We start from the raw sequence: 111038 nt of genomic DNA, 5'->3' as shown, positions 1-111038 counted from the left end.
TGAAAAAACTAGCTTGCATGCCCAGTAGCCCTCACCGATTGCCTTTTGCTGAGTGTCCTTGTGGTGTCATTGAGCATGTCCCCTTGCTCTGTGCATGGCCTGTAATGTAGCTCAGTGGTCGGATACAGAAGCTCTAGCAGATTCTATTTCCTGCTTAGGTGTGTTCTTCCCATCAGGAAGCACAAGGCTGATTGCTTCTCTTTGTAGCAGCCACTGAGCTTCAATGCTGTTGTCCTTGCAAACCAGCTATGCTCTATTGTATTGCTTTCTTCATCTGTAGCCCTTTTGTTTCGTCGCTAAGTCGCACCCAATACTTCTGTGACCCCATGGGCTGTAGCTCACCAGGCTCCTCTGTCCATGGGATTCTCCAGGCAGGAATAGAGGAGCAGGTTGCCATTTCCTTCTCCAGGGGATCTTCCTGACCCAGGGATCGAACCTGTGTCTCCTACATTAGCAGGTAGTTCTTTACCACTGAGCTACCTGGGAGGCCCCTTATTAGTAGCTAAAATTCTTCTAAAAAACCAGAAAATTCCTATCTACTATTTGTTACCTGATGACAACACAAACAAAAGAGGTAGAACAAGATTCTTTTCCTTTATTTGCTGCTAAGTCGCTTCAGTCGTGTCCGACTCCGTGCGACCCCATAGACGGCAGCCCACCAGGCTCTGACGTCCCTGGGATTCTCCAGGCAAGAATACTGGAGTGGGTTGCCATTTCCTTCTCCAGTGCATGAAAGAGGAAAAGTGAAAGTGAAGTCGCTCAGTCGTGTCTGACTCTTAGCGACCCCATGGGCTGTAGCCTACCCGGCTCCTCCGTCCATGGGATTTTCCAGGCAAGAGTACTGGAGTGGGGTGCCATTGCCTTCAAAACAATGAGTTACTTTGAACTCAGTGAATTGGTCCATTAACATCCTCCAATAGTGACCAATTAGTTATTTTTTTTCACTTTCATTATGAACTCCTATTTGAGTTTAAACAGACTTGATGTGTTCCAGTCCACTGCAGTCTTATCCTTATCAATGCTCAAAATGTTCCCTCTTTGGCCACTGGAAGCATCTTTAAGTTGGCTCTGGGCTCCTCTTGACAGGACCCCAAAAGTCCTTGATTGTTTCCTTGCCTTCTAGAATGAAATATCAAATTCATCTTGTACATTTTCTGCTCTTAAGAGCAGGAATTAATCATTTCTTTAAGAAGCCCTGATTCTCTTTGATGGAAAACAATATTTGAAGACCACATTTGGTCATTTAGAAATTTTACCCTCCTGGTCTCAGAACCTATCTGCATATTAATCCAGGCCCATTTTACCCAGTTAAGCTCATTTTCTCTAAGACAATTATTTGAAGCTGCTCCTCCCTCCCACCCCATCTCCTCCACCCCCTACTCTCAGCAATTTACTGGCCTCACGCTTCCCTGAGAAAGTGGAGACCCGAGAAGAGAATGCCCTCACTTTCCATCCCTGAAGCTCCCTCCTCGTCTTCTTTTCCTGCAATGACAGGGAGGAAAACTTGACCATGAAGGTTCTCCAGCGCTTTTGTGTAAGTTCTGCGGTCTGGAAAAGACACAAACTTCAAACAGCTGCAAGAACAGCTTCCAACAAACATCTCTCCTGCGGAGAGACTGAGCTTCTGCATCGATACCAGTCCTGCTCCCCTCCACGTTCTCAGACCCCGTCCCCCTTCTTTCCCAAGAACTCTGTCCTTTCCTTTAGGCCCACCGTTTGGGTCGCCGAACCCCCCTCTCTCCTGGTTCATGCCCTGCAGGGTCCAGATGTGCTCCAGTATCTCCACCCATAAGGGGGAGACCCTCCGCCCACCCCCCTCCCCAAGGTGCTTCTCAGAGATCAAAAACTTGAAATGAAGCCAGCCTTTGGGATTCGGGGGTGTTGGAGGCAAGCTGGAGCTGTCTACCCAGGGCTGTTAATTCCGCATCTCACTCGCCTGATAAGCCTCACCTGGGCCCACCTCTCCTTCCGACCACTGCGTCCACCCTTCTCTGGACTCGCAGTAACTGGCCCTGCATCTCACCCCACAGCACGGAGGGCAAGGCATGGCACCCCCTTCTTACTCGGGCGTGGTCGCCATCTGCCCCCGCTGTCCTTCCACCCACCCCCGAAGTTCCAGGCTCACTGCCCTGCATCCGTCCCCCCAAGCCAGGTCCCAACTCGGTGCCGGTGTGAAGCGTCGTCCGCTGGCTGAGTCCTTCTCAGCTTGCTTCCTTCCCACGTGAGACCCTCCGAGGGAGCCCAGCACATTGCTTCCTCCCCCTCTGCGTGTCCCTGTTGTTCCCTCACACCTGCTCTTCACTCGGTCACCTTCACTCAGAATCAAGTAAAATTTAAATGCAAGAACTCAGCACCCTGATGGCTGGGTTTGAATCTTAGAGCCACACTTTCCATGCGGGGCAACCTCGAGCAACGAGCTGAACTTGGCTGCCGCTGATTCCGAGCCTTTAGTATGTGAGAATTAAGGACGCTGCAAGCATTAAGATAGGCGGAGCAGTAGTAAAGAATCCACCTGCAGGAGATGCAAGAGACATGGGTTCAATCCCTAGGTTGAAAAGATCCCCTGGAGAAGGAAATGGCAACCCCCTCTAGGATTCTTATCTGGGAAACCCCATGGACAGAGGAGCCTGGCGGGCTGCAGTCCATAGGTCACAAAGAGTCAGACGTGGCTGAGTGTGCACACATGTGCACACACACACACACACACACACGGTGTGGAACAGTGCCTGCCTCACAGTGACACTACCCTGGTGTCAGCCATCCCTGCTGCTCCCCACTCTACATGTCTGTACGTTTCAGGGCCGTGTCTGTACAGTTATCGCTGGACACCCAGCGCCTAGCATCCTGGAGTCCTTGTTGAGTGATGAATGAAGGACGTGTGGACACCCACGTGGAGCTGGCCTGGAAACCGAGCCTCTCACGTAGACACTGGGCCAATGGCAGCTCAGATGATTTACAGGCCTTTGTGTTTCATTGCCAGAGGCTAGAGCTGGAATACACAAGAGAAGGACTGAGCAGCTGCAGCCGTGGGAGAAGTGGGAGTTCGGTCTGTGTTCTCCATCGAAGGCAGCCCCCGCTGGCTGTCCAGCCGTGAGGTCCTTCTAGCTCCCTGGCATCGCCTTCCTAGACATGGCCATGTGTCTTGGCCACCGTCCACCCCACTGGGATTGGGAAGCCTCGCAGGGCAGGTGAGGTCTGGGGTCACCTGACTCAGGTCCCCAGGAAAGCGTGCCTCGCTCTGCTGGCTGTGGCCTTGGGGCGGGGGTTGGACATCGTTAATAGGACGGGTTGCTTGGAGGTTCGTTTTATTATGTTATTATCTTTTGTAAACAGAGAGCATGAGGCACTGATCTGTGTACACACACACACATACACACGCACACACGACTGGACCTATGACCTCACGTGGGGATAGCTGAGCCTGGGCTCTCATCAGTTTTCCTCACAACCCAAGAGCGTGAGCCCTTGGAGCCTCCCAGACACAGACTGAACCCCATCACGGTGCCTGGCGGCTCGGCCACCCCGCAGCCGTGGTGCGCTCAGAGCCCGGGTGATGCAGGGTCTCAAGCAGGTTTGTGTGGCCCCTGCCCTTCCCCTGGGTCTCCTACTCAAAGCCAGTGACCCCTGGGGCCGATGGGTCCGTTCAGAGACGGGTCTGTGGGGGCGCCTGTGGACCCTGGGAGCCAGGAGAGCTGTATTCGCTGCTCTGGCCAAGACTGAGCTCCACACACAGGTGTGCCCGCTGCCAGTCCAACCTTGGGCCCCGCCCAGCATCACGACTGGAAAAACAACCCGAGGCACACCTGTCATAGGTGGGGGGGGGAGCCTTTCTCAAGCCAGGAACAGCTAGGACCTGCTTGTCCATTGTTCGGCTCAGTTCTACACTCAGGGAGAGCCTTCTCCAGGGGCCGGATGGTTGTTCAGACTGGAATCTAGCTGTTCAGTTAACCGAAGAAGCTCTGACAACAAAGGTCTGCCCCTGCCCTTCCATCCACGCCCTGCGTAAAAGCTGGGCCAATAGGTGGGTGGGGTGGGGGAGGGAGGAGGGGAGGGGGAGGGTCAGCTGCCCAGCCCCTCCCCTGCAGCATTCCTGCCAAAGAGGAAGATCAGGCCTCCCAACGGTGCTCCCATTTCAGTATGGGGGTGCCTGTTTCCCTTCTATCCTTAACTGTTCTCCAGAAATACCCCTTTCCCGAGTGGGTTACAAGACCCATTCATGGAGGAAAATGCCAAGTGTTTAATAATAAGACCTGTACCTCGTCACTCCAAGAGCATGGAGAAAAAAGTTACAAAGGGGTGAGTTTTAGTTCACATCCGGAAGACCTTTTTAGCAATTAGATGCGTGTTATAGTTTAAAAAAAGAGGAGCTGCCTGTGTAGAAGTAAGCTCCCCATCTTTGGCTAGATGCAGGCAGAGGCGGGATGGATACTGACCCCATCCTGTGGGTATGTAAGAAAGGAGAAACTTTATGTTTCTGTTTTTCTGTATGTTTGAAAAGTTTCAAAATATAAATAAACTACAAATTTTACAAATAAAATGTACATCTAAAATAAACTGTGCTCTTTCAACTTAAAAATTCTCTCAGTAACAGCATATTATAGCTAATGTATCGGAGGTACTTAGGAATGCTTTGGCTGGAAGTAACAGAAAACTCACCTATAAAAGTCTTAAAATAAACAAGAAGTCTCAGGGTATGTAGAGTTAGGGTAGCAGCTCAGCAATGTTGCCAAAGATCAAGGCGAGGTCCTTCTTTCTTTTCCTTCATTCTTAACACAGTGGCCTATTGACTCATGACCACAAAATGGCTGCTTCAGCTCCAGGCATCACACTAATATCCAAGGTAGAAAGAAGAGAGGACTCTAGGTCAGTGGTATCTAAAAAGCTTCCCCAGAAGTTCCTAACAAATTGTGTCACATGACCCCATTAGAGACTTTCCCAGTCTCTTCAGTTAAAATGGACAAGAGAGAAAGAGATTGGGAATGAATGGGCTTGTGTCTAACACAGCCAGCATCTGATCATCTGGTTATTTTAGCATAAGCCTTAATGCTGCCTACAAACAGTTATAAATTATTTTAACTGTTCCTGATGTCCTGTATCTCCTCCCAAAGCGATCATGGTGAAATAGAGAGGACAGCAAGGGTTTCTGACTTGCTCATTGAATGCTAGAGCCCCGGTAGGACTTGTTATTAGATACCAGGTTCTCCAAATGTCTCATCTGCCATTTTTTCTGTTGGCGACACTGCCTTCCGACCCTCTAATTTGATATTTTATCTATTTGACAGAATTTGTTTTTTCACTGGGGCGCTAACAAACTCAGCAGGCTTACATGGTTTTCCTCCTCTGCTAACAAATGCACAGATCACTGGTATTTTCAACTTAGCTCTGGAATTAGGAGGCCAACACGTTGCTGTCCCAGTGGACATGTTTCCACAGGGAGGGTGGAAGAAAAATTGTCAGATAAAAAGCTGACAGTCACCAAAACAATATTACAGCATTTTTGTAGATCAAGCTATGTGACTATTTCAACCACAAAAGTGAACACGAAATAACTTTTCTGACAAAAGAGGATCTGGGACTCCCCTGGTGGTACAGTGCTTAAGACACTGCACTTCCATTGCAGGGGGTGCAGGTTCAATTCCTAGTTGGGGAAGATCCCACATGCCCAGTGGCACAGCCAAAAAAAAAAAAAAGGATCTGCCACAGTTTAGTGAGCACAATAAAAAGAATAAAGGAGCTGTTACCTCAGGTCGCCTGGCTCACATCCATCTTATGAGTCCTTACTTGTGTGGCTCCCTGGTGAATTGAAATTTTTCTGTGAGTCACTATCTGTCTTTGATTCTCTTCCTTTACACAAGGTTAGCTTTGCATTTTTTTTTTTAGTGCCCATGGAAATGTCTTAGCAATTAAGCTTCCCAGTCACCTTTTCCTCTCCAATTTTACTGAGATGTAATTGACATATAACATTATATGAGTTTAAAGTCAGAAGAGGTACTCTGCTTGATTCTCCATGAGGACATGGCTTTTGCACTACAAAAATGTCCCATAGTTTGTGGTTTTTAGGCATATTTGTGATGCGTGAACCGAGACTCCATGCCCAGCTCCTAAGTGGCCTCTAGGGAGCAGAGGGTCTCCAGTCATGGTGACTGTTTTCAGCTTGACTTGCTTCTTAATGCCCAGGTGACCCCCAGGGGCTCACATGCATTTATTTAGACAGTAGTGTTGACTAGACAGCCAGGTTTGTTTGTGTCTCTATATCCGGAAGTTTGCTCACAGTGAGTTAAATAAGCTTTCTCTGCCTCTCGGTGCCAGGCCTCCCCAGGAGGTAGTGAGGATATACTCAGAGCTTGCTTTTCCCTCGCTTTTCATTCTCTCTGCCACAACATGTCCTGCCCATCCCAACACCCTTTATACAAAAATCCAAAACCCCATACTGAGTCAAACAGCTGTGAAAAGAAGGACTTTCTCTCCTTTCTCCTCAAGGCTGGATGACTTTCCATTTTTCCCTCCTTTGGCCAAGGATGACAATAGGTCTTTGCTCAGCCATCACTTAACAAACTGGTGCTGAGCCTGAAGGGCCCCTAGGGATTTTGCCTAAAGACTGCTGAATCAAAATCCGGTATCCGGCTCAGACAGCTGACCTGGGTGATCACCTATAACCTCCAGGGCTAAGTGGAAACTACCACCCGTCCACTTGCGATATTACTAAGCCCTCCCTCTCAGGACATTCCTTCAGTGTCCATATTATAAGAAAAAAGAAAAAGAAGGAAAAGCAATTACGAGAAAAAGAACAGGACTTGGCTGACGAAATGTGAGACGAGTCTTGTTAGGGGAGGAAACTGACTTTGTCTTTAAAGTGAGTCACCCAGACGTCTAAGAATCTGATGAAAGGTGCAAATCCCTTTTCCCAGAAAAAAATGGAAAATACACACATAATTTGTTTACAGTTCCATATGATTCATTGCCGCACATCCCTTAGTAACATATGGACTAAGAAGTCCTCTTTTGGAAGCAAGTTAGAAGAAGCTGCTATCAAAAGTACCTCTTTTTTATATTGCTGTTTTATTTTTATTTATTTGTTTATTGCTGTGCTGGGTCTTTGTCGCTTCATGGGCTTGCTCTTGTTACCTTGCGGTGAGGGGGGGCTACTCTCTAGTTGCAGTGCACGAGCTTCTCGTGGTGGTGGCTTCTCGGGTTGTAGAGCACGGGTTCCAAGCATGCGGGCTCAGTAGCCGTAGCTCCCAGGCTCTAGAGCGCAGGCTCGATAGTTGTGGCTCAGTTCAGTTCAGTCGCTCAGTCGTGTCTGACTCTTTGTGACCCCGTGGACCGCAGCACACCAGGCCTCCCTGTCCATCACCAACTCCCAGAGCTTACTCGAACTCATGTCCATCAAGTCAGTGATGCCATCCAACCATCTCATCCTCTGTTGTTCCCTTCTCCTCCTGCCTTCAGTCTTGCCCAGCATCAGGGTCTTTTTCAATGACTCAGTTCTTCACATCAGGTGGCCAAAGTATTAGAGCTTCAGCCTCAGCATCAGTCCTTCCAATGAATATTCAGGACTTATTTCCTTTAGGATGGACCAGTTTGATCTCCATGCAGTCCCAGGGACTCTCAAGAGTCTTCTCCAACACCACAGGGCAAAAGCATCAATTCTTCGGTGCTCAGCTTTGTTTATAGTTCAACTCTTACATCCATACATGACTATTAGAAAAACCACAGATTTGACTAGACTGACCTTTGTTGGCAAAGTGATGTCTCTGCTTTTATTTTGTTGTCTAGGTTGGTCATAGCTTTTCTTCCAAGGCGTAAGTGTCTTTTAATTTCATGGCTGCAGTCACCATCTGCCGTGATTTTGGAACCCCAAAAAATAAATCTCTCACTGTTTCCCCATCTATTTGCCATGAAGTGATGGGACCAGATGCCGTGATCTTCATTTTTTGAATGTTGAGTTTTAAGCCAACTTTTTCACTCTCGTCTTTCACTTTCATCAAAAGGCTCTTCAGTTCTTCTTCACTTTCTGCCATAAGGGTGGTATCATCTGCATGTCTGAGGTTATTGATATTTCTCCCAGCAATCTTGATTTCTGCTTGTGGTTCATCCAGCCTGGCATTTTGCATGATGTACTCTGCATATAAGTTAAATAAGCAGGGTGACAATATACAGCCCTGACGTACCCCTTTCCCGATTTGGAACCAGTCTGTTGTTTCATGTCCGGTTCTAACTGTTGCTTCTTGACTTGCATTCAGATTTCTCAGGAGCCAGGTTAGGTGGTCTGGTATTCCCATCTCTTGAAGAATTTTCCTCAGTTTGTTGTGATCCACACAGTGAAAGGCTTTGATTTAGCCAATAAAGCAGAAGTAGATATTTTTCTGGTACTTTCTTGCTTTTTTGATGATCCAACAGATGTTGGCAATTTCATCTCTGGTTCCTCTGCCTTTTCTAAATCCAGCTTGAACATCTGGAAGTTCATGGTTCACGTACTGTTGAAGCCTGGCTTGGAGGATTTTGAGCATTGCTTTGCTAGTGTGTGAGATGAGTGCAATTGTGCGGTAGTTTGAGCATTCTTTGGCATTGCTTTTCTTTGGGATTGGAAAGAAAACTGACCTTTTCCAGTCCTTTGGCCACTGCTGAGTTTTCCAGATTTGCTGGCTTATTGAGTGCAGCACTTTCATAGCATCATCTTTTAGGATTTGAACAACTGGAATTCTATCACCTCCACTAGCTTTGTAGTTCTGGTACATGGGTTTAATTGCCCCATGGCCTGTGGGATTCTCCTGGACCAGGGATCAAACCTGTATCCCCTGCATTGGCAGGCGGATTCTTTACCACTGAGCTACCAGGGAAGCCCCCAAAGTACTTCTTGAAAGATCTCAACACACAGAAAAGAAAAAAGAAATTTGTAACTATGTGACGTGATGTATGTTAACGTATTGTGATCATTTCACAATATACATAGTCATATATAGTCACAGTATACATAGTCATTCTGCTGTACACCTTAAACTCATACAATGTCATATGCCAATTGCATCTCAATAAAACTGGGAGGGAACGTACCTCTGCAGGTGGCTGGGAAGTAAACCTTAACCACAAAGACATTTCTTCCGGCGCTGAAAAAAGCAAAGCTGCTGCTGCTGCTAAGTCGCTTCAGTCGTGTCCGACTCTGTGCGACCCCATAGACGGCAGCCCACCAGGCTCTCCCGTCCCTGGGATTCTCCAGGCAAGAACACTGGAGTGGGTTGCCATTTCCTTCTCCAATGCATGAAAGGGAAAATTGAAAGTGAAGTCGCTCAGTCGTGTCCGACTCTTCGCGACCCCATGGACTGCAGCCTACCAGGCTCCTCCATCCATGGGATTCTCCAGGCAAGAGTACTGGAGTGGGGTGCCACTGCCTTCTCCGAAAGCAAAGCTAACCGCATGTAATAGAAGAAGACCGAGGAAAGATGGCTCCTCACAGCAAGATTTCAGTTTACCAGGGTCAAGCCTCCTGTTGTAGACAAATATCTACCGTTGGTGCTAAGTTGTTTTCCATTCTGTTTAGGTTCAAGACAAGGCAAGTATAAACCCTTCTGAATGACAATGGACTGATCCTTTTGGAAGTGATTCAAACACATCAACAAAAAAACTCGATCTCAAAAAAAATGCTTTGTTTACTTGTGTAAAGTTTTGCTTCTTCCTGCTCCTCATTTTTTTCTGGTGAATTGATAGCTTTTCTTATGGCATGTTTTCAAAAACTCCTGCTTCATTAAACCAACCTGTCTGCAGATGGGTGTCTAGGGCCAGGTGAACTCATTGAGACTCAGGCTGGCGTAGTTCACGCCATGTAAGAAACAACTCCAGGCCTCAGTGGCTCAACATGGCAGGAGCCTCCTCCTTGCTCGTGCAAATCCTGCTGAAGGTCCCCACTGCCTTCCAGGCCGTCTCTCCTCTATGCTTCAGCTCTCCAGCCCCCTTACGTCCACACTCTCACTGCATAATGGAAAAGATGGGCTGAGCAAGGAGCAGTAGGAAGCACACAGGATGCTTCCGGCGACATTTCTTTGGTTAAATCAAGTCACACCGTGATGCCTAATTCTAGGGAGATGGGGAAGCATGATCCTTTGGTGGGCACAAAGGCAGTCAAGAACCAAATGATGATGAAATGAAAGTGAAAGTCGCTGAGTCGTGTCCGACACTTTGCGACCCCATGGACTAATACAGTCCATAGAATTCTCCAGGCCAGGATACTGGAGTGGGTAGCCAGTCCCTTCTCCAGGGGATCTTCCCAATCCAGGGATCGAACCAAGTCTCCCGCATTGCAGGTGGATTCTTTACCAGCTGAGCCACCAGGGAAGTTGAACCAAATGATGAAGTTAGAACATCTGCCGCAGGGACTGTGAGAACATGGCTGAAAAGTACGCGTTGAGGATGGTGTACCGAGATGTTGTCTGTGGGAGGGAACTCCCACTACCTTCAGACTTCACAAATAAATGACAGGCTTTCCACTTCCTCTGTTATCCTTGACGGGGTAACAGAGGGTAGGTTACCTCTCCTTCCATAAAGAGAAAAAGAGAATATAGGAAAAATGGGTTCAGACTTTAGACAGGACCTTGATTGTTTTGAGAAGAGGAAAAAGTGAGCCCTATGGTGTCCCTAGATGCTGCCTGAATGCTGATTCCAGGCCCAGAACGGGGAGGGGGAGCCACGTAGAGTTTCGTGGTCTCACTGAGTTGAAGAGACAGATCAGAGTTTGGGAAGATGAAGGTGGTAGGATGGGATGGGCAGAGCTCAGGAGAGAAGGGAGCTAAAGGAGGGGGGGTCGTCTCTAGAGAGCTTCACCTGAGTACCCTAGAGAGAAGGCTTTGGCTGAAAATTGCCCCGTGGGTCCCTGTGAGGTCACTGCAGGAGGACAGTGATAGAACCAGCAGAAATCAATTCCCAGGACTCACAGAGGGCTGGGAATACATCACAGAGCCGCCAGCCAGAGTGGGAAGACACCCTGCTGCAGGCAACGGGGGTATCTCAGAAAGGTGTCCCTGCAGGTGGGGCTCATGTGTCCCCCCCAAGAGCCCAGTCTCCTGCCTCCTTCCCTCCTGCCTGGAGGGAATCATCTCTCCTGCTCACCGCCTTTCCGTACTATGTGTCCAGCCCCCTCTTCCCACCCCTGGCCTTTCTGCTTGTTGTCCTCTGGGCTGAGTGATGTCCTCGGTAGCTAAGTCACAGCGTCTCCTCGGGAATCCAGGTGAAGCAATAATCATCACAGCCAATGTTATTAAATGAAGGAGAGAACTGAACACCACCTGAGGTTTCCATACCCAGCTGGGAAGGACCCGGGGAGCAGGGTAACCTGGACGGAGGAGCACCCAACGTGCCACTCTAGGGGCAGCCTGAGCTCAACACTTCTGTTATTAGCCCTCCCTTCCCCTCTTCACCCGTTCATCAGTTACATCTGATGGCTAAGAAACAGAACAGAAAACCACTATTAGTATCTGACTGCCGAAAATACCTGGGTGCCACTTAGAGAAGGCTTCCCAGGTGGCACTAGTGGGAAAGAAACCCGCCTGCCAACGCAGGAGATGCAGGAAGACGCGAGTGTGGTCCCTGGGTCAGGAAGATTCCCTGGAGGAGGAAATGACAACCCACTCCCCTATTCTTGCCTGGAGAGCCTGTGGACAGAGGAGCCTGGCAGCTACAGCCCATCAGGTTGCAAAGAGTCAGACAGGACTTAGCCACTGACCATGCATGCACAGCCAGACAACAGAAGGGACTTGGAGAATAATCTTCCTTGGGCAGCAGGGGTGGGAAGTGGGTGAGCTTCCCCCCTCAGCCTGGAGGACGGGGTGGCCCTGCGCCCAGCAGGGGCTCAGTTTCAACAAGGCCTCAGTCTCGGCCTGTCACATGCTTCACCTTCCAGACAGTGCATCACATGATATTGGATTTAATGTTCAAATAATAATCTCACAGGGTCTCAGCCATTTCGGACTTTGCTGTGAGCCTGTGCCAAAGGAAGGTGCCTGCCAAAGCACCAGCAGTAACTTCAAAAGCCTTGGAGACGACGCGTCTCTTCTCCTAATGTCCTTGCTGGCTAGCAGAAAGATCACAGAACTTGCTTGTTTTTAAGATTGTACTTTTAAATTCTGTTTTTAAAGTTGTTTTTTAATGTAGACTAGTTTTTTAAAAGTCTTTATTGAATTTATTACAATATTGCTCCTATCTTATGTCTTGGTTTTTTGGCCCCAAGGCACGTAGGATCTTAGTTCCCAAACGGGGATCGAACCCACACCCCCTGCATTGGAAGCCCGCAGCCTTAACCACTGGACCACCAGGGAGGTCCCTCCCTCGTTATTTTAGAGGCTCATCATTTTGTGAAGGATCAGTGTTTGTCAAGCCGAAGGGCACGAGTGAGTGCTGACTGAGGCTCCGAGCTTGGCGCCGGGCAGGTGTGGAGCGGGAGTGGGGGGTGTCACTCCTGGGGTGGGGGTGTCACTCCTGCCCTGGTTTCCCCACTGTGACAGCAGGGACAGCAGTGATCATTACGTAAGAGAGAACTGGTATCCGCACCGCCCCTCACCAACTGCTGTGGAGTCGATTGGCACCCGCTGACCACTCTGAGATCAAGTAGGTTTTTAGGAAAAAGAGGGTTTCTGGACACTCAGCCTGGATCGCATCTGCTGGTGAGCTCGCCTTTGTCTCCTGCTGGCTGAGACGTGCCGGGAGCAGCAGGTGGAAGTCGGAGCCGGTCCAGCTTTTGAGGTGGCAGGGTTAAGGAGTGAGGAACGCAAGCAGTCTGCGACACACTCCGCGCTGCCCTTACACGCACTGGGGCCGGGTCCCCTAGGGTCCTTCAGGAGGCAGCGCTGCCCGCACTGAAGCCATGGGGCGGTGGGCTTGCACCCAGCTCCCTGCTCTAGTGTGAGCGCCTCGGGGAGGCCCCAGGGCTGCTCAGGGCTCTGGACATACCTGCTCTCCGCTGGGCCACCCCAGGGCCGAGGGGACCAAGATCCAGAGCTCACATGACTTGTTCAAGGTGGCGGACGTTGGTATCAGACTTGGGACCAGAGGCCAGGGCTCCCACTCACAATTCAGACCTCACTACATTGCCAAGGGTTTCTTCACTGGAGGGAAGGTCTTCAAATTTTGATGATTCCCATTTCATGGGGTTGAACCAGCAGATGAACCGAGGTCTGTACGTGCAGAGGGAATCAGCCTAGTTCATGGTCGGTACTAATAATGCCCAGGAAACAGATGGTTTGTGAAACTAGATCATTCCAATAGCTTTGAAAAAAAATTTTTAGTGACGTCAAACATATTTTTATTCATTTTCCCATTTTTATAGAAAAATAGGTGATATACATCACTGTATAAGTTCAGTGTACAGCATGATTTACATATATATTAAGAAATTATTATAATGGGTTCAACTAACATCCATTATCTCATATGGATACAATAAAAAGAAAGAGAAAAGAGGAAAAAAATTTTCTCCTTGTGATGAGAACTCTCTGGATTTACTCTTAACAACTTTCCTATATATCATACAGCAATGTTAGCTAGAGTTACCATGTTGTACATTAGATTTTTTTGAATTATGAACAAGCTCATTGTTAAAAAATTCAGGAAAATATTTTATATAAAGATCACTCATCATCTTAGCCCCGAAGAACCTCTGGAGGAGCTCAGTCTTAGCTCGTGTCCTGCTTCCTGGTCCAAGTGCTTCTTTCTCGGCCTCAGAGCCTCTGGCCGCCCGCGATTCCTGCCCTGCTCTGGGCACGTCTAGATTTCACTGATGACAGATTTTATCCTCATCCACATTTGCTGAATGCCTTATGTATGTCCCTGAAAATACCTACCAATCCCCAGGCAAATTGCAATTATCTGTTTGCTTGTTTTTTTTCAAGTTATTAGTTTAGCGTTTGTTTTTATTTATTTGGCTGTCCAGGTCTTCGTCGCAGCACAAGGCATCTTTTAGTTGGGGCATGTGGGATCTAGTTCTCTGACCAGGATTCGAACCCAGGCCCCCTGCATTGGAGCGTGGAGTCTTAGCCACTGACCACCAGTGAAGTCCCAAATGGTTTCTCAGTTTGGGTGTTGTTGACACTTCGGGTGGATGGTTTTCGTGGGGGCGTTCTGTGCATTGGAGGGTGTGAGAAGCCTCTTGGATCCTACCCACCAGATGACCGTTCATCCCAGTAAACATCCCCACTGTCAGTGTCTCCCGAGGACAAGGTTACCTCTGGCTGAGCCGATGCTCTCAGGGCAAGTGATGGGGCTGTGTGTGCCCTGTGACCCCGGGCATCTGACCGTGGGCGGCCGCCGTGTCCTTGCTCACCACCACACGCTCTGACACCGTCTTATACCTGGAGAAGTGCGTGACTCCAGCTTCCTGGTGAACCAACATCGGTTTTGGTGATGTCAATGGCTTTTCTCTGGAACTGATGATTCACCACCAACTCCACTTCCTGGGCCTCCCCGATTCATCAGGGCAGCTCCTGGGGATGAGCCAGGTGAGAGGCTCTCACTGTTAAGAAAAAAACAGTGCTTCAAACTTATGCCTGGCCCAAGTTCCTGGTACACACGTTTTTCTCTTTCTCTCCCCCAACAGAGTTCTCCAAATGCTATAAATGGATTGCTTAATTGAACTTTACAACTTTTTTTGACTTAAGATATGGATGTGTATTCCTAAAGACCTTTGAACTTAGTCTTGACTCAGAAGTTAAACAATCTTCTCCACAGAGGTTTGATGGCCTTCGGACAATCTGGCCTCTTGTTGGCCTTTGAACTGTCAACAGCATTTAGACAGCATGGGGACTCCGGCTAAAAATACTGTGCTATACACACATGAAAGCTATATGAGAGTAGGTCCTAAAACTTCTCCTCTCCTCCACACAAAATTATAACTATTTGAGGTGATGGATGTGTTCACTAACCTTGGTTATCTTTTGCAAATATATACATACAAATCATTACGGTGTTTATCTTCTATTCACATAAGGTTACACATCAATTATAGCTCAATAAGGCTGGGGAAAAAAATATTCTTTCTGCTTTGCTAAAACTTCAATTTATTCCCCTGGTTCTTTTTTTTTTGGCCATGCTGTGAGGCCTGTAGGATCTTAGTTTCCTGAACAGGGATTGAACCTGGGCTCACAGCAGTGAAAGCACTGAGTCCTAACCACTGGATTGCCAGGGAATTCCTCCCCCGGTTCTTTTACACTGTTTGCTGGTGGAGTGTGAAAGATTATAGCTCATCCTTTAATGGTCTCTGCTAGTGTGTATATTTTTTGGTGGCTTTATTCGTTCTTTTATTCTTTGTTTTTAAAAATGTTTCCTTACAGAAGTTAACTGCTGGGTATGGGATTTGATTTTGCTCTGTCTACAAGCAAGCAAGTTAGTTTGTTGCTGTTTCATGGATGCTGGCAGGAGAAAGGGCCTCCTGAGTCAGAGGCAATGGCGGTAACTTAATGGTACAGACGGCAGGGAGCTTCACCCACTATCTTGCAAGTCCATCGGTGGCCACTAGGGGGCGCCAGAGGGACGCCTGCTCATGCAGTGGGTTGTGTGACAAGCACGGAAACTGGAGCTTGGGAAACCTGCATTTTATAGCAAGCAGTAAACACGCCTGTTCTTTTTTTTTTTTTAAGTCTTTATTTTTTAAATGGAGGATAATGCCTTTACAAGGTTGAGTGAGTTTCTGCAGTACAACGATGTGATTCAGCCATAACTATATATATGTCCCCTCCCTCTGATCCGCCCTCCCACCCCAATCCCATCTCACCCCTCTAGGTTGTCATAGAGCCCTGGACGGAGCTTCCTATATTATTATTATTCTTTTTTAATTAATTTATTTATTTTAGTTGGGGGCTAATTACTTTACAATATTGTAGTGGTTTTTGCCATACATTGATATGAATCAGCCATGGGTTTACATGTGTTCCCCTTCCTGGACCCCCCTCCCACCTCCCTCCCCATCCCATCCCACTGGGTCATCCCATTGCCTCAGCCCTGAGCATTTGTCTCATGCATCGAACATGGAATGGTGTTTTGTTTCACATATGATAATATACATGTTTCAATGCTATTCTCCCAGAACGTCCCACCCTCACCTTCTCCATCAGAGTCCATAAGACTGTTCTATGCATCTGTGTCTCTTATTCTGTCTCGCATATAGGGTTATCGTTACCATCTTTCAAATTCCATATATATGCATTAGTATACTGTATTGGTGTTTTTCTTTCTGGCTTACTTCACTCTGTATAACAGGCTCCAGTTTCATCCATCTCAATGGAACCGATTCAAATGTATTTTTTTTTAATGGCTGAGTAGTATTCCATTGTGTATATGTACCACAGCTTCCTTATCCATTCGTCTGCTGATGGACATCTAGGTTGCTTCCATGTCCTAGCTATTGTAAACAGTGCTGCGATGAACATTGGGGTACACGTGTCTCTTTCAATTCTGGTTTCCTTGGTGTATATGCCCAGCAGTGGGATTGCTGGGTCATATGGCAGTTCTATTCCCAGTTTTTTAAGGAATCTCCACACTGTTCTCCATAGTGGCTGTACTAGTTTGCATTCCCACCAACAGTGTAAGAGACCTTTTCTCCACACCCTCTCCAGCATTTATTGCTTGTAGACTTTTGGATAGCAGCCATTCTGACTGGTGTGAGATGGTACCTCATTGTGGTTTTGATTTGCATTTCTCTAATAATGAGTGATGTTGAGCATCTTTTCATGTGTTTGTTAGCCATCTGTATGTCTTCTTTGGAGAAATGTCTGTTTAGTTCTTTGGCCCATTTTTTGATTGGGTCGTTTATTTTTCTGGAATTCAGCTGCAGAAGTTGCTTGTATATTTTTGAGATTAATTGTTTGTCTGTTGCTTCATTTGCTATTATTTTCTCCCATTCTGAAGGCTGTCTTTTCACCTTGCTTATAGTTTCCTTTGTTGTGCAAAAGCTTTTAATTTTAATTAGGTCCCATTTGTTTATTTTCGCTTTTATTTCCGATATTCTGGGAGGTGGGTCATGGAGGATCTTGCTGTGATTTATGTTGGAGAGTGTTTTGCCTATGTTTTCCTCTAGGAGTTTTATAGTTTCTAGTCTTACATTTAGATCTTTAATCCATTTTGAGTTTATTTTTGTGTATGGTGTTAGGAAGTGTTCTAGTTTCATTCTTTTACAAGTAGTTGACCAGTTTTCCCAGCACCACTTGTTAAAGAGATTGTCTTTTCTCCATTGTATATTCTTGCCTCCTTTGTCAAAGATAAGGTGTCCATAGGTGCGTGGGTTTATCTCTGGGTTTTCTATTTTGTTCCATTGATCTATATTTCTATCTTTGTGCCAGTACCATACTGTCTTGATGACTGTGGCTTTGTAGTAGAGCCTGAAGTCAGGCAGGTTGATTCCTCCAGTTCCATTCTTCTTTCTCAAGATTGCTTTGGCTATTCGAGGTTTCTTATATTTCCATACAAATTGTGAAATGATTTGTTCTAGTTCTGTGAAAAATACCATTGGTAGCTTGATAGGGATTGCATTGAATCTATAGATTGCTTTGGGTAGTATACTCATTTTCACTATATTAATTCTTCCAATCCACGAACACGGTATATTTCTCCATCTGTTTGTGTCCTCTTTGATTTCTTTCATCAGTGTTTTATAGTTTTCTATATATAAGTCTTTTGTTTCTTTAGGTAGATATATTCCTAAGTATTTTATTCTTTTTGTTGCAATGGTGAATGGTATTGTTTCCTTAATTTCTCTTTCTATTTTCTCATTATTGGAGTATAGGAATGCAAGGGATTTCTGTGTGTTAATTTTATATCCTGCAACTTTACTGTATTCATTGATTGGCTCTAGTAATTTTCTGGTAGAATCTTTAGGGTTTTCTATGTAGAGGATCATGTCATCTGCAAACAGTGAGAGTTTTACTTCTTCTTTTCCTATCTGTATTCCTTTTATTTCTTTTTCTGCTCTGATTGCTGTGGCCAAAACTTCAAAAACTATGTTGAATAGTAGTGGTGAAACTGGGCATCCTTGCCTTGTTCCTGACTTTAGGAGAAATGCTTTCAATTTTTCACCATTGAGGATAATGTTTGCTGTGGGTTTGTCATATATAGCTTTTATTATGTTGAGGTATGTTCCTTCTATTCCTGCTTTCTGGAGGGTTTTTATCATAAATGGATGTTGAATTTTGTCAAAGGCTTTTTCTGCATCTATTGAGATAATCATATGGTTTTTATTTTTCAGTTTGTTAATGTGAACATGCCTGTTCTTATCAGAAGAAGACTTTACCTCATCAAGGGCATTTGCTGCAAACCAGGCTGAGAATCAGCCTGGGTAAAAGCGTAAAGACTCTGTATCCTTGGCACAGCTGAACAAGGTCAGCTGGAGCGCGAGAGAGACCCTTGGGAAAGGAGTTCAAATTCTCCTTACTTTCTTAGAGAAAAGGATTTTAAAATCAAACAGGTTGAAAAAAGAAACATGCATCGGAAAACAATACCTTCTTCCCTCATTATTATCATTAGTTCCACTTGGCAATTATTCAACCATAAAAAGTTACTTGAGTGCTTTTACTACTTTAAATAAAGGACATTAATAGTTTGGATTCCCAACTTTTAGGATCACTTGAATCCCTCCACGGAGGCTGTAGACCAGGAGTGCTGGGAAAGGCAGTCTCAGGGGCTCAGTCTTTCCACCCCTGCACAGCCACAAAAGAGGGGTCTCAAGCCTGGGATATCTCTTTATATGGAGTTTACTCTCATGGCCTGTGTGGGCCTATCTCTTGATTGAGGACTATCTCACCCTGTTCTGGGGTTGACATGTGTTTCTTTGTTCTGTTTAAGCGCCTGGTCAATCCTACTGCAACCTCTGCTCCTAGGCAAGAAGGTTCAGGGTTTGTTCCCTGCTGCACAACACGGGTGGGTGCAGACCACCTCTCACTGGTTGTGGGGACCAACACTCATTTTTGAAGTTGATCGCCCTCTTTACGTTCGTTCCATCCAGAGCATTGTGAGTTGTGTCTTTTATGGACTTCAATACCTGCCAACCCCACAGGGGGCCAACTTCCTGGACCTGCTGCCTCTGGAGACAGGCAACTGGAGTCACATGCTTGACAAGGAGACAGACCTCCTCTGCCATGCCTTTACCTCTCCTCTCCAGATACTTGGCTACAATGTTTACATTGTCAAGATTTATAAAAATCATAAATTTTCTATCTTTTGCAATAGCTAAAGGTTGATACAAATAATGAAAAATCAGGGCATATATCCTATATGAACCGCACAATGTGAACCTAGAGAGGATGAAATCTACATTCAGTCAGTCAGTTCAGCTGCTCAGTTGTGTCTGACTCTTTGCAACCCCATGGACTGCATCACCAACTCCCGGAGTTTACTCAAACTTATGTCCATCGAGTCGGTGATGCCCTCCAACCATCTCATCCTCTGTTGGCCCCTTCTCCTCCCGCCTTCAATCTTTCCCAGCATCAGGGTCTTTTCCGATGAGTCAGTTCTTCACATCAGGTGGCCAAAGTATTGGATTTTCATTAGGTCTTTAAAATTTTGCAACTTCCATGAGAATCTTCCAAATATAAACATCCAATGGACACATTTTTCACTGCCTTTCAAGTTACCTTTCCTGGGTCACAGTCAGCTAACATTATTTCGAGTGCCCTATGTCATCTCTTTTTCTTAGAATCCTTTTTCATTTTCCTGGTCCCTTCCTCAGACAATCAATATATGTATGTTAATACTGACTAGGCCACTTGGGCCCCAGAACAAGAGAAGGCTCCTCATGGATCAGGCCACCGTCTGACCTGCTCTGTGGCTCGTCACGTGATCCAGCACATCCAGTGGTACCCAAAGCATCAGTGTCAGAAAGGGATGCTGTCTGGAGCCTTTGGTGGAAGCACGAGCCGAGGTGCAGGCCTTGGGGTTTGGAGCACAGCCCTGCCATCCTCTACAGACGACGACTCTCCTTCTGAGAAACAGCTCTTGGCCTGAAACAGACGGAACACTTAACCACAGGCCGGCAAGTCACCACGAGACCTGAGCTGCCCATCAGGACTGGGTGTTCCCTGACCACCAGCCGTTAAGTCCCAGTGTGCACAGTAGCGCTCCCTCACCGAATGGAAATGGCACTGAAGGCTCACGTTACATGAGGACGTGGCCCAAACACCAAGGCCCCCACTCCCGCGACACTGCCTTCCCCTCCTGCCCCATCTATGGCCCATGGGGAGCTCTCCACCAGAGGAAGAGAAGTCTGTGCGGGGTTTACCCAGGGTCCTGCCCGACGTGCAGATACCGCCCCCCAGTGGACAGCTGCAGCACCACAGCCTCCCCCTGGACACAACGGAAGGACAAGGGGACCGGATGTACACCAGAGAAGACATGGGGTATCCAGAGAAGTAAACCTCTCTTAAGGGATGAACACACATGCTCCCCGTAGGTTCTGTTTCCTTGGAGAACCCTAACACACTGGGCATCAGTATTTGTTCTTACTGTCTCTCCGGGTGACTATGACAAGTTTCCTGGATTGATAACGCTCATTTAAGGAATTAGCACTATTAATTCACGTTAGGAGAAATAGGTTCTGGGGCAAAACTCATCACCTGGACTGTCTTACAGCTGGCAACATGAAACAATGATCAAAAACAAACAAAAAAAAATCACACAAAAACACCAAAAAGTGTTTTGAAAAGTGAGAATTTACTGTACAGTTTTTTTTTAACAATTTATTTATATGTTGGCTTCTACATGCTCTTGCATTTGTGTAAAACATTTATACATATTCTTTACAATTTGTACATATATTAAATGGCTGTATCATAAACATTGTTCTATGAGATTTTATAAAAGAAAAATCAAGTAGGGCAAATTACTTATAAAACATTAACAAAAAAAAAAACCCGTGATATTGAAGAACAAGAAGTTCTCATATTCGTGTTCATTTGATATCCTCTTCTATTTATTTTTTGGTTTCACTTTATTTGTGCTGGCCCAAAACTTCCATTTCCTATCATGTAACTATCAGGTCAGAAGAGGGAGAGCGGTGTGAGGGGACGCGGTAAGGCAGCCGTGGAGGGCGGCGAGGTCTGCGGGGCTGAGACCGTGTCTGCGAGTGTCCCAGGTTAAAGCTGATGGTTCGCCAAGATCCTGTTTGCTTTATGCCATTAAATGAAGTACTAGTGATGACAAAATTCTGTCTGAAGTTTAGGACACAGTCAGGAAGAGCACTGCTCTGAACTTTCTCTTCTCCCACGTAAAAGCTTGGGGAGGGCCGCGTGTTACGCATCTTAGCACCCTCGTCAGCCCCTTAAAACCTTCCCATCTGGTGGGGCCGGGAGAGGCTTGCTCACCTGTGCCTCATCACTTCAGATACCCCTCACCGGCCCGCTAGTCTAAGATCTGAATCAAGTGGCAAAATCACGCTTTCCCCAGCACTGCTCACGATGCCTCCTTGAGCAGCTTGAGACTGCGAGGCCAGCGGAAAGCCTGGGAGGAGTGTTTGCCCACAGAGACGTGGCTGCTCCTTCCCCAGGAGCCGAGCCAGAGTGCCTCCCCACCAAACCCCGGGCTTTCTTGGTGAATCCTTCCAGCCTCACCCGGGCTCAGGAGGAAACGCAAGGCAGGCGGCACCTTAGGGCGGTGGGCGCGGGGGCTCTGATCCCGGGGTTCCGCCGAGCTGGTCCTCTGGAGGGACGTGTGAGGCAGGGGCATGTGAGCGGCTGGAGCCGCGGGAGCCCGTGCTTGCTTCCTCTGTCGAGAAAACTGAGTGTCTGAGTTACAAACATCTCAGTGGAAGGCGTGCAGAGTTTCCTAAACAGACAGGACTCTCAAAGGGTAGAAAGGAGTTATAAAAATATACAAACATATTATGTTTTTTACTCTGGCATATTTTGCATTTTTTAAGAAAGCAATTAGTAATTATCTGACGTTGGGCGGCAACAGGAGAACTGTGGCTGACTCATAAATTACAATTTTATGTAAAATATCGGGGGGGGAATCCCTAATTTTCCATTCAAAATTCTGGTAACTTTAAGCACTTTCCAAAAATAGACAATTTCCATTGGTTTAAATAATGGATATGGAGATGAACGAAAGATTATTCCTAAAAAACTGATGCATTTAGGCGCTTAATAAAGGAAATGAAGTTTTTTTTTCCAACTCTCTGTTTTTTTGGTTTTCTTTTTGTTTCTTTTTGGATGATGGGGGGGGGGATCAGATTGCGTCGTCCCAAGTCAGAAGGAAGCACTTCGGCGTTTCTCCATGTTGGTTCCATCTGTCCTACATCACTGGGAAGCGGGCGAGGGCCTGCCTCAGCTTTTCCGCAATCTGGTGAGAAACAGAACAACGTGAGATGTCTCCCATCGTGACCCTGTGGTTCTCTATTATTTCCATCTCTTCTCAAACACTCCATACATTTCAAATCCTGTCACTAGTAGATGCTCCTAGTCTCTCCCAGCCCCAACTCAGCCTCTGAGTAGTGGAAAGGGAAAGTGTTAGTTGCTCAGTCATGTCTGACTCTTTGTGACCCCATGGACTATAGCTCGCCAGGCTCCTCTGTCCATGGGATTCTCCAGGCAAGAATAGTGGAGTGGGTTGCCATGCCCTTCTCCAGGGGATCTTCCTGACCCAGGGATCAAACCCGGGTCTCCTGTATTGCAGGCAAATTCTTTACCATCTGAGCCACCAGGGAAGCCCTATAAAAGTGAAAGTGTCCAAGCAGTGGAGTGTGTGCATGGACGCACTTCGGGCAGTGGAGTGCGTGCTAAGTCGCTTCTGCTGCTAAGTCGCTTCAGTCGTGTCCGACTCTGTGCGACCCCATAGACGGCAGCCCACCAGGCTCCGCCGCCCCTGGGATTCTCCAGGCAAGAGTACTGGAGTGGGTTGCCATTTCCTTCTCGAGTGCATGAAAGGGAAAAGTGAAAGTGAAGTCGCTCAGTCGTGTCCGACTCTTAGCGACCCCATGGACTGTAGCCTACCAAGCTCCTCCATCCATGGGATTTTCCAGGCAAGAGTACTGGAGTGGGGTGCCATTGCCTTCTCCTAAGTCGCTTCAGTTGTGTCCAATTCTTCGCAACCTTATGGACCATAACCTGCCAGGCTCCTCTGTCCATGAGATTCTCTAGGCAAGAATACTGGAGTGGGTTGCCATTTCCTTCTCCAGGGGATCTTCTTGACCCAGGGGTCAAACTCATGTCTCTTACGTCTCCTGCACTGGCAGGTGGGTTCTTTACCACCAGCGCCACCCGGCAGTGGGGAGACCTTCCTAAATTCCCATATGGGACTGCTGGCGGCGGTGCCCGGCTCGAAGGAAGCCCAGCTCCTTCCAACCACGCGGTGTCATTTCTAGACCATCAGCCTGTCCTCCAGGGATCCGGTCTCTGTGCTGGGCCCAGACTCCCCTGCGTTCCCAGACACCTGTGACCTCCTGAGACAGGCCCTGCTGCTGCTACACAGTGTGGAGACAGGCTGCACCTTCAGCTTATCTCTGAAACCACCTGTTTCCACCACACATGGACAGTATGCACGGAGCACATGAGCCATGGCTCCCTTCCAAGAACCCATTGGCGGATACGCGAGTGGCAGTGTCCACCCACAGACAAGAGGACGTGTGTGTGAACGTGAGTCTGGGGCTTGCCGATCCCTGAATGTACATGAGACGATACCATGGAAACAGCAGAAAGCTTAGTAAGAAATATGGCAGCCAACACGTGGTCAATTGTAATAAGTTACAGAACTTGTCTTTGAGGTCTGAGTTTCCATTTATGGGCTAGATCTTTGTTTTCTGTACACTCTGGTAAATACCAAAATTGCTCTGCAGAGGTGAACATCTACATTTTCATTACCGGTTCCTGAATGGAACCATCTAAGGCTTCACTCCCCCTCTTGCTTTTGTTTTCCTTCTGAAATCCCTCTGGAACACTGCAAAACCCTCGCTCACACACAAAGCCGGCCTGTGCAGTCCCGCGTGGTGCCAGGCGCCTTCCCCAGCTGAGCCGGCAGGGTGACCTCATCTCACAGTGTTCCCTGCGCACGGAGCGGCGGGGACCGGACAATAAGGGCTTCTCAGGGGCTCACCACCAGCACCTCGCACCCTTCCTTCTTGAAAAAAACAACCCCCTCTTCAGCCCAGTGTTACTCAAAAGGAAAATGCAGATACGGTTAAGAGAGACTGGAAAAAAAATCCCTGCCCAGTATTCAGCCTCCTTTGGCTCATTGAGAAATGAAGTTGCTCAGTTGTGTGCAACTCTGCGATTCCATGGACCGTAGCTTACCAGGCTCCTCTGTCCATGGAATTCTCCAGGCAAGAGTACTGGAGTGGGTTGCCATTTCCTTCTCCAGGGGATCTTCTAGACCCGGGGATCGAACCAGGGTCTTCCATATGGCAGGCAGATGCTTTACCCTCTGAGCCACCAGGGAAACCCATTAGTTGGCTCATTGGTTAGGGTTAAAACCACAGGCGCACTAGCTTCACATCCCTGTCCCCGCTCTGGCGGTGCGCAGGCAGCCCCCGGGGACAGGCCGACTCACCGTCTCGTAGAACTGCACCTGCTGCTCCAGGTACAGGCGGATGACGCTGTTGTAGTCGTAGATCCGGTTACTGTGGAAGTGATTCATCTCGGCTGCAACCAAGACCAAGACATCAGTCAGTGCCCCCTGGACTTCAAACAAACACAGCTGTGTCTCTGCTTGGTCATGATTCATCAACGGCCAGATCTTATCTGGCTGGCCTGTGCCAGTTCCTGACAAAAATGCTACAAAGAGGCTAGAAAAACAATTTGAACGGGTAACTGCAAAAACACTTTTCCATAAACGGACGATTACTGTCTATTTGCATGTTAAATCTTATAAAGCCCAACATGGTCCCCCAAATGACGGCTCTTGTTTGAGCAGGAAACCGACTTGGGCCCACTGGCTATGGACGACCTCAGTTCACAACGTCAAGTCTGTTGACGGGGGCCTCACAAGGTGCCCGCTGGGGCCTCACAAGGTGCCCGCTGGGCGCCACGTCCTCTGCTGCACAGCGACTGCCCAGGCTGCGGGTTTCTTCAAGCGCCTCTGAAAGGCTGGGCAGAGGGCGAGATGTGAGGAAGGCCCTCTTCAGGGTGGAGCCTGATGCCATCGAGCACCAGGACTGCCAGAACTAGGCCTCTTTCCAGGCAGAGGGTCGGATGCCCATCCTTTGTGTTTGCTGAATGTCTCGACTCAGCAAATGAACCCCTTCTCCAACCCTGCCTCTCAGTGCCACCCCCATCCCATCACCAATATCGAAGAGGCTTTCCTTATCAGGGCCCCATATCACCTCTGCCTTTTCCCCACACGCCACACCTACAAAGCCAACTGCTGCCGGCATAAATTCCTGTAAACAGCTCTGAACTTGTACAACGCTTTCATTCATCTGTTTGGATAACTCCAAACACAAGGTCAAGACCAACTTTCCCATTCAAAACCCTTCCAAGCCCCAAGCTTCAGTCAGGCCTCCCTGTTTCTGCCCCAATCTGCCCTCATTCTGGAGACCTTTCACCCATTCTTCTCTTCTCCTACTCTCTCCCTAGTCCCAAAGGATCCTTTGGAAAAGCCCGTAAGTACCCTTCATTCTCTCCCCCAGCACCTCATCTTCTTTGGTTCCTCAAAAACCTCAGATGGCAGGAGCCAGGTCTCCAGTTGGGTTGTCTAACATCAGCCTCCAATGTGCACCCTCAACTCCGTCACTAGGCAAATCCTCTTCCTTGAGCAGTGTTTTCTCTGTTTGTTTTTCCATCAAAGCCTTTTCATGGCTTCCTAACACCCACAGCAAGTCTAGACTCTTCTGCCTGGCTTTTGAGGCCCTTCAGAATCTCCAAAGTCTCTTCCCCATAACCTGCAAATGTGTTTTATTCCTGAAGGCCAATGACACAATCTGGTCCCATTTTGTTTTGTGTGCTTTGTTCCTACTAGAACATTCTTCCACTCCCTCCTTGGCCCATGTATTCTATCCATCCCCCAAAACATGAAAAATCCATTCACTGCTCCTATCTGCTGGAAAAATTAATATTTTCTTTTTAGTAAGGGTCAAACCATGCCAAAAATGCTATGTCCAAACTCCCTTCACATTCTATGGTCTTGGGGCCTGCAGGTTACCTGCTGCTAAAAGCTGGATTCAGGAATCTAGTCTGGATAGGGCCTGCTATCAAAGGTTACGAAAGGAATCTTCAGGGTCTCCAAGAAGAAATAAAAACATACAGGTTTAATCATGTTGTCATTTGTAGTTACATCAGGTAATTGCATGAAAAACTAAATATAAATATTACAGCTTTTTTTTTTAACACTGGGATCCTACGAACAACAGGCTCATGAAGATATTTTGAATCAGTTCTTATTAACTTAACTGCTGTTCATACTGGAATTTCTCTCCAGCAAGGAAAACAGAAAATTTTCTTGGAAGAGAATCTCCACTAGCTACACACAGACCTTACCCGTTCTTACCTTGCAAAGCGTAAGACATTGTCCCAACACGCTTCACCATGTTCTGCTTGTCCTGTGGGGTGATCTTACTAGCTGCAACCAGTTTATCACTTTCTTTCACTTTTTCTATTGCTCCCTGTGAAACACAAAATGTGGTGGTATTAATAAATCTAAAAGGATTAGTCATTAGTTTAAAATGTAACAAAGCCAACATATTCTATAATTGTCTTGCTACTGAATAGGAAAATGTCCCCACAAAATGAGAACATAAGGAACGCATCTCACTGTAACTTCTTGTAAGTCACTTGGAAACAAAAATGCTGCTATTCTTGTAAAATATAGCTAAGCTGAAACCTACACTTTTATGCTACAAGGCTGAAAACTAAATAACACTCTTTTTCCGTAATATGAATAAGTCATTGTCAGGTAAGAGTGGTACATGATTGGAAAACAGGCACCAGGTTTAGGAAGTCATTTGATCCGAGACAGTCTAGCATATATGTCTGAGCACTGTCTCTTGCAGAGCATTTCATAAGCTGGTGCCTAGGGGTGCTGACCATAAGCTTTACTGTGATTTCTATAAGAAGCTCTGGACTAACTTCAAATACTAAGATGGAAATAGCTGTAAAAGTTGCCAAACATTTCCTACACTCGTGTCATCACATGACATGCTGTCTGGGAAGAACTCTAGGCCTGTGTATAAATCAGGTTCCCCACCTAGAACTCTTAAGGCAGGTACAAACTCCTACAACAAGCTAACTGTTCTGAGGTGTTTTTTTTTTCTTTTTTGAGATTTTAATTTTATTTTTTTATTCCCACCCACCCCCATTACAGCAAGGTAACTGACAGATAACATTATATTAGTTTAAGGTGTACAACATAATGAATTTGAGACATGTGTATAATGCAAAATGATTACTACCGTGTAAGTATGTTAATTAAGATCCATCACCTCAGTGAGTTATAAACTATTTTTTTCCTGTGATGAGAATTTTTAGGATCTACTCTCCCAGCAGTCCCACCTGTGGGTATAAACCCAAAGAAAACAAAACCAGCGTCTCAAAATAAACCCAAGCACGTCACAGTGCCCTCAAGAAGGACGGCTGATCACACACCCACAGTAATGAGGTGATATGCAGATTTTGAAAGAGAAAAATTAACCAGAATCAAAATCTGAGGACACTCCAAACCAATCTTTATTTAGTTTTAAAAAAGAACCTTTATGATGGGAACTATATAGTTTCCTTTTTATTAACATAAACAAATAAAATCAACATCGACCATTCTGATCTTAATTAGGAGAGTCTTCGTCAGGCCTCAGGGACAGGATATCTGATTTCACCTGGACGGGAAAGGCCCTAGGAGGACTTGCCCACGCAGTGTGCAGGGAGGGTCTCGTCGATGAGATTAAGTACCATTCCTGACACTGACTTGAACACCAGACACCACGATTATTACATCTGCGACCTGAACCTAAGTATATCCATAAAGAAATATCTATCATCCTTTTAGTTCCCTCCAAATAAATCCTTCTACAGAATAAAAGAAACTAAACAACCACTCAAGTATCTAAATGTGACAGGACTTCACTATGCAAGCCCGCTGAGCCGCTCCGGCTGGTTTTGGAGAGGAGCTCCTAACTGGAGGGGCGCTGAAGGGTGAAGCTCCCGCAGGTGGCCCTGCACCTGGGTCCTGACTTGGCCGGGACCTCGTCTGTGAACGCCTAGGATCAAGTTACCTTGTGAGCACCAAGAATGTCAGGGAAGCAGCCAAGGAAACCTTTATATTCATGATTACATTCCATCAGGAAATGGAGATCTTTCTTTGGCTGTAACAAGAAAGACTGGCTATTATTGGTGGAAGAATTCAGACAATCGAAGAGAAAACGGTTACATTTAAGGGCTGTATCAGCCGAAGCTGCCAGGCATGACATGAAGTTACTGAATGTGAAGCAGTCAGCCTAGTTCTCCTTTAAGAAAATAATCCCCAAGAACTCTATACTGTCAATGTAGGCTGTGAAAAAATGATAAAACTGGATTTTTAGGTTGGTTGGTAAAATTAGCTATTTTGAAGTAGCCCAAAATACAACACTGTGAACAAAATAAAAAAAACTAGTTAACACTATATGTTTACATAGAGGCAAATAAGATGTTATAGCTTAATGTATAAATTTTAGCAGAGAATAAAAAAATTGCCAAAAATCTGGTAATCATTAAAAGTGGCAACTATAAATTTTCCCATTTTTCTGTGATAATATTTAAAGTTATGGTGTGCACAACTCTAAAAATTAATCTTTTTTTTTTTTTAACGACTATCGGAGAGTAGTTAATGACCACACGAATGTATGGGCACACAAATATATATTTCTAGTTGTCATCTGCAAAAAAAATTTTTTTTTAATTTGAGGGTTTGAAACAACCTCAGTGGTTAGTCCCCGTAAGGAAACATTATTTGTTATCTATGAACATAACTGAAATCAGGCTACTAAAGGCTCCAATGAAAGCCAGGTGGCTACAACGAAATCTGCTGCCTGCCAGGAACCTGACCAGGGCTTTCTCTTTATTAGCTGTTGATCCTCAAACCACTCCCAGGCAGGTGCTCCCATTGCTATTTACAGACCAACCAGGAAACCACTGCTCCGAGAGGCTGAGCACGACTCCAAACAAGGACCACAGTGAAGGTCTTCCCTGTACGTTCTAATCCCCTGGTGGCTGAGATGGATCCAGACCATCGGCAATGGGCGCTACTGAGGCTTCCTGATGATGAATTTATCCATTACTTTAGCTTAGCCTAAGAAATACTATTACTCGGTGTAATTAATAAAGATGCATAGGGACAGAAGAGAAGAGCCATTTGGAAAGCCTGTCTTAAAACAGGTTTTAAATAAAACATGTGGATTAGGTAGCATAAAAACTGAAACCATGTGGCTATGTTAATATACCTGTTCTGCCACAAGACTGGCAATTTCTTCGTAAGTCTTTCCTGCTTCAGTTATCGCGTCATTGAGATCTGTTTCACCTGAGAATCATGACAGTTACATGAGTGTTACAACTTATATTTCCTTTTCATTACCTCTGAAATTTTATTATAGCAAACTTCAAACTTTGAAAACTATACAATAGAATGAATCCTCGTCTACCCATCACCCCCAACTAACAGCTTATGTCCAATCTTTCAGTCCCCTCCCTCCCTTTCCCTTTCACCAGTAATTTAACACTTGATCCATACATTTTACCTAAAAGACAAGGGCTCTTTAAGAAATAGAGATGACCCCAATCTCACACCTAAGAAAAGACCATTCATTGTTCCTGATATAAACTGTCCAGCCAGTGTGCAGCTGCCTGGTGTCTCCAATCAAGTTGGCTGCTTGAGTCAGGATGCAAAGACCATCCATGTGGCAAAGAGCTGACATATTTCCTACAGAGGTTCTTTCTCCTCTGGGTGTTTTTCTTGCAAATTTCTTTTGGGGAGGTGTTGAAGAAACCAGGCTGTGTGCCTCGGTCCCACAGTCGGGTTCTGTTGAGTGAGTCTTGGTGGTGACAACACAGTCCTCTGTTTCCTGTACTGTCTAGATCTTTCATTTTAGTATTTGTTTAGTATTTTAGGTTTGCAGATTGGTGCTATACTGCTTCTGTCGCTGCTTCTTTATTAGCTGAAATACTTCTATAAAGAGAAACTTTCCTTTATCAGCTTTTTGGTTACCTTGAGGTATAGGGACAGGAAGAACAGGTTAAATGCTTCCTTCTTTTTGGAGTTTTCAGAATTATAAGTTGATTCTCTTCCATCCTCCAAAGGTGACTGAGATTAACTTTTTAAGAATACCATTGAAAGTCTGGATTTAAACAGAGCTGATATGCTTCGTTCCACAGCAATCAATATCTTCACTAAACTCAAATTTTCGCTCCATAGGACAGTGGAAGTTTCTTCAGATTGACATCGGAGTTCTTTTGCTAGGAGCTCTGGATTATTTCAGGGAAACAATGTTTTGAAATTGCCATGTGGGTGATGCTGGGAGTGCTTCTTGTTACTGGACTGTATAACTATTTCTAGGCCTTTTCAGTGAACAGAGCCAAGTGTGTATCTGTTAATTTCAAATTCCTAACTTATCTCCCCACCTTTCCCCTTTGGTAACTAAGTTTTTTTTTTTTTTTTCCTATGTGTGTGAGCCTGTTTTTGTTTTGTAAATAAGTTCATTTGTATCACTTTTTTAGATTCCACATGTAAGTGGTATCATATGATATTTGTCTTTCTCTGACTTTGCTTAGTATGATAATCTCTAGGCCCATCCATGTTGCTGCAAATGGCATAATTTCATTCTTTTTTATGGCTGAGTAATATTCCATTTATATAAATACCACATCCTCTTTATTCATCTGTTGATGGACATTTAGTTGCTTCCATGTCTTGGCTATTGTAAAAAGGGTTGCTATGAACACTGGGATGCCTATATCTTTTTGAATTAGAAATTTCACCTTTTCATAATTTTCAGATATATGCCCAGGAATGGGATTGCTGGACCATATGGTAGCTCTATATTTAGTTTTTTTAAGGAACCCCCATACTGTTCTCCACAGTGGATGCATCAATTTAAATTCCCACCAACAGTGTAGGAGGGCTCCCTGTTCTCCACACCTTCTCCAGCATTTATTATTTGTATACTTTTTGATGATGGCCATTCTGAGTGGTGTGATAACCTCACTGCAGTTTTGATTTGCATTTCTCTAATTGGCGATGTAGAGCACCTTTTCAGGGTCTCTTGGCCACAAGATGCTTCTCTTCCCAGACCTTGGGTTCCTCATCTAAAAAAATGGGGGCCAGACCAAAGAATCCTCAAAACTCCTACCCAAGCTAAAAGTTCTGACTAAAACACACAATTCAGCCAGGCCAACAAGAAATATTCAAATATGGGAGCCACGGGTCTCACATTTTGGTAAAAGACTAATTTCTTATACCTGGAAATACTCAGACATTGACCTCCAAAGACCTACCCTCCCTAGGTATCAGAATAAATGCCACAGTGACAGTATGCCTACCATTTCTGTAAGCGGTAGGACGTCCTCAAATTGAATAGGTGCCACTCACCTGGCAAATACTTCTACCTCCTTCCTACCAGTTCCATATGCCAAATTAAGAAAATAAACCAAGATATAAAAGAAAACTGCTAACTTGTTCTTGTAAGTGTTGTCCATGGAAAGACACAATGAACTCAAAATACCACAAGTGAGATATACGATATGGAATAAGCTGAAAACAATGAGTTAGCGAGAGACAAAAGCAATAAGAACTTGTTACTCAGTCAGAATTTTTCCCTCCAAATGGCCCTGATAAGATCTGGCTCTTGACAGTCAGACTTGACTTCAGAGTTTTGGCAGAGAAATGAAAGCAGGGCAGAGTGTCACATACCACGGCCACTTGTTTCACCAAAACGCAAGAGCTGTATCTGAGCACAGGAAAGGCAAAGACGCTAGCCAGGAAATCCAAACTATTACCACCCACCACTTTTCTCAACACTAGTAAGGTGAGGCGGCAAAAATCCTCAGTGGAGCAGTGCAGCCAGTTTAAATGTCACTGACGGCAGTGCTTCACTGCAGTTATTGCTTGTCTGCAAGAGCCTGAGGAGGCCAGTCTGTATGGATAAGACACTCAGGGCCTGAAGAACAAATAAAGAAAGATGTACCTTGATAACCACTAGAGCTGAAGACTGTGGCTAAGCTCTGCAAGGCCTTCCCTATCTTCTGATATTCCTTGGGTAATGCTGAAAGAGAAAAAGGAATAAGTCATTCACTAAATGGAGCAAAATTAAATGATCCAACTATTTTCTCAAAGTACTTTTACAGTAAATCTAAAATGATTGAAAATATTCTGTATTCTTTAACAGAATATCAATACAAACTGTTTTTAGAAATTAATTTTTCTTCAATTTTTAATTAATCAATTGTTCAATTGTTCAATAAATAGTGGGCACTACCACCAGTGCCCACACTCTCATTCACTAAATAAAATCAAAGTGAACTGGAAGCTCATTTAGAAGATGATTTCTAGGTTTGAGTCCTTTCTTATATACAACACTAACTTGATCATCACAACCACCCCTCTACCAATGCAGATGCACCATCTCCCCTTCCCGGGTTAGGAAAGCTGGGGTCATGTGGCTAGTAAGTGGTGGATCTGGTGCCTGTTATTCCTAATCCGCTGCTTTTCCCACTCTGCCATGTACCTATGAGTGATTATTTACAAAACACGACCAAAAGCAACGGGGTGTGGAGAAAAATGGCAGTGGAACCCTCATAGGACCAGGGAGGAGGGATTTTAGCTTTCTTATCTGTATAATAATAAGATTAATGAAATCATCTCCAGTGCTCCTCTAGTGCTAAATCCTAGGCTTCGAGGATCACTCTGGAGAACTCTCCAGAGAAGAGTCTTTGCTTCTTAGGCTACTTTCATTTGCAATCTGTACACAGTTTCCTGAAACGCAACTGCTGCTTTCAAAAGAAACCATTACTCGCATGTGAAGAGACTATACTATTTATAAAGAAAAATGATTCACATGTTTCTTTAAAAAAAAGTCCAGGACAAGGAAATTTGACATACGGTCTACAAGCTATAAGAAACAGAAAACAAGAATTCAAATTATATTAGCTGAGTTAATTTTAATAAATTGTTCACCCTGTTGTAATTCAGTTTTTGCCTTTACATCGGGGATTAAAAATACTCGCCATGTGTTTCACCATGTTGAGTATGTCCTAGACTTCTCACTTCACAGATTAGGAATTTTTAAAAACTCTCTTGTGAGAGGAAAGAAACTATGGCTGAATCAAATTCTAAAAACATTTCAACCTCCTGTCCCCCCAAAAGAGAGCAGCCTAATGCTATTACTATTTCCTAATTTTGGTCTGTGGATTTTACAGGACATGGAGTTGACCAGATGTTAGGCATAAAGGATTTGATTCTTTAATAGAAGCCATAATCCCAGATTTTTGTGATATCCTTAAAAATTTTAAGATTTGCACTCATTTAAAATTTTCTTTAAAAAGGGGAAACAGCTGAATTTACAGTTAATTATTTTAAAAATTAAATTATTTCATTTACATTTTAGAGACATATCACTTTTTTGCTCATGAGTTATTCCCTGTGACTAAAGGCCTGAAACAGGTTTTGTTTTCTGATGCTGCATTGGTACAGGTTATGTTTTCAGGCTCAGTTCTATTTTCAGTATTTCTTTGCCATGGGAAAAGGAGCCAGTGTTATTGTTCCTGGTATCTGCCCCAAGAGCATGAACAGCTGGTACACAACGGTTCTGCTGATAAAAAATACCACGTGAATGGTTGAAGGCCATTCAGTGTAAGGCCTGGTTCTTTCCTGTAAAGGGCCAGACAGGAAACATTTTAGGCTTTGCTGGGCTGCAGGTTTCCACTGAAAGTACTCAACTCAGCCGCCCTTAACACCACAGCAGCCAAGGCGTGATCCACACAGCTGACACTGGACTGTGTTTCTCTCCTTGGCTGTTGGACGACAGAGTGGCCGGGTCTGGGGGATACGGGAAAACAGTCCAGCAGGCAAAGGGCAGGGGGGGTGCAGCACAGCAGGCAGAGAGCGGAGCGGAGAGCAGCTCTTCTCCGCGCGTCTGACCCAGGCTCCGGGCTTTCTGCTACCACCCGCCACTGGGCTTTCCCAAAATTAGAGCTTTAGTCAAACACACAAAACTCCCTAAATGGGTGACTACTAAAAAGTAAGATCTTGCACTTTCTCTGCAGGCAGAAAGGATGACTCTTCCATAGATTACAAACCCCACATAACTGGAAATATTTACGTGAACATGATGCTTTTTTACGGGGGCTCTTGAACTGGCTTTGGTCAAGCCAGTTTCAACAAGAGTTGAGGAGTGAGGTTCCTCAGAGAGCCGAGGGTGTGACGTTACCGTGGCTCACTGAGTGCATCTCTGTCGGCGGTGGCCTGGTTCCCCAGGGGGACAGAGGCCACCCCGAGGCTGTGCCGGGGACGGCACTTACGTCCTGTGCACCGCTTCCAGTGCTCCTGCCCCACGTTCAGCAGCTCCTTCACGCCGTCATCCATGGCTTTGGTGAACTTGCCAACAGCATCACACTTCTGTTCTCTGTGGGGCAAAGACACAAGGACGTTGTACCCCTGACTTTACTACCCAACGTCCAGACAGTGTGAGGTGTAAGAGGAGACAAGTCCAGCGTGGTCAGGGGAGCTCACAGCAAGCCTGACCACAGGTACTTGTGTCGTGCATTCTAGCAACTGAGCTGTAACTAAGTTAGTCTTAAAAACCGGCTGGATTCAGGTTTTTAAAGAACTGCTCCAACATCTGCCACTTATATTTTAACTCTGCTTCCGTTTGCCCTCCAATTCCTTGTGAATTCTAACTAAAATTGTTCTAAAGTAAATAAAATCTTTGTTTCTTGAATATCTTACTGAATGACGTTCAATCACTGTAGGTACTGGTGACTCTATAGCATGGGTTGCTAATGGTAGTTGTTCACTCATTCCAACAAATACTTGAATGAATCACAGAAAATAAACCTACACACACAGCATCTAAGTGATACAGAAGACACCAGTTCCTTCAGGATTAAAAAGCTTTTCCTGACTTGAAAAAAATTATCACAATATACTTTTAAATGAAAGAGGAGGTTATAATAGAGACTGTATAATGCGAGGTCATTTTTGTTTATGCAACCATTTTCCCTTCAGATACATGTGTACAGAGTAGGATTTGGAAGAACACAGACCTAAGTCAACATATTAACACTGATTTTCTCTCTGTGTAGTTAGTTAGAAGACTGTCTATATACTGGGTAAAACATAAGCAATGGTTATACGTTAAGAAAAAAGGCTGCTTAAAATTATTACTATGAACAAACACAAGATTTCTTATTAGTCTTTATACAGAAAAGGAACTACTCCAGACTTTCAACCAAGCCTACATTAAAAAGATGACAAGATTAAAAACAAGAGATTAAAAAAACACTGGACAAACAGGCCTGAAATTACTCTCTTCAAGGCTATGTTCAAAGAGATTTCTGGCCCATGGACTGATCTGTGGGTGTCAGCTGGCTCAATGCCACGCCGTGTCATCACACTTTATTGTTAATAACTGCTTAACCACTGTGTCAACTATAACATCACTGACTTCAAGGTAAAAAAGAAGTGGACTTTAACTGATTTTATGGTTAGAAAGACAGTGTTTCAATACAAGCGATGCTCTCTTTGACTTCAGACTACAAACCCCACTCATTTCACACCCTCTCGTCTGCCGATGTGCATTCCAGGTGCGGTCAGACGGGCCAAGGCCTGCACGCAGAGGAGGCGGGCCTGGTTTGGGAAGCGGGGGAGGCTGGCAGGATCGCTTACATTTCTACTAAGTCCAGGTCAGGTGCCTCTGGCTCCATGGTGGAGAATATCATAACTCCCACCAGCTCATCTTTCTCAGCCTTCCTCTTCCCGGTTTTCCATTCCTGTAAAGAGGAACATTATGATGTTATAGTGGGGAGCGGAGCCAAACTGCTCTTTCAAAATCCCGTCCTAGCATCGGCTCACTGACCGTCTTTATCCTTCTAACTTTCGGGAGGCAGCCCTGCCGTCTCCCTCTGCACCCCTGCATCTCCAACTCCATCCTGCGCGTGAACGGAGTGAACGGTGCCGCTGTGCCGAACGGTCCTTAAGAGCCCAAATCCTTTCAGAGTGAGGTGACCCAGGACTTACCCTTTCCCAAGGCCCACCCACCCGTACAAACACACCCTAGGAATCTGACAAAGCGCCTCAAAATTTTAGGTTGTTTTCTTGAAAAGATTAAAGCTTTTCTAAATATAAGATAGGAACCAATATTATAAACTATTAAGTTTTTACAAGTTATATATATATATACACACACAGAGAAAAGTGACCGAAGCAAAAATATGCAGTACAACAAATTCTCACACAGGGCATTCCTGTGTAACTACTTCCAAGGGCCAGAGAGGGGAGAGAGCTGGACTTCCGGAAGCCCCCTTCTCGTCCCTTCCCCGTCACTACCCCTTCCCTCCCCTCCAGGGGTAACCATGACCCACCCGCTCTTTTATGGTTTTCAGTTCCTCACTTCATACAGTCTTACCACCAAAGTCCCTACACCATGGTTTTGCTACTTCTGTGAACTAGCTAAAAACCCAACACTTGGCATTCTTTTGTGTCTGGCCTTAGTTGTTCAACCTATGCTGAGAAGTTACATGCACAGTGTTGTTACAGCTGGAGTTCACTCATTTCTTGGCTGTATAATATTCCCTCGAGTGACTGTTTTATTTACCCCATTAATAAATAAGCCCCATGAGTTTATTTACCCCATTCTACTACGGGTAGCCATCAGTGGCCCTGGTGAGTTATGGATAAAGCTGCTGTGTACACATCTCCTGGTGCATGTCCACATGCACTTCTGTAGGGATATAACCAGGCGTGGAAAGTTATTCAAGTTCAGTTCAGTTCAGTCGCTCAGTCGTGTCCGACTCTTTGCGACCACATGAATCGCAGCATGCCAGGCCTCCCTGTCCATCACCAACTCCCGGAGTCTACCCAAACCTATGTCCATCGAGTCGGTGATGCCATCCAACCATCTCATCCTCTGTCGTCCCCTTCTCCTCCTGCCCCCAATCCTTCCCAGCATCAGGGTCTTTTCCAGTGAGTCAACTCTTGGCATGAGGTGGCCAAAGTATTGGAGTTTCAGCTTCAACATCAGTCCTTCCAATGAACACCCAGGACTGATCTCCTTTAGGATGGACTGAATGGATCTCCTTGCTGTCCAAGGGACTCTCAAGAGTCTTCTCCAACACCACAGTTCAAAAGCATCAGTTCTTCGGCGCTCAGCTTTCTTTATAGTCCAACTCTCACATCCATACATGACTACTGGAAAAACCATAGCTTTGACTAGACAGACCTTTGTAGGCAAAGTAATGTCTCTGCTTTTTAATATGCTTTCTAGGTTTGTCATAGCTTTTCTTCCAAGGACCAAGAGTCTTTTAATTTCATGGCTGCAGCCACCATCTGCGGTGATTTTGAAGCCCAAGAGTCTGTCACTGTTTCCATTGTTTTTCCATCTATTTGCCATGAAGTAATGAGACCAGATGCCTCATCTTAGCTGTGATTTTAGTTTTCTGAATGTTGAGTTTTAAGCCAGCTTTGTGAGGACATTACCAAATCTCCCATTTGTCTACTGGTTTATCTTTCTTATCAATTTGTAAGGGTTTTCCCATATTCTAAAATCCAGCCCTTTGTTAGGCTACACACGTTCATATCTTTGACTTGTTTTTCCTTTTTAATGATTTCTGATAAACCAAAGTTCTTTTTTTAGGGTAGTCAAATTTGTCAGTCTCTTCCTGTATGTGTCTTATTTCAGAAATCCTTCCCTACCCTAGGGGTATGAAGATTTTCTATGTTACCTTTTAGAAGCTTTATTGTGTTATCTTTCACATTTAAACTTGTAAACCATCAAGAATTAATTTTTTTTAGACTCAACACAGTGGAAACTTTCAACCAGATAAAAGTAGAAAGAAAAATATTTTAATAAACCCCTACAGATTCAGCTTCAAAAATTATCAACTTTTCACCAAACTTGTTTTATCTGGTCTCCTCCATCCTACTTTTATTTCTTGTTTAACGGAAATCTCAGATATAAGATCATTTCACCTATAAATACGTCACTATGTATCTTTAACAGATAAGGCTATGTCTTAAAAACATTACCAAAATACCAACATCAAACCTAACAAAATCAACAGCTTGTTGTGAGGCAGTGACGTTTATTTTTCCCAGAGATGTCATCCAATGGAGCACCATTGATAGTAAAGACTGCCCATCCTCCCCCTTCCTCAGAACCATTCTTGTCATAAATCAAGGGCTCATTCTATTCTACTGATCTGCTTTTAAAATATTTTAGCTTTATAATGAGTCGCAACATCCAGGAAAGTCTTCCTCCCATTTCATCTTTATTTTGAAGAGTATCTTGGCTATTCTTGGAGCTTAAATTTTCTATGGAGGACATCTTTTCAGTTCTTCAATTCATAAAACATAGTACTGGAACATTTATTGAGGTCTTCTTTTTATTTCTCTCAGCAGTGTTTTATGGTTTTTTATGTAGATCTACATTTATCTGTAGGTTCTTCTGGGTTTGCTATGTCCAACCATCTATATGAGCTACTGTTGCCCAGAGGATCACAATTTTTAATAATTTTCTAGTTTTATACTGTTATTTAGCAGGTGAGAAAACTGTGGCCCAAAGAAATTAATGTTTTGGTCAAGGTCATGAAGGTATTCAGAAGCAGAGCCAAGACTATAAAACCAAGTGCCCTGGCCCCAAGTTCTGTTTCTCTTACATCAAAAATACCCCCCCCCTCCAAAGCCTATAATTTACATAAAGCACAACCTTTAGAAATGCTTCCTGTTTTCTTGCTTGTTTGGGGTTTTTCTGGCCATTCCACGCAGCTTATAGTACGTCAGTTCCCCAACCAGGAATTGAACCCGGGCCCTCAGCAGTAAGAGCGTGTAGTCTAACCACTGAACCGCCAGGGAATTCTCTAGAAATGCTTCCTCAACAGCATCCTAGACAGATCAAACAAGCCCCTGTTAAAGTCCTGTGGTAAGCAGTAAGGCACCAACTTGGACGGGGTTCCACATAGTTTTTGTAACTGCTATATATTACATTTTGACATGTAAGCATTCACCATGAAATGCAAAAAGACTGCAAATATTGAAATGAAATGATCTCTAACCTATAAATTACACTAAGCATGACCAAACAAATGATTGCATACAATGGAAGACTAAGGTGACACAACTATTTCCAAAGCAGACAACAACAGTGAGATGACAAGCAGCCAATTTCTTCTTGATTTTCAAAAGAGAACAGTGACTGCAAGCAGAATGACTGCCCAAGGGGCAGGGACAGACCTGGACAGACAACAACAGTTCTGGAAAAACAAGGTGGTTCTGAGAAAGCAGGTTCACTTATGAATCTACTTTTCTTTTCATTACACTATTTACACTGTTAAGGTCAAAATATGATCCTAAGAGATCATTCACACTATTTCCCTAACTTCATGCTGAAAATATCCTACACAGCTCAGGGTCTATTCTATATTTAACAGCACTGAGGAAAAAGCCCCTCATCCTATCACATCCCTCACCCCTGTCCTCACTGGGCCAACTGGTTCCCAGTTTGCAGAAAGCCATTCTGGCAAACTCCTTGCTCACATGCTGTGACTACTTTGCTATTACTTAGAAATAGCCAACTAATCAACATGATTTAATTTCCTTGGTGTGAATGTGACAATTCTCAATATCCTCTAAGATTATAATAAAATGTCTTACCTTCTCATCTCGGAAATTTAGAAACTGCTGGAAGACCTCACTCTCTGAGATTACTGGGTGACGACACATTCTGGTCATCCAGGCCTGAAGCCGCTCCATGCGCATTTTGATAAACTCTTCTTCAAAGCGACCTGCAAGAGACATGCCAAGAGTGATGTGAGACTCTGCCTAAGAGGAATCACTGTTACTCAGGCGGAAAGGCTGCTCATACGGCTACTGGCAGAGAGTTACTCAGTAAAAGGTAAACCATGGTGATTTTCACAAACCTAAAAATAAGCAACACAGTGGATGTTCAAAGGCCCACAGGAAAGGTACTCCACAAATCTGAAAGCAAATTTTATCTCAACATGAAAAACTTTCTCTTTCTTATAAACTAACATGCCAGTGCCTGTATGATCATACGAAGCCTTATAGGCAAGAAAGGGTTGATAATATGGAAATTAATAAGCAATTCTTACCAAGAAGGTGAAATTTCTATATTTATAAAAATGTGTCTAAATACAATATAATCTCAGATATACATAATTAAATTAAGTATTATGAAAAGTAACTCAAACCCCCGGTTTTGCTTTTTCAACTACTTAAATGAAAAACAGAAAAAGCAATTTTTCCATGAATACAATAATGAAAGCTGCTATCACAGAACTTAAGGCCATCATAAAACAAGAGCTTAATGGGTGATATTTCTATTTTAAAAGTAGAAAATCAGTTTAACAAACCTTACATACCAAACATCAAGTGAACACAGAATTTTTATAAGCCTAATAAAATCACTATCAGTTAAAAGGTTTCTGGAGATGGAAATTCTGGCTATAGGTGAGTTTGACAATAGCTAACCCTAGTCCTGAAAAGCAACTGGGAAGCCAAACAAAACCCACAAAAACTAAGTGCTGTGGAAATCAACCAGAGGCACACAGCCTGGGAGAAGTGTTTATGCTCCCGAACTGCTGACCTTCAGGCCAGAAGAGGGGATTCCGGGGTGCTCTGGCCTGGGGCTGCACCCCTCTCTCTCTGCTCCATTCTATTTCCTTTACAATAGAATCGACCCCATGAAAGTCTTACATATTAATCTATGAAAATATGTGCGGAATCTGTATGCTGAAACATATAAAACCCTACATGAAAATCAAGTATGACATATGTAAGTTCTTGCACTGGAAGACTACATACTAAGATTTCAATTCTCAGAGGGTGGCTAGGCGGCTCGGACTGCCTGAGCAGGGTTTTCCTCCCCAGTGAACCGTGCAGCGTATGCTGCCAGTCTCCTGTCTTCTCTTCACCACGGCTGCTTCTGACATCCAGGTGCAGGAACTGGAGAAGCGTGTCTCAGGCCAGGCTTTTGAGCTGATTCTCAGCCTTTGACCAAAAAGAATCTGTCCCAGGATGTCCCCTTTCCCTTCCTAAGAAGAAGGATCTTTCCCTGGAGGAAATTCAGAAGAAATCAGAAGCTGCAGAAGAAAGATGCAAGTCCCATGAAGCTGAGGTCTTGAAGCAGCTCGCTGAGAAACAAGAGCACGAGAAAGAAGCGCTTCAGAAAGTGACAGAGAAGAACGACGTCAGGAAGATGGCGGAAGAGAAGCTGACCCACGAGACGGAAGCCAGCAGAGAGAACCGAGAGGCGCAGGTGGCTGCCAAACTGGAGCGTTTGCGAGAGGGGACAAGCACACCGAAGAAGCGCGGAAGAACAAAGAATCCAAAGATCCTGCTGATGAGACTGAAGCCGACTAATTTGTTCTGAGAACTGACTTTCTCCCCCTCCCCTTCCTAAATATCCAAAGATTGTGCTGGCCAGTGTCATTTTACTTTTGCCCTCCTGACAAATACTCTACAAGCTGATGTAGGACTGTATAGGTAGATCCAGATGGTATGATGTTGTTTTAGGGGCTAAAGGGGAGAAACGAAAAGTGTTTTACTCTTTTTCTAAACCGTTGAAGTCTTTCTAACGTAGCTATGCTTCTTGTCGCATCTTTTCTACCTCAGTACACCTGGTGTGCTGGGCTAATGGCTAGGACTGTATTGGCTCCGTGAAAACATGTCTGCGAAAAGAGTATGTAGTGGCTTCTTTCAAATTGTTAGATGCTGAACATCTGCTCACTTTTAAATCCCAATTCTGTCCTGATCTTACAGACGCTGCTGTACTTGAATGGTTAATAAAACTGCACAGTGCTGTTGGTGGCAGGGAAACAAAAAAAAAAAAGATTTCAGTTCTCCCAAAATTGGTCTACAGAATTAATGCAATTGCAATAAAAACCCTAGCATGATTGTTTATTGGTATCTGACTATAAAAGAATCCTGCTGACTCTTAAAATTTACATGGAAAGGCAAAAGAAAAAGAATAGCTAAAAACAATTTTGAAACAGAACCAAGCTGGAGGATTTATATACCTGACTTCAAGACTTTCTATATTATAAGGCTACAATAACCAAGATGGTGTGGTGTTGGCAAAAGGACGGACACATAAATCGATGAAACTGAATAGAGTCTAGAAATAAACCTGCACAAATATGCTCAATTGATTTCTTGACAAAATGCAAAGGAAACTCAACAGAGAAAGGATCCTCTCTTCAACAGATAGTCCAAGAACCACTAGAAGACCAGATGTATAACATAAACCTCCAGCACCTCACACTTTATACAAACCTTAACTCAAAATAAACCCTAGACCTAGATGTTAAACTGAAAACTACAAAACTAGACCCCCCCTCCTGTATATTAAAACACTTCAAATTCTGCACAGACTGGGAGCAGAGATTAAGTACTGCAGAAACTTGTCCACTGTGCAGACGATGACCCGCCTCACGGACAGAAGAGACCCTGGAAGTTAGCACAGACCTAAGGGCTACACTGAATTCCACGTTATGAGCAAGTCAACTATACAAGAGTTTATAACCTACTCATTGGCTGGAATTAATTAAATAATCATTCTTATCTCTCCTAAAATTTTTTTCTGACACAGCTGGTCTATTTACAAACTGTGACTTCAGCTATTATCTTGTTCTTGTGAGGATATTCTTATCAGGTTCCAGAGAATTAAGAAAAAGAAGAGGAGGGATTTCCATCTGCCCATTTCCTATGACCCTGACCTAGGTTTTCATGAAGTATGTTAATATACCAGTTTGGCCCCTGGAAATAAAACCAGATTCATTCAATATTATTCCATAAAGAATAAAATCCATAAACAAATTAGAAAAATCTTAGCTCTAAGCTTTTCATGGACGGATTATCAAGTCCAAAAAATGTCATGACATCATCTACTTGGTATTCCTTTTTCTTTTCTCCAGGATTTAAGGGAAGGGAGTTTATACAATAATGACGCTGTGGGCATCTCAGGCAGGACGCAGACGAGAGAAGGGGGAAACAGACCGGCTTCTGTGCCTTCCGGTTTCCTCGGCACGCGGCCCAGTTAGGGAATCAAAGCCCAACTTTCTTCCGACTGAGGGGCTGTTGCTTCTGTGCTTTTCTCTGACATCCCCTGGCTTCAGGCCTGACCTTTTTTTTTAAAAAAAAAAAAAACCTTACTATGGGAGAACCGTGAGTCTATGATGCTTTAGGATAGGCCATGGATTATGTGATTCTGAATAAACAGTGTATTAAAACTGAAAAAATCAGAGAAACCCTCACAACTCTAAGATAGCTCATTAATCCATTTATTTCAACACCATGGAGAACAATTACGCTAACCAAGTTGATAAAGGAGAGTTTAAAATTCAAACTTGAAAGTGTGGAGAAAGGCAGAACTCAAGTTTTCATGCAAAGAAATCTAAATTTTTAGAAAGAAAGCTGTGATTAAAACAATACGGATGACAGAAAGGAGGGACAGTGAGGATATGCAGTGGGTGCAGGACTGGGGTGGGTGACATGTCCCAGCAGGGGGGAAGCAGCCCCACACCCAACCTGCCACCCCGGCGCCTTGAGGCGCGGCCTGGGTGTCACACCCTGGAGGGCAATGCAGGCCCACTCCTCCATTCTGCTAGGACAATGTGAAATTTTTGAAAAGTTTTCCCCCCCAAAATCAAAAGCATTTCTTTAAAAACAGTTTCCATCTCTTCAAAAACTTTCAGAGAAGCATACACACTGAACAAAGCAAAGCACAGAGTCACGCTTTATGGAGAATAACTTCCTTATCCTAAGGTCACTGGTTCTAGCTGAGGATTAGTTAGTCCACATCTCACAGAGTGAGCTCTAGAATCACATCACATTCCTTCGCAGCACTTCTGAGTGGCGTGTGTCTCAGCTGAGAGCACCCGTGTGTGAGGGGCCAGGGCACATGTGACACCTGGCCCGTTGGAACCAACCTCCCTGCAGGCTGGGCCACCTGAGCGGGCTCTGCCCCGGGCTGGTGCAGCCCCCAGCCCCTCTTCTCGTCTCTTTATCTCACTCCTGCTGAGTGAGGACGGAATCCTCTCCAGCCCCCCAGGCCTCTGGGGTCCGGCTCCCCCTCCACACTCCTCATGGGCCCAGGTGAGCCTCCTTTCCTCCTGCACCGTTCCAGCTCCAAGCTTTCAAGTCTTACTCTTGTCTTTGATCCTTCTCTCTCTCTCCACTTAAGAGTTTCATGTACTGCGGTATTTTCTAGCTAGACATGGAGACTCTAATCTCTACGTGAAGTTCAGCTTCTTTACAAACTTTTATCCCAAGACAAACATACTGACTGCTGAGTACTAACATTCCAGTTTCTAAAGTAGGCTAAAGGGTTAAAAAAAAAAAAATTACTGATCGTTCTCAAAACAGACATAGGAAAAATACTTTCCGACTGCACATTACAAGGGGCTCTGGTAGCATTGTGGATTATTTACTAGAAGATTACTTGGGAGTGGGGGGAGGAAATGACACTTAAATAAATAAGAAAAGGGAGAGGGTGATTATCCATGATAAATAGAAATATTTAAATATCAGTAGTCACCAAAATAACTGCGTAGAAAACTTGGTAACTTCCTACATTAACACTTAGAAGCTCTGTGGTGCCTACATCTGGTGTTTACAGACTTGTAATGAAAATGACAGGGGCTTCCCAGGTAGTGTGGTGTTAAAAGAACCCGTCTGCCAATGCAGGTGATGCAAGAGACAAGTGGGTTTAATCCCTGGGTTGGGAAGATCCCCTGGAGGAGGAAATGGTAATCTGCTCCAGTATTCTTCCTGGGAAATCCCATGGACAGAGGAGCCTGGCCGGCTACAGTCCACGGGGTTCCAAAGAGTCCCACAGGACGGAGCACAGCACCACCAATGAAAATGACACAGCTGGACTATGTAACGCGTTTACATTATTTGGGTCAGACATTTTAATTTCTACCTTAGACTATTAAGATTATTCCTGTTTTTCCCAGGTGTCATTTTTCACATATAAAAAAAGGTATATATTTCTTTTATAGGAAGGGTTAGCAATAAAGACACAGTGACTGGAAAAGGTGTAGCAGTAAAGACACAGTGACTTCATCAGAATTCAAGAGACATATGTACCTAGGAACTCTTGACAGAAAATTTTATGAAACCTTTTTGTTAGGTGTTTATGTAACTTCCAAATATGTGAACTGTGTGTGTGTGTGTGTGTGTATTTATATGTATATTTATGGCTGCAGTTAGCTGCTGTTTCCAGACTTTCACATCTTGTTCCACTAGAGGATGAAAAGTGCCATTTCTGATTTACAGTAGAATACTCTAACTGGAGTCTCTTTCACTTGTTGTTTTGAGTTCTGTCACACATATACTCACCTGTGACTTGCTTGTCTGGAAGAGAAGGGATTGGAATGGCTGACCCAAACTTAACCAGCAGACGCTCATATAACCAGTCAAAGTGTTTATACCTGTGGTTTACTGATCGATTAGTGTTCTACAAGAGAAGGAAAGAGAAAAAAAGTTACCAATATCAACTACAGAAAATGAAGGAAAAAGCAAGCCTTTCCTAGTGATGTAAGCACGGTTCTGTTTTGATAACCTGGATACTTACGGTAGGGGTTAACTGATACTCAATGTAGCTCTTCAGACCGTACATTTTGGAGCCTTTCCTGGGATCTGCGACCACGCAGTCAAACGTAGAGGAAGGGTAAACCCACATAGGGCCATAATCTCCAACCTACACATTGCAGGGAGAGGCAATTTTGTTACGTGGAAGATTAGTTAACACAATTGATATAAATCAATCAAATGATTCTTTTAGGACTAGAAGTCCTTAGGAGAGTCATTCTTGCTCTTCTTTGAGAAGTTATCTACACAAATGCTCTCTGTTCTTACTAAGGTTCTATTTGAAGAACACACTTAATCAAGAGGCCCTTCTGCTCCCATGTGGGCATCTCAGGCCACGGAGAGGGGCCAAGCTGCCTTTCCTCGAGAGGATGCTGGGCGGGACACAATCTCTCTCCAGTCCAGCTGTCCCATTTATATGTAATGAAGGGCTCACTTTTAAAAATTTCAAATCTACTGCAGACAAATAGTTCTGTGAAATATAAAACGACACCCTTGGCTGTGTCAGCAATGCCAAACTGGCATCACACTTCCTCCACACTTACTCTCATCTTCTGTATGCCCTAATTCTTTTTCAAGGCGAAAGGAGGAAAAAGCGAGGTGAGGTATGAAAGTTCAGAGGCTATTAGGTCAGGATGGTGACTGGGGCCTAGAGAGCTTTAACAAGGGACTAAAGGTCTCTGACAACAAGTGATTAATATTATGATTCTCCAAGGGGGACCCAGATCCAGAAAACCCTCCTGAAGCCACAGGGCAGGAACCTTTGAGAGGAGCCTCGGGGAACTTCCTCAGTGACAGGACCCAAGAGAGGAGACTCTGACCTACCAGGGCCCAACATCCATGAGGTCATATTTTACTAGTGGGTAGGGATGCTGCACCTTAAAACCAAAGGACCAGGTCTCTGCTTTTTCTTGTTTTTCTGAAGCCTCTATGGCTTTCCTTACTTTCTTTTCCATACAAGAAGCCCACACAGGCAGGCCTGCCTAAGATGTGTGGGACAACTCAAATGCAGGGGTCCTTGAGTTCTGTTCCAACACTCTCACGCTTAGGACAAAGTCTCATGCTTTTGAGAATCTGAGGGGCAAGGGGGCCATGGGCTCTTGATTCTGTGGAGTTTTAAATTTAATGAAAAGAATAGGATACATGTTAGTATTTACAAAAATGTCTGAAGAAAAAAAAAACTTTAACCTAACTATTCAGAAGATAATCACCCCAAGTTTGCTTTCAGGGAAGAAGGATAAAAAGGCTCTTGTCACAGCCCTTCTCTCTGGAGTTTTCCAGGATTTCAAGCATTCCAAAGAAGCAGGAACAAGTAATATAAAAAATACACTGTCATTCTTGCAATATTATCGAGTTTCCTAGGACCCAAAGATTATAGAATAAGACTAGATATTTCCTCCTTATTTGAGTCCATGGTGATTACACTCAAGGCCCCTTGCCCTCCTGCCCTACTCCCAACTTACAGTTACATGACTAAATTATCAGGGTCAGAAGATAGCTATAGTTCTTTTCTAAAATTTTATCTGGAAATATACAGCTAGGTAACACTTAGAAAATCTATCCACAATCAACATGTGGGTGAAACTACGAAGCCTGTGTCATCTTATAAGCAAGCCGTTCAAAGATGGATATTCTGAACAGTGTCACTAACTGCCAGCTTTCATTTGCTAGCTCCTTACCATGAACTGGACAATTGATTTAATGAAAGAAAACTATTACCAACACAGAGGAATAGGGAACTTATTCTGATAACATGCATGTACTCTGCCAAGGTAGAAACCTAAATATTTGAATTGTGTTTATTAACTAAATATGTTTGGCTAGTAGAAAAACAGCATGCAAAAAGTATCTTCAAGACACTTCAGAAAAAGAAATATTATAAAAAACACATATATACTATGGGTATTTGTTCAATTACTAGTAGTCTGAAAAGGTAAAAATAAAGAATGCCTAGACAATAATGGGCATTAATTTATGCTATTTTTTTATACTTTTAGTATATCATCAGTTACTTACTTGGAGCATTAACTGTGTTTAAGAATACTTTCTAAATGACTAATAAACTTCTTTAAGATACTATATAAGAGCTTAATTAGAAACAAAGCAAAAAATAAAAAATAAACAAACTTACAATGATAGGAATTTTCTCTTTGGATTTTGCCAGTTGCTTGGCCAACAAATACTGTTCCATCCCAGGTTTTGCAAATCCAGGAAATCTAATCATGAGGACAAATGCTTGTGAGTCTTATCCTTTTCCTTGTAAGAATTCTATAGCTCTCGTCCACATTTACTTAATACAACGGTTTGAACTTGTTCTGTCTTTCAGATGTACTGGAACTAGGAAACTAAGGTAAATGAAACCTGACGTAATCAGATTGTTCAACAGCCAATTAGTCATTTAATTAAGCTTTATCTGGTAAGAGGACAGTTAGACTCCAGAAGGTGTGATATTTATGGGTACTCGATTTGCTTGATCTGAGACACTCTATCACCACATGAAGACGGAAGGGCAGACTAGAAAATATCCCCCAGGTACAGAGGTAGAAAGTAAGTGCTGAGCATATCAATTTGAGATGACTCCATGGGGTGAAGGCCACACACTAGCATTTTACATCCAATTTAAAGCTGCCTTCCACATTCTCCCTTGGGAGGCCACAATTACCGCAAAGAAACTGCCACTGTTCATAAGTACTTGTGCCATTTTCTTTGGAAATTGTCTTCGGAACCTGTCTTCTTAGAGACCTTAAACATAATAAACTTGACTATTTCCAGAAATCAAATCTACACCCAAAGCAAAATTCTAAAATGGAAGAAAAGGTAGAATCAATGTATACCCACCCAAAGCACAACTTCTAAAGAAGACAAGATTGAGTTTTAGAAATTTTTTTTTTTTTTAAATAAACAAGGGGTAAAAATGCTCAGAAAGCAAAACACCTAAAATAGGAAAAGAAATCTTATTTCTACAAAAACCAGCTGTATTATATCTGATTTCATTCCTAAACCAAGCTAAAAAGGCCGATGTGATGCTCAGAGGGGCCCATATTGTTTCCTTCATTCTGTATCCATGTTCATCTTTTCCCCCAAGCTTTCCTGCTAAGCAGTGTTTCTACAAGTACTGCTCAAAACACTTAAAAAAAAAAAAAAAAACCAAGGATAATCTAAGTGAAAACAAAGTGTTAAACACGCTAGGCACAGACGCTGAGAGCGTGCTCAGGGGGCTGAGGGACTGGACTGGAATCCCAACTAGATCACTCCCCACCTGTGTGAACTCAGGCAGTTACTTAACCTCTCTGGGCTTCAGTTTCTCTGAGAGCAGAAGAGATCATATGTACCACAAAGGGATGTGAGAGCACCACGAGAGAAAACACATAAGCTGCTCTGCACAAAGCCTGGTCTTGGTAAAGGATCAATACACGGTAAGACATTTAAAAGAAAGTTATCATTATTATTTTTAGCTTTCCTGTGACATCACCAATGAAACAATATGTCATGAGTTGATAAAGGTCAAAAAGAGTATTTGGCAGATCATTAAATGGAATATATATTTCACTTTAAAATAAAAAAAAAAAAATTAAAAAAAAAAAAGCTTCCAAGCTAAGAGCCAAATAAAAAAATAGACGCGATCAAATCATGCCCCAAACTTTGTGATCACTGGAAAGAGAAACAGCCTCTCATATGAGAGATCTGTTCCCCCAGCTCTTACACCTACTTGTTAAGTGGCAGCTTCATGGAAGAGCTGCTGGCCCGGCTGCTTCCTCGTTGAACACCTCCTGCTTCTGCCGCCTCTGAGTCCTTGAAGTAGGGGGAGGACTTGGGCTCATCCCAGTCTTCGTCCCAGTCGTCATCATCACCAGTTGCTGGAGGTGAGAACAGAAGATTGTCGGTAAAGAGACCAAATAAAGACAGGGTGACTTAATTTCCTGGTAACAGCTACCAACTGGGTTAACCATTTTTTAAAGAAGAAAAGGGTACACGGTCAGGATTACAATAAGGATGCAAAGGGTACAGGTTCTGTTGTTAAGACAGTTGTGAGTCTAGAGGATTCTGCCTTTCAGCACAAAAGACAAGTTAGAAACAACTTAAAGAGGGCTGTTGGTCCAAGTAACTTCAGATAAATGACAACAATAAAAACACTCTGGAGGGCCTTCCCTGGCGGTCCAGTGGTTAAGACTCCGTGCTTCCAATGCAGGGGGCTCGGGTTCAATCCCTGGTCAGGGAATGAAGATCTCACTTGCCGTGCAATGCGGCCAAAAGATGACCAGCCAACACTCTGTGGTGCGCAGGGAAGATCTTCCAGAGGCTGGCTCTGCTGTCCTGCACTCAGTCGTGTCTGGCTCTCTGCGATCCCATGGACTGTAGCCCACCAGGCTCCTCTGTCCATGTACTTCTCCAGGCAAGAATACTGGAGTGGGTAGCCCTTCCCTTCTCCAGGGGATCTTCCCAACCCAGGGATGGAATCCATGTTTCCTGTGTTTCCTGCGTTGGCAGGTGGATTCTTTACCACTGGGCCACCTATACATTGATAAATCTAGCTTTAGAAATTTGCAAATAAACAGGTCAAATGCCCTTTAAGCCAAGAGACTGGGGAGGACAAAAGGGTGACAGATCTTTGAAAGGGAATTGCGTAACACTCATAACAGTGCAGGCCAGAGAAGGACAAGGGGGTGGAGGAGAAAGAGAAAGAAACAAGGGGCAAGTAGTGACTAACCAGCGCCGGGAGCCTGACATTCTAACAATCCTCTCCGTGTCGGATGGGCTTCCACTCCTGCCCTCCACCACTGTTCTGTGCCTCTGTCTCCCACCTCTGAAGGCCTGAGGTGTCCCTTCAGCATTAGGCAGGAAAGTGCCCTGGCATCTCTGCCCTGACAGTGCCACCACGAGAAGCCCAGCGACAAATGTCAAAAGGAAAAAGAAAAGACTGGAAAGTATTAGAAGGATCTGGGCCAGGATTCCTGGAGCAATGCCAAGTCACTGCAGAAGCGATGTCAGCAGTCTGCTCTGGACCCAGCCCACGACTCCCGGGCCGGCTGGCAGCCCAGGGCCTGCCCCACGAGTGGGAGCCGGAAAGTAGCACCTGCACCCTTTAAGGCTCCTGACCCACGTCTCCTGCCATTCAGCACACTCAGTTCTCAGCACAATGCGCTCAGACAGAGATCATTGAAAAATAATGGGCGGGTCTCTTAATTTCAGAACAGACATAAATAAGCTTTCTTAATTCCTGAACTGTTTTTCCTTTTAGAAATTCTTCCTTTGCCTCAGTGGTTCCATTAAGCACCTGGGAGTCAAACAGGTAGTTAAGGAAATGATAGAACAGCTAAGTCAGAGGTCATAAACCGGCAAGTGATAAACCACAGTCAATCCATGTGCACACTTTTTTGGCCCAAGATTTAAAAACAAATGTGTGTTAGCAGCGAGGATTTTAAAGTGGGAAGACAACATAAAAATGGAGATTTCCAGCCTCTCTGGAGCTGTGGTGGTCCAGGAACACCAGCTCAGTCCTCCTGCAATGGCATCAACCCGCTGCCCCCTTCGTCCCCCACAGCCCCACAGGGTTGCTCTGTTGTTTCCCTTTGTGTACCTGGTCCCTGCAGTCGTTTGCATGTGTGACAAGGTTCTCCTTGACAGGGAACCGAGAGTGGACTAAAGAGTATAATTAAAACCCACCTCATTCGGATTCAGAAGACTAAGTTTGCCATTAGTGAGTAAGACCACAGTTCTGTGATTAAATCCGCTTCGACTCGGATTCCCTCTAAGGGTGTCCCCTCCCTCACCTGGTCCTTGGTAGGCCTGGGGATGACCAAAGGCCGAGTCCCAGTTGTTGGCAGCACTTCTCTGGGCTGCGGCCCCCTCTGGCTTGGCTCCCCAGCCGTCTGAGCTTTCCCAGTTTGCAGGTTTGGAAGCATTCCAGGCTGACCAGGGGTCACTGCCACTGCTGACCTGTTGTTAGGGGTAAAAAAAGGAGACAGTATTTGTGACTTCTAGAAAGCACTACTCAATTCAGTAGGAAGCAATTGAATAGGGGTGCTGAAAAAAATTGATAGAAATGTAAAATAATTAAAAACACAAAATTTTAGAAACATGTGGGCAAGCACAAAAAGCAGCATCAATTGAATTTTACTGCTAGCAATTTGCCGTGTTTGCTCAGGAACTTTACAACTGTTAACAGAGAAACTCTTTTTTCCCTTCCCCCAAGTAACGGCTTTTCTGAACCTGCCCTCGTTCTCATGCATGTTCTGACACTCCCACTGTGTAAGAGAATATGTGACACATTCATAAATAACAACTATTTCCTATTTCCAAATCTAACCTGAACAACACTGTGCCGTCTGCATCTCTTTGCAAGCTTTTTCTCCCCCACTTAATATTATGTTTTTGAGATTACATATGCTAATAATATGCTTTATTGACCTTAACTGCTTGATAGTAATCAGTTCTATTTTCAACTGTTTTAATTTTTTTTTTCAAAAGGTATTATATTACCCGTAAAAAGAAAAAAAGGATAAAAGGATATGAAATATAAAAGCATTCCTATCACCTTAAGATGCCAGTCATCCTCTCAGAGACGACGACTCCTAACAAAGTCCTTTGTACATACTTACTCACACATGCCATGCAAAGAGATTCTTCTTGCTTTACACATGTTCTAAGTGAGCCCCAATTACACTTCTGCTCTGCACTTCTCTTTTGTTTTTCCATTCAATAGCCTGAAACATTCTTCTAGGTATTAATACATCAGCACGTGGATGATGACCTTCTTTCACGTGACTCCACAGAATTCCTTTCTGTTTGTTTCCCATCATCTAAACAGTACATGCTGATGCTCACTTCACTTGTTTGCAGTGTTTTGCTACTGCTAATAATGCTGCAGTGCACATCCTTATACATCTTTCCTCACATGTGCAATAGATCTATGTGAAATTCCTGGAAGAAAATTACTGGGCTAATAAAAGTGTGCATTTATTAATAAAATTGATAAGATTTTGTCAAACTGCTTTAGAAAGAGATCATATAGTCACATTCCTACACTCCTACTACATGCCAAGGGGTGGCGTCTTGCATAAAATGGGGCTATCATGCCAAGTTATTTTTAAAATATTTTCTCCCATTATTCTTTTGCATAATTTTATAGTTTATTAATGTTATAAATAAAATTTTCGAATGGGCAATACATGGCACCCTATTTCAAGGAATATTGCAGTAAGAGTAGCCGGCGGCAACCACAGTTTTTTTTTGTTTCCTTTATTTTTAAAATAATTTATTTACTTTCAATTGAAGGATAATTGCTTTACAACATTGTGTTGGCTTCTGCCATACACCAACATGATTCAGCCATAGGTATACACACGTCCCCTCCCTCTTGAACTTTCTTCCCCGCCTCTCTAGGTTGTCCCGGAGCCCCAGTTTGAGCTCTGAGTCATACGGCAAATTCCCACTGGCGATCTATTTTACATATGGTGGTTTCCGTGCTACTCTCTGCTTCTTTCCCACCCCTCCTTCCCCCATTCAGTTCACAAATCTGTCCTCTATGTCTGTGTCTCCAGTGGTGCCCTGCAAATTGGTTCATCAGTACCATTTTTCTAGAGTCCACATATATGCATTAGTATATGACATTTATTTTTCTCTTTCTGACTTATTTCACTCTGTATAATGGGCTCTAGGTTCATCCTAGATTTTTAAATTTTAAATCTTCAACCTGTATGGAATTGACTTCAGTGTAAGATATAATATAGGAATCCAGCTTAATTTTTTCCTGTAGTCAATCTGTTGCCCTAACATCATTTAATGAATAATCCATTCTCCCCCAACTGACTTGAAATTCACCTTTACCATAACCTGGACTTGGGCCTATTTCAGGGACTCTTTCCTAATCATCTATTCCTCTAGCACCAAACTACTTTGGATCCCACCAGACAGAATGCCATATGGTAAAGTTTGTACTTTACCATAACATCTTTTATTATTTTTACAGTGAACTTCAGCATCAGCTTTCTGTTTTTAAAACTAAAACAACCTTCAGTTTTAGGATTAGCATGCCAGCAGTAAAGAATCCACCCGTCAATGCAGGAGATGCAAGCTTGATCCCTGGGTCAGGAAGATCCCCTGGAGAAGGAAATGGCAACCCGCTCCAGTATTCTTGCCTGGAGAATTCCAGGGACAGAGGAGCCTGACAGGCTAGAGTCCATGGGGTCACAAAAAAGTCAGATATGACTTAGTGACTAAACAACAACAACAAGTCAAGTTTTAAAAATGTGTTGATTTCGTTTGAATCACCTTAAATTTGTAGATACATTTAGGGAAAACAAATAGTGCCTTAAAAATTTTTTTTCAACACTGAAATCTATTAATTCAAGGACATGGAATAGTAAAGTCTTCCTTCTCACATAAAAAACAAAAACAAAAACAAAACTTGGTGTTAGAGAGAGAGAAAGGTTTGCAAGAAAATTACCCAAATGGCCTCACACACCTCTCTAACGTTTTAGAATGCCACCGTTGTTGGTTTTTTTCTCACTCTTCACCAATTGACATACGGGGGGATAACTGCCAGCCACCTATCAGAAGCGTCAACAACAGAGCACACATTTTACGAGAGGAAATGTGATTGCATTCTAACATCTCTTCTACCTTCAAGAAAAAAAGATGACGTTACTAATGATTTTGCTCAACGTCAAATATTAACAGCAGAAAGACATTTCATCCGTATGACTGTCAATTTCTCAAATGCACGGCTGACAAGGAGCTCCTCTCAAGCCACTCTAGTGGATTCTGGAAAAGAAAGCTGTCGTGCTGAGGGCAGGCCAGTCACACAAAGTTAAGAGAATCCCTTCCTCCACAGCTTTCTGGGCAGGGGGTGGAGGGTGGTGACGGTGGGCAACAGATATCCTGTGCTCTCCAGACTCTAAACTAGGTTTTGTTTTTGCAATAAGAACTTCAAAAGGTAGGCAAATTCTGGATGGTAACATGACAGTAAGTACAGATACTCGCCTGGCATTTCTATAAACTGCTGAGGAAAAGGAACAGAAGAGCTACAAGCTAGAACAGCAGCCGAGTGAGAGTCCAGCACCACCAAAGAGTAAGGCTGTTGGCAAACTGTCAGAGAAAGGCGTTCTGTCAACACCAAGGAACAAATGGGACATGAGATTCACAGCAAGTATCCTAGAAAAACTGAAACACATAACATGATAGTCTTTGAAAAACTACTTCATTAATAGATTGTTTATAAGCACCACATTATGACTGGGTCACGTGCAGGATCTTAGCTCTCTATCCAGGTGATGAAATCCTTGTCGGCAAATCACTGCTTGCTTTTGTCCCCCCAGCCCACGCCCTCCGCCGGAAATATTCCTTCTAGTTTCAACTTGACTTCTGCTGATAAATCTTTCAAACCGGACCAACTAGAAATCTCCCCAGGTTCTATCACCGACTCATCCCTCACTCGGTCTCTTGGTGACCTTTACTGCTCTCAGGGCCCCTCCTCTAATATCAGTAGCAAACAACCAGCTCAGAAAGCCTGCCGGGGTCTGCCTCCCCCTGAACCCAGCCTTCCTGTACCTCGGCCTCTGGCTCTTCTGCTCTCTATTCCCAATAACCCTTCGGTCCCCTGACTGCAGGCATCTGGTCACACGACCGTCCAAGCCTCTCCTCTGCTTTCTGCCAACTTTCCTTCCTCTTTCTACCCAGCAAGGTCTTCATCCTCTTCTTTTCCCTCCCTTCATGGTACCCACCCCCCACCCCCGCCCCACCAACTCAACTGCATTATTTCAAAACCTTTCTCTAGACCTCACTGACCACAGGATGGATTCTAAGCTCCTCAGTCCATTGATTGAAATCCTACCTTTTCCTTCCATGACTTCCCCATCCTCACTAGTCGCCACTGATCCTCAGTCTATGCATCAACCTGCAATCTCCCAGACTTTCCCACATCTCTCCCTTTGTTCACGCTCTACTCTCCGTCTGTGCGCCAAGCCTCCAGGAAAGCTGTGCATCTCACAAAAACATAATAAGGGGTAAAGGGAGGGCAAGGATGAGAACACTGGCCCACTGGTTGAATTTTAAATCCCTTTATGAAACTGTGCGGGAGACCTGGGTTCAATCCCTCAGTTGGGAAGATCCCCTGGAGAAGGGAAAGGCCACCCACTTCAGTATTGTGGCCTGGAGAATTCCATGCAGTGTATAGTCCATGGGGTCCAAAGAGTCAGACATGACTGATCGACTTTTACTTTCAGTTTATTTTATGAAACTGCAGCAATTTGACTCAAGTAAACAGCCCACAGGTTGAATGTTAAATCCCTTTATGAAACTGTAGCGATTTGACTCAAGTAAACTTCTAGTCGGTGCAGTGGTTAAGAATTTAAGCTCTGGAGCTGTCTATCTGGGTTTGAATCCCAGCTTTACCGCTTACTAGCTGTATGAACTTGGTCATTTATTCCATCTCTTAGTTTCCATACTTACTGAATGGGTATAACAGCATTAACTTCCTCACAGGACTTTTGTAAGGATTAAATGACATAATGCATATAAAAATGTCACAGTGTATCTAGCACATAGCACAAATTCAGCAGAGGTCATCTTACTACATGGGGGCTCATTTAGAACATAAAGAAAAGCCTGATGACTGGTAATCTTTGAGTAAATCCCCATTAGTTTACACTTTAGAGGAAAAGACCATCAATTATATTTTCAAATCAATGCCAGATCACATTAATAGAGAAACTTTTAATTAAACAGGTGATTATAGGCACCTAAGATACTTTCTATTCTAGGCAAAGATCTGTTTCCTTCAGATACATATAAGAAAGAGAAAGAAGACAGAAATGTTTTGCCATAAAGTTCAAAAGCAACTCTTGATTCTTGGGGGTCTTGCCACATTTTTTGTGCTCTGAATGCTGAGATCTTGCTTTTCTTCAAAGCCTTACCCTAGCTGCAACGAACTGGGCTATAGAACAAGCGGCTGAACGATCCTTTTGCCTCTGACTTCTCTGACTTCTCAATTCCAAGAACCCCTTCCGTCCCTCATTTGCAGACATCTGGCGGCACGATAATGCATTCTGCTCCTCCGCTAAGGTCTCGAGGGGCCTCTCCTTTCCTTTGCTCCCAGGCCTTCCCTCTCTCTCCTTTCTACTGAGTCATCCTTCTCTTCCGGGCCCGCCCGCCTTACAGCATCAAAGCCATCCAGACTCTGTCAACTCTATGGTTAAAAACCCTTCATCAGACCTCAATGTCCATGGGATAAATTCATCAGTCAAGTCTTGTTGAAAGTCTTAGCTGAAAGGTCTCCAAGGTATAAATCCCAATCACCCTTTCAGTTCCTATATGTCCCACTTTCTATGTTGCCATATTCCGAAGAAGACTTTTATTTAGTTAAATACTTTACTGAAAACAACACCTCACTTGGGGAAAAAGGATTAGTTCTAAGGGTTTCAAATTGAATTTTACCTTATTTATGGAAGGAGAAGGAGAAGATGAAGAAGGTGGTGATTGGCTGAGACTTTCAAGACAACCAATCTAAGCCAAAATATCCACCTTAAAATAAAAAAAGGTGCTCAGTAAATGAAGGGCAGGGAAAAAAAAAGAGTATACCGAAGCTAAAAACAGCAAATGCATAGCAGGGCTAAGTTCAGCAGAAAATTCCAGCATGCCACTCATGCACAAACATTACATGCAGAAACCAAAGCCCCTACTGTAGTAATGGGTTATCCTCTGTGCATTAACATATATTCTAAAGACTGATGTCACAACACAGCATCACTGAAGTACTAAAAGTAACTATACGCAGCATAGAAGGAATGGAACAAATATCATGCAAGTCATACAGTCACAGAAAAAGAACTCCAGAGGAAAAACGACGCCAAGCTTTAAAAAATGTCAGGATATTGAACTAGTGCTTTCAAAGCCACCAGACATGTGAGATGAGCAAAGCTTCCTGGAACCTGAGAGCCACAAAGAACCTACCCAGGACCGGCTAAGAGCACAGAACAGCCCATGAGGTCGTGAACTCTGCGAGCTCCTGAGCCAGACCGCTTTGGTGTGCAGAGTTGACTTGAGAAGAGATAACCGATACACTCCCCGGAGCCAGGCAGTGGCCAAGTCAGCATCGCTATGAGGAGTACAACCTTGGAATCCAACTTCCAGGCTTCAAATCCCAGCTCCACAACTATCTAGTAGGGAAGTCATGACTATTAACATTTATATAGTGTTCGAGAATGCACTTTTCAGGTATAACTTCCTTCTGAAGAAAGTGGTGGTATGATTTCCATTTTGTAAATGTCAATAAATTTGGTTTTGGAAATCAACTAATAATACACAAAGAAGACAATCAAGATGGAGTAACTGGGATCCAGTTTATGCTTCCACTTAAAACTAAAAGAGACACTATATATGAAACTGTCTTCAAATCACTGGCCAACAGGCAATAAGGGACCTGACACCTACCTAGAGAGACTTTCCAGGCCTCAGGTTAGGGACGGGGGATCTACACAAAGACCACTGGTCTCTGTGAATTGAGGAGACAGAGCTGGGAGTCTGGTGCAGAGCAGTGAGAAGGAGAGAGCAGACAGAGGCCTCCAGAGACTGGGTGAAGGGGTGGGGACGGGGTCCCAGGTCTTAGGCTGAGTACTGATCAGCACACACATACGAGGAAGCGACCACATGAAGGGTTAAGTATGAACCTCTCAGTAGGGCGGTTCTCACCAGCCAGCATGGAAAACCTCAGGATTTATGGGGTGTGATATCAAGTACAGAACCGCAAAGGCTTTTGCCCAGAGAGAGGGGTGGGGGGTGGGGGGGCGCGTAGAGGGGGAGAGAGAGAGAGGCACTGCTCTGGCCCCGCCCTAAGAAGCTTACACTGGAAGAATTACACTGTTTCCTAAGTAACTTTCTTTTTAAAGAAAAACAAACAAACAAAACCCCCACTAGTCTGCAACTGCTGGCCACAAAAATAATAGGTTCTGGTTTTGTTATATTTTGCTACTTAGCTGTACTTTGCTTCTTAAGATGACATCCTTGGGCCACCAGGATGAGTAAGAATCAAACTCTTACTTCTGACAACAGGCGTTGGTGAACGTGGGCAAGGGCCTGTTTAGATAACAACAGCAAGACTGACTTGACTCACTGGGCGAAAACCAACATGAGGACAACTATTAACACATGTTTTGTCATGATATCTGAGATTCATTTTCACCAGCAGGCTAAAACATTCTGGAGGCACAGCTACTAATAGGAAGTGCTCCTGAATCTGTAAGATACCAGATAAATAACTAATAATGAAACCACCAATAACCACTAAAAACTATTCTTTTTTAAAGGTATTGCAATAGCTGTCCTCATCCACCTTAAAATCTGTACTAGAAAAAGAAAACAAGAATCTAATTCATTTCTTAAATATCCTTCAGTAAGTTTTCTACACAGTTTGCAACTGTGGTGTGTGTGTGTGTATATGTATGTATTTTGTGGTATGTATATATTTAATTTTTACAACTTTTATTGTGCTGAAATATAATGTAAAAGTTCCCATTGTAACCATTTTTAAGCGCACCATTTCATGGCATTAATTACACTGTCAATGTTGTGCAGTCATCATTACCATTGTCATCAAACTCCCCCGTCCTATGTATATATTTAAACACAAGAAAGGTAACACTACCCATAAGGATATGCCTTTTTAAAGGCCCGATCATCCATGTCTGTACATCTGAAGTTAGAAGAACCCTCGTTCTTCTAACAGCAACCCTGGCTTCCCAAGGGGCAGCTGTCCTGCAGTCTCCCTGGCCAGCCCCTACTGACGACGCGGATTCCCGGCTCTGCTGTACAACAGCGCTGCAGGGGACCCCTCTCCTGCTCAGACGCCTGTCCGACAGTAGAGCCGGGGCCCGCTCACAGGTGCTGGGTCGGAGAGCAGACGCACTTCACGTACTAACACAGACTTATCACACTGTTGTCCAGAAAGCTTCGTCAGTTTATCTTTTATCAGCTCCACATCAGAAAGCCTACTGAACATGCCTTTCCTCACATTAGGTGTTAAAACACTTTAATTCTCTGCTAATTTGATAAAAAGAATTTCAAAATGAGCATCCTGCTGTATTTACTGGCTCTTTGTACTTCCTTTCCAATGAAAAAATTTGTTCATCCCCCTTCACCCGTTTCTTTTTCTGAGCTGTTCATCTTTTCCCTATAGATTTATGAGAGTTCTCTATTAACAGAATTACCTGGTACCTCTGGCACGTTAGAAATTCTTTTCCTAGGTGAATATTACTTTTTGATTTAAATGTAACAGCTCTATGGTTGCTATAAATTGTGTTGTGTTTAGAAACACCTTCTATATTCCAAGGTTATATAAAAAAAAATGTTGCCTATATTTTTTCCAAGTATTTAAAAAAATAAACAGCTCTATCATTGTCCAAATTAAATTGTTCCAACACATTTAAAGAATAATGCATTGTATTCCCTTGACATTTATAGTCTAGTCTATACCAGAGTCAAGCGGCGAGTCTGTGTTTTACAGGTAAGGAGTTCCCTCACATTCTAGATAAGAAAGAAAAAGGTCATGGTGGGTCGTGGGGATGCTGCCTGAACATTATCTACCACTATGCCAGTCACTGCACTTACCTCTGCTTGCTTAGTAAGAAGCTAGAACCAGAAGGGGCCCCAACAACCTGAAATTAGGAGTTTTAAGAAAAACAAAAGGAAGTGCTATTTTATATATTATAAACATATGAACTCATTACTCTGAAAGGCAGTATAGCTTCAAAAGTCAAGGAGGGTTCAGATAAATTAAAAAACAGCAGGCTCAAAGTAAGTTATTTATGAACATCTGCAGGTGGAATGTAACCTTTTAGAGAGATCTTTCTAAAAATATGATTTAAAAGAAAGACAAGACAGAAAGATGGATAAGCAGCAGCTGAATGTGTGGCTTCAACCTGCCTGCATGGGAAGGAAGCCAAACTCAAAGCAAGCGGTGCTGAGAAGACTTAAAAGGACACCGATTAGGAGGAGTGCGGTGCGCTGAGCTGAGGGCAGGGGCGTGGCCTGCCTGACCCACGGGCAGAGGGCGGGGGGAGGGCTGGCTCCTTCCTCCCATGCACAGTGGGCAGATTCTCTACCAGCGGAGCCACAAGGGACGCCCTCCTCCGACACACTTGCTTCCAAACAAACTGTCCTCCGGGGGAGAAGGCAAAGCCAGAATCACTAGAAAAGCCCAAGCGGTATATCCCTGGAACAAAAATACTATTTTTTTTAACCAACTTTCAGAAAATGAAATAATGGAAAAATCTGACAGCAACATTTTCTGAAGCTACCAATTAACAACAGTATTTATAAAACACACCACAGTCTTGGCCCATTTAAATTGTTCTTACATCCCAGATAACAGACCATAGATGGCTGTTGAAAATATTTTTACCCTATTTAAGTAAATTCAAATGCTCAAATTAATTAATTACAGTCATGCATTCTGTATTTTGTTACTCCTGGTTTCAGTTTATTTTTTCTTTGCTTTCAAAGGATCTGATTAGATTTAATGTCAGATTGGACTAGTAAAATCCAACCTTTATAAGTTGGTTATATTTTCTTTTAACCAACCTGGAAGAAAAAAATTAAACTTATGCTGACCAGTTTTTATGAGAAATCTTCTTCATAATATAACAAAATTTGAGATTGATTTTAAATTTGTGTTTATGAGTTAAACTGCTTCAGCCGATCTTGAGCTAATGGTTGAAACAGGTCCCTGAATTCAAATATGATAAATAGCTATATGTCTTGTTTCCTTCACTTATTTTATGATAATCTCAATATAATTCCCCTTTATTGAAATGCTGTCCTTTACTTATTAATGCGGTTTCACCGGTGTTTTTGTATAATTCAGTATACTTCAGTGAATCTCAGCTGGGTTGACTTTGCCCATCTGGCAACATTTGGAGCCAGTTTTGGTGATTATGGTGAGGGTGGTGCTACAGGCCACAGACGCTGCTGGTTATCACAATGAGGAAGCATCAGGCCCCAAATGTTAACAGCACCCAGGTTAAGAATCCCTGGTAAAACACGAAGTAACGTTTAACTGGGCTTCCCTAGTGTCTCAATGGTAAAGAACCTGCCTGCCAATGTAGGAGATGCAGGAGGTGTGAGTTCAACCCCTGGGTTGGGAGGATCCCCTGGAGAAGGAAATGGCAACCCACTCCAGTATTCTTGCCTGGAGAATTCCATGGACAGAGGAGGCTGCAGTCTATGGGGTCACAAAAGAGTTGGATACAATTGAGCAACTAAACAACAATAAGATTAAACTACTATTTCTTCACATTTTATCTTGAGTAAACTTTACCTGGCCAACATTCCCAGGTATTATAGATTAACAAAATATAAGAGAATGCTCAACTATGGTGATAACTTCACCTCCGAATTTTAAAATATCTGAGCCAGACTAATTTGTAATTCAGGATGTCCACAAAAGCTATTTTAAAATGCATAAAATCTGCAATTAACATTTAGTAATAGTACTTTGAAAAACTCTCTTAAAAGGTTAAGATATAAATATCCTATAAGCAGATAACTGTGAGATGGTTATTAGGCTTTACACTATTTAAAACCTTTTATGTAGTTAAAAATATCAAGAGATATCTCCTAAAGCCCATTCATTTCTAAAGAGGTAGGAAGCAGTAACATTTTTAGATCCATCTTCTCAATTTTCTTGTTGATGCTGGCTCTGGATAATCATTTAGCAATAACTGAACCAGGCCAAAGTACTGGAGATTCAGCTTCAGCATCAGCCCTTCCAAAGAATATTCATGATTGATATCCTTTAGGATTGACTGGTTTGATTTCCTTGCCATCCAAGCTCCAATACTTTGGCCACTTGATGTGAAGAACTGATTCATTAGAAAAGGCCCTGATGCTGGGAAAGATTGAAGGCAGGAGGAGGAGGGGACGACAGAGGATGAGATGGTTGGATGTCAGTACCAACTCAATGGACAGGAGTCTGAGTAAGCTCCAGGAGTTGGTGATGGACAGGGAAGAAAGGCATACTGTAGTCCATGGGGTTGCAAAGAGTCAGACACGACTGAGTGACTGAACTGAACTAGGCAGTCACCTAAATTGGTCAAATTCATTAAAATTAACATTAAAATTTCAGTATATTTTTCTCAAATTATCCCACTTTTCCAAGTTTTCAAGAAACAGCACAATAACAGTACCAACTGCTGGATCTGCAGCTACCTCACGTGCACTGCACCTGCAAGAGGAGGGGGCTCGTGTTGAAAGTGCAAGTCATGAGCCAAGGTCACAGAAGTCATCCTGCTCCACCCAGAGCTTTGACACTGACCGCCTCGCCTCACAGAGGACCCTTTACCTTCCTTGCCCTCACTTGAGAGGATATTCCGTTTATGGGGTCTGTGTTCAACCTGCCAGACTTTTATAAGCAACTCTCAATGAACACCCTGCCTTCTCACTAATAATCAATGCTATAAAAACAGTCTGCAGCAGGCTTAAGAGGCAAAATCTTTGTTCAGTTCAATTCAGTCGCTCAGTCGTGTCTGACTCTTTGCGACCCCATGAATTGCAGCACGCCAGGCCTCTCTGTCCATCACCAACTCCCGGAGTCTACCCAAACCCATGTCCATCGAGTCAGTGATGCCATCCAACAATCTCATCCTCTGTCGTCCCCTTCTCCTCCTGCCCCCAATCCTACCCAGCATTAGGGTCTTTTCCAATGAGTCAACTCTTCGCATGAGGTGGCCAGAGTATTGGAGTTTCAGCTTCAACATCAGTCCTTCCAATGAACACCCAGGATTGATCTCCTTTAGGATGGACTGGTTGGATCTCCTTGCAGTCCAAGGGACTCTCAAGAGTCTTCTCCAACACCACAGTTCAAAAGCATCAATTCTGCGGCGCTCAGCTTTCTTCACTGTCCAACTCTCACATCCATACATGACTACTGGAAAAACCATAGCCTTGACTAGACAGACTTTTGTTGGCAAAGTAATGTCTCTGCTTTTAAATATGCTATCTAGGTTGGTCATAACCTTCCTTCCAAGGAGTAAGCGTCTTTTAATTTCATGGCTGCAGTCACCATCAGCAGTGATTTTGGAGCCCAAAAAAATGAAGTCTGACACTGTTTCCACAGTATCCCCATCTATTTCCCATGAAGTGATGGGACCAGGTGCCATGATCTTAGTTTTCTGATGTTGAGCTTTAAGCCAACTTTTTCACCCTCCTCTTTCACTTTAATCAATAGGCTCTTTAGTTCTTCTTCACTTTCTGCCATAAGGGTGGTGTCATCTGCATATCTGAGGTTATTGATATTTTTCCCAGCAATCTTGATTCCAGCTTGTGTTTCTTCCAGCCCAGCGTGTCTCATGATGTACTCTGCATATAAGTTAAATAAGCAGGGTGACAATATATAGCCTTGACGTACTCCTTTTCCTATTTGGAACCAGTCTGTTGTTCCATATCCAGTTCTAACTGCTGCTTCCTGACCTGAATACAGGTTTCTCAAGAGACAGGTCAGATGGTCTGGTATTCCCATCTCTTTCAGAATTTTCCACAGTTTATTGTGATCCACACAGTCAAAGGCTTTGACATAGTCAATAAAGCAGAAATAGATGTTTTTCTGGAAAAAAGTCTTTGTTAGAACCCAGGGAAAGAATGCCACACACATACCTAACAGCTATTTTGTTCGTGCTTCCAGGGAATGGCAAGAGCTTGACGCATCACAAGCTTTCATACGTGTGCTTTGTTCTGTCAAGCCAGAGTACAATTTACCTGGTTGTTACTGTTGGCGGTGGATGCATTGGCTTGGGCTGTACTTGCTGACAGGGAGTCGAGGAAGGCTTGGTCGGCCACTGAATTTCCACAAGCAAACTGATCTTTTCCATCATTGGGCAAAATCTGAACATTAGGAAGGACCACAGTTACTTACTTTCGTAGACTACAGAGTTATTTCAGAGTTAGAATCCCTGATGGCAAGCAAGAACTATCCAAGGGTTTCTATTCTTAAAAGGTATGAGCTCAAGAACATCTGCCCTAACGATTCCTTTCTGCAAGTGTGCAGAATTCTTTAGAAAAATGCAACTAATACCAGGATCACCTTATCACATTTTTTCTCATTCTTGTCAGTTTTTAGGATCCTGAATGCACGGTGTACAGAAGTCAAACACAACATAATATGAGACACGTGGGCTGGGTTCAGGGACCTGTGAATCCTCTGACAGTGTTTGAAAAGGTGGGGTGCCTGCCCATGCACATGTCGGGCTGGCCAAAGAGTTCATTCAGGTTTTTCCAGAAAAGATGTTCTAGAAAAACCCAAATGAACTTTCTGGCCAACCCAACATTTCAGCAAGTTCATCAGTATTGTCTACAGCACTCAAAATTCCCCACTGAACTCTCAGTCAGGGACAACAGCCAGCCTTCCCATTTTGCAGGCAGTGCCCAGCATACACCTTCCCAGGGCACGTGATATCTCTACTGGAGGGGAACCCAAGGCAACTCTGTTCCTAAGCTTCGCGCCAGTTTTACTCACAGGCCACCAGGCAGCCTCAGTTTCTTACTATCACCCGAGATAAGAGGTAAGCTCACCATGGACCCAGGGCTCCGTTCTGCGTGACCTACGAACAGCCATTAGGGGGTGCCAAGAGGCTGACTCAGAGAGCCTTGGTCAGCTGGGTGGGGTGTGTCCCCACACCATCCTTGGCATTTATCACTACATAGCTTACACCCAGCAGCAGCTCACTCAAGACCCTGGGTCTTTGAGAATGGGAGAAGGAACTGACAGAGAGGTCCTAGATTAGCACAGGGAGAAGAAAGCGACCTCGGACAGTCTGCTACTTACACTCTGTGAATCCACTCTACAGTAAACAGGGTGGTAGGCAGCAGATACTACACAGTATCAATAAAGGAAAAATAGAGACTTTTATTCAGAACAATTGAAAGTTGCTATCCTTGGAAGGAACTTCAGCTAAGTATTTGGAGTCACTCTTTGGAACATAAGTCTGCAGGTAATATTTCTTCTTGGTTCTACTTCAATGAATTTTCTACATTTTATATAATCAGCATGTATTATTTTTACAATGGAATTTTTTTCATTAAAAATAAAGTTATCTTTCATTCTTGTCATTTAAGTTGATAATTCATAAAAACATATATGACAAAGTCCAGGTTTAACGAATAAACGAGAGTCAATTCTTACCTCAACGTAGTCTGTTGGAACAAGCCCTCGTTCTCCTTTGCTGTTTCTTCCTTCCAGCCATCCTCCACCAACATCCTCAAAAAGGTTAAAAAGAAAAAAAAGATTACAGTTGGAATCTCCTGCAGAAATTTGGCTCCGGGAATTGTTATCCATAAAAGAAGTAACTAACACTAACCCATTAACCTTTTCATTCCTACAGGGCTAACGCTGTTAAAAATTTCAAATTCTTAAGCTTTCTCTTTATGCCAGAAAAGGATATAATTTAAAAATGAGAAAAATCAAACTTCAACAATAATTGATCAAAGAGAGAGAAACAGGATGCCAAGATTTTGTAATTTCTTTCTGTTGACTGGTCTGTGGTTCAGTTCAGTTCAGTTCAGTCGCTCAGTCGTGTCCGACTCTTTGAGATCCCATGAATCGCAGCACGCCAGGCCTCCCTGTCCATCACCAACTCCCGGAGTTTACCCAACCCATGTCCATCGAGTCAGTGATGCCATCCAACAATCTCATCCTCTGTCGTCCCCTTCTCCTCCTGCCTCCAGTCCTTCCCAGCATCAGGGTCTTTTCCAATGAGTCAACTCTTCGCATGAGGCGCCAAAGTATTGGAGTTTCAACTTCAACATCAGCCCTTCCAATGAACACCCAGGACTGATCTCCTTTAGGATGGACTGGTTGGATCTCCTTGCAGTCCAAGGGACTCTCAAGAGTCTTCTCCAACACCACAGTTCAAAAGCATCAATTCTTCCGCACTCAGCTTTCTTCACTGTCCAACTCTCACATCCATACATGACCACTGGTAAAACCACAGCCTTGACTAGATGGACCTTTGTTGGCAGAGTAATGTCTCTGCTTTTAAATATGCTATCTAGGTTGGTCATAACTTTCCTTCTAAGGAGTAAGCGTCTTTTAATTTCATGGCTGCAGTCACCATCAGCAGTGATTTTGGAGCCCAAAAAAATGAAGTCTGACACTGTTTCCACAGTATCCCCATCTATTTCCCATGAAGTGATGGGACCAGGTGCCATGATCTTAGTTTTCTGATGTTGAGCTTTAAGCCAACTTTTTCACCCTCCTCTTTCACTTTCATCAAGAGGCTCCTTAGTTCTTCTTCACTTTCTGCCATAAGGGTGTTGTCATCTGCATATCTGAGGTTATTGATATTTTTCCCAGCAATCTTGATTCCAGCTTGTGTTTCTTCCAGCCCAGCGTTTCTCATGATGTACTCTGCATATAAGTTAAATAAGCAGGTCTGTGGTAGACTACACAAATGGTTTGCAGCTCCAACTGTCAAGGGGCAGAATGCACCCTCACTTCCAGAACCTGCGCTATCCTTCCTGACCTCTTCAGCCAACAAACTGAGGTGGAGATAACAGGGGATGAATACAGAGCCGGCCTCAAGAGGCTCTGTACACTTCAGCTCACTCGTTTTTTTTTTCCCCAAAAGAGCTGGTATTTGGGTTGCCAGATGATGACAGAGACAAGGCTCCTGTTAGCCCACCCAGAGCCAGCAGACCCCCAGCAGGAGAAATGCCAGACAGACGAGGTCATGGTGGCCTGCTCTGCCCTAGCTCCGTGCTGGGCAATGCAGACCCATGGGTGAGCCCAGGTCAGGGGAACCACCCGGCTGGCTGTGGATCCCCAAGCAACAACAATCGACTATTTGTTTAAGCTACTAAGCTTTGGGATTGCCTGTTATTTAGGAAAAGTAACTGGCCCAACCTTCCTGAGTGCTCCTAGATAAATAATGTTAATAAACTAAACAGTAATGTACTCTATGCCAGGATTCCCAATTTTTAATGTAACCTTTGAAAAGTCCAACTGCTCCCCTTTAAAATAATAAGGACTATCTTAAATTCATAAACCATACCCTAATTAGTTAACATCTACCTGAATCTAGATAACATATTCTTTTAAAAAGTCATTTTAAATGACTTTGTCCATTTCTTGACCACAACAGCAACTTAAACACTATTTTACCAAGACATTAAGAGTGCTTCTTCATTTAAAAAAAAAAAAATCAACAGTAAATATAAGCTTTCATGTCTTCTATGATGAAAAATAGAGCCTATTTACTCATACACACCTGGCATACTATATTAAACTACATATATTTTTTCTAACCAGCAATTCTTTTTTTAACCATCAGTACTACACAAGCAACAGGAAAGGAATTCATGTGGGTTTGAAAAATCAGCCTGTTAAAAAAGTAAAATCTTAAACATAAATCCTTGAGAGACCAATTTAAACGTAACGGTTCTCTTACCGGATTTGTAATTGTGATGATTTCTCCTTCATTAACTGTCAGTTCATTATTTCCAGGTTCAGCAGAAAAATCATACATAACCCGAGCCTATTGGAAGTAAAGAGAGAAAGAGGAAGTTACAAATGTAAACGTAACAGTAAAAAAAAAAGAAAAAAAAGAACCACCTATACCGCTCACTTTGTGAACAACACGTCATGACCGTGGTTGCAGTTGTTTTGGAACCAAGGAAGACGTCGGATCAAAATGATTCATCAGCCCTGTTTGTGAGGGAGAATGACACCAAGAGCGAGAGCCCCGCTCTGTGTTGGGAGGAGGGAGGCTTCTGGTCGCTGCCCACACTGTACTCGGAGATCGGCCCCCGAAGAACTCAGAATGAACCCATTCCAGCAAGGGGAAAGGAGCACACGTGGCCTCCCTTCCAGGAGGTAAGAAATGGAAACACAGACACTGTTCACCGTGGGCACACTGACTCTCAGGGACTGAGGGAGCTCCATGTAAGCACGTACACACAGGAGATGCACAGTCTTTAGATGAACCTCCTGTTATTAAAACTCTCACTGTTCTTTACCTAGGGTAAATTTTATGGTGCAGCAACCCTAGCCAACTAAAAACACAGAAATCTGAGCTGTGTGCAAGATATATTCATACTCTTCTACTAGAATACTTCCTACTAAGAAGAAGAAAGTGTTGGTTACTCAGTTGTGTCTGACTCTCTGCGACCACATGGACTCTAGCCCATTGGGCTTTTCTGTTCATGGGATTCTCCGGGCAAGAATACTGGAGTGGGTAGCCATTCCCTTCTCCAGGGGATCTTCCCGACCCAAGGATCGAACCCAGGTCTCCTGCATTGCAGGTGGATGCTTTACCATCTGAGCCATACGAAGACTTATCTAGGGCTCTGGTATACTTGGGTCAGGTAACCTGAGCAGCTGTGATTTTCAAAATTTTTCTTGCCATGCAATCTGAATTTCATAGAAAACAGACTAAAGGGAAGCTGTTCTGGTTGATGTGAAGTGGGTCTCCTCTTTCAGGCCCTTCCTCAAGCAGATGCTTGAGGCACCAACCCTGAGATGTGGGTTCCTTGGAATAACTGCCATGCACGTATTCCAAGAGAAACAACTACTGTTGTAAAAAACACATACACTTTATATATATACTTTTATAATGTTATGTGCATTTAACCCACCTCAAATTCCAAATAACTGTCTTTTCATAGAATGTCTTATAGAAGGAAGTCCATCTTACAAACTGGAGACCACATGTACCTAGGAAACATGGTTTGTTTTAAAATTATCCTGGTGCTTCCCTGGTGGCTCCGTGGTAAAGAATCCACCTGCCAAAACAGGAGACATGGGTTCGATCCCTGGTCAGGGAGGATCCACATGCCGTGGAGCAACTAAGCCTGTGTGCACAACTGCTGAGCCTGTGCTCTAGAGCTGTGAGCAGCAGCGCCTGGAGCCCATGCTCCCCGACAAGGAGAAGCCTGCTCACCACAACTAAGAGTGGCCTTCGCTTTGTGCAACTAGAGAAAGCCCACACAGCAATGAAGACCAAATAATAAATATAAATAAACAGAATTATATATAAAAAAGTAATTTTCCTAAGAGGCAAAGTGAAGTCTGCCTATGGGGTTCATCAACTAGGACTAGTGGGACTACATTCCTTTAACACATATTTGCTGCACCAACCACGTGGCAAGAACTGTGCTGGCCAATGCTTTCTCCACACCTGCTTATGGATGCCTGAAATGCTTCTAACAAGGACCAAGGATTCACATCCAGTGGTAAAAGATTAGGGGAAAATCTCCCAAATACTAATTTACTTTGAAATACATCAAAAATAGTTAAGATGAACCGATGGAGGAATGCGATAAAGCAGGTATAGTAAGTAAACTTATTTATAGAATCTTGATGGTGGGTTTATGGTGTCCAACGGAAAATGAGTTCAACTTTTCTACATGCTTGAAATTTTTCATAATGAAATGTTGGAAAGAAACGAACAGTAGTGCACGGCATCAGATCCTTTACTTTTATACACTGGGAAAGGGGACTGAGAGCCAGGCTCAGGCAGAGTGAGAATTTTGCAAGTGTCACCGTTTTCCTGAGGTCACTATGGAGGACAGCGACCCTGGGCTGAGGTATGTTCCTCACGCAGCGGCAAAAGGAGACAGAATTCGGCTTGTCCCGTTGGGGATTAAAACATGTTTTTAAAAACATGCCAAACCAACCTCAATCCCTCATGTAATGAGGGCAGGTAGGAGATAAAGGCCTGAGGAGGGAGGGGGGCTCCCTAGGCCAGGACGCACCCCCAGGACAAGAGCCAGACGAAGAACCCACTGTTTTGACCCTGTTCCTTGAGGATCCGTTAACGATTATTCTGATCCACTTAAATCCAACCAACCCTCAGATACAGAATACCAAAAGCCTCTCGTTTACTAAACTTACAACTTGGTGAAACAGAATGTGAAACAAGTCAAAAATAAAAAAATGGAAACTCCCCTACACATTTAAATATTACTGAACATCTACCCACGGAAAATGTCTATAAACACTGTAGGTTTATTTTAAACATTGACTTAGGACTTTTTTTTTAAACCTAGAGATGCTTAAGAATTATAACTGAGACTAACTTTGGGGAAGATTTAAAAAGCACATCCCCAAATGAGCATAAATGTCAACAGGAAAAAAAAAAAAAAGGCCCCTGAGCTGAGAAGAGCAACTCGGTTGCTCTAGGTGAGCAGGTTTAGCACAGACTGGAAGCCCGCCAACGCCCACTCCTCCTCCAGGTCTCCTCACTTTCCCGCCTTCGCCACCACTACAGGATCCACGTGGGTAAAGACGCTGACCTCAACCTCAACTGCCAAGCTGTCGATTATTTTTGATGTTGTCGTTGAAAGAAAAGGTTGTTTTTCTCACTCCCTTTTCCAGTGGTAGCTGTACTTTAAGAAACAACTCCAAGCATTTCAAGGGCTAAATTTCCACAGTTCCTGGTCAGTCAGAATTGGTAGCAGCCATCGAGAATGGCTCCAAAATTAATTTTCTTCTGTAAATATTTTCTTTAAGAATAGACTGCCAGTAAAATTGATACATGCTTTTAAAAATGTTTTTCCTAAAATGGGTCGAGGCGTGTTCTCCTGAAACATGACGCACTGGAGGAGACTTGTAACTGGCCAACTGGACAAGCACCGCAGCTTGAGAAACTTCCAAGACAAAGAGAAATGTAAACACAAATTCATTGTGTAGGAATATGTTTCTAAGAAACATTTAGAATGATCTTAAGTCTGTGTGTAACAAAAGGCAATTATACAATCACAAGGGGGAAGAAATCCTTCGGAATACTTACACTAAACCAAGCAAACTGTACCATCCACTTCCATGTCACTCCGCCCAGCCTCTACTCCACTCATCCACAACGGTTCTGGAAATAGCTGGACCAAGGGAATCCTAAGGCCATGTTGTGACCAAACTGCTGGAGGCTGGGATGACTCTAACAGACTTTCTACCCAGACGAGCCCAGATCAAAGCTTCTTTATGTGGTGTATAGAACAAGCAGATGAAAGTGTCTTAACAGTTCTTGGATGTGGTGGCATCAAACTGGCCGTATCACACATAGCATCACTATTACCCCAAACACTAATATATAAAACATGAGCTACCAGTGAAACAACTTTGCAATTCACATCAAAAGGTTTAAAGAGCATTTAGAACTCAAGAAAAAGACCGGCAACCCACCAGAAAATTGGGCAGGGAAACACAGAGTTCACAGAAAAAAAGAGATGGTCCTTATGCCGTTTATGTGTAAGGAAAAAGTGCTCAATTCCACACATAAAGGAAGGCAAGTTAACCTGGCAGATGTAGCCAGACTGCCCTTCGTTGGGGACTGTACTATTTAAACCTCTACCAGCAATATGAAAGAAATGGTTCTCCCCAGCTTTACAAACAGAATCAATCACCCAACCTTTGTATTTCTGCTCATCTAATAAGTGAGAAATTTTGCCTCAATACAGTTTTCAAGATCCATTTACCTTTAGATCCAGAAGCCTCATTCTGAGAATCCATTCTCTACATGCATGTGTGTACCAAGTCATTTAGTGCAGCACTGTTTGCAATATGAAAAGACCGCAGACCATCCTAGTAGCTACTGAAAGGGAATTAGTTACATAAACCATGGTATATCATCACAAGAAAATATGTAGCGATAAAAGAATGGGAACAAACTCTATATACCGACACGAACTACTGTATCATTAACTGAGGAGAGCTAGCTAGCTGCAAAACAGGGCATGTAGTATGCTACTTTTTTCATAGGCAGAAGAATATTTATATCTGCCAGTACTTCCATAAAGAAACACTAGATAATTAAAGGAAAATCTTTTAAAATTGGTTGCCTATAGAGATGGGAGAGGAAAATGAGTGGATAAGAATAGTGAGATTTCTCAGTTTATTTCTGTTCATATCATTTTAATTTTAACTGTGTACATGTATCACCTGCCCAAGAATTGTAAATGAAGATAGGGAGGGGTGACATCATTTATAGAATCAGCAAAAGATAAACTAGTTAGGAATAAAGTAGGGAGATGTGTAAGGAAAAACTTTACAATATTCCTAAAAGACACAGAAAATTGGAAAAACTGAGGAGTATGGCACAATGCTTGCAAAAATGGCCACAATAAATTTTCCAATCCCTATCTGAATACCCTCTGCAAGGTGACTTTGCCACTCCTCCCAGTACGAAGTGAAGGCTGTTTTTCCACCTCTTGACTCTGGACTTGTTCATGTGCTTGCTTTGGCCAACAGGGTAACAGCAACTGTGATACAAGCAAAGGCTTATGAAGCATCTGCCGGGTGGGGCCTGCCCTCCCAGTTGCCAGGATGACCTCCACGACCACATGAGCCTCTGCAGAAGAGAGACCACCGTCCCACCCCAGCCATCCCAGCCACACAAGGTGAGACTCCAGCACGTGGGCGAGGCCACCCACGGCCACTGAGCCCCGGCCAGGCTTTTCAGACCACGAGAACCACTCACAGCCAACCTGCAGAGGCACAGGGAATAACACGCTGTCTTAAGTCATTAAGTTTACAGAAAACCAAGAAAAGCACCAAAGGAAATCTCAGGTGAATTTTTAAAATAATCTTGCAGTGGAGGAGGACTTCAAGTACGGAACAGAAATCCTGAAAAGAGAGAAATTTCTCTTCTCCCAAAATAACACATACCTACCTTGCTTGGCAAAAGCCATTATGAACAAGATAAAAAAAAAAAAAAATGACAAGCCAGGAAAAATATTTGTGACTTTTATCACAGACTAAAGGTTGGCTCTCCTACTCTATGAAGGGTAACTACGAATCAGTAAGAAATAAAAGGCTCTTAAAAATGTAAAACCTCACTTATAAAACTAAACAAATATTATTTTTCCACTATCGACTGGCAAAACAAAACAAAAACCTTTGTTCACAACATCATGTGGGTGAGGGTGTAGGGGCAGAGAAAGAGGAATTACGTAGTGCTGCTGGCAGTGAGAGGCAGCCTGGTAGTGCCTATCAAAATCCAACTCAACCTCCAGGAATTCTTCCTCCAGAAATAATCACACATTTGCAAAAGGTTATTCACTGCAGCTCTGTTTACAAGAGCAAAGGACTAGGCCAGCCTGAAAGTAGGGATTGGTTAGTCAAGTAGGGCCCTGCCATGGAAGGGAATATCAAGTACTCCAGCCAAAAAAAAGGGAGGGCTTGTTTATTTTTCACATATGGAATCATCTCTAAAGTGTATATATTAAATGAGAAAATAAAGCAAAGTACACCATTGTGTCAAAAAAAAAAAAAGAAAGAAAGAAAATGCATCTGCTTATCTCTGTAAAGATATATAGAAGTAACATTGTCTCTAAGAGAAGACAGCTGGCTGAGGGACAGATAGGAGAGAAACTTTCAGTGTTATCTTTATGTACCTTTTTAAGTGTTTTTTTTTTATATGAACTTACTGTTCAGTCAAAAAAAATTATAAACCAGAAGCACTGTCTTATACCACTAACCCAGGAAGCTCAGAATCTTGCTGAAATAACCACAGTCTATTCGAGAATGTTTCCCCAGGTATGACAAAACACAAAATGCTCCAAAGTTTAACTCAAAAAAATAACTGGAAGGCAGTCAGAATCTGTATTAAAGTCTACATATTCCTGGAGTTCTCATTCCATGTGCTGCTATTTCTGTGTGTATGTGTGTGTATGTAAAAAAAGCACTTTTACAACAACAACAACAAAAGCAATATAATGAAGCTAAAAAAGGAAAAGTTAGAAAATGTTCCTCTTCTCCCCAAAGGGCATAAGCGCTAATCGATTTGAAAGTACCCTTCAGAATGTTCTGCATTTGGCAAGAGCGTGTGCGCGTGCACTCGCACACACACACACACACACACACATACACACACCCAATCAGAACCACAGTACATGTACGCCTCTGCATTTGATGTTTTATCTAGTCTTCAGACTCTTCATATCAGCACATCTACCCTGCTCTTTATCTGAGTTGCAAGGCTACTACTAATCTACCACTCAACCTCCAGGGCAAAGCACAGGAAAACCTACTTACCTGTGGTTAAGAAAAAAACTGTACCCCACTCCAAATTCAAATAGCTTTACTGTGTTTCCTGATTATAAAATGACATGTGCATTATAGAAAAAAAAAGGATAAAAGTTTACCAGCAAACAGTACCCAAGTCCCAAACTTCAGAGACAGTAAGTAGAAAACATATACGTTCCCAGTAACAGTAGTCTGTCCACGCCACCCCTGCCCCCCAGCATGTATTTTGACAATGTTTTTCATTTCTCCCACCAAAAAGGGGGATGAACTGTAATTACTGGCAACGTAGTGGTTATGAGCCGGCTCCGGATCCAGAGCCAGACCACATGAGTCCAACTCCCCATTCTACTGTTTCTCCAGCCTTGTAAACTTGACTGAATTCCTCAAGAATGTGTTAAGGCCAACAGCATGTGCCTCGTGACACAAATGATCAGTGAAGTATGGATGTAAGGTGCTCGAACAGTGACTGACCCTCAATTAACGTTAGTTATCATGACCTCCAGCGTTTTTTCTGAATATTATACATACATTCTGCGTGTGCTAAAAAAACTGCTGCCACACAAGGGCAACAGCCAGTGCCAGGTTACTGACTCGCACAAAAGGTAGTTCTTGAGTCTGTTACTTCACCCGATTGTAGGAGAACCAGACCACCTGAGGGAGGTCGACCAGAAAGAGCCCCCCACCCGACCTCGTGCAGTTTGTATACGAAGGGAAGGGTAACCCAGCAAGGCTGATGGAGGTCCACAGGGAATTCCTCAACCCTGATCATTTGAAACAGTATTAGAATGATGAAAATTAATCAGGAGACCAATTCTAAATTAAACTGGCAAAAAAAAACAGGTTTCTCTGTAAACAATCACTTGATTTTTTTTTTAAATGTATGTATACACAGATAATTGGGGGTTATTCCCAAGTGCAACAACAACAAAAAACTAAATCCCAAGCAGAAGCGATGAAGAAACTTGGTAAAGAAAAGCTTTTCAATAAATCACATCGTGTTCCTGAGAACAAAGGTAAAACACCATAGAGATGCCTAGCTATAAATATAATGCCGTTTCATCTGAAATTCCAAGATTTCTTTTTGAGAAACTGTGAATGAATTTGTCCCAAATGTACTCTGCTCACTTTAAAAAAGGATACCCGAAACATACCATGACTTGAAAAATCAAAAATGACTTTAGCACTTTAAGGCCACAAACAAAAATCAACAGCCAGAGACCTTATGTTCAAGACTTTAAACATTTTCATCCAGCTCTAACATAAACTCAGCCTAGTTTCCAAAATGGCACACAGTACCCTAAAGTATTTATTTTCCTCATTAGGTTGACACACTGTCCCATAAAACAAGTTCCTGCTTCAGCTGTTAGTCTTCTGTCTTAATGCTCGTGATCACCACCAAGGACCACTGAGCCCTTTACTACACTGATTATTCTGTACTGAATACTCCAACAATCCCATTTAGAAAAAAAAATTATCTCTTAAAAGATAAGAGAAATTAGTCCTCACAAAGCAATCTATCAAAATATTCTATTCTACTCAGTGCTTCAAATTCCTTATAGGGACTGAAATTTCCCCTAAATCCATATTTTTTTTCAAAAACAGTTTCAGAGAGCTTACTTGTGTGCTGGGCAAAGCACAGGAAAGGGGACTCAAGCTGTGGTGCAGTCTTCCCTGCTGTTTGGAGACCTTATGGATCAACTGTGAAACACTGACCATACACAAAATCGCAAAAAAATAAACTTGTCCCCTAGAATGTCATCATTTTTCTGGTAGAACCTGAATCAACCCAAGGACTTTTAGGGTAAAGCTACTAAAAGGAGAGACTAAAAAAACTACAGTATAGACCGAGTAAAATTAAAACAAAAAGAGAGAAAAACTAGAACATAAAGTGAATAACTGATACCTCAAAATCTAGTAGCGAAAACAACTAATCAAGGAAACTCCCTGGAGGCCCAGCGATTAGGACTCTGATCTTTCACTGCCAAGGGCCTGGGGTTCGATTCCTGGGAGGGGAACTAAGGTCCCATAAGCCTCACAGGAGAGCCAAGAAAAAAAGAAAATCAACCAATCAAATAGCAAAAAACCACAAAGGAGTAACTGGTATTAGATTTGCTCTATTACCCCAACTGACAAAAACAGCCAGAAAACTGGACAAAACACACAAAGTAACAGTTTCCAGAGACTCGGCAAAAGGACAGCACAGGAAAGGGAACTCAGAGAGAAAGGAGGGGGATGAGCCTTGTGAAGGCTCTGGCTTTCTGACCCGCGGCACTTTCTGACCCGCGGCACTTTCTGACCCAAGTGCTGGGAGAAGCCGAGAGCCCCAGGCAGGAAGCACAGGTCCTGCGAAGTTGAAGAGACAGAGAACAAAATTCCAGGAGGTTAAGCGGGCTGAAATCTGAGGACAAACTACCAGAAAGGAGTTACTCAGGGAAAAAGGTCCAGAAACCTGCTCAAAGGTCTCCTTGAGCCAGATGATAAATACTGAACTGCACACAATTGGGCAAACTGCTTTAAGGCCCGGCAAAGGTCAACTCTTGGGAGCTGCTGCTGCTGCTAAGTCGCTTCAGTCGTGTCCGACTCTGTGCGACCCCATAGATGGCAGTCCACCAGGCTCCTTCGTCTCTGGGATTCTCCAGGCAAGAATATTGGAGTGGGTTGCCATTTCCTTCTCCAGTGCATGAAAGTGAAAAGTGAAAGTGAAGTCGTTCAGTCGTGTCTGACTCTTCGTGACCCCATGGGCTGCAGCCTACCAGGCTCCTCCGCCCATGGGGTTTCCCAGGCAAGAGTACTGGAGTGGGGTGCCATTGGGAGCTGCAGGGTCAAAAAACCATCAAAGGTCAGGCAGAGCCAGAAGATGCTAGAGCTCTGACTAGCCAGAGAGGGAAATTCCACTGAATACACCCAAAGCATTCAAGGTAGCGACCCCATGCAGGCTGGGCTAGGGCTAAAGGCTACCCTGGACCCAACACTCTCAGAAGTTACCCTTGAAAGAATGGAACTGATGCAACATCACCCATAAAGAGAAATCTCTTAAAAGCAGCCAAAGATGGGGGCGGGAGCTAGACACATGACACACAAAGGAACAAAGAATGACTGCAGATTTCTCATCAGAAACAATAAATCAAAATCCACCTGTAAAGCAGTGAAAAATAACAAAGACTACCCACTTCTGTGCCCATCCAAAACATCCTTCAAATCTAAAGATGGTATAAAGACATTTCCAGACGAAAGCTAAATTTGTCACCAGCAAACCAACACTACCAGAAATATTAAAGGAAGCTGTTTAACCAGAAGGAAAATGATACCAGACAAACACCTGAATTTACACAAAAGAAAGAAGAGCGTCAGAGATGATACGTAGGCCAAAAAAAAAAATTCTCATTGTTTAATTTCCCTAAAAGATATCTGACTTTAAAAGTCAGATAACTGACTTTTGAAACAAGAATAACCACAGTGTATTGTGGGGTTTATAAAACTGAGTAATAAAATGTACAACAGAAAACAGCACAAAGGTCCGGAAGGAGATATAGAAACGTACTGCTGCTGCTGCTAAGTCGCTTCAGTCGTGTCCGACTCTGTGCGACCCCATAGACAGCAGCCCACCAGGCTCCCCCGTCCCTGGGATTCTCCAGGCAAGAACACTGGAGTGGGTTGCCATTTCCTTCTCCAATGCATGAAAGTGAAGTCGCTCAGTCACGTCCGACTCTTCGTGACCCCACGGACTGCAGCCTACCAGGCTCCTCTGTCCATGGGATTTTCCAGGCAAGAGTACTGGAGTGGGGTGCCATCGCCTTCTCCACAGAAACGTACTAGGTTCTCATAGTATGCGAAGTGCTATATTGTTATGAAGTTAGAAATGTGTTAAGATACCAATGCATACTGTGAACCTGAGGGTAATCATGGATGGATGGATGGAAGGAAGAAAATAAATACTCCAATTAAAAGACGGATTGTCAACTTGATAAAAAGTAAGACCCTGGGCTTCCCTGATCACACAGTGGATAAGAATTGTCTGCCAATGCAGGGGACAACAGGCTCAATCCCTGGTCCGCGAAGATCACACATACTGTAGGACAACTAAGTCCATGCACCACAACTACTAAGCCCGTGGCTCAAGAGCCCATGTTCTGCAACAAGAGACGCCACTACAATGAGATAAATATTTAAAAAAAAAGATCTGCAGATATGCTATTCATGAGAAATGCGTTTTAAGAGACAGAAAATTTGGAAGTGAAGGTATGAAAGGTAAGAAGAGATGGCAGTACTACTGCGGGGGCTCTAGCTCACATAAAGATACAGGACGGGGTACAGAAGGAAGTGCACAGACTTCCCACCAGGACTGAGTCACCAGGCGGAAGAGAACCAAGAATCAGGATCCCTGAATGCTTGTACGACCTGACTCTGGATGTGCGTGGAAGAAGCAGGCAGGTAGATGTCACTGCAAAACTTCTCCCACCACAAGAGACAGGGAAGGAACATACCAGGGCCTTTTTCTCCTGAAGACAACTGGTCCTGGGAAAAGGCCAGAATATATATATTTCTGATATATATATTTCAGAAAGTAGACAAGAATTTCACAATACATAGTAGGCAAACTTCAACGTCAGAAAAAAAAATGGTACACCAGGTACTGGATTTACTCTCCAATTTCAAACAAGTCAAACGCTGACCAAAATATAAAAATCAGCAGTGGCAGCTCTGGAGAGTGATCTTGGAGAGAGTGAGGACGAGCCCAAGAACTGGGGAGGGGAAACCCAGGCAGAGGCTGTCGACCTCTCAGCAGTGAGGCTGTCAAGATGTGAGGGTGCGGAGGCGCCGGAGCGAGGGTTCACAGGGGAGAGTGTGGGAGAGGAAAGGGCCACACACAGGCCGCCCTGGAGACCTGCGGAGGGACCATCTCTCGGAGTCCCGGGCTAAGAACTGATCAGCACGCGCAGCAAGAAAACCGCCCAAGGAAGAACCACCCAAGGAGCACATAGGACAACCTCCAAGGGTGTAATTAAGAGATACGTAGATTGCAAAATCAACTTTAGCTTATAAAATCAAGACATTTATGCTTGCCTGGAAAAGGGTAAACTTATGTTACATATATTTTACCATTTTTAAAAGTCCATGTAGAACTGCCATATGACCCAGCAATCCCACTGCTGGGCATACACACCGAGGAAACCAGAATTGAAAGAGATGCGTGTACCCCAATGTTCATCGCAGCACTGTTTACAATAGCCAGGACATGGAAGCAACCTAGATGTCCATCAGCAGATGAATGGATAAGGAAGCTGTGGTACATATACACAATGGAATATTACTCAGCCATTAAAAAAAATACATTTGAATCAGTTCTACTGAGATGGATGAAACTGGAGCCCATTATAGAGTGAAGTAAGCCAGAAAGAAAAACAACAATACAGTATACTAATGCATATATATGGAATTTGAAAGATGGTAACGATAACCCTATATGCGAGACAGAATAAGAGACACAGATGCATGGAACAATTTTATGGACTCTGAGGGAGAAGGTGAGGGTGGGACGTTCTGGGAGAATAGCATTGAAACATGTATATTATCGTATGTGAAACAGAACACCATTCCATGTTCGATGCATGAGACAAGGGCTCAGGGCCGGGGCAATGGGATGACCCAGAGGGATGGGATGGGGAGGGAGGTGGGTGGGGGGGTCCAAGAAGGGGAACACATGTAAACCCATGGCTGATTCATGTCAATGTATGGCAAAAACTATTACAATATTGTAAAGTAATGAGCCCCCAACTAAAATAAATAAATTTATATAAAAAAAAAAAAAGTCCATGTAAATAAATAGTACAATTGTGTGTGTGTGGGGGGGATACAACTAATGCTGCCCTAATTGCACTGTGTTCCTTCTATGGAATTAACTTTCTGTGGCTCATGGTACACCCCCTAACACACGGACAGCCACAGCAGCTAGCAGTAATGTGGGTTTAAAAGTCAAAGAAACAAAGATATAATCTCAAAAGTGGCCTGCCAGAAGTGTTAAACAAAGTAAAATACTTTCAGTGTAGACACCAAGCATACAAAGCAGATGTGATGAGCTTCACACTGCAAAACCACTTTAAATTTTTTTGCTTTAGGGCACTTTTAGGGGGTTACATGTAAGCACATGACCTCAGCTATAATTTCAAAAAACAGGGACTTCCCTGGAGATGCAGTGGTTTGGATTCTCTCACTGCTGAGGGGGCGGGTTCAGTCCCTGAGAGAACTGAGATCCTACAAGCTGCAGTGTGGAAAAAAACAACAACAAAATGAAAGGAAGGCAGGAAGAGAGCTAGAGGAGAGGCCAGGAGAAAACTCTCACAGACTACAAAGATAACCGCCCCCTCCGCTATATGCTCAGAGGCTCTTAGCCAGTTACGCTTTCTAACTACTCCATGATTTTATTAAACTTCTCTGCTCTCTCCTTCTCCTTAGCATTTAAATCACTCTTTAGAGAATTTCTACTTCAACCCCAAATACTCCTCGGACCAACGTCTTCTCTTAACACCTCTAAGAAATTTGAATTTATTGAGCATGTCGTGTCTGACTCTTTGGGACCCCATGGACTGTATTCCATCAGGCTCCTCTGTCCATGGAATTCTCCAGGCAAGAATACGGGAGTGGTTTGCCATTTCCTCCTCCAGGGGATCTTCTCAACCCAGGGATCAAATCCAGGTCTCCTGCATTGGCAGGCGTATTCTTTACCACTATGCCACCTGGGAAGCCTCAACCCCAAATACTCCTTTGACCCTTTTACCAATGCCTTCTCTTAACTTCTCTAAGAAATATGAATTTATTACTTTAATCAATTTACTTTCTTACTGAAGTATAGCTGGATTTACAGTGTTAATGTCTGCTGCATAGAAAACTGATCCAGTTATATATATAATCTCTTCTATATTCTTTTCCAGTATGATTTACCACAGGATACTGGACACAGTTCCCTGTGCTACACAGTAGGACTTTGTTGTTTATCCATCCTATATGCAATAGTTGGCATCTGCTAACCCCAAACTCCCAATCCATCTCCCCCAACCCTGGCAACCACAAGTCTGCTCTCTAGGTCTGTGAGTCGGTTTTTGTTTCATAGGTTAGTTCATTCGTGTCTTACTTTAGATTCCACTATATGGTAGTGTATAGTATTTGTCTTTCTCTTTCGGACTTCACTTAGTGTGATAATCTCTATGTCCACTGAAGTTGCTGTAAATGGCATTATTTCATTCTTTTTCACAGCTGAGTAGTATTCCACTGTATATATATGTACCACATCTTCTTTATCCATTCAAAAGAAATTTAAATTTTAAGACAAGCTGTCCACGTTCACTGTGTCTACCTCATTTGCTACTCACTCTTCACCCCACAGTAGCTGAGCTTTGCCCATGTAACGACATTGGAATGGCTCTGTCAAGGCCACGAGCAGCCCTCCTAGAGGGAAGCTAGTGGACATTCGGGGCCCTCAGCTCACTCTGCCTCCTGGCTGCATGGGACACCGCTGTCCACTTTTTCCTTCTTGAAACACTCCTCCCTTTGCTTCACCATGTGGGACCTCTTCTGACTGTCTTCTCTCCTTCCTCGGGCTTCTTTTTGGAGGCAGGCCACCCTGTAAAAAGTTCATGTTCCCGGGGTCCAGTGCTCTTCTCACTGGACATATTCTCCCCGGATGACAGTCACCCTGACAACTTCCGCCTGCCACCTTTAGACTGATGAGTCCCACATCTGAACACACCTTCCCTCTTCCTTCACCTGATCAAATCCTGCTTGTCTTTCAGGCCCCTTAATTCACTGAGATTTCACTTGCAGGAAACATTCCGTGCCCTCTGAAACCTGCTGGGTCTCTCCTCCGGCCTGCCTTTGGGCCTACACTGTACTTCCCCATCGCTGTACCTGCACGGTATTATTCTTGCTTGCTGACCTGTGGTGCATCTTCTACTGAACTGTAAGTTCCTTCTCTAAGGTGTTCAGCACAGTGCCTGACACAGCAAGCACTTAAATACATATTTGTTAAAGGAATGAATGATTAATCAATGTACTGCACAGTTTGGTATCTACGATATAACAGGTGTTTGATGCTCAGGTTAATGAATTCATTGCCATTTCCAAATAAATTTCACCTATTTCAGTTTTGAAGTTATAGAAAGTAGTTTTCTTGAGATGAAAAACTTCTTTTAGTCTAGGTTTACTGCCCCAGCTAAAGAATCAAAAACCATTTAACAGGCAATCATATATCTTTTAAGTTTATAAACTAAGCTCTGTTTTGCCAAGTGCCAATGCTTATCCCGAACATTTCTTAATTATACTTTTCCTAAATCTCTACTGTGACTGTGGGGCGAGAATTTCCCCACAGCATTCTAGGCTTTTCTGCTTAAAGCCATCAGAGACCATATTTAAAGTCTGCACTCCCCTGGGATCCTCTGTGGTTACTAAAGCGGATGACCGGATTCTAGACCAAAGCTAGGGGGCAGGCACACATTCATTTGTCAACAAAATATGTAACAGGCAGTTACTGCTGCAGGGCTGCGTCCTAGGTGGAAACAGTGGTGAAAAGCATAAAGGTGGCTACCTTCCCTCAGAAGTGTTTATTTTAGGAGGGTGTACAAGGTAATTGCAGATGGTGGTGGTGGTGGTTTAGTCGCTAATTCATGTCCAACTCTTTTGTGACACCATGGACTGTAGCATGCCAGACTCCTCTGTCCATGGAGAATTCAGCAGTGGGCTGCCATTTCCTTATCCGGGGATCTTTCCGAACCAGGGATCGAACCCTTTTCTCCTGCATGGCAGGCAGAAGATTCTTTACCACTGAGCCACCTGGGAAGCAGGTGGTGGAGGCGCTGGTCAAGAGCTTAGTCAGTTGATGTGACAGAGTAACAGACTGGTGGTGGCTGCTTTGAAAGGGGTTGTTGGGGGAGGTTGTCACTTTGAGGAGGCATCATAGGAGACAGGAAAGGCCAGGGAAGCCTGGCGTGCTGCAATCCATGGGCTCGCAAAGACTCGGACACGACTGAGCAACTTAACAACATCTGAGCTGACACCTATGAATGAGGGTGCCAGCGTGTGAAAAGCAGGGGCTGGGGAGGATGCAAGGCCAGGTATGGCAGAAGGAGCAGGTGCAAAGGGCCAGACGAAGTGCTGTGCAAAGCTCAGTGTAAAAGTACAAACTGGAGGTCAAATAATACAAAGGTACATTTACGAAAACAGTTTTAAAAAATTAACCCTTCTTTTTATCAGGGCTTCTCCGCTGTATCTATAAACTAGCATTCAGGAGAAAAAAAAAAGAGTGTATTACTTATATAACCTATGAATAAAACACACTGAAAATGAGCTACAGGAACTAAGCACTATTAAAATCAGAGCAGAAGCTGTGTAGTGTATTATGCAGGTCTCCCGCCTTTCTGGGCCTGTGGTAGAAATGACTAATCACAGTTTGTGCACAGCCGCAGTCCCTCTCAGCAGTGCCCTCCTAGCACCCTCTGCTTGTCATCTCTGTCCTAAAAGTGCAATAATCAAAATGGATAATTTTTTAGGGGGGCTACACTTGTAGGATCTTACTTCCCTGACCAGGGATTGAACCCATGTCTCCTATAGGAGAAGCATGAAAAACCACTGGACGACCAGGGAAGTCCAAAAATGGATAAAATTTTAAAAAATAGTTGTTTTGAAGCTAGAAAACTCCTAAAGAATATATGCCTCATGGTCCTGCTTTTATAAGTATGACACATTTTCCTGGTTTCAAAAAGACTGCCCTGAAAGTATAATTCCATCATAACCATGTATCACTGGATAAAAGACATTGGATACTTGTTTTCTAGACCACACCAGTCACACGTGAAAAAATGATAGGATGACCTGAAAGTCCCTTTGGACCTATTTAAAGAATTTAAATTAACTATCTTACACTGTTGTTGTTCAGTCACTAAGTAGTGCCTAACTCTTGGCGACCCCATGGACTGCAGCACACCAGGCTTTCCTGTCCTTCACTATCCCTGGAGTTTGCTCAAACTCACATCCATTAAGTTGATGATGCCATCCAACCATCTCATCCTTTGTTGTCTCCTTCTCCTGCTCCCAATCTTTCCCAGCATCAGGGTCTTTTCCAATGAGTTGGTTCTTCCCATCAGGTGACCAAAGTATTGGAGCTTCAGCATCAGTCCTTCCAATGACATTTGGGGTTGATCTCCTTTAGGATTAACTGGTTTGATCTCCTTGTTATCCAAGGGACTCTCAAGCGTCTTCTCCAATTTGAAAGCATCAATTCTTTGGCACTCAGCCTTCTTTATGGTCCAACTCTCACACTGGTACATGATTTCCGGAGAAACCAGAGCTTTGACTATATGGAGCTTTGTCAGAAAAGTGATACTATACTTAAGGATGGACTTTCCTTAAGGTGACTCAGTGGTAAAGAATCCGCTTGCCAACGCAGGAGAGGTGGGTTTGATCTCTGGGTCGGGAAGATCCCCTGGAGAAGGGAATGTCTACCCAATCCAGTATTCTTGCCTGGGAGATCTCATGCACAGAGGAACCTGGTGGGCTACAGTCCATGGGGTCGCAAAGAGTCAGACACAACTGAGTGACTGAGCAGTCATGCAAGCACTATACTTAAGTGAAATGTACAGTCTTTAACTACTCAAAACGATGTTTCTCCTTAAAGCCATCTACATAAATACACAACAGGGTTACAGGAGGAGCAGGGATGGCGTTTTAAACTGACACCTGGATGAAGGCCAGTACTCTTAACTATGATGTATTTTTATCGGTGGTTCCTCTTTAGAGCACTTTCTCTTCTAAACTCATATAGCTACTATAACTCATCACAGAAATACAGCTGCTGTTTATCGTATCAGAAGTATAAAGTTACAGTAAAGTAAGATTACCAAAAAGAATTAAGTTAGGGAAATACAATATAATTTGAAGAGCTGACAATGTTTATTACACCAAAAAAAACACACCAAAAAACGGAAGAATGAATCATACTTAGTCAAATGAAGAGATTTAAACTAAACAGGGACCAAGAGACGGAAAAATTCAGAATGAGGGAGTCATCACATGCAAAGATGGAGAAGCCAGAAAAACTCCCTGGTGGGTCCTAACCAGATACCTCCTACAACACAGGAAATGGACATCCAAACAGCTTTTTGCCAGCATCCTCTTTTCTCTTTCTAGTTGGTCCTTCCTGAAACTAAAAGCCCCTAGAAAAAGAGGAAACGAAGCAGATGAGGAAAGGTGAAGTGGGACTAAGTGTTTCTAGGTGGGACGCATTTCACATGTGTCCTTCCTTAATTTTCAAAACAGCCCCGGGTGGTGGTATTACTCAGTTCTGCAGGAGAAACAGCAGCTCATACCAATTACATACATCAAGTAACCTGTCTTGAGGTAGAACGCCTGACCAATGAACTGGAGTTTTAACCAGCTCTTTGCCCTGCACCTTCCATGACGTCAGACCCTGGAGCAGGTGGGATCTTCCTACCCCCATCTTTCCTCTCAGCCAGTCAACCCAGCTCACTGCTGCCAGAGGCCCTCTCGGTAAAACCAGCATCGCATCACATATCAAGAAGTCCAACACCACCCTGTGCCCTGTGATCAAGCTCAGATGCATTTCCCTGGCGTTTACCAGCCTCCATCATCTAACCCCACCCTAACAATCTAGCCCTGTCTCCCACTTCCCAACACCAAGCCCTCTCCAGTCACCTTTCTTCTCTCACGCAGAAGACGTGGCTGGAATCAGCACTACGGAGCCCTCACAACATTCATGCCCTCCTCTCCCCTCTTCACTGGGGGGTTAACCCCCCCCCCATTTTGTTAAAGTTTTCATCCCTCCCTCTTATGAGTCAGGTAAGTAACCCCATGTCTGGCTCCAAGTACTGATCTAGGCCTGATGAGCTAAGGCCCCAGTGTTTCTTAACAGCGGTGCAGTTAACGCTGGGCAAGGGGAGGACAATTCTTTATATATACTGTGATGATCCTGGAAGTCATAAAAAGCTTAAAGTCCCTGTAAGGGATAAGACAGGCATAATTACAGATGGGGAACCAACAGCCCAGAGTGACTAATTTGCTTACAGTTACGGAGCTAGAAAGTAGCAAAGCTGGAAGTGCAACCCAGGATTGTCCTCTCCAGGACACCCAGCAGGCCCCAGCTCTCACTCAGGAAGTCATCCACTGAATATCCACAACAGATAATTCCGAGAGGCTATGAAAACAAGCTGCTGCCCTCAAAGGCTAGTGGGAAAGACCGATGGTTACAGCAGAATCAGAGAGGATGCTGAGCCTTTGTAATCTGGCCAGTATCTTTCATTTCCCCATGGAGTATGGTCTTGTATATTGTTCATGAGGTTCTCGTGGCAAGAGTACTGGAGTGGTTTGCCATTTCCTCCTCCAGTGGACCACGTTTTGTCTGAACTCTTCTCTATGACCTGTCCATCTTGGGTGGCCCTGCATGGCATGGCTCATAGATTCACTGAGTTACGCAAGCCCCTTCACCTCGATGAGGCTGTGATCCATGAAGGCACGAGGGCCTCAAGAACAGAAGCTGTATGTCTTTACTTCTTTTATATCCTCTATGGTAAACCTAATTACCTCAATTGCAAATTATTATAAGCACTGAACACCGGCAAAACTGAAATGCCAAGAAAGATCATGTCCCATCACCATCAGCAGAATATTTTTTTTCAAAGGATTAAGTCTTCCCTACTTCTAGAGTAGAAGGAAAGACTAACACAGAAACTGTAATTACTGAGTTCCCCATACTTGTAAGATCCTCTAAATTTAAAGAGTTACGATACCATTTTCTTGGTAAAACAGAAAATGGTACATTACTTAAGTAAACTACACTTTTGTTATTCATTAGATAATTGTCTAAAATCCATTTTCTTTGAAAACGATACTGAAAAGCACTTCTGATAATTGTTTAAATCCTGATATGGCACTAGGATACTGATTTACTAAAGGCAGCTGATCAAGTTAAATTAGTATTGAAAAAATACTGAACTTATTACTACCATCAATTCTCCTCAAAGTTTGACGGGTCCATGAGATCCATAGTCTAACCTAAGCAATCCCAGGTAACCAGCCACAAATCTTAACAATCTGACTTATTATAAGAGTACTATGCAGCCTGTGTTCCACAGGATCAATCTGCCAGGTTTACTGATGTGCTCTGTGCTCTGTATAAAACACAGGACGTGTGTGCATGCTAAGTCCCTTCAGTCGTGTCTTACTCTGTGACCCCATGGAGACCCCACCAGCTTCCTCTGTCCATGGGATTCTCCAGGCAAGAATACTGGAGTGGGTTGCCATGCCCTCCTCCAGGGGATCTTCCTGACCCAGGGATCAAACCCACATCTCTCACATCCTCTGCATTGATAGGTGGGTTCTTTACCACTAGCGCCACGTGGGAAGCATAAAACACAGGGCATGCTGAATGAACTCTTGCCCTGAGAGGCTACTCCCTAATATACAGGGGCCCTTCTGACCCCACCAGCTGAAGTTGTACTTGTAGATAAGCAATTGAATTATTACATAAGCTAATGAAACAAGAAAAAAAGAGTATTTCTAAGAAAACAAAGTTGAAGGAGGAGCCTTGATTAAAAAAAAAAAAGTTGTTAGAAAGCTTTCTGTCAAAGCAAGCACATCAGAAACAGCAGTTAAATGGGAAGTAACAATTTTAAAAAATCTAAAAATTTTGAATTCACAATACCCTGAAATTGCTTTGGAACTTTTAGTTCTTTAAAAGAAGATGGACCACTTATACAAGATGGATCACTTGGAACCATAATCAGAGGCACATACTCCCAAGAAAAGACCCTGGCTTTCTATCAAAGAACTGGTAAATAAATGGATATTTAAATATTTTAAGTTACAATAAACAGTATTTCCTTTTCAATCTTCATTTTCATCCACTTTTTAATCAACTACAGGTACCATCTGAAGGCTGAAGGCCAGGCCTGCCCTTCTCACCCCTGATAAATGCGTGTGTAACCCCACTGTTCTCAGCTCTAGTCCTGGGCAGCCTCCTGGGGCCTGCACCACCCACAGCAGACACACAGGCTGCAGGAGGGCCCGTCTGCTGAGGATTTTGTGACGTGTGGAGCTGACAAGAGGAAAGCAACATACCTATCCTAAAACCTTTGAGTTAGGGGTAGTCACACTACCCATGGCAAAATCCATTTTAAATTAACACTGGCAGATTCACACAAATGCCAATCAGTAATAGCTTTAAATATCATCACCTAAGCGTCTAGCTAAACTAGATGGCACTGTCCTCACCTTAATGCTTACCAGCAGACAATTTATGAATGTGTTTATACCGTACACCATCAGACTAGATATCTCAAGATGTTAAAGATTTATTCTGAATTTTTAAATAGGATACTAGGAATTGTTATATGTTTTTAAAATCTTATTTTGGAGGTATACACTGAAATATTTATCATGAGACAATATGTCTGGAATTTGCTTCAAAATAATCAGGGAGGCAATTATTCTCCAATTAAAAAATAATCAAGGAAAGGGAAAATGGGAGAGGAAGGTTAAAGGAAACAAAATTGGCCAGGAGCTGGTAATTGCTGTGTCTGCCAATGCATACATAGGGGGTTTACTGTACTATTCTTCTTTTGCCTATGTTTGGAATTTTCATAAATAAAAATTTAAAAATAAAGAATTATACCCAACTATTTACATAATATCTTAAAAACTCTCAGATGTGGAGTTTTTAAGCCCAAATAATATGAAATTTCATTAATATATTGCACACCAGAAAGAAAAAAAAAAAATCACAAAAAACAACAACACATAATGGAACCAGAAAAAGAATAAAGATTTACTGAATCTCAAACTCCTAGGCCAGGCTGAGGCTGTTTCATCTAAGCCCAGGAGAACATTCTGACCCAATTCTCAGCGTACCAGCTGGTTTCTTACACTACTGTTCTCAAAACTGCTGAGGCTTCAGGAAGTTTACATAAGAAACTGCTTTAGCAAGCAGTGATTCCAATTAGAAAAGGAATGAAGTCGGCTGTAATTGGTTATAAATATTTCTACATCTGCTTAAAATCGGCCAGTCTGGAGCTATTTTACTTACTCTCTGGGTGAACACCGGTCAAGTCAACAGGATGGTGACAGCCAAACCCACTGTTTTATAGCCCAAAGGGGCAAATGGTCTGAGAAGGGTATGCATTTACTTTCAGCATATCCAGGAGAAAAGGCAGAACAGAAAATTCAGTATGTCAGAGATGCTTTAAATTTTATTTTAAAATTATTTTCAAGTGATTGGACTGGGATATTCCACATACATATATAAAAGGATAATCCACGGATCCTCCTGTGCACTGATTGGCTTAAGTGGAGAACAAGATTTTCCTAGTACGACTTTAATTAGATAAAATCAATACAGTTTAGAGAGGGGATCAAGTAAGACCTAAGTCCAATATAAAAGTGAACAAGGCATTAACTCCCTGAAGTATGCTTTGGGCTTAATAAAGGCACGCGGCATGCATGCTCTGTCATGTCCGACTCTTGGTGACCCCATGGACTGCAGCCCGTCAGGCTCCTCTGTCCCTGGGATTTTCCAGGCAAGAAAACTCAAGTGGGTTGCCATTTCCTCCTCCAAGGGATCTTCCTGACTCAGGGATCAAACCTGCATCTCCTACATTGGCAGGCAGGTTCTTTACCACTGAGCCACATGGGAAGCCCTAATAAAGACAAGCTCAACTGAAAGAGAGAAGGAAAGAAAAGAGAGAGAAATTGAGGGAGGGAGAGAGACGAAAAGAGAAAAGTCAGCTAACTGTTCCTGGTGTGTTGAAAACCCTCCTGTGGTTTCACCTCTCATCACCCACACTCACTCATAGACCTCACCACACTCACTCAGGGTCCGGGCCATGCCCATGGCTCAGCTGGCCACGTAACCTCCTGGACCTCCGGGTACACTCTCCTTAAGGGTAATGCATTTTCCTTTAGAGATGGAAATTTCAAGCCTTCCCTGGGATCTGGACTTGAGGGTCACCTTCCCAGAGGCTTCCGTGGCCACCCCACCCCGCTCTGTGTGCACACACATGCACATGCTCACACCTCTCAGCAAGTTCTCTTCTCCCAGTTGAATTTTTCTGATTTTTTTTTTTTTTTTTTTTGTCATCTCCTCCATTAGCATGCAAGGCCCAGGAGAGTGGGGATTTTTTTTGGTCTGAGTGCAGGGACTTAAAATTATTCTCTCTAATGTTGTATTCCTAATGCTCCAACCATTTCTGGCCCATGGCTGGTGCTCAACGATTTACTGAAGGTAATAAAATAACCCAATGATCTACCACATGAGGATCCAATGAGATGTATAATCTGTGAACTTAGCAAACAGATCTGCTAAATACATGCTGCTGCTGCTAACTCGCTTCAGTCGTGTCCGACTCTGTGCGACCCCATAGACGGCAGCCCACCAGGCTCCACCGTCCCTGGGATTCTCCAGGCAGGAATACTGGAGTGGGTTGCCATTTCCTTCTCCAGTACATGAAAGGGAAAAGGGAAAGTGAAGTCGCTCAGTCGTGTCCGACTCCTAGCGACCCCATGGACTGTAGCTTACCAGGCTCCTCCGTCCATGGGATTTTCCAGGCAAGAGTACGGGAGTGGGGTGCCATTGCCTTCTCCGGCTAAATACATGCAGTGGTTTTATAACAGACTTCCCATCAAGGCCAATGTGCTTTATAATCTCATTCACACTTTTGTTCTCTAAGCCTCTAACATTCTGCCTTGTTTTTATCTTATTTTCATGTATGCAAGGTAATTGACTAGAAATAACAAGGCACACCAAAGCAATGGCAAAAAGAATCACCAGGCTCCTCTGTCCATGGAATTCTCCAGGCAAGAATACTGAAGTGGGTTGCCATTTCCCTTCTCCAGGAGATCTTCCCGACCCAGGGATTAAACACAGGTCTCCTGCCTTGCAGGCAGACTATTCACTGACTCAGCCACCAGGGAAGCCCAAGAATACTGGAAGATCCCCGTCTTCAAATTACACCTAACCCTGGGCAAGAGAAGAATGTGAGCTACAGATTACATTACAGCTGAATCTCCCAGTAGGATGAGGACATAAATGGTTGTAAATTATTACAGAGAAGTGAAGTTCTGTTTTTTTCCCCTACCTGGATTGTGCAATGGAACTGACACCCGAGTTCCTGTTATTACTTGTATGTTACAGATGAGGAAAAGGAAGCATTAAGGAACTTTCCAAAGTAATACAGGTGGATTTGATTGGGATTTGAACCCAGCCTCCCAAACTTTCTGCTGTTCCACCAGTACTACAGTGAAATACATAAATTTCATTATCATATAGAACTCCCTTTTCATTCATTGCATCTCTAATAGGAGACATGACACAATGTCTCTTCTAAAGATAAGATTCAAGGGAAATCAAACGGCAATAAGCTGTTAGCAATTACCTTTTTATGTAATAGCTAACTTCAATCATAGAGAAATGCCAACAACCTCAAGATCAATTCATTACATGTATACATACATACATATGGGCTTCCCTGGTGGCTCAGATGGTAAAGAATCTGCCTGCAATGCAGGAGACCTGGGTTCAATCCCTGGTCTGGGAAGATCCCCTGGAAAAGGGAATGGCAACCCACTCCAGTATTCCTGCCTGAAGAATCCTATGGATATATGAGCCTGGAGGGCTACAGTTCATGGGGTCGCAAAGAGTCGGACACAGCTGAGGGACTAACACTTTCTTCACTTTCCTGAAAACTCACCAGCTGGGAATCTCTAATCTAGAATAAAATCTAGGTGTTGCAAAGCAGGCACATGAACACTCCAAGTATTTTAACTGATCTGCTAGAGTGGAAATCAAAAGGAGCAGATCTGTTTTAACCGTTGGGAGATGCTGTGTCCAAGGCCATTAGGGATTTGGAAGCAGTCGAGTCACAGAAACAGATTATCTGCAGGGCACATGTTGTCCACTGGACCGCAAAAGTGGCTTATGGTCTAGTCCCAGATAAAAACTGAGGTCACAACCAGGCATGTTGGAAATGCAGGCCTTCTTTGAAAAGTACTCTCTGTCCCGCAAGAGCAGTCGCTCTAATAAGGAACTGTTTAAAGGACCTCAAACTAAACATGTCCTCACTTATTTAACACTATGCCCTCATCTCAAGCAGAGAAATGATCTGCATTACGACTGACGTATGTCGGAGTAATCCACTAGTTTTTATTTCCTCATAAACTTTTTCAAACTGTAGCCTCTTTACTGACATAAACTCGAGTTTTACATTTCCAATGACAGTAAATGCAGCAACAGAGGGAAGGTCTCACTTCCAACCCTAGATTCTATGCCATCACTGGGCACTGCATGCACTTCTACCACAACAACGAGAACTCTGAATTGAAGAGATTCAAGTATCTGCTTTCCCCACTGGATTATAAATTCTTTGAGAGTCGAAAAATGGATGCACTGTTCACTTAAAGAATTTATAAGTTCTGGAGAAAGACTGTTGAAGGAAATAACATGCTTTTGATGTCTGGTAGCATACTTCCGGAGAAGGCAATGGCACCCCACTCCAGTACTCTTGCCTGGAAAATCCCATGGACGGAGGAGCCTGGTAGGCTGCAGCCCATGGGGTCGCTAAGAGTCGGACATGACTGAGCGACTTCACTTTCACTTTTCCCTTTCATGCACTGGAGAAGGAAATGGCAACCCACTCCAGTATTCTTGCCTGGAAAATCCCAGGGACGGGGGAGCCTGGTGGGCTGCCGTCTATGGAGTCGCACAGAGTTGGACACGACTGAAGCGACTTAGCAGCAGCTTAGCAGCAGCATACTTAATACATCCCAGAGATACCCCTTGATATTTATGTACAATAATATTCTAATGTTAACCACAGAATATGAAAATCAAATGTATTCCTTCCATAACTAATAGTGTATGCTGTTTATGGATCAGCAAGAAGACTGAATGTTATAAATGCCATTTCACATTATCTGGAAATACAAGGATTTCACAGCATTTTTCTGCACTGTTCATATGCATACATGAATTCCTGTTGACAGTACACAGGCAAGTTGCATGAATGCAGGCTACTTTCTGAAGCAAACTCATGCATTCACGCGTATGAGTCCTAGACCAACTTAATTATCAAACGTAGGTTTTTCTAGTTAGGGACAATATTCTTTGTTTTCTCTGACTTTAAAAACATCTGTCATTTTACTTCTATGAGGCATTGACATGGGCAAACAGGAAAGTTTAATCGGTGAAATTTAAATTCATCAAAATTAAGTATAGGTGCACACGACACAAGATAAAAAAACTGAATTTACACAAATACAATCTCAATTACAAAATAAAGCAAATAAATCTGGACTGATTTCTTTGAACTATAATAATATTCAAAACCGTCTGGCATGTTTTCTGGCTAACCAAAAAGCAACAAGTAACAACCAGTCACAGTCACTTTATCACTATAATAATCAGAGCCTCTAACAGATGAAGACATTTTGCATATAACACAAATAACCAATCAATACAACGCTGAAAAGTTACTGAAAACCACAAGTTGATGAGAAGCATAACAGTTTTTGAGAATACCAATTTAAAAATTTTCAGCATCGCTTGAACTCATCAGATTAGAATCCTTTAAGCAAGAAACAAATACTTACTGCACAGTGTACCAGAGCCCACCTACTTTACAGTCCACAGTTCTAGAGATGAACCTAGGACAGAACCCGGGTTCTTACTTGCTTTTTCAATCTTATGCAACATTGCTTCTCTAAGTGTGGTCCCCAGACCAGAAGCAGCAGCATCACCTTGGAACTGGTAGAAATGCATGTTCTGGTCCCACCTCCTGAACCAGGAACTCAGAAATCAAACAGCAATTTTCGATTTAAGGAGCTCTCCAGGTGGGGGACATTTGTTGAACTATGTGGCTCGGATGGTAAAGAAACTGCCTGCGATGCAGGAGACCCAGGTTCAATCCCTGGGTCGGGAAGATCCCCTGGAGAAGGAAAGGACAACCCACTCCAGTATTCTGGCCTGGGAAATCCCACGGACAGAGGAGCCTGGCAGGCTACTGTCCATGGGGTCACAAAGAGTCAGACACAACTGAATGACTAATACTTTCACTTTCACATTACAGGTGGGGGGCTGTGATGCAGTTCAAATACCACAGCTCTACCATTAATGCCTAAACATGATCACCACTCATAAAATACGTATGCACTTTAGTGAGAGTCCAACTTCTTTCTTAGATGGAAGTTTATTACCATTGCCATCATCTTCTTTACAGCAGAGATTCCTACTGAGTCAGAGAAGAAGGGAGTTTTGGGGAAAACAATTAATACTCGCATTTTAGAGAACAATCATCTATCACTTTTGTAATATAAACTATAAGAGTATGGGATGTTTTTTCAAAAAGGGGAATGGGTTTTTAAATACTATAGTTACCGTAGTAAAGATTAGAACCAGAGGTAGCTTTAATATCAGAATTTTCAAAAACAATCTCCATTATTTTTTGCTATCATCATGGCTTTAAGTGATTAAGATGGATCAATCTTATATAACTACAGATTTCATAGTCTAAAGTCTATTGGTTTCCTAGGTTTTCTGGTTTTAAGAAACTGAATATACTTTACTTAATTGTTGCAGGAGGAAATGGCAACCCACTCCAGTATTCTTGCCTGGAAAATCCCACAGACAGAGGAGCCTGGCAGGCTACAGTCCATGGGGTCGCAAAGAATCGGACATGACTTAGTGACTGCGTACAAATGGCAATCATGAGACAAAGGAAAAAGGAAGCCTGACGTATCAACAAAAAGACTAAAATTTTAAATTCAACTCTTCACTCTAAAATCTTACGAAGGTGGGGAGTGAAGCAACTGCTGCTGACTCACAAAGGAGTCCTTTGAGCTCCTGAGGGAAAGAGTTCAGAGAGGCAGGTAAAACAAGAAGGGCAATTTTCAAGAACTTCAGGTTCAGCGCTGGTTAGTCAGTAAGTTTTTAGCCATTTTTAAAAGCTTAAAAACGTACTTTTTCTCCTTTGGAAGAAGAAAATATGGTGCTTAAGGAAGAAAATAAATTTTAAGTTTCTATTTGTAATACTGAATGTATTAGCATTTTCCTACTGAAGTGCCACTTACTATGTATAAGCGTTAATTGAAAAACTTTTTTTATCTTAGCATAATTGAAAACAAATTAACAGAAGGTGGATAAATTTGGGAGTCTGCTTCAGAGGTTCTGGTTAATGACAATAAGTTCTTAAGTTTAAAAAAATTAACTTGTTTTCTTCCTTATTACAAAAACAATAAATATTCATTACTCAAAATCTTGAGAATACAAACAAGATGAAAAAGAAGTTCTTAAGGGTGAGTTCTTTTTTTTTTTTTTTTTACAGTCCAGGTCTTTATTTTTACACCCATCAGGCCATGAATTCATAGGCAAAGGGCTCCAACAGTTCAGGTTCCTTTCCATTGGTTCTCACGAAGTGTGCTTCTCTGAGTGGAGCAGGCTGGCGCTTCAGCTGAACCCAAGTCCCTTTCTCTCTGGCTTCCTTCTTTTTCTGATCATTTTCCTTTACACGTTTCAGGAAGCTATCTCGGCTCTTGGAGTGCTTAATATGCTCCATACGCACATCAATTCTCTCAGCAAGAATCTTGCCCTTAACTTATTTACAATGACGCCAACAGCATGCTGGGTAACATTGTAGACTCTCCCAGTTTTGCCATGGTAACATTTGTGGGGCATTCCTTTTTGAACAGTACCCATTCCCTTGATATCTACAATATCACCCTTCTTGTAGATTCGCATGTATGTGGCCAAAGGAACAACTCCATGTTTCTAAAAGGCCTAGAGAACATGTAGCGGGTGCCCCTCCCCTTTCCCTTTGTGTTGGTCATTTTGGCGGGTTACTGGAAGATGGTGGTTCCGGCCGAAAAAAAGTAAGGGTGAGTTCTTAAGGGCTCAGTTGTGGCGGACTCTTTGCAATCCCATGGACCGTGGCCCGCCAGGTTCCTCTGTCCATGGAATTTTCCAGACAAGAATACTAGAGTGGGTTGCCATTTCCGACTCCAGGGGATCTTCCCAAGGATGGAACTCGTGTCTCTTTTGTCTGCTGCATTGACAGGTGGGTTCTTTACCATTAGCGCCACCTGGGAAGCAAGCCTTGCTGGCTTGAGAAGCTGCAGCAGGAGCCCAATGTGCAGATAATATTGCTTCCAGGCAAGGCCAGGCCTTCCAGCCTGAGGCCCTAGGTGGAGCCCAGGACCTGGCGAGGAGCTCACTCTACCCTGAGAGGAAGCAGTCAGTGAATGATGACCATTCCCAGAACAAAGAGCATTTTTTGCTTCATTAATTACTGTCTAAAGTTCTGTGTCCCCTTGATTTAAATGTCCCACCTGACATAAACAGGTGACTTTTGAATCCTGCCTCTCTGCAGGTAACACTACTTACATTATGACTCAGTTTTCAGATACTAAAAATAGCTTAGAAAATCTGAGTCATACTGAATAACATCCTCAAGCACTGTATTTACAACATCTAAAAATGAACAAGATGGGCTAAATCTATCATGTGTTTTTGATAATCAGAAGGGGAGGAAAAAAAAAGAAAATACCAATTGGGAAGTGAAACGCACTGTCTGTTACTTTGATGGTTTAAGGTTTGGTTTCGAGTAAAACGCTTAACAACTCTGCTTTTCCACCATTCTCCCTCCATAGAACAGATTAACACTTTGTGTGCAGATATCCCATTCCTTCACTTTACAACCTGTTATAAAGATGTTCTGACCTGGATTTTGTTCTGGCACGCAGGGCAGGCTGATTCCCTGAAATGTCACCAGACTGAAGCGCTGAAGTGCTGAATAAAATATTAAAAGCAAAAGACACACACACACACTCCCTCCAACACACAAATAAATACCTTCTAAAACACAATGCTGAGTCAGCACAAAAGGAAAGGCTCTAGAGAGGTCAGAGGAAGTGAGAGCAGAAACTCTGGGAGGAAAACATGTTGAGACAGGGTTCCGTCCCAGGAGTCTCCTCCAAGCCCTGGGGAGCCAGAGTTTGGGTCTGGCACTAGTGGTAAAGAATCCGCCTGCCAGTGCAGGAGAAGTAAGAATCAAGGGTTCAATTCCTGGGTCGGGAAGATCCTGTGGAGGAGGGCATGGCAACCCACTCCAGGATTCTTGCCTGGAGAATCCCATGGACAGAGGAGCATGGTGGGCTACAGTCCATGGGGTCACAAAGAGTCAGACACGACTGAATCAACTTAACATGCAGGCTGGCACTACAGACTGTCCTGGGGGCGGCAGGAAGTGAGAGATAAAGGCTCCTGTACTAAACTTGAAGCTGGGACCCCAAAAGGACCTCAACAAAAGGGAAAAAGAACCTGTTGTACAAAAGGAAACAGCAAGGAAACATGTCTTATCTTTGACCTAGAGCAGGGGAATAAGGGAGAATTCCCCTGAGATCTGAGATCTATATTTATGCTATAGAGTAGAGGTGGAAAAACACAAAGCCAGAAAGTTACTGTGACCTCCAGGACGCAGCATCCCGAGAGACTGGCATAAGCAAAGGCAAATTCTCTATAGAAGACTAAAACTTCAATCTAGGTATCAAAACCCTTAGGTGAAGTTCCACAGAAAAGGAGCAACTCACAGAAGAAAATAAAATCACAACACTCACAAGAAAATCACTGAATTAGACCTCAGGTATCAGAATTAAGAATTGATGCTTTTGAACTGTGGTATTGGGGAAGACTCTTAAGAGTTCCTTGGACTGCAAGGAGATCCAACCAGTCCATCCTAAAGGAAATCAGTCCTGAATATTCATTGGAAGGACTGATGCTGAAGCTGAAACTCCAGTACTTTGGCCACCTGATGCAAAGAACCGACTCACTGGAAAAGCCCCTGATGCTGGGAAAGATTGAAGGCAGGTGGAGAAGGGGATGACAGAGGATGAGATGGTTGGATGGCATCACGCGATGGACATGAGTTTGAGTAAATTCCAGGAGTTGGTGATAGGGAGGCGTGGCGTACTGCAGTCCATGGGGTTGCAAAGAGTCGGACACGACTGAGCGACTTCATTTTTCACTTTCATGCACTGGAGAAGGAAATGGCAACCCACTCCAGTATTCTAGCCTGGAGAATCCCAGGGACAGGGGAGCCTGGTGGACTGCCATTTATGGAGTCGCACAAAGTCGGACACAACTAACGCGACTTAGCAGCAGCAGCAGTAGGGAACATTTCATCCAAAGATGGGCACAATAAAGGACAGAAATGGTATGGATCTAAGAGAAGCAGAAGATATTAAGAAGAGGTGGCAAGAATACACAGAAAAACTACACAAAAAAGATCTTCACAACCCAGATAATCACGATGGCGTGGTCACTCACCTAGAGCCAGACATCCTGGAATGTGAAGTCAAGTGGGCCTTAGGAATCATCACTGTGAACAAAGCTAGTGGAAGTGATGGAATTCCAGTTGAGCTATTTCAAATCCTAAAAGATGATGCTGTGAAAGTGCTGCACTCAATAGGCCAGCAAATTTGGAAAACTCAGCAGTGGCCACAGGACTGGAAAAGGTCAGTAGAACTTGCCAGGAGAACTCTCTTTTTTGATGACCCAACGGATGTTGGCAATTTGATCTCTGGCTTATAGCAGAAAGTGAAGAAGAACTAAAGAGCCTCTTGATGAAAATGAAAGAGGAGTGAAAAAGCTGGCTTAAACCTCAACATTCAGAAAACAAAGATCATGGCATCCGGTCCCATCACCTCATGGCAAATAGATGGGGAAACTGGAAACAGTGGCTGACTTTTTTTGGGGGGCTCCAAAATCACTGCAGATGGTGACTGCAGCCATGAAATTAAAAGACACTTGCTCCTTGGAAGAAAAGTCATGACCAACCTAGACAGCATATTAAAAAGCAGAGATATTACTTTGCCAACAAAGGTCCGATCGGATCATCGAAAAAGCAAGAGAGTTCCAGAAAAACATCTATTTCTGCTTTATTGACTACGCCAAAGCCTTTGACTGTGTGGATCACAATAAACTGTGAAAAATTCTGAAAGAGATGGGAATACCAGACCATCTGATCTGTCTCTTGAGAAACCGGTATGCAGGTCAGGAAGCAACAGTTAGAACTGGACATAGAACAACAGACTCGTTCCAAATTGGGAAAGGAGTACGTCAAGGCTGTATACTGTCACCCTGCTTATTTAACTTATATGCAGAGTACATCATGAGAAACGCTGGGCTGGAAGAAGCACAAGCTGGAATCAAGGTTGCCAGGAGAAATATCAACAACCTCAGATATGCAGATGACACCACACTTATGGCAGAAACTGAAGAAGAATTAAAGAGCCTCTTGATGAAAGTGAAGGAGGAGAGTGAAAAAGTTGGCTTAAAGCTTAACATTCAGAAAACTAAGATCATGGCATCTGGTCCCATCACTTCATGGGAAATAGATGGGGAAACAGTGGAAACAGTGTCAGACTTTATTTTGGGGGGCTCCAAAATCACTGTTGATGGTGATTGCAGCCATGAAATTAAAAGATGCTTACTCCTTGGAAGGAAGGTTATGACCAACCTAGATAGCATATTTAAAAGCAGAGACATTACTTTGCCAACAAAGGTCCGTCTAGTCAAGGCTATGGTTTTTCCAGTGGTCATGTATGGATGTGAGAGTTGGACTATAAAGAAAGCTGAGCGCCGAAGAATTGATGCTTTTGAACTGTGGTGTTGGAGAAGACTCTTGAGAATCCCTTGCACTGCAAGGAGATCAAACCAGTCAATCCTAAAGGAAATCAGTCCTGAATATTCATTGGAAGGACTGATGCTGAAGCTGAAACTCCAATACTCTGGCCACCTGATGGGAAGAACTGACTCATTTGAAAAGACCCTGATGCTGGGAAAGACTGAAGGTGGCAGGAGAAGGGGATGATAGGGGATGAGATGGTTGGATGGCATCACCAATTCGATGGACATGAGTTTGAGGAAACTCCAGGAGTTGGTGATGGACAGGGAAGCCTGGAGTGCTGCAGTCCATGGGGTTGCAAAGAGTCGGACACGACTGAGCGACTGAACTGAACTGAACCCACAACATCTCCAAGGTACGGGAGCAAACCTTCTGAAGGTAAGGAACAAACCTTCTAAAAAGTTGAGGGGCTGGGCAGAGTCCTCAGTCAATCTGTGTATGGTAGCCAGAAATCCAAACAAAAGAATAAACACAAATAAGGCAAACAAAACCCTCTAGCCACAAAGATTGCCAAAGGAGATTAAAAGCTAAGATTCAGCTTCGGGCTTTTATGTATCAGGAAAATATTTATCAAAAGCCAGTGAAATCATTAACTTCAGACAAAATCATCTTTAAGAAAAAATGCATTATAAAAAGGGTCACTTCATAATAATAAAAGGTTCAATTCATCTGGAAGATAATATTAATCCTAACCTTAGAGAAAATTTTAAATCCACCATTTTAACATCTCTGTCAAGAAGACAAAAGACATTGGATACAACAGATTAACTAGAATTAGTGAGGATACAGATGGGAACAGCATAGTTAATAAGCTTGTATGGATATATATATAAAATACATTTATATACATTGATTAGGTAATATATATATTCTTTTCATGCACAGGTATAACATTTCCAAAACCCGACTATACCCTAAGTATAAAGTTAGCGTCAACAAATTTTCAAGTGTGGTTATTAGTATCAATCAAATTCCCTGATCATGATGAAATTAAGTTTGAAATCATTAACAAAATGATAAATAGAATAACCTTGTACTTTTGGAAACTAGACATTTCTAACAATTCACAGGTTAAAGATATCTCTTTTTAAAATCTCAAAAGTTGTGAAGTTTGTTTCAATTACCTTAAAATATAAGAATAAATTTCTCATGTAATAATTAGTAAAAACTGATTTCTTTCATTTAAAAGGCATGGCCAATACCTAAGCTGTAGATATGTATTTTCCACTGTGCATGCATACTTTTAAAAATTTTTTACTAAAATGCACAATTAAAAAGAGAAAAGCTTACAGGTGGAGATAAATCATTTTAATAGCTACTTATCTCACTGGAAAATCTTTTTGCTCTTTCAAATTGGAGAGGGAGGAATGGAGACAAGAAGATTCAACATTCATTTGTGGAATAACAGTTTACTAAGAGCCTGGTCTGTGCCTGATACAAAAGATACACAGATGAGCAAACACACAGTCCAGCCTCCAGGGGCTGACAGCACCCCAAAGGAGCAGTGGGCAGAGAAACACACGTAAAACGCCCGTCTGGATGAATGAGGTGACCCTGGTAATGGGTCGGGTGATCAGAGAGCTTTCTGTAGTAATGCTTTCAGCTGAGATATACCGTGTAAAAGAAGGCACATAAGTGAAAGGGCCAGAGAACAGCATTCCAGAAAAGAGGAACAGCATGTGCAAAGGTACAAAGTTTCGGTGGGCAATCAAACTAAAACTGTAAATAAAATTTCAGATGGATGGTCAATATAAAAGCAGGATACAGCAGAAATTCTGCAAAATTTTTATGCTTTCTCATCTGTTCCTTCTTTAATAAGAAATTGGTTGATGTTCCTACTGTCATAGAATTTTTCTGTGACTATACAAATACTGTCTAGATACTCTATTTATGAAGACACTTTAAAATATAGTACCGTCATGCAAAACTGAATGGTTACCATTTTCCATACTGTTAAAAAAAAAAAAACTATCAAAAACAACTAAATCTTTAAGACTCTTTAGAAAGCTATTTCTACTCTCTTCTTCAATAAACTTCTACAGTAAACAGGTTTTTGCTTAGGAGAGACTACAAAGTATGCTTTTTAACTCTTCTCATTAATGTATATCATGTAACAGTCTTGAGCAATACCGGTAATTTCAATATTACACCCTCACTCCATTCAACCAAACAAGCACTATAACAAATACACAACTTCAGATACTGGAGATGGAAAGAAAAATTAAAAAAACAAAACTGAAAACAGGGATTCTTAAAATTTGGTTCTAATAATTACTCCTAAAAGTGCAGGTCAGCAGTAAAGAATCCGACTGCCAATGCAGGAGAGGCAAGTTTGATCCCTGGGTCAGGAAGTTCCCCTGGCGAAGAAAATGGCAACTCACTCCAGTACTCTTGCCTGGAGAATTCCATGGACAGAGAGGAGTTTGGCAGGCTACAGTCTACGGGGCCGCAAAGAGTCGGACACAACTTAGCGACTAAACATATAACAACATAAAAGGTGTCTACATAAGCACAAAAGGATTCAGATTAGTTCCAAAGGTTAACTGTGACATGGAAATTACAGCTAAATTACACAGCTATGGACTAACTTCCATTAACTATTTCATGTCTTTTGCTATATCCCAGCAGAAGAAAAAGAGAGAAAAAGAATTTCTTTCCCTTAAATAATTTATTCCTAAGTCCACCATATGACTATGTAAAAATATAACCTGGAGTTCCTAGAAGTCCAGGCTACACATTCATATTAGCCTTTTGTTGTATTTATTAAATGCGACAAGATGGGGACTCAAGGTGAATTTAGCATTCTGAGTAATGATTAGAAACAAGAACAGATCATTTCTTTCAAGTGTGCAGTTACTGATTAATTTCCTTTGGCAGTGAAGAACTGGCCAATTCAAGTTTTTCTTCTAAAAGATAATTTCTTTCTATTGTGAATATACCAGTGTCGTTTTCTAAAAAGCATGATAGTTCAAAGACAACTGTTATCTTCACAAAAACATGTAAGAGCATTACATCAGAAAATTATATCTGAAGACAACTCAAGGCATTTTCTGACACTAACTAAAATATCCACATATTGTGTTTATTTCTCATCACTTAATGCTTGTAGCAGGAGCCTGAATGCCATTTGATACAATTTTTGAGAAGTCAGACAGTATTACTTACTAAAAAGTATATTCTTATTTGCTCTTACTAAAAAGTTAATCTAACCAATTAAAATTAAAGAAAGGAAAGGAAAACCCTCAAACTACTCAGATGCTGGTAATGGTATGGATGGAAGGGAGCAGGAAACAAAACAAGGACAAATTTACTCTCTGGGAACAATTAAAAAAAATGAAACTTTGGTTTGATGTAAGAATCACCAAGAAGTAGGAAAACTGAGGAAGACTCCTGTATAAGTGCTTCTCCTTTTTTTTGAAACCAGAAGTGGTTTGTCACAATGTAAACATGGAAAGAAGTACCATGTGGAATAGTGATTAGAAAGGTGAAAGAAACTGACTCAGAATGACTGTTATCTGCCTTCAGTGGAGAAGACAATCAAGTAGGAAGTGTTTACCCATGCTTTAAGGCTTGCCCTTAGTGAGGACATACACAATTTAAGTTTAGTACAAAAACTATTCTTTCTAATTTTATGGAAAAACACCCACTCCAGTATTCTTGCCCGGAAAATTCCATGGACAGAGGAGCCTGATGGGCTACACTCCTGGAGTTGCAAACAGTAGGTCACAACTGAGCATACAGGAGCATGCAAGTTCAGGTTTAAGTATCAAATACAATTTCATTATATACACCAGCACTAGCTGCTAAGCTGAATCCCACCGAATGGACAGTCTAACATGGGCCAGTGGATCGGGGTGCAAAACATCAAAACACTGACCATCAAAGGAATAGATATCTACCACAAACAGCTTTTAAGGTTGTAAGATGAGCGCAAAATAAAACATGAAAATGGCAATTTAAATGTCTGGCAACAAACCTCAAAATCAAATTTCCTTAGAAATATTTGATCTAAAGTTTTGTTTCTAAAAAGATCAACACGAAATGATATATGTTAAAAAGGTAGCAAAGTTCTATCACATCTAAGAAAACCAAGATAGAGTCTGAAGTGAATTGAAAATCGCTCAGTCGTGTCCGACTCTTTTCGACTCCATGGACTGTATAGTCCATGGAATTCTCCAAGCCAGAATACTGGAGTGGGTAACCTTTCCCTTCTCCAGGGATCTTCCCCACCCAGGGATCGAACCCACGCCTCCCGCATTGCAGGTGGATTCTTTACCAGCTGAGCCACCAGGGAAGATAGAGCTCAGCCAATAATATATTAATAAGAAAGTAATTATTTCAGTAACAGCAGGCAACAGGTTCCCTGGAGAAGAATCTCCATCAAAAAAAATCAAATAAACACTGCACCTAGACAGATATATAACACAAAATTTCACAGACTGAAATATCAATATGATCTTCGAAAGGGGTTTTAAATTTATCAGTTTTCTAAGTTTTCTCTCTCTACCAAAACCAAAATCCCAACAGCAACAAGTCTAAGGCTTTCACCAACCCAAGAGGTTTCAAAAATAAACACGGTAGAGGATTCTGATGTTAATAAAAGGGACATTACTAAAACTATTTCCAAACTCAAACAAAAAGTCAACTCAAACCCCACCCCTGGCTCCTGGAGGGGAGCGTAGCTTTCCCATTTCAGTGGCCGTCAAGAACTAAACGCTCCAGCCGCAGGGAGCTGGGGGAGGAAGAAGGCGCCTTCAGACTCAGGTAGCGAAGGGTGAACGCTAATTCCGCCGACAATACTGTAAAATAAGCAAACCACCACTGCTGGCCAATTAACCAAGCGCGAGTCAAAGTTCCACCACGTAATTCGGGCCTGGACCTTTTTTTTTTTTTTTAAGCAAACAACGTAATTGAAAGCAGAGTCATTTCCCTCTTGGTATTTTATTCATGCTGGAAATAACATTCAAATCAAAAAGGTAGCAAAACAAAGAAAAAAAAACACAAGAAAATTGAGGGAAGTGGAAGCGCGCGGGACGTTTCACTGGCGTTTTTCTCCCTCCTCAGGAGCCTTGACTCTCCGGCCTGCATTTTAAATTCCCGGTCCGGCAGGACGCGGGTCGGACCCCCGAAGCGGCCCGCGGCGCTGGGAGGGGGGTCCCACCCTCTGCGGAGGGAGGAGGGAACGCGGCTCCCGCGGCGGCGGCGGCGGCAGCGACCGGACGCGTGGAGTGGCGGAGAGTGGACTCCACTCGGGACCGAGTCGGGGGCTCACGGCGGGCGGGCGGCTCCTCGGGGCGGGCGCCGGGGAGCTGCGGGAACTTTCCCTCCCTCCCGCCCGGCCGCGGCCCACACGCTCAGGCGCAAACTTTGCAGACGCCGCAGTGAGCGGCCGGGGTCCCGCCCCGCGCCCCCCAGCCGGGCCCCCGCGCGCCCCGGCCCCGGCCCCTCGTCCGCCCCGCTTGCCCCGACCCCGGCCCGGGCAGGGTGGGCCCCGGAGCGACCCCTCAGCCTCCCCGGCAGCGCCGCCGCCCGCGCCGCCCCCCGGCCGCGACCCTCCCCCGCGCCGCCGCAGGGCCGAGCGGCCGGCCCGGGGCCTGGTCCGCACTCCCCTCACCTTGGTGGCCATGGCGGGCGGATCTCCCCCCCCACGCCCTCGGCCCGGGACGGTCGGCTCCTCTCCCGCGCCGCGGCTATCGGCCCCAGGCGGCCGGACGAAAGCGAGGGCGGCGGCGGTGGCTACGGCTGGGCCCCGGCGCGGCGGCGGCGGCGGCAGCTCCGCCCCGGCCCCGAGTCTCGGCTCTGGGCGACTCCAGCCGCCGCCCCGCTCCTCCAGTTCCTGAAACTCCCCGGCTGCGCGGCCCCCGCCCCCACCGGCCGAGCCTCCCATCTACCGCGGCGTGCGCGGCGCGGCCGGCGGAAGCGCGCCCGGTGCCCTCGGCCGGCTCGGCCTCCTCTCCCACTTTCCGCCCCCGCCCGGAGCCTCCGCCTCGGGCCGCGCCGCTGGCGCCCTTTGTCGCAGGGCTCGGGGCCGTGTCCCCCGAGCGGCGGCCGGGGTCGGGCCGGATCACGGTCCCCCCACCGACCGCGTCCCGCCTGGCCGCCCGCCGTGGGGACGGTGGACGGGAGTGAGGGACATGCTTATGAGGGAGCGCCTGCCGGGGAGCCGAGTCCCGAGCGGCCCTTCAGGCGGCCACCGCGACTGAAGTGTTTCGCTGTGGAGATACAACGGGGCGCGTCCCCCACGACGGGCTCGAGTCGCGGACGGGATCTTTGACCCGCGTCGGCATGGCCGTGGGGCTGGTCGTGCTCGGGGCTGAGTGAAATGAGTGTGGAGAACGCAGCCGGCACGGAGCGGAGCAATGGCTTCCAGGTCCGCCTGGCTCTTCAGGAAGACCCGCCGCCCGCCTGGAGTTGCCCGCAGGCTGTGGTCCCAGGCCCGGAGCTTTCAGGGCTTTCGCTCTGAGGCGTCCCGTTAATCTCCTGCTGGACTCCCGATAAATTTAAAAAACGCCTCCGGGCCTCAGAGGTTTGGAGACCCAACAGGTTTCCCGAAATGGAAATTTTAGAAGTCTTAGAATTTTTCATTTTTCTTGTCAAAAGATTTTTCTTCAGAATTGAATGTGTGGCCTTTGTTATCAATAATAACTGAATGAGTTAAATTGAATAGCAAGATTTTCACTCAAGTACGAAAGATGTGACTGAAAGACATCTCTTGATGGAAATATTATTACAGTACGTTTTATTTAATCGTGGGGATATGCGCCTCGTAAAAGAGGCAACTATCAGAAATCATCTTTAAGCGAGGAAAGGGGTAGAGTTAACGTCAAATTTTGTCCTCTCGAAAATATGTTTGATCTCCAGAAATTTAACTGGTTACATTCTACAATGAGGTTTTAAATGGATATGGTACTAAAGCGTTTTCTGTTGAGTTTTGTGTTTGTTGAGCTGGGGGCTACAGCTATTATTATCATGTTATTTGTTAGTCTCTCGATCATGTCCAACTCTTTGGGGCTCCATGGACTGTAGCCCACCAGGCTCCTCTGTCCATACTGGAGTAGGGTGCCATTTCCTCCTCCAGGGGGATCGTCCCAACCCAGGGATCGAATTCACATCTCGTGCATTGCTGGCAGATTCTTTACCAGCTGAGCCGCCAGGGAAGCCCAGGTGGCCCAAGGGAGAAAGAACCCACCTACCAGTGCAGGAGAGGTAAGAGAAGTGGGTTCCATCCCTGGGTAGGAAGATCCCATGAAGGAGGGAATGGCAACCACCCCAGTATTCTTGCCTGGAGAATTTCATGGACAGAGGAGCCTGGCGGGCTACAGACCATGGGGTCTCAAAGAGTCAGACACGACTGAGAGACTAACACAAGCAACTAAGACCCCACATGCCATGTGCAGCTTGGCCAAAAAAAAAGAGGTAATAATAAAAGTAAAAAGAACATTATGTATAGTACAATCCATTTGTGTAAAGAAAAAAAAAAGAAAATAGTTTGTATATACCTGGGAAATTGCTGAGAAGATTCACTAGAGGCTATTGTCAGAATTTTTGAATATGTATGTGTATTGCTTTATCTTAAAAGAAATTACATTTTAAATATTTATTTTTATTTATTTGTCTATGCCGGGTCTACTTGTATTGTGAGATGTGGAATCTTTAGTTGCAACATGAAAACTCTTAGTTGCAGCATTTGGGATCTAGTTCCCTGACCAGGGATTGAACCTGAGTGCCCTGCATTGGGAGTGTGGAGTCTTAACCACTCAGCCAACCAGGGAAGTCCCAAAGCAAGTTTACATTTTAACAAACAACTAAATAAATCCCTTGGTTAAGCACACAGTAATATGTAGAGAAGTCAGGATTTGAACTTGGATAATACTGTAAGTAATGAATTTTCCTTATTCTTTTCAATTTGAAAACTAGCTACAGCACCCTGCAGCAGTTCTGCAATGTATATTTTGATAAGAAGATGCAAAGTGAGGGTTGCTCCTGTGACTGTGCCTTTCTGCATATTTTTCCAAGCTTTCCCTACTTGAACAAGTTCTGTAAGCCTGGCTTCATTTTTAGAAAAAACCCAGTTTACACCAAACTCAGAATGACCAATGCAAATTAGTATAAATGTTTAAATAAAGGTGAAGTCACTACCTATGTTATTGCTGCTGCTGCTGCTAAGTCGCTTCAGTCGTGTCCGACTCCGTGCGACCCCATAAACAGCAGCCCACCAGGCTCCTCCGTCCCTGGGATTCTCCAGGCAAGAATACTGAGTGTGGGTGGGTTGCCATTTCCTTCTCTAGTGCATGAAAGCAAAAATTGAAAGTGAAGTCGCTCAGTCGTGTCCGACTCTTTGCGACCCCATGGACCGCAGCCTACCAGGCTCCTCCATCCATGGGATTTTCCAGGCAAGAGTACTGGAGTGGGATGCCATTGCCTTCTCCGACCTATGTTATTGAGGTGGGCATTAATTTATAGAGCCTGGAAAAGTAGTCATTGACATAATCCTCACGTGAACCTGATGTCCAGTTCCATCTCACACTGCCCTCCCCAGGCTCTGCTTTAACCACTCTGGCTTCCCACATCCTCCTGAATCCTGATCTTTACATTCCGTTCCGTGGAGAGGGCCAGGACTGGCTGTGGGGCGTGTGACCTGTGTCATCTCCAGGGCCTCATCCTTGCTTTAATGTTCTGTTCCCGCCATCTTTAAATTCTTAATAGTTTTGAACAAGGGGCTTCACATTTTCATTTCGCACTGGGACTCCCAAGTTACATTGTTGATGTTGTTTCTTTGAAATACCCACCAGCCACCCCTCCTCCTCCACACCCACACCCACTAACCTCCCACTCATCCTTCAGAGCTGCCCGGAACCCTTGCAACAGACCGAGTTTGTCGGGGATATCTTCCCTGTCCCCAATCTAAGTCAAGTTCTGTTGACACAGAATTTCATGTACTGGTTTCCTTGCCTTTGGAAACAACAACTTGTCATTTATTTGCCTGCCTTTCCCATCAGACTGTTAGTTCAGGAGAGGAAGCCCTGTGCACCTGTCTTGCACCTGCCTGTAGCATCACGCCAAGATCAGAATAAGTCCCTGCTAATATTTTGTGAAATCAGTGAATAAATGAATGGATGAGATGGTTTGGAAATCACAAATTAAGCAATATATTCAATATTCAATGGCATTTGCCTGGATTTACTTGCTTGAAAGAATTCTGTGGACCATGTTTGAAAACCACCATCTCTATCATCACCTAAGTTAATGTGACATATTGCACAATACAAATTTTCTCAATGTTTTATTAACAATATCTTATTTTTTGCAAAAATACCTTCAGAACTGTTGTTCCTCTGTGACAATGTTTTATGAAGTAATGTTGATTTTGACTGGTATAATTGGAAATGAAAATGCTCAACTTGGCAGTATTTATTGGAGATGCAGTACCCAATTTATCAATAAAAATGCAATAAATAAATACTTAATTATGTTTAAGATAATATGCTTTAGATACTCTTTAGTGTGACTTATCTTTTTTGTTAGCCGCAACTAGAGAAATGCAGGATCTTAGTTTCCAGCCAGGGATGGAACCCGTGCCCCCTGCAGTGGAAGTCAACCGCTGGACCTCCAAGGAAGTCCCGAGTGTGACTTAAAATTGAAATGCACATTTCCTATGTACTTTCTAGTTATTGGTTGGCTTTTATTTGTCTTGGATATAATACCACATACATGAAATGATAAAATGGTAATCCTCTCACTTATGGATGTAAAACTGAGACCAGCGTAGTTAAAGACTTATCCATGGCCATTAATTAAGCCAGAGCAGAGGCTAGAGCCTCATTCTCTTATCACAGTCTCCAAAATGTGTCATTTTCAAATTTAAAATATTTTAGGTAAGAGATTTCGAGGGCATATGGTGATGGTCAAAACAGTCACAGCTATGGGAATTCCCTGGCGGTCCAGTGGTTAGGACTCCACGCTTCCAGGGCAGGGAGCACTGGCTTGGGTCCCTGACTGGTGTTCACTTCCCAACCCCACCTTCCACCTGCTGCCGAAGAAAAAGACAGTTACCACTAAAAACAGGACAAGGGCTTCTATGCTTAACTGTGCTAGGAGCCACCCACCCACATGAGAAGGACAGAGGAAGCATAGCGTCCTTTCCTCTTGTCTCATGTAGTCCAGCTGCCCAGTGAAACAGGGGCGTCTCCCAAACTAGAAAGTTGACTTCACTCATAAAGAACTCTGGGCAGAGTTGGGAAGTAGCTGGCTTCCTCTTCTGCTTTCCTTGATCACCTATGCATCCCTTCCTTCCCCCTCCTTCCTAGACAAGCTTCCTTAGAGGTGGTTCCTCCCATCCTGGCCCTTGGATCCCAGAGCTCTGGCACTGAGCCTAACACATATCAAGTTCAGTTATTTCCTTCATTCCCATTGATGAGAATGCAATTGATTAGTTAAGAAATTTGATTTGCATCTGCAGATACTTTTGGTTATAACTAGCTTCCACTTTCAGAAGGAAAAAGAGCTGTAGCCCAAGCAACAGAGCCACTCCCTTTGGGCTTTGCACTCTCTTTTTCACATCCAGGAAGAGGCAGTGA

At 43.6% G+C, this 111038-nt stretch overlaps 1 protein-coding gene, 1 long non-coding RNA gene and 2 pseudogenes across 6 annotated transcripts; 2 read left to right on the top strand and 2 right to left on the bottom strand.

Moving 5' to 3' along the window:
* Nucleotides 1–20657: 20657 nt before the first annotated feature.
* Nucleotides 20658–106397, bottom strand: SNX9 (sorting nexin 9). 4 transcript variants are annotated; one of them, XM_081530134.1, is made up of 18 exons: nt 106076–106397; nt 68163–68249; nt 65900–65974; nt 64477–64602; nt 51504–51669; nt 49442–49589; nt 47864–47948; nt 45719–45844; nt 45484–45601; nt 39775–39905; nt 35794–35897; nt 34428–34531; nt 32096–32173; nt 29360–29436; nt 28157–28246; nt 26440–26554; nt 24505–24596; nt 20658–22302 (listed from the first exon to the last, which is right to left on the bottom strand). In XM_081530134.1, the coding sequence occupies exons 1-18, from the start codon at nt 106346–106348 to the stop codon at nt 22255–22257; spliced, it is 2043 nt and encodes a 680-aa protein (XP_081386260.1). In that variant the 5' UTR covers nt 106349–106397; the 3' UTR covers nt 20658–22254. The 4 variants fall into 4 exon arrangements, with proteins under 4 accessions (XP_081386260.1, XP_081386262.1, XP_081386261.1 ...); XM_081530136.1 differs by lacking the exon at nt 106076–106397 and adding an exon at nt 94454–94760; XM_081530135.1 differs by lacking the exon at nt 106076–106397 and adding an exon at nt 72859–73051.
* LOC145520873 (stathmin pseudogene) lies at nt 41026–41546 on the top strand (annotated as a pseudogene).
* On the top strand, nt 68369–73540 carry LOC145521493 (uncharacterized). The gene is made up of 2 exons (XR_014065420.1): nt 68369–68587; nt 72959–73540. It is a non-coding gene; the product is annotated as an uncharacterized LOC145521493 (long non-coding RNA).
* On the bottom strand, nt 96085–96607 carry LOC145521491 (large ribosomal subunit protein eL21 pseudogene; annotated as a pseudogene). The gene has a single exon (XR_014065418.1). The product of XR_014065418.1 is annotated as a large ribosomal subunit protein eL21 pseudogene (transcript).
* Nucleotides 106398–111038: the final 4641 nt, after the last annotated feature.

Source organism: Giraffa tippelskirchi, chromosome 9 (assembly GCF_054371585.1).
Source record: "Giraffa tippelskirchi isolate mGirTip1 chromosome 9, T2T-mGirTip1v1.2.pri, whole genome shotgun sequence".
Taxonomy (NCBI): Eukaryota; Metazoa; Chordata; class Mammalia; order Artiodactyla; family Giraffidae; genus Giraffa; species Giraffa tippelskirchi.
The sequence above is the reverse complement of the archived record's forward strand: the minus strand, read 5'-3'. Positions and strand labels throughout refer to the sequence as shown.

Excerpts from the sequence above, each read along its gene's own strand:
- SNX9 (XM_081530134.1), bottom strand. The coding sequence starts at position 106,348 with ATGGGAGGCTCGGCCGGTGGGGGCGGGGGCCGCGCAGCCGGGGAGTTT. Across the intron at positions 51,670-64,476 it reads CCGCCAACAGTAACAACCAG|GTCAGCAGTGGCAGTGACCC; the intron begins GTAAATTGTACT and ends CCCTAACAACAG. Across the intron at positions 45,602-45,718 it reads AGTATCAGTTAACCCCTACC|AACACTAATCGATCAGTAAA; the intron begins GTAAGTATCCAG and ends CTTCTCTTGTAG.